The sequence below is a fragment of the Dryobates pubescens genome, chromosome 13 (genome assembly GCF_014839835.1).
Source record: "Dryobates pubescens isolate bDryPub1 chromosome 13, bDryPub1.pri, whole genome shotgun sequence".
Taxonomy (NCBI): Eukaryota; Metazoa; Chordata; class Aves; order Piciformes; family Picidae; genus Dryobates; species Dryobates pubescens.
Window position 1 is genome coordinate 31994253 of NC_071624.1, and position 132398 is coordinate 32126650.

Below are 132398 nucleotides of genomic sequence, written 5' to 3' on the forward strand. Positions count from 1 at the left end.
AGGCATAGCTGCAGCATGAGACTGGCAAAGGCAGGGAGCAGGTTTAGCCTCAATCCTCTAAGAGTCATTTCCCCTTTTTCAGTCCGGATGCTGGTCAGATCAGATCAGTTATCTGGCGAGTTTCTGAGCCCTTCTGAAGGGAGTTACCTTCTTAGTCAAAAACTGACCTTGCTGCTGCTTTTTTTTTTTCCCCTCCTCAGAAGTGTTCCCACAGCACACTAAACAAGATCTCAGCACTGTGACCTAAAATCATAAATAAAGCATAGAAAATGTTGTGCCCATGGCAGTTTGTGTTCAAATCTCGCCCCGCTAAGAGCAAGTTCTCTGAAGAGAAGGACCTCAATAATAACTTGGAGAAGAGCAGGAAGATCTCTGGGTAAGATCTCTCAGTGACTTCATAATTTCTCTTCCATCTGAAAAGGAAAGATGTTAATTGATGTGGGCTCTAGAGAAACCTGTGAAGTGTTTCCAAAGCAGTGACAGTGACCCAAGATCAGCCGTCCCTGGGGGTCACTGGTGGCTGGGGAAGGTGCACTGCAGCTTTTGTGCCACTGTTCCCTTTCACAGCTGCAATATGTTTGGTGTGCTGCAGTGCTTGTAGCTCTGCTAGGACTAGGGCATGGGAATGCTATGGAAATTAGCAAAGTGATTACTAATGCTGCAATTAAGTTGGTAAAGTATTTCTGTGATGCAGTTTGTACAAGACACTGTATAAACCAACTGCACAGGCAGATGAAAGCTCTCAGTTTTCAGGCTGTTACTTATTTCAGTTTTCTCTTGCATGCCCATTCCCTGCCCTCACCTGTCCTTGCTCAAAGTAGCTTCTGTTCCGATGCGGGTAGATGAAGCTGACTTGTGGAAGGCTCTGCTGGCTAGAATACATCACTGCCCTCTCCAGACCTGTGTGGAGTTTGTGGTCTGGATGCCTCTTGAGTGGTTTCAGAACATCTTTGGAAACCTTTGGAAAACTTGAGAAGCAGGAGCTCAGAAAGTTAGCCTGAATGGAGAACCCAAAGGAAGTTAATACAGAAGTCTGTTATGTGTTTAACAAGCTGGAGATTGGAGCCAGCTGAAGTTTTCAGGCCCTTTCCCTGAAGATTTCAGCTTCTTTTCTTGATTCATCTGAGTATTTTCTGGATCTTTACCAGTCCAGGCCATACCTGCTGCTTCCCTGCCCACCCAGTGACCTGGAAAGGGCGACAGCAGCTTTGCTGTTGGGGCTGCTGTGAATGCTTGGCTTGTGGGCTCAGGGCGTCGCTCAGAGACTGCTCTGAGCGTCTCCTTGCTGATGCTGTAGGTGAAATGAAACCTGTTGGGTTACACTGGATTGTCTTCCTCTCTTTTAAAGCTTGGGAAGCATTGATGCCAAGCTCCATGACCTGAGCAAGAAGCAGACGGAGATGCTGCCTGTCGTGACGCCAGCGCCGGGCAGCGATGGGCCGGAGGTTTGTGTCCTGCGTCACTGTCGGACAGAGCAGCTCCCGTGGGCTCTGCCTGCTGCTCACAGCTCCTCACCACTGCCACGTGGGGACTGGTTGAGCTTCCATGAGGCCAGCTGCAAGACCTCTGGGTGAAAGATCTTTTCTGAACAAAAAGGAGCGTTGGGAAGCATGCAGGGCAGGAGGTGATGCAGGGGGATTGGAGAGCCTGATTCCTTCATTCACCTTCCGCAACCCAGCCTTTAGTAACAAACATTTCTCCTCTCTGAAGCTGGCTGGGTCACTGCTCTCCTGAGGCTGTGACTGTTAGGGTGAAATTCCAAAGGTGTTTGCAGTGGCAGGTATTGTTTGATTAGCACAAAAATTCTCTGTTCCCATTTCCTGTAAAACTGGGGATCAGGTCAGCAGTTTTGTGCTCAGATGAATGAATCCACTGGAGAATCCACACCCAGCTTCTGGAGTTGCTTGTGTAGCATTTGAGTGGTCACACAAAACAGAAAATGAAGGTGTTTAATAGGTCTGAGGACAATATGTTGTTTTAAACTTTTCTCTGCCCAGAACCCTCCCCAAAACGATACCAAAGCTTCAACCCAAATATCAAGGTGTCCAAGACACGTGAAAGTCAGGAACCTGGAAAATGGCTCCAGCTTGCTCGACACACTGCACCTGACAGCTAAGGAGGTAAGAGATGGGAGCCTGAACAGTGCTCTTCATGGCTTTGCATGGATGCAGAGTGAAGCACTGGGGGCTGACATTCTGTTGTTTTCCAGGTTATCAGCTGCCGGACCAAAGCCTGCCAAGGGGCACTCATGACCCCCAAGGGCCTGGTGAGAGGTTGTAGAGATGGCCCAGTCCCACCAGCAGAGCTTTTACCCCAGGCAGTCGACTTTATCAAGCTGTACTACAACTCATTTAAAGAGTAAGCCAACTTTGCCTCCAGTTCTGGTGTAGATGTCCTCTGCCTGCCTATCTCTCTGCAAGGCTACAGGAGTGTTTGGTTTCTTCCCAGCTATCAGGAGCTGTACATGGCCTGCATTAAAAAAAATTAACAGATAAGGGCTGTTAGAAAAGGTAAATAAAAAAACCTATTCCTGCACTCCACGTTCTCTGTCTGCCAATCCCAGCTCTTGGGAATGCAGAGATGGACTCTGTACAGAGCACTCCTCAGCCCCAGGGAGTGTGTGGGGTTGCAGTCCTTGGCTGGGCATCTCTAGCAGAACATTGCCTTCTGTTTCCCTGGCATTGGGTGTCCATGAGATCAGCCTTAGCTGTGAATGATGTGGATCATGCTTTTTGTTTGTGCTCCTCCAAATCTCTTTCCTCTGTGTTCTTTTGTTCTCTGTTTTGACTCTCGAGGCTCTACCCAGAGATTGGAAGGTCAGTCTCGTGCTTCTCAGCCTTGCTCTGCGCTGTCATCGCCGTAAGCTTGCTCAGCATGCTGTGAGGGATGCTCTAGCTTCAGGAAAGAAGTTTGTGTTCTCACAGAAGGGACACAGTGCAGAGACATCTTGCAGGGAAACATCTGCTCGAGCTCCAAGAGTTTGCAGGGCCAGAGCTTTCACAAGATAAACTTCCAGGTGACAGCTCAGTGTTTGCTCATCCCATCAGAAAACGTTGCCGGGCTTTCAAAGGGACTCAGCCACATAATGGCTACTTCTTCAGCCACTTTGAACTCTTCTACAAAGCTCTCTTCCACCTGAATCTCTCTGAAAGCCCCTGCCCTACGCACAGGCTGCACTCCCTTGCCAGCACATTACCTTTGCACGTCTCCTCGCTGCTGCGGGTGGCTATTTGACCCCCCCTGATTCACACTATCTTCCAGGCTCGCCCTTGATCTTTCATCTTGTTGGAAATGTGAAAAGCCTCAGACAGTGCAGGCTGTTTTCCTCCTGTCTGCAAGCCAACAAAACAATTTTTGTCTGTGCTGTGATAAACATTTCCTAATGTTTTGACTTGGTTCTCTGTTACCCAGCTGAAGAATTTTCGGAGCTGGTTTCCCTGACAAAGGAATTGCTCAGCACTTCCCTTTAGGAATGCAAACCCTCCTTACTTTGCTCAGAGGAGCTGTGTGTGTCCCCATGAAAATAATGCTTTGAGAGGACAGCCAGTGTAATCTGGGCTTGGGCAGAAGCTAGCTACTGTTCATTTGCTTGTGGTTTGACCTTTTTGTACCCAAGCCAGCCTAGAAAACCCACATTTAAACTGAAACCACACGGGGTGGGGGGCTTGTGCTCTCTGTGCTGGGTGGTGAAAGGATGGTGTCACTGCTTGCATTTCTAGCATGCCACTTTCTTCATTAGTCCATTTGCACTCAGTTCCTACACTCTGATGCCAGGGAAAAATCTCCTCAGCAGCTCTCAGGCTATGTCCTGAACTCATCCCTTTGCCTAGAATATTCCCTGCTTCTTCCTAAAGATCTTGGTGCCCAGACTGCTGTGATGGGTGGCAGCTCTGCCTTGGGGACAGAGGTGGGGAAGAGGTGATGGTGACCTCTCCCATCAGCAGCACATTGCTTTCACACAGGGTGGGGGTGGTTTATGTTGGCCTGCATGCAGAGGGCGTAGTTTTCTAGCAGGAGCAGGTTCCTCACTGTTTACTGCCCCAGCTCAGCCTACAGAGATGCTCATCCCCTCCCTGGACATTTGCCTGCATTCTGGCAGATAGAATCAGTGATGTAAGAAGACGTCTTCTTGTGCAGAAGGATGTTCAAAAGCTTTATGGCTTCAGCAATGCCCATGCTCTCCTTCACCCAGAACACAAGGAGAATGTCTGCAGTTTGCATCAGTCCTAAGTGATGAAGTTCTCATAGTTTCCTTCCCTGGCTGTTTCCTGTCCCAAAGGCCAAGAACAGAAGAGCACCTGGCCCGGCTGGAAGCGGTGAGCAAGGCCATAGAAACAACAGGAACCTACCAGCTGACAAAGGATGAGCTGATCTTTGCTGCCAAACAGGCCTGGAGGAATGCCCCCAGGTGCATTGGGAGAATCCAGTGGTCCAATCTACAGGTAACCAACCTAGGAGTCTGGCCATCACTGGCCAAATCTGCTGGAGGTCAGCAGGATGGAAAACCTGCCAGATGCTGCAGCTGGGGCTGCTCCCTCCTGTGTGTTCCCCTAACCCTTCCTTAAATACAGCAGAAAAATACTGAGCTTGCATTGCTGTCTCTAAATCTTCTTTTTGCTCTTTACATCCCTTTGGGACACTCACAGGTATTTGATGCACGTGGCTGTAAGACAGCCAAGGAGATGTTTGAGCACATCTGCTCCCACATTCAGTATGCCACAAACAATGGCAATATAAGGTAGGTCTCCTTCATTTTAACCTGCATTCAGAACTCATTCCATAAGACTTAAAGTGGTCTAAATATCCTGACAACTTGTGTCTGCTCTTGATTCTTCTGCTACCTGCCTGCCCTGGGTGATGCTCCTCTGGCAGGGGGCTTGGACTGGGTGATCTCTGGAGGTCCCTTCCAACCCCTAACGCTTTGTGGTTATGAAATTTGGTTACTTTTATGGCTGGTGCTGCAAAACCTTTTGTAATTCCTGGGGAAGAGAAATGGTTTGGAGCTCCAGGGTGGTGGGTGGAGAGGGTGAATGATGTTATTTCTAGTGCAGAAATGGAAATGGATTGCTATTAGTAACAATTTATCACAGAATCACAGAACAGATCTGGTTGGAAGAGACCTCCAAGCTCATCCAGTCCAACCCTCGACCCAGCACTGAAGGGTCAACACTAAACCACGTCCCTAAGCACCAGGTCCTCAGGCTTCTTGAATATCCCCAGCCATGGGGACCCCATCTCTGCCCTGGGCAGGCCATGCCAATGTTTGAGAACCCTTCCAGTGAGGAAATATTTCCTGATATCCAGCCTGAGCCTCCCCTGGCACAGCTTGGAACCGTTTCCTCTGCGGCTGTCGCTTGTCATTGAGAAGAGGCTGGACCCCTCCTCACTCCAGCCTCCTTTTATGAGAGTGATGAGGTCTCCCCTCAGCCTCTTCTTCTCTGGAGACATTCAAAACCCACCTGGATGCATTCCTGTGTGACCTGCCCTGGGTGCTCCTGTTCTGGCAGGGGGATTGGACTCGGTGATCTTTCAAGGTCCCCTCCAACCCCTGACATTCTGTGGTTCTCTAGACTTAATGATTACGATGTGCTTTGATGTGCTGCTGTGGTGTAACAGGGTTTGGTTGTCTCCCTGGACAGATCAGCCATCACTCTCTTCCCCCAGAGGACTGATGGGAAGCATGATTTCCGTGTCTGGAACAGCCAGTTGATCCGATATGCCGGGTACCAAATGCCGGACGGGTCCATCCTGGGAGACCCTGCCAGCCTGGAGTTCACACAGGTACCCAACCAGCACAGCACCTTTGGGTGGGAAAGAACAACTTCTGGCACTTGGAATTTACCTCAGCAGCTTTTTCAGAGTTAATATTTACTTCACCTTCGCACCCAGGGGGGCAAACCTGGAGGAACCCCCAGCTGTACCTTCTCCCTCTCTTTGCAGTTGTGCATTGAGCTGGGGTGGAAGCCCAAGCATGGACGCTTTGATGTCCTTCCACTCATTCTCCAAGCAAACGGCCAGGACCCAGAAATATTTGAAATCCCTCCAGAAATTGTCCTGGAAGTGCCACTGGAGCATCCCAAGTAAGCACAAAGGAGCTGGGGAATTGCACCTGGGTAGGTTGCTAGCCTGTGCCTGGGGCACTGGTTTTATGAGCCCTGGGTGAGGATGAAATGATGGCAAATTGTCCTGGAAGATGAAACAGCTGAGAGGCAGGGGAATGAGATTGCAATTCAGGAAGCCAGCAGCAGTGTTGCTGGAAATCCTTCCCTTCCCAATCTGCATTTCAGTCATATTCAGAATTTGAACAATCACCATTTCTTATGGCAGTGCAAGGCAGGTGGGAGCTGTGGCTGCAGTCGTAACACCAGGGCTGCTGCCTGGGCTTCTTCCTTCGTGTTTGCATTGGGGCTGGCCTGCAGGGTTATGCAGTCCTAGAGTGGCTCAGGTTGGAAGGGATCTCAGAGCTCATCTGCTCCAACTTCCCTGCCATGGGCAGGGACACCTCTCAGCTGCTCAACCTGGCCTTGAACACCCCCAGGGAGGAGGCAGCCACAGCCTCCCTGGGCAGCCTGTGCCAGAGTCTCACCACCCTTGTACCGAAGAACTTCTTCCTCAGCTCCAGTCTAACCCTGCTGTCCCTCAGCTTGAAGCCATTCCCCCTTGTCCTGTCTCCAGACACCCTCAGGGTAAGTCCCTCTGCAGCCTTCCTGCAGGATCCCTTCAGCTACTGGAAGGCAGCTCTGAGGTCCCCCTGGAGCCTTCTCATCTCCAGGCTGCACAGCCCCAGCTCCCTCAGCCTGTGCTCATAGCAGAGCTGCTCCAGCCCTCGGATCATCTTTGTGGCCTCCTCTGGACTCCCTCCAGCAGCTCTGTGTCCTTATGTTGGGCACAGCAGATTGCAGAGCTCTGCAGGGCTGTCCTGCACTTTATCCAGCAGGCAATCCCCAGTGACCACCTGCCCTCAGCTTTTGCAGCCCATGCTCCACAGGGCTCTGCTAGAGCTACCTTCTCGGACTTAGAGGAGGAAAAGACCCAAAGTAATGCAATCCATATGCTTGCTGTTGACCAGGTATGGCTGGTTTAAGGAGCTAGATCTGAAGTGGTATGCACTGCCTGCCGTGGCCAACATGCTGCTGGAGGTGGGGGGCCTGGAGTTCCCAGCGTGTCCCTTCAACGGCTGGTACATGGGCACGGAGATTGGGGTGCGAGACCTGTGTGATGTGCAGCGATACAACATCCTGAAGGTACCCTCCTGGGACAGGGTGGTGGTGCTGAGCTGGCTGGGGGGAGCATTTCTGGGTGTCTTTGCTGGGATGGCTGTTGTGCTTACATCGCCCTGACACTGCCCTGCTAATCCGATGCCCACATCCCGACCCTCGTGGGACACCTTCAGCTGCTGCCAGGACTGTGGCTGACAGCTTTAGGACTCTTTCTGTAGGGTCCTGACAGGGTACAAAATAGAGAGAATGGTGTCCCAAGGGTGTCCCAAGGGAATTCCTGCCCAGTTTCACCCTGAGTCATGCTGGGTCAGGGCTTTTGCTCTCTGCCTGTAGGTTTCTCCTGGTCCCAGCCTACTGTTGGCAAGGCAGTGGAGCTCTGCTGGTTAGCTGCAGGTCTTGATCACCTCACCAGTACAAATTAGTAAGGATGACTTGTAACCAGATACTGACACCTTCAAAACCATGTAATCCAGGAGAAAACCACACCCCCCCTGCCTTGGAATAGCCTTAAGAACCAGAACTCCATAATTCAAGTTCACCTCTGATTTGCTGCCATCTCCTTCCCCAGCTTCAGACTGATCCCCTCCTTCTGCAGTGCTTTTCCCTATGTATTAATCTGGTGAGGTGGGGAAATCATGGTGCCCAAGCCCACACAGGAAATCTGCTTTTTCTTTCTCTCTCTTTTTCACATGCAGGAGGTAGGGAGAAGAATGGGGCTGGAGACAAACAAACTTTCATCCTTATGGAAAGACCGAGCTGTGGTGGAGATCAACGTGGCTGTGCTTTACAGCTTCCAAGTAAGTCACCAGGGTGGTAGCTGGAGGGACACTGGGTACTGAGGGCCACTTCCCCTTTCATTTCTAAGAGGTTTGTGGCAAGCAGGTGCCAATGGGCCGGTGCTCAGTGGAGGCTCTCAGTGTGATCTTGAGTTACACCTTGGAAAGCAGAGGAATCCAGATTTCCTCTTGTTGCCAGGAAACAATCTCAGGTGAAGGTGGAAGGGAGAGGAAAAGAAAAGGAAGTTAAGGGCAAGATGGTACCAGACTGTTAGCTAGGAAGGTTGGACCAGATGATCCTTGGGGTCCCTTCCAGCCTGGCTCTCTGTGAAGACTGGTCATCCTTTTAGCACCCTTGTCTGAGTCTCAGATCCTGTGTCTGTCTGAACCTCGTCAGGGATGTCCAAGGACAGGACAAGGGGCACTGGGGGCAAGCTGGAGCAGAGGAGGCTCCATGTGAACAGAAGGAAAAACTTTCTCACTGTGAGAGTGACAGAGCCCTGGAGCAGGCTGCCCAGAGAGGCTGTGGAGCCTCCTTCTCTGGAGACTTTCTGGGTGCATTCCTGTGTGACCTGCCCTGCTCTGGCAGTGGGGCTGGACTGGGTGATCCTTTGAGGTCCCTTCCAAGCCCTACCATTCTGTGGTCCTGTGAAAGCCATTGCATGAAGATGTTTTATTGCCAATCACAATTTATTTACCACATCATACTGGTGTGAAAGATGGGTGAATAGGAATCAGGCTTCCCAGCACGTGCTCCCAGTGCTGGAGAGGTAAAACTCTGATGTTTTAAAAAGGACATGAAAGTCCTTAATCAAAGGTCTGCCTCAACCTCTCTCTGAGCAGAAGCTGCTGATGGCAATTACGTCACAGAAGCTCTCTGGCAGAGCAGATAGTGGGAACAATTATTCCCCAGCCCTCAATAAAGTCCTTGAGATATTAACTGAAGGCAAAGGATTACTCCTGGATCCAGGGAGCAGAATGGGCTTTTTGATGTGTGCCTTTCCCTTTTCAACCCTTCTAGAAGCAGAATGTGACCATCATGGACCATCACTCAGCTGCTGAGTCCTTCATGAAGTACCTGCAGAGCGAGTACCGCGCGCGGGGAGGCTGCCCGGCCGACTGGGTCTGGATTGTGCCCCCCATGTCCGGCAGCATCACTCCTGTCTTCCACCAGGAGATGCTGAACTATGTCCTCACTCCCTTCTATTACTACCAGGTACACATTACCCTCAAGGATCAGAGTCCAGCAGCTGACCTCAGCGGTGCAGGGGATAAGATGGGGCCTGACAAAGTCTAGGTGAAAGGCTCTGGGTACGGAGAGGTCGCTGGGGGGGGCTGATGAATGGCAGCAGCATCGATTGCAGGGTGGAAGGGGTGGGTCAGGCCTGCCCAGTGCCCAGGCTGTAACTGAAAGGCAATTTTTTGCTGCAGAGCCTGATCCCTCTTTGTGCACAGTGCATTGTCTGTGCTCTGTTTCCTCTGGCCCTTCCAGAGAGGTGCAGGTTGTGTGGCTACCATTTCACATTCACTGCCTGAAGCTTAGCCTTTGGCTTGTTTTTGAAGGTGGATGCATGGAAAACACACACCTGGCACGATGAGACAAGGAGGCCAAAGAGAAGGGCAATAAAGTTTAGCATCCTGGCAAAGTAAGTCATTCAAATCAGAGCCTCCATGCTTTTGCCCAGGTATTCCACTCTGCTGGTGTTTCTGTTCCACCTTTTTTGTTCTAATAATTATTGCAGCAGGGACCACCTGAACTGTTTGAACTTCTCTGTCCACAGTGAGGTGTGATTCATATCTCAGCTTCTTCTTCAGGGCTGCCTATAGTGTGTTGCCTCTCAACAACCTCCCAAGGAAAAATCATAGAATCACAGAGTGGCTCAGGTTGGAAGAGACCTCAGAGCTCATCTGCTCCAAGCTCCCTGCCCTGGGCAGGGACACCTCTCAACCACACTGCTCAAGGTCTCACCCAGCCTGGCCTTTTAACATTCCCAGGAAGGAGGCAGCCACAGCCTCCCTGGGCAGCCTGTTCCAGAGTCTCACCAGCCTCATACTGATGAACTTCTTCCTCAGCTCCAGTCTAACCCTGCTCTGCCTCAGCTTCAAACCATTCTCCCTCATTCTGTCTCTAGACACCCTGAGGAAAAGTCCCTTTGCAGGTTTCCTGCAGGATCCCTTCAGCTACTGGCAGGCAGCTCTGAGGTCCCCCTGGAGTCTTCTCTTCTCCAGGCTGAACACCCCCAGCTCCCTCAGCCTGTGCTCAGAGCAGAGGTGCTCCAGCCCTCGGATCATCTTTGTGGCCTCTGGACTCACTCCAGCAGCTCTGTCTTTCCTAGCCTGTTTGGGAATCCAGCTGAATTCATGTGGAGCTATGTTAAAAATCCTGTGTGGTTGTGTTTTCCCCAGGGCTGTGCTCTTTGCATCCTCCCTCATGCAACAGGCAACAGCAGCCAGACCCAAGGTCACTGTAATCTATGCAACAGAGACTGGGAAATCTGAGACACTAGCCAACAATCTGTGCAGCCTCTTCAACTGTGCCTTCAGCACTAAGGTAAGGAAGTGTAAATCATCCACACCAAGCAGAGAAAGGAGTCTGGCTCCTTTCACCAGCTCCTGCAAGCCTCTTCATTCCCTGGGCTAGAACTTGTTGCTATGGCTGATAGCAATTTCTCATGAGCTTCATGCCTTCCAGATTTTGCCCATGGATGAGTACAACATCTGTGACCTGGAGGAAGAGACACTTCTCCTAGTGGTCACCAGCACTTTTGGAAATGGGGATTCTCCAAACAATGGAAAGGTGAAGTTCCCCTCAGAGACACAGCTGAGGCTCAGCTCAAAGCCTGAGACCAAAGGCAACCCTTTCATGTGCCCCATGTATATGGATCAGGGTCTCACTTCTGGTTTAAATCAGAGCATTTGTCTAACCTGAAGTGCTTTATGAATCTTTGACAGACCTTGAAGAACTCCTTGCTCACCCTGAAACAGCTGAGAAAGAAAATCAGGTACGAATCTCTCGTGGTTGAGTTCTGTGTGACTGAGTCCCTTTGCCTTTCGTTTAGCAGGACACAGTCAGCTTATTTGTCTCTCTTCTGCAGATATGCTGTGTTTGGGCTGGGGTCCAGCATGTATCCAGAGTTCTGTGCCTTTGCTCACACCATTGACCAGAAGCTGGCCCAGCTAGGGGCTTCTCAGCTCACTGCAGTGGGTGAAGGAGATGAACTCAATGGGCAAGAGGAAGCCTTTCGCACGTGGGCAGTCAGTGCCTTCAAGGTGACTGTAGGCCATAGTTGCCTCATGGTTTAGTTCATTTTGCTTCAACATTCACTAATATCCCACCAAAATCATGGAATATGAAGGAAAACAAATAGCTGATTTTGTATCTGGATTCTGAACTTCCCTCTCTTCTGCTGCTTGCCCAACTTGAAGAGGGAACTGGTCTCCTTCTTTAACATTCACATAAAGTTTCAAGAAACCCTTAGGAAGATGCAGTGCTCAGTGTGAGCAAGGGAGGTAGCACCACCCAGCAGAAGCTCTGGAAGTAGATCAGTGTTTTACCTGCACTGCTGTGGAAGTGGAACCTTCCTGCACACCCTGAACCCCTGTGATGTTGCTGAACTCAACAGAACCAATGCAAAACAGCAGTCAGTGAGACTGGTACCTCCTCCCAGGCTGGTGACAGCACTCAGAGTCCTTCTTTCTTCTTCTTTTGTTTTGGTTTTTTACTGTGAATAACATTCAATTATTTTTTTCTAGACTGCCTGTGACATCTTTGACATCTGTGGGAGAAGCAGCATCCAGCTGCCTGAGATGTACACCTCTGATGAGAGCTGGGACCCTGAGAGCTACAGAGTAGTGCATGACCCACAGCCCTTGGACTTGGCTAAAGGTACTGCCTCCCACCTTCCTCTTCCTCTGTGCTGCTCCACACAGGTCTGAGCTGTAAAGGTTGTCTAGAAGATGCTGGTGCTGCTGGATGACAGAGTGCATGCAATAAAGGAGAGTGGTCAGAGGAGCAGGGACACTGCACAGCTCAGCTTTGGCAGTGCAGGAACACCACAGCTCTCACGCCTTTTGATTGCCCCAGAACTCCAGCTGAGATGTAACTGGGTTTAGTCAGGGGAGATGTGCACACAGAACACAACTGATGAGGTGTGCCACACTCTAGGGCAAGCACAGGTCAGGTCTTTTCTGCACATAGGATATGGGTTGGAAGACACCTCCAAAGCTCACCCAGTCCAACCCCCCTGCAGTCAGCAGGGACATCCTCCACTTAGATCAGGATCAGCCTTGTGGAGCCTGGCCTTGAATAGCTCCAGGGATGGGCCCTCAACCACCTCCCTGGGCAACCTGTTGCAGCGTTCCACCACCCTCATGGTGCAGAACTTGTTCCTCACATCCAATCTAAATCTGCTCTTCCCTAACTCCAAAGCACTGCTCCTCAGGTGTTCTGGATACGACACATAAAATGATGCCCTAAGTCCAGGTGGGTTTGGATTTATGGTCGACTTAACTGCACCATGGCCAAGGTCTCCTCAAGAAGGACATACACTGCAGAATAGCCTCTAGCTCTGCCTGCATGTGACCTGCTCTTACACTGACTCAGTTTCAAGCAGTCATTTGGTTTGTACTTGTACTGGAGCAGGTTGCCCAGGGAGGTGGTGGCAGCCTCATCCCTGGAGGTTTTGAAGGCCAGGCTGGATGTGGCTGTGAGCAACCTGATCTAGTGTGAGGTGTCCCTGCCCATGGCAGGGGGTTGGGACTGGCTGAGCCTTGAGGCCCTTCCAGCCCTGACAGTTCTGTGGTTCTGTGATTTTGGAAGCTGGGAATTGCTCATTAACTTCTGGCTGGGGTTAACACAAAGCCAGTCACAGAACTGCCATGACTGCTGTGCTCTTTTCTCAACAGCTCTTGCAAGCATTCATGGCAAGGAGGTCATTCCCACGAAGCTGAAATTCAGGCAGAATCTTCAAAGTTTGAAATCCAGGTAGGACCCCTCATTCCCTTGGATATTGCAGTGCTACCTTTCACTACAGTCCTAAACACCTGAAATGCCTCATTGTGAACAACTGCTCCTTGCCCTTGCTAAGAACTAGATGGGAATTTAGTGCCAGCATCAGCGAAGTGAATCACTCTCACAAGGCCACAGGAAACCCTGCAGCCTGAGCCCTGGTTTAGGTAGGAGCTGACTTCCCAGGAGAGGCTCTAGGAGCACAGAGAACTGAAGAGTTTTGTGCTGTGGCCTTTGATATGTACTAAATATGGAAGGTCAGGTCTGTGGTTCCTCTCTCTCTTGCTTGCCATGCTACGTGCCAGGTAAATGGTTACTTCATTTAGGAGGGAAATTGCCCCTTAGCAGGACAGTAAAGGGGGAAGAAAGCACAAGGGCCAGCACAAGAAGCTGCCAGGTGCAGCTGTACTGCAGAGCTAGCTGAGACAGCACACAGAGGAGTGCCAAAGGATATTCAGTGCTAACATCTCTCTTAGAAACAGCAGCTGTGAATGGCTCTTCCACAGCCCCCAGCAGGTCTCTTTCGTCCTTGTTTTAAATGCAGTTGTCTTAAGGGAAGCCCTCTGAGCTGGGGTGAGATGGGAGCTGCTCAGCCTGCAGTGGAGCTGCTCTTCCAGCACAGGCACTTCTGCTCTGTCCTGGGTGGGTCAGGCAGCACTTCAGCATCTTAATGCCCTGTTTGTTTTGAACAAGTACTCCACATGCCTGGACTCCTCTTTAAGTCTCCATGAAGTGCCAAGCTGCCCTGACAGCCCTCGCCCTGCAGGTTTATTCCTTTTGTGCTCAGCTCAGGGGAAATCCTGTGGCTGGAACCGTGAGCTGCCTGATCTCTTTTGTGTGTGCCTCCAGCCGTGTCACCATCCTGGTGAAGCTTTCCTGTGAGACTGGCCAGGAAGTGCACTACCTGCCCGGGGAGCATATTGGGATTTTCCCAGGCAACCAGCCAGAGTTAGTCCAGGGCCTCATTGCACACATCAAGGATGCTCCTCCAGCTGAGCAGACTGTCAGACTTGAAACCTGCACTGGTGGTGAGTTGGTTCTCTTGGCATGCAGCAACAGAGGCTGTTTGGCAGATTCCTCTACAATTCCTGGGAGCTTTTATAGGCTGAGTTGGATTCTGTTACCCTTTCCTTGCATTTCCATCGGATTTTGTTGATGCTTTTAGTCCTTGTTTCTGTTCTCCATTCTGACTCTGCATTCTCTGGTGATCCACAGTAACTTCATCAGAGTTCTCAGAGCTGTCCCAGGCTGAGTTTGTCATTCAGTTGTCGAGTTGGCCACTGACTGCAATTACATTAGTCAACTGTTTGTTGTTATGCATCAGAGTCCTAAAAGAGGCTTAGCTGCCATGAGCATTGTTTCCATCAGCTAAATCTGACACACAAAGACCATTTCCTCACATGAAAGACTTCTCTTTTTCAAGTGCTGTATTGTTCTGCACTCCTCTGCATCACATCCTCCCCTTACAGAAAGCTTTAAGCCTCAGATGAGCCTCTGTCAGAAAGGCCCTGCCGGTCCACCCCTGCTACAGCCTGGTCTGAAGTCATATTTGGAAGGCCACCGAGTTCTGCAAAGCTCTGCAGCTTCCAAGTGCTGTGGGAATTGCTAGGTGGAGTTCTTTCCCCTCTCATTTCCAGGTGGCTACTGGACAAGTGACAAAAAGATTCCAGCCTGCACCCTCCCTGAGGCTTTGACATACTTGCTTGACATCACCACTCCACCCTCCCAACAGCTCCTAAAGAAGCTCTCCCGGCTGGCAGCAGCGGAAGGAGACAGGCAGAGACTGGAAGCTTTGTCTCAGGTAGGTGTTGGGGCTGATTTATGGCTGCTGGACCGGCTGCTGCTCTTCTACATCTTTGTAGCAATGGTTTTAGCCCTCTGTGACATGTTCTGTGTGCTGGTAAAACCAGCCCCAGCCAGAGCAAGGGTGGGCTTGTGGCTCAGCCTGCCCGTGGGAACCAAGCGGTTTCTTCAGAGCTGCTGTTTCCTGTGTGGCTCTGGGTGGGTCATTTCTCCTGCCTCTCTCTCTTGCCTGCCTGATGGTGGTTTCTGGTGGCACACCACTTGAAGACCTTCCAGCTTGCAGGTGGAGGGCTTGGAGGACAGCTGGCAGATATTTTTGTCAGAGGACTTTGGAGGCTTGCTGAAGCAGCAGCAAGCAGTGACCACCCTTTTGGGTCACTGGCTGCTGGAGGTGACAGCTCTCTTACTCTCATGGTACAAAGTGTCAGCTCTGTGGCTGTCCCACAGCAGGGGGCTGAGAAACAGATTCTGCTTCAGTTCTACACCCTGCTGAGGGAGCTGGGACCTGAGAGGATGGTAGAGGGTGTTCTGTCCTTCTGCTAGCAGACATGAAGCCAGTTTGTAGGAAAGCCCAGTACTGGTCTAGGGATTCTCTGTGGATTCCTGCAGATCTGACTGAATGCCAAGCAGGAATCTTATTCACTTGCAAGTGACCTTGCAAATGTCCCTGCTCTCCTGATCTCTGCACCAGCTGGTAACATTGTGATGCTGTCCTGTGGCTTTTAGAACGTAGAAGAATACAACAAATGGAAGTTTTACAACAGCCCAACCATCCTGGAGGTCCTGGAGGAGTTTCCTTCTGCTGAGGTCTCAACAGCTTTCTTGCTGACTCAGCTGCCCTTTCTGAAGCCCAGGTACTATTCTGTCAGCTCCTCCTGTGACATGACACCCAGAGAGATTCATCTGACAGTTGCAGTTGTAAACTACAAGACAAGAGGTAATGAATTGTTGCTTTCACCTCTTTATCAAATGGTATTTAGGCTGCATCGTGGTGCAGGGCAACGCTGTGCCTGCCACATGGCACAGAGCACATCTGTATGAAGAGGTTTGTGTTGGGGTAGCTGCAGAGTGGTTTACAGCAGTGCAGAGGGTCATGGGTGTCAGGATTTGCTGCAATCCTGCATCATCATCATCAGTCTATCCTTGGTTTAGGAATCATTGCTAGGTCCACACTTCCTTAAACCCCAGAATGTGAAGGTGAAGCTGTGCTCTATGTATGTGCTCTATGTATGGAGAGGCTGTGTTGCTGACAGAGCTGTCTTCCCTGGCTCAGGTGGACAAGGACCTCTGCACCACGGAGTCTGCAGCACCTGGCTGAACACAATAGCCCTCAATGAAGCAGTTCCATGCTTTGTACGCAGGTGAGAGAGGGGAAAAGGAAAAACCCAAACCCAGCAGCTCTTGGCTCATCTTCTTCAGTGGCTTAGTGCATTCTTTCCATGTGATTTGCATAGATTCATGGAATGGGTTGGGTTGGAAGGGACCTTAAAGATCATCCAGTTCCAACCACTCTGCCATGGCCAGGGACACCTCCGCCAGCCCAGGCTGCTCAAGGACTCATCCAGCCTGGCCTTGGACACCTCCAGGGAGAGGGCAGCCACAGCCTCCCCGGGCAGCCTGTGCCAAAGTCTCACCTTCAGTGGAAAGAATTTCTTCCTAATTTCTTCCTTTCTTTTTATTCCAAGTGCCTGGGGAGTGCAAGTTGGAATATCAGAGTTTAAGAGGGCACTCCCTGTCTTGCAGAGATCAGACTCTTCACTGTCTTATGTTCTGTGAAACCATAAATCCCTAGAAGATTCTGAAAGAATTGTGTCCACAAGGCACCACTCCCCTGCCAGCACTTCCACTGCAGGGCAAACAAAGCTAAGGGAGCAAGCAGCAGCCCAGCAGTATTTCCAGATTGGGAACTTGGCCTTTGCTGCTCAAAATCAGTCAGGGAACTGGCAGTGAGATGTCAGTCACAAACTAATCACCTCATTAATATACTTTTCCCCTGCATTTTAGTGCTAATGAATTCCACCTGCCAGAGGAGCCAACCAAGCCATGCCTCCTGATCGGCCCAGGGACAGGAATTGCTCCCTTCAGGAGCTTCTGGGTGCAGCGTCAGTATGACCTGGAAAAGAAAGGTACCTGTGGGGACTGCCACAACTCCTCCAGCAGCAGAAGACATCCCTGCTCCTCCAAAGTCTCTACAGATGGAGACAGCCAGAAATGTTAGCCAAGGAAACCTCTCTGTCATCCTCAAGCAGTTCACCCATCCCACCCCAGACCATTCTGATGGTCTTGAGATATTTGGTCACTTGGAGGGAGCAGCTGCTGTGTCCTTGTAGATCTGCCATGGCCAGTGACTGCCCCAGGTGCTCACACAGGGGCCACAGTGTGCAGGGGACACACTTTGGCCTGCCTGTATCAGCCCATTTGCAGAACCTGCTCCAGCAGGGGACTCCACACAGTTCTCCAAGGACTTGGGCGGGTTCAGTGCTGCTGCAAGACCCTGGAATTAAAAGCACACACAGAGACACAGACTCTCTCCTTCTCAGGTGTTTAGTGAGAAAGGCTGGCTAGAAAATCATAGAATTGCAGAATCCCAGGTTGGAAGGGACCTCAAGGATCATCTGCTCCAACCTCTGTGGGCAAACCCGTGGTTTAGACAAGATGGTCCCACTGGAGCCTCCTCAGGACTAACTTGTCCCCATCAGCCCTCATCTTCCCCATCCAACCCCTGGTAAAAAGGGACTCTCCATCTTCTTTGTAGCCAGCCTTTAGACATGGAGAGAAGTTCCCCCCTGAGCCTTCTTTCTCAAGGCTGTGCAAGCTCAGTTCTCTCAGCCTCTCCTCACACTGCAGCTTCCCAGTCCTTGGCTCTTCTTTGTGGCCCTTCTCTGGATCCTCTCCAGCCGGTCAGCATCTCTTTTTTTGGATGGTGGTGACCAAAACTAAGAACCCAGAATATCAGGTGTGGAATAGATAGCTGTCCCTAGCTAGTTCCTGTGGGAAGAGCCTTAAGGGATCATGCCCCTTGCCTGGAAAGACAAGAATCTTCCCACTGTTGGTTGCAGGGATCAGAGCTGGCGACATGACGCTGGTGTTTGGCTGCCGGCAGCCAGACCTGGACCACATCTACAAAGAGGAAACTGAGGAAATGAGGAGGAAAGGCATCCTGAAAGAAATCTACACAGCTTACTCCAGGCAACCTGGCCAAGCTAAAGTAAGGCTGCTTCCTGTGTCCTCTGAGGGCTGGCTCCTTGCAGAACGGTGCCCCGAGTGAAGATTTGGGCTCTGTTTAATAGTGTTGACATTTTGCTTCAGTGTCTTGTGAGCAAGAGACAAGAGGCCCTGCCCTGCTCCTTCAAAGTAAAGGAGACCCTTGCTGTGCACCTCAGTACGGGCAGGCTCTGCAAATCCAAGCCCTCCCTGCCACAGAGAGGCACCAGGAGTGCAAACAGCTTTCAAAACCCAAAGCTGGAACATTTTCAGACCACTTAAGTTTGGCAGGGTTTGGTTAGCCTGTGAGTTAGAAATGAGTTGGCTCTGGCCATTTGTCACCGTTTCAGTGACACACTGACCCTGGGAATTAACTGTTTTGGATGAAATCTTTTACTGGAAGAAACAACAGTGCTTAAGCTGCCCTCTTCAGCTGTCCTCTTCAGCTGCCCTGCTCTCCAGGCAAGTTAGAAGGCTTTGGCACTTGGAACTGGTTCTAAAATAAGAAGAGCCTTGGTCTGCTCTAGTTTTAATCAGGAGACAGATCTAGGCTCCAAACCTGGGGCTTGTCAAGACAGCATGAAGACATCTTCCTGCTCCTTTGCTGTGGGGCACCACACAGCTGGGCTAGATCGGGCAGTTAGACCCTGACCACAGAGACCCACGCTGGGCTCAGAAAAGCCAATAGGCAAAGCAGCATTTGAGAGCCTTTTCTGATGCTCCTTTTTCTGCTTCTAAGGTCTATGTCCAAGACATTCTTACAAGCAAGCTGGAGACCAAAGTGTGCAACCTCCTGCAGAAGGAGGAAGGGCACGTGTACGTGTGCGGAGACGTGCGCATGGCCAAGGACGTTGCTCAGGCTGTGAAGGGGATGCTGGCCAGGAGGCTGAACCTCACAGAGCAGCAGGCAGAGGAGTATTTCTTCCAGCTGAAGGTATGATCTGACACCCAAGGCATTCCATCCAGTCAGTGTTCCAGGGTGGGTCAAAGAAGTCTTCAAAGTCATACCCAAGATCATGCATGCTGCTGTGAGCTGAATGCATCAGGGAAAAAAGCTTGAGGGGCTCTCTGGTTAGCATGTAAGAGCCACAGGTGATGCTCTTCTCTTGCCTCTACCACTTACCCCAGTGTCTGGGTGCTGGACACCAGCTTTGCAGTATGGCTGGAACACCAGGAGTTTGGGACCTTGTAGTGCCAACAGAGGGAAGTGAGCTGAAGTGGGCAGTGAACACAGCACCTGGGTCTGCTCTGTTACCAGAACCCATCCTGGGGCACATCTCTGGGATTCATTGGTCCCCCTTGCTGACAGGAGCCTGAGTTTGAGTGTCTCAGCAGTGACCTGAGGAGCAGCCAGGGGCACTTAATTAATCTCTTGGGTTTCCTTTCTTGTCCTGCAGAGCCAGAAGCGATACCATGAAGATATATTTGGGGCTGTGTCCCACATGAAGCCACAGGAGGTGGCCCACCAGCCAGGAGGGAGCCAGCCTGTGGTGGACACAACCCTTGCACCTTTGCTGCTACTTTCAGAAGCCAAGGGGTGCAGTCCCCTGCCTTGCACACAGGGATACAGCTGTAAGCTCTGACTTCCAGACCTCAGCCCTCCCAGGGAGAAATGTTCACCAGCACTTTGGGTGCTATTTATTCTGAGACTTCTCTTGATGGATTCTCTTAGGAGTGAAGCAGCAAAGTATTTTTTTAACACCATGCTAGTAGAAAACTACTATTTTTTTGTAAATGCAGGGAAAATGTAGAGGGTTTTTGTTTTGTTTTGTTTTTACAATGTAACCTACAACAAATCCTTTGGGACCTGTCCTGTTTGTGAGTTTATTTATGTGGGATTGTTTTGCTGGGCACTCCAGCGTCACTGGAGGGCAGGCACATGGATGGCTGTGGCTGCTTGGAGAGGTGCAGGCTCACACCTTGAAGCAGAACAGAATGGTTTGTAGGTGGAAACACCTGCTGCAGGCACTGGAGGTGTGCAGACAGCTTGGTGGTTTGCAGCCCTGCTTGGTGTGCTGCTTGCTGTTGGGTGGGGGTCGGACACAAAGATCCCCAGAGGTCCCTTCCAGCCCCCAACATCCTGTGATCTGCAATCCTCTGCTTCAGGTACCTGCCCCTGGATTGTTTTGTTACAGAGCCCATGGCAGCGAGGTTCAGAACACTCTGAAGCACTTTGTCCATCGGATCCTGTGCTCTGCTGACTTGATTTGTTTGTAATAAAAGATGTGTTTATACTGAGCCCAGGGAGTGGTGTGCAGTGAGTGTACCTCTGGCTGCTGTTGGCTTCAGCCTGCAAGAGCAGAGTTGGGCAGGTTCCCAGGTTCTGGTGCCTGGGCTGCTCTGCACACAGGGACGGTGGTGAAGTGCCTCTGGAGCCCAGAGGAGTGTGTGCAGGGAGGAGGGGGCTGCTGTGCCTGGTGCCCTCCTGCTCCTCAGGGCAGAGGCTGAGGCTTCAGGCACCCAGGTTGTCGTTGCTTGGATGGAGCTATGGGAAGGCAGGTTCCAAACTGCTCCAGTTCACAGCTGAGGGGATAGAACCTTTGAGCCTGGGGTTTGAAAGTGAGTGTCCTTGCCCTTCAAGTTCAATTGAGAGCTGAAGTCATTCTTCTTTGTGAAAGACAACAAAGCTCAACTGATCTTAAGCTCCTTAGTGTTTGCATGACAGATCTCACTGAGATGGCTGAAATGTGAAATGCTGCTTTCTGATGCCCTGGCCTTTTTCCTGCAGGACAGCACAAAGCTGCTGTTCTTTTCAGCACAAAGCTGTCTGGCAGCAGCAAAACGTTCCTGGGATGGTGGCATTTCCACTGGGCTGAGCAAAGCAGCCTGCCTGCTGCTGGCTCTGCAGGTGGAGGCTGTGGCAGGGCTTGGCTGGCTCTGGGGGCTCTGGCAAGGGTCAGGCAGCTGCCCAGTTGCCAGTGGTTGTGTGGGGCTGGAGCTGTGGGTGACCAAACCTGCTGATATTTGTAGTGTAGTGCTGCCAGGAGGGAGCTGATGGAGTTCTGACCTCCCCAGGGAGGTTGTGGAAGTGGAAGGGATCCTGCTGAGAGAGGAGGACATGTGGTCAGGTTGAGGTGCAGGCAGGGCTGATCCCTGTGTACTGTGGGTGCAGGTGGGTGAGGAGCAAGGAGGGGGAAAGGGGCTCAGGGTCTGAGGAACGAGTGGCACGTGGGTAGGAGGCAGCTTCCCCACACAGGTCAGCGCTCCAAGGAAGCCAGACAATGGCATTCTTAAACCATGCCATGACTTGACCCATGACAGACCAGTGTGACTGGGCAAACACTGCTCCTTTGGCTGGGCAGGGCTGGCAGCTGCTGCAGCACACTGCCCTTTGTCTTTTGCTTGTGGAGGCTTCCCAAGACCTGGCACCATCAGAAAGCCTCCTGCTGTGTGCTGGGCTTTGGCAGCTGCCAGCACAGCCATGGTGGGTGCTGCTGTGGGGCGTGTGAGCTGGGCAGGCTGGGGTGAGTGTGAGCTGTGAGTTGGGCAGGCTGGGGTGAGTGTGAGCTGTGAGTTGGGCAGCTGGGGTGAGTGTGAGCTGTGAGCTGGGCAGGCTGGGGTGAGTGTGAGCTGTGAGTTGGGCAGGCTGGGGTGAGTGTGTGTGAGCTGGGCAGGCTGTGGTGAGTGTGTGTGAGCTGGGCAGGCTGTGGTGAGTGTGAGCAGGGCAGGCTGGGGTGAGTGTGAGCTGTGAGCAGGGCAGCTGGGGTGAGTGTGAGCTGTGAGCAGGGCAGCTGGGGTGAGTGTGAGCTGTGAGCAGGGCAGGCTGTGGTGAGTGTGAGCTGTGAGCAGGGCAGGCTGGGGTGAGTGTGAGCTGTGAGCAGGGCAGGCTGGGGTGAGTGTGAGCTGTGAGCAGGGCAGGCTGGGGTGAGTGTGAGCTGTGAGCAGGGCAGCTGGGGTGAGTGTGAGCTGTGAGCAGGGCAGGCTGTGGTGAGTGTGAGCTGCGAGCAGGGCAGGCTGGGGTGAGTGTGAGCTGCGAGCAGGGCAGGCTGTGGTGAGTGTGAGCTGCGAGCAGGGCAGGCTGGGGTGAGTGTGAGCTGGGCAGGCTGCAAACCTGCTCCTGTCTTCATTTGACTGTGAGTAGATGAGGGGGAAAAGGGTCAAACCACAACTGTGTAACACTTGCTTTATCCAGAGCCAAGATTTATTCACTGAAAAGATTCCTACATATCCAGAATTCATTAGCAGAGAGTGCATTTTTTATATTTAATATTTTTTCCTCTTTTTTTCTCTTTTCCTTTTTTCTTATTTTTTTTTCTTTTTCTTTTCATTTTTTTCTGCTTTTTTTTCCTTTTTTTTTTTTTTTTTAATTTTTTCTTTTTTTCCTGGTTGCATAAACTACTCCAGAACCTGTTGTTAATACTAAGTGGTTTTCATTTAGTAGCAATTCTGGAAGACACTCTGTTGATAGAAAATATTAAAAAAGAAAAAAAAAAGAAAAAAAAAAGAAACAAAACCAAAACCAACCAAAACCAAACCAAAAAACCCCAACCCCTTTTTGTCCTGTACAAAGTTTACATCACATTTGAGCAGAAAAGGTGTCCATGGTCACCATGACAGACTCCGAGTACATTCACGAGTGACGTGTGGCTTTAGCAGCATTTTACAGCCAGCTTCATGCCTGCAGGGCACCCAGGGCCGGGACGCCAACCCCTGCACCCCCGCAGCGCCCTGCGCCTCCTCTGCCTTGGGTCCAGCCTGTGGCTGGCTCCCACACCCCCGATTGAAACACATCGCCCCCAGCCTCTCTGCTGGCTCGGGGAGGCCGCGTCTTGCTTCCAGGCGCGGCTTATGGGTGTGGAACACAAAATGCAAGGCCAGGTGGAACTAGAATCCCAAACGTGGTGATTAAAGGCAGGGTTTGAACCCCCTCCCGCGCCCAGGACGGCAGCAGCAGGGTGCTTCCCAGTGGGGAAAGTGATTGAGAAGCCTTCGCAGCCGGCGTCTGAATTGCACCCGGGGGGCAGCAGTAGGGGAGGACAAAGGGTGAGAGGGTTTGGGGGTTTCGTTATTGAGCTGTAACCCGGCTGGTTCCCCCCCCGTGCTGGCTGTCCTGCCAGCTGGTTAGAAACACCCCGAGAAGGAGCTGGGCTGCCGGCGCAGCCCCTGCTCAGCACTGTCACTGCCGGTGGGACAGCCAAGGAGCTGCTGCCTGCAGGCTGGGTGCTGGGCTCCCGCAGCAGCAGTTCTATTTCAGGGCAGAAACAAGCAGTGAGGAGCACACCGAGGTGCCAGAGGCAGCCGAAGGGCTGTGCAGCACTGCCCACCCCGGAGCAGCAGCTCCCACCGGAGGGAGCCCAGCCCTGCAGAGGGGCTCAGCTGCTGCTGGGGTGAGCGGCCCCCGCGGGGCTCCCTGCTGCAGGTTTGTGTTGTCTGAGCTGGGGAAAGTTCTGCTTCCATCTGCTGACTCTAAATTATGGTGAGGGAACAAACAGGAGCAAGTCTTGAGGGGAACCTGGTGCAGGGTAAATTCACCATGGAGCTGGAGGGGAGCTATTTGCTTTATAAAGGTGGGGGAGGAAGGAGGTGAGGAACACCACACCAAACCAGATTTTAAGTCTCTGGATCTGAGACACATTGAAGTCATCTGTGAGAGACCTGCAGGCCACAGCAGGAAGTCCTCTGCTCAGCAGAACTCAGGAATTCTTTTTGCCCTTTGGTTTTCTACAGAAGCCACCGACCTCTAAGTAGCCAAATTGGGTGCTGGTCTCTTTGCCTGCCTTGCAGAGGCCTCAGAGCTCCTCTCCTTTGCTCACATCAACCCCTTGTGAAGATGGTGAAAGTCTGGGGTGGGGTGGTGACATACTAGTGCTGTTGGAGAGGTGACATTGGTGGCCTCCAGGGAGTCCCAAGGAATTGCCTCAACAAAAGAAAGTGCAGTGAGGACAGGCAGGATCTGGGTGGGGTATGTGTGATGGGGGCTCTCCACTGCCCTGGCTGGCAGAGGAGCATGAAGAGGAGGCACAAAGGAGCCTCTGCTAACAGTGCTTGTGGGATGATGCAGGTGTCCCCTTAAATGTGGTAATCAGATGTGAGCAGCTGTATCCTCTACAACCTGCACAGCACCTGCTGGAGAAGGGGTGGGAAGGAGCTGACCTTTGAAACAAGTCAGGCCCTCCAGACCAAGATCCAACTTGCCCTGCTGCAAGATTTCTGCCATCCTTGGTCTTCCCCCACTTCCTGCATATTCAAACCAAACACCTTGCAAATTGGAATGAGCCCAGCCCTAGGAGCCACCAACACTCTGTGTGTGGAGGGGGTGACTCTGGGCCCCTTAGCAAGCTCTGTGCATCAAGATCTTACTGAACACATCCTTTAGAGAGGCCTTTTCCCCTTGTCTCCCTTGCCTCTCCCTGCAGAAATGGTGCCTGGGGCAGCAAGAGTGGACTTTGTGCTGCATCTCCAGAAGCTCTGCCAGGTCAGGAGACCACAACTTGTGCCTGCAAGTCTGGAGGCAGACAAGTCCTGGTTTATCTTTTGCAAGGCCAGCAGGTCTTGGCTTCCTACAGGAGAGTGTGAGAGCCAGCAGCTTGCTTGTGAGCTCTGTGTAGAAGTCTCCCACTGATCTGGACTGGTGTGGGTGCAGTCAGGGTGAGCCAGAGCCTGGACCACCCTGCTGAAACCAACCCCAGAGCTCAGACTCACAGAAGGTCAGGGGTTGGAGGGGGCCTCAAAAGACCATCTCATGCAACCAGCCCCTGCCAGAGCAGGGCACACAGGTCTCTCAGGGGCTGGTTTGGGCAGATCCTGATGCAATAAATGGATTTTTACCTCAAGCAATGCAAAGTGGAGCCTGGAACTCCAACCCCTTGCACCAGGTCCATCTCTATTCCGACAGGAGCCAGGTCCCTGCTCCCAGCCCCCGTGCAGAGCTCCTGGGCACGGCAGGGCACTAGCAACAGAGCTTCTCTCTCTCAGTGCTATTGGAGAATGGCTGTAGTTAGGCTGGATTCATCGTTTATTATGTTTAAAAAAATAGAGTTCACACAAAAGTATCCTGTAAACATTCCTCCAGGGGCTGCTGCTGCAGGGGCACAGCCGAGCCGGGGCCAGCACCCGGGGCTGGGCGCTGCCGGCGGCGCGGCGTGCGGCCCGGGCTGCCCCAGCTCCAGAGCTGGGAGGGTGCAGTGAAGGGTTCTGGTGCCGTGTGAGGAGCAGGCAGGGCTGTCACAGGCCGTGACACACCGAGCTACAGCTTGGGGTTGCTGGGCTCCAGGATTCCCAAGCCAAATCTCTCAAAACGCAGGACAACTTTGCTACTGTTAATGCTGAAAAGAGCGGGGAGGGAGAGGAGAAGGGAGGGGAAGAGTTATTTATTTCTAGTTGTTCTTACAAAGCCACAGTCCTACAAAAGGGACTAAAAGGGGTTAGGCTCTGACCCAGTACAACTTGGGATCACCCAGCAAAGAGGCTTAAGTAATTAAGCAGTAACTAACGTGTGAACTCACTCCTGCTGACCTCACTGGGGCAAGCACACAGCACAAAGCTGACTGGCCTCAAACTGGAGGCTTTCCCCAGTACCTAAGGTGGGCAGGTGCCCAACACTTGTCCTCGGTGGGCACTTGGGTTCCTTGGAGTAGTAGGGAAGGAAAAATGAGTTACAGAAAAAGGGGTGTTCTGGCAAGGTGCTTCAATGTGTTCTAACACCCCAACAGAACGAACCCAAAGCCACTGGCTCCTCCTCATGGGCTTGTAGTGAGCACACAGAGATGTCCTTCCTCTCACCCTCACCCTGAGCATGGCTGGAACCATCCTTGACTTCAAACTGCCTCCCTGAGCAGCCAGCCTGGAGAGCTGGCAGGAGGCTCTGAGAGAAGGGGGCTGTGTTTGTCCTTACTGAAGACAGCAGAAAGCTGCCTGGTCCCTGGTGCACGTTCCCCTCTGTCCCTATCCTCTCCCCTCCAAAACAGGATTGAAAGAAAGACCTTTTGTAAAAGGCACATATTTGCTGTGTCACCTGCAGCTCTGCAAACCCCAACGCTGGGTTGGACATTTTGCTGAACAGGGGATGTAAACAGGAGCGAAGGATTGAATTCACAGCACTGGCTTTGCAAGGGGAGGAGGAGGAACTGAAGGGTAGCTCTTGCTTTCCTCCTCTCTTACACAACACCGTGGCTGGTCCTGCTCTGGACAGGTCTGGTCCCGGGAGTGGAGCATTCAGTCAGGGGCTGTGCCTGTGCAAATGTCCCTGTTTGCCTTCAGTCCCCAAGCCCCCAGCCGAGCGCTAAGGACGACAGGCACCACCTCAGACTGCAGCTGGGAGCCTGCACCCCTCTGCCTCCTGACATGCACAAGTCACAGCAGCATCAGGAAAGCCCCGAGGTGCCGGGCAGGGCAGGCAGCAGTCGCTGCTGCTGGCAGCTGGTTAGTCAGAGAGCAGATCACCAGAGCCTTGCCAGGAGGAAGGTGCAGCTGCTGAAATGCTTCAGGAGTGAAAGGTGGCCACGTTGTTAGACAGTAACTTCTTGCAGACAGGAGTTGTTATTCAAGCTAACAGCCCACACCAAGCAGGAAAGGCAGAAAAGGAGAACGTGGATAAAGTGTTGGTTATGTCCAGGGGTTAATTCGTGGTTTGGTTTTGCTTTTGTAAATGGAAGGTGATTGTCCAGGCTGCCGGTTAGGGTACAACACATGGAAGCATGCAAGGTGGAGCCCGTTATTGCACCAGGAGCTACAACCTACAGAGAAACACGGGAGGGGAGGGAAAAAGACAGGGTGAGAGTTAGTTTGCAATTACCGAAAGCAAGCCCTTGAGAGCCACTCACGACAAAGGGCACCCCAGAAGAGAGCAGGGGAAGGGGGGGTTAGCGCCGCGCTGCTTCCCGGAGGAGCTGCCGGAGGGGACCTGAGCGTGTCCCCAGGGGGGCTGAGTCTGAGCAGGGCTCTGGCTGGCACAGCTTCGAGGAGAGGCTCCCAGCGTGACTGGAATAGAACAGTCTGCAGGGGATGAACACCGACTGAGCTGCCTGCTCTTGCCTTTCAATGAGCACTAATGCAGCTGTCAATGATGCTAATTAACACTGACACTTAAAGCACTTCTCCATTAACTGCACTGAGCAGTGGAAAAGCAGCAATGGATGCAAAGTGCTGAGCCACTTGTGGGGGTGCAGGGCGGGGGGGCTGGTCTGTCTACCCAGGCAAAAGTAATGAGGGGAGCTCCTACACAGACATTGTTCTGCATCTGCTCAAGAGCAGCTCCCTATGGAAACACTAATCCGAAAGGATCAGCTGGCAGCCTGCTCTGGAATGCAGCACTCTCCTGGCCTGGCCGCCCAGATGGGAAGCGTGGCTTCATTTCAGTGCCAAGGAGAGAGCCTGGCTGTGTGCTGGGGAGTGTGCAGCGAGCCTGGGCCCTGGCTGCTCTGTGGGGTCAGGTTAGGCAGGTGCAAAGATGTCAGAGCAGTCAGCAGCTAATGACCCAGCACGAGTGGATCTTGTACAGAGAAATGGGGCAGGGAAGTGTTCACAGAGCCACAGTGCTGGGGTGCAGCCTGCTTCTGCAGGGAAAACATTCCCAAAGGACACTGCTGCATCCTGCACAGCTCCTGGCAAAAGAGATGCTGCCTTCATAGCATGGCACAGCATGGCTTCAACACAGCCCTTGAAGGGGAAATGTCACAGGTGAGGGTGGATGACTTAAGGGATGGATAATGGAGAGGCACAAGCAGAGGCAGCTGGGTGCAGACCTGGCCAACACAAGCTGTGCCACCAAGAGGGCTTGGTATGCTTCAGGCCAGAAAAGGAACAAAAATGGTGGTTTGTTGCTATTTTTTTGTAATTCAGACTGAAGGTCTGATGAGAAACAATCACATGCAGGTCCATTTTTCATCTCAGGTTTTGTTGGTTTCCCCTTAAATGCTTGTTTTAAGAACTGTAGACAATTGCAGTCCCAAGGACTGAGGGGCAGCTGTGACAGCTCTGCGGGAGCAGTGGGTGGGAGGCTGCAGGAAGACTCCTTGGCAGTGTCACAGCACACAGGGGCAGGCTCTGATGATGCAAAGAATAACTGCCCCAGGTAAGACCACCCCAGCCCTTTGTTGTGCCTTTCTAAAGGAGTGTTTGATACACAAACCTCCCTGCCTAGTGCAGGCAAGACCCCAGAGAGCTCTGCTCATCAGATAGCAGGTGGTGAGCGCTCAGAGCTGGCTGCCAACAGTCTCCTTTTGTACAGAGGTGAGGCCAGAGCCTGGGAGAAGCATCCCACACTCACAGCTCTTAGCCATGGGGATGTGTCAGGGACCCAAGTGCATGGTGGGGAAACTGCACAGGGGACAAATGGTGACAAAGCCCCAGCCAAAGCCCAGCCACCAAAGCACGAACTGCTGTGGCAGTCACCACGCAGGCAAACAGCAGCCCTTGGTTAGTTGTGCTAAGGTTGTGCAGGAAGGGTTAGGGGAATGCAAAGGGGTAAACAGAGCAAATCAGTGTTAGAGGGGCAGCAGATGAAGATAAACACTGAGTGAAGAAGGTGGTAAATGGGCACTGGTGGCAAACACATCTGATAGGGCTTTCTGTCTCTTGGCTCCAGAAATTGTACCTGCTGTGCTTCCACTTGATTCTGGTAGGAGTGAAACCGGGCACCAACCTTCTCTGAGGGACAGGTTAGCTGTGAGAAGGGAGGCTGAAAGTCTTAGGCTTTGTGGTGTTATGCTCACCCAGCCTGAACTGGAATGAGTTTTCAGGTCTGGTCTGTCTGGGATGTACACTCAGAGGCTTTGAGGGACCTCTTCCAGTTCTGACAGTTAATCCTGTCAGACTTTTCCTCCCCAGCTGTGACACAGAAACTGACTCTGAAAGTATCACAAGCTGACAAGGATTTACAATGACTTCTCCTGACTGATCTTTCCTTGGTGCAGATCTTGACCTTATTCCAACCAGATTCAGTCCAAACATTGCCACTTGTTCCTAGCTGTCAGTTTCCTGCACCTTCATCATCTCTCAGTCCCTTGACATATGATTACAACTTGCTTTGGTCCCTCCCCAGAAGTCAGTTCCTGACTCAGATAAATGCTGCATGTCTTTATCTGCCAGTGCAAATGGGGCTCTCTCCTGTACAGAGGAGGAGGAAGGGAATGGATATTTTTTTCCCACATGCTCCTTGAGGAAGGCTATGGACTTAGGACTCTCTCCCAAAATCTGACATCTCAGGGTGACAGGGAAACAGTGGCACCTTGGTCCTTCCCTTCCTCACTCAGTACCAGCCACTATGGAGGGAAAATTCTAACCACTCTGGGGGCAACACTGGTGGTGGATGCTCTCTGAAACCAGGCAGGCAGCTTGGATAAACAATCTACTGAAGGAAGGAGGCAAATATCTTCAAGTAGGAAATGAACTGTCTGAAGCACACCGACTTAATTGCAGCATTTCCCAGCGCCCAGGGAAGCAGAACAGCACACTGCCGCGCTCCCCCCCGAGCTCTGGCAGCCCCCGGGGAAGGCAAAACAAAACACAGGGATAATCCAATTTGGAGCAGCACCAGCGTTCTGTAACAGCAGCAAATACTCACTCAGCAGACTTCCAGAAGTGGCCTGGGTGGGAGAGTCGCCGGTTCAGCTTTGGCAGCTTTTCAAGCATATCCATGAGGACAGTGAAGCTGGGCCTCTCGCTGAGATCAAACGACCAGCAGGCAGAGAGAATTTCCTGCACAGGAGATTTGGGGCTCATTATCTCCATTTAGTTCACAGGTCAACCGCAGACCCAGCACTGTGATCTGTGTGAGCCCAGCCAGGGGGGTGTTTAATGGAGCCACTGGCCATGCTCACAGCATCCTGCACGCCCGCTCTGCCTGATGCCTGTGGGCAGAAGCTGAGCACCTAACCTGCTGCCCCACTCTAAATCTGTGCTCTCTCTCTCCTGCCCTTTAGAGTTCTAACACAAATAAAACAAATCTCCTGTCTAAGCAGCTGCCTCTTTTCCTGGGGAGCAGCTGTGCAGCAGGATTGCTGCAGCTGAGGTACTCACGTTGACTTCTTTCCCCAGGCTCACAGTGGCAAGGACTTGTCTCACTCCCTCGCCGCTCCCGATCTGCCAGATGAGTGCCTCTGCAGGCTGGCTCTTGAAAGGCCACTCTCTCGCTTGCAGCTCATACCACACGGTCCTGCAACATCAACAGACAAATCAAGGCTTTGCCTGCTCTTAAGAAAGTTACAAACCCCAACCCTGCTCTGAATCCTTCAGACAAGCCAAGCCCTGGAAGGTGTGAGGAGGCTGTGCTGCAACTCCCTCCTGCATGCCTCTGACCCCTGACTTTTGTAGTAGGTGAGAAAAGAGCATACCAGAGACAGTCCCAAGCCAGTGAGCAGAGGAGCCCTGGCTCACAGGGCTCAGGTCTGTAACAAAGCTCATTTTAGCAAGCTCCCACGGTGCTCTTGGCTGTCCCTCTCTTACCCAAAGGCATAGATGTCTGCAGCTTTGGAGAAGGGCAGCTTGTCTTCATCTTTCCCAGGGGCCATCTCACGAACGATCTCAGGGGCCAGGTAGCACAACCAGTCATGAGGCAGCTTCAGCTCATTCTCCCTCCTGATCCAAAAGCAAGAAGTGGCACTGAAACTGCTGCTTAAGCCAGAAGCAGCACAGTGACCCTCTCTGTGCTCCACCTAATGCCCTGACTTCCTTTACTCAAACGTTTTCCCTGGCATTTCCTTTCTGGCTTCCTTGCTGTCTTAAGAACCAGGCCTGTGTTAGCCTGACTCTCCAGCTCATTCTTGGGCTTCAGGTTTTCTTTGCTCTGTGTTCTGAGTCCTACTCCATACATAACCTGCCAGCAAGCTGCTATGGGAGCTGTAGAAAGGACTCTGCTAAAAAAGAAAACAAGTGGATATTCCAGAGATGTGTGGTATGCACCAAAGCAACCCACAGCCCTCACCTGGACTGTGCAAGGCATCACAGCCTCTACCTGCTCATTAGTTATCATTCTAGAGGTGGACCATGCATTGAAACCTCCACTTACCTTCCCTCCTGAACCACACCCGAGATTCCAAACAATCCAAAGTCAGTGATCACCACTTTCCCATTGTCATAGAAAACATTCTTGGACTTCAGGTCCTTGTGCACAATGCCCTTTGCGTGGAGATAGCCCATGCCCTGGGGAGCACACACACAGATGGAGACTTTGGTTCACTATGCACAAGCCTGGGCATCCTTTGCCTCCTCATCACTGCAGTAGGAATGATTCACTGTGAGGACACACAGCAGCTGTCTGACTTGTGCAGGAAGGGTGCAAGGGAAGCCTTGCAAGGGAGCAGATCTCAGCGCTCAGCCTCTGAGCTGCTTTCCATCCCCTGTGCGGTGGGGCTGCTGGAAGGGTACTCTTAGTTCATGCAGTAAGTAGCTGTGGACTTCACAACCCTGAAGCAGTGTGTGTGTGTAAGAGCAATGATCAACTGACCCAGGCTTGCACACTACATTCATAGGCTTGTTTCTGCCAGGAAAGGAAACTACAGCTTTAGAAATGCTTCTTCACTGGAGAAATACTAAAAGCACAGAAAGCACTGAGCAGGCCTGGGAAAAAAATGCCATCTCCTGCAGAAGGAGTCACCTTGGCTGCAGCTGCTAGCAAAGAGAAGGCACTGGGAAGGAAACCTGCCCTGCACATCTTTCTTCATTGCTCTTTATCTGAGTTCTGCCTCCCCAGCCCCTCATTGACAAGCCAAGGCTCCATTTCTTTCCCTACAGGCCTTTAGCTTACTGCCCACTAAATCAGCACTTGGAGCATCTCCTGCTGCACACCCTCTTGGGCTCCTGAGCCTCAGAGAACCTCTGCAGCCCCTAAGCTCCTGCTGGGACACAGACACAGATGTCTCCATGAGCACAGGGCCCTCTCCTCACCTTAATGATCTCCTGAGCGATCTGCCTGGTCTTGTTGATGTCCAGGGATATCTTGGGGTCCCGCACGAAGGAGTGGAGAGTCCTCCCCTTGCAGAAGCTACAGGAAAGGGGAACAAGGAGCCTTGAGAAGGTCTTTAGAGCACTGGAGGGAAATCAGAGTGGAACAGTGGACGTGCAGCTGCTTTTCTTATCGTGCTGAGAGCCCTCTCCCACCGCTGGGAAATGCCATTCTGGAGAACTTCAAGGACCCAACCAGTTTACATCTGCGTGGGTGTGCACATGTACAGGAGACCTATTGTTAAAGCATGCTCAAGGACATGCCACAAATGCTTCTGTATTATTCAGAGACCCAATTGATGTTATGCTGCTCTGACATCCCTAGTCCAGCTTCTGCTGCTGGTGCTGCTGCTCACTGGAGCAAGAAACTCTCTTTGGAAGTGGCAATCAGAAATGACTAAGAACCTCCCTGGCCAGGCGGTGGAAGCAGCATGCCCTTGGCCTGACTGAAATCCAGCCTGCATCTGAGCATCCCCCAAAGCTGTTATCTAGAGCTAAATGGTCCTCATCTCAAATAAACACTGAAAACTGGAGGCAAGTTTTTTGATTGAACTGAAGGAACATTTTTGCCTTATCAGCAAAGGAACTGTTGCATTATCAGCCTCACACATTTATTGTCACTTGGCTGAACTGGAACCATCTGGAAGTACAAGGCAGAAAAAGAACTGGAACAGGCTGTTTTCCTTTCTCCTGCCCTTTGAATTTTCTTCTGCAATAATTCAAAACCAAAATTGCCAACAAATGTCACACATTCCCTACCAGGAGCCAACTCTGGTGTCCAGAACCCTGAGCAGCACAGCCTGCATTCGCAGCTGGCCACCTCCTGACTGAGAGGTCTATTTTTGTAGAGAACAAATAAATCCATTTCTATCTAGAGTATGACTATTATAAAGCCCTTGGAATCTGTATGTTATAAATAACATGAAGGTGCCCTATCCTTACCTGGTGATGATGGCTAGGTGAGGAGGGTTCATGCATGCCCCCATGAAAAGCACCACGTTCTCGTGCCGGGTCTGTCTGTAGTTCATCACCTCCTTCTTGAAGAGCTTGAGATGATCCTGGTTGTTCCCATCGATCTCCAGCAGCCTGATGGCCACCTCCCCGTGCCATTTGCCTTTGTAAACCTTCCCCCAGCGTCCTTGGCCGATGGGATCCCCCAGTTCAATCTGCTCAAAGGGAATGTCCCACTCCTGCAGGTAGACGCTGGTCTGGCTGGGCTTGCGGTAAATCATCCCTTGCAAGTGTGGCCTCCTGTTTGGCAGATCTTCCACCTCGTCCTCATCATCTTCAGGTTCTGATTTATTACTCTCTGGTTCTTCCACCTGCTCACAAAAAGAGAAGGGAAACATATGCTGAGAGTCCCACCTGAGGGGCAGAAGCAGCAAAGGCTGCTCTGAGAGAACTTCAGAGGGCTGGATGTTCACATTTGACTCCAGCTCTAGAGGTACATCTCATGGACAAAGTGACTCCAGCTCTAGAGGTACATCTCATGGACAAAGTCATTCCTGAAGGCTACAAAAGGGCAGGCCAGGAACATACCTCTGCTTCACACTGAATTCCATCTGTGTCTGGCTGCTGCTGGGCACTGGCAAGAGAAGACAGGTTCAGGTTCACAGTGAATACAAGGGTTGTGTGCCCACCCCAGCTAGCAAAGGGAACTGCTTCAGGGGGAATGGAAAGAAGCAAACCCAGAGAACAGATCTTGCTAGCACCTGAGCAGGTCAGAGAACAAGGAAATTACTGCAACCCTTCACAGATGAGGTTGTGATTCTCAAGGATTACTGGCAGGGATTGGTGGGGCAGTGGCATGGCCACGTTGTTGCCCTGCCTTCCATTCCTGCCACTGAAACACCTCCAGTGGGGAGTGCTGGCAGCGTAGGCTACAAACTTTGGCATGCCCTGCAATTCAGATCATTTAAAGCTGTTTGCTGGCAGCAAAGTGTGCCATGCTCTGTGTAAAGCTCCCTGACTTCCTCAGCCCCCTCTGATCTCAGGAGTACAACCTCACCAAAACCAGGTGTGACAGGCACGGGCTTCCTCCTGCCCTGCTCAAAGGAAGCTGTGCCCAAGGGGCAATCCCAGCAGCACCTTTGCTGGCTGAGATTATGCTGTGAGCTCTCAGCTGTCAAGTTCAGGTTTGGTCACAACACAGCACTTTCAGACTGGTCTGAAGATCAGCAGGGAGCCACTATGCAAATCGAGGCATTGAGAGCTGTACTTACTTAGTGTCTGCAGCTGTCTCTGGAGGCTGTGCTGCCTGTGCAGGACTGGGAATTTCTGGGAAAGCAGAAACATTTTGGGACAGAAATTTTACACTTTGATCTCTTACAGATTGGAAGTGTTAACATTGCATCTGTGATTATCTGCTTCTTATTCAGGAGCTGTGACCTCGAGCACAGACAGTAAGGTTTTCCACTGCTGTTCATTTCAACTGCACTCATCTCTCCTCATGTGCCCAGGCCCTGCCTTCCCATCCACCTCCTTCTCTGTCACATCAGGTCAGTCCTCGTCTGTGAACTGCTCACACACCTTCAAGCTGTCTTGGACAATCAGAAATACAAATCCTCACAGCACAAGGATGTTTGGCTTCATCTCTACTGCAGGCTGTGTGTTCCAAATGCACCTGGGTCTGTCCAGTGGCACCAGTCCACAGGCAGCTGAGCTCGGGCTGCAACTCCTTCCAGAATCCAGAATAAACAACCTGTCCCTGGCAACCCCACAGCATCAATCCTCACTTGGGAAACCAAGAAGCTGTTTCTAAGGGGTCACAAACAGTTAGCTGAGAAAAGTTTGCACAGGCAAGCCCACCTCAGCCTGTAAATCACATCCCTGCCTCCTGTGAGAGAGACCTTGAATTATCTACTGAGATAAGAGAAAGTCTGAGCTGGTTTAGATACTTTGGAGGGGAGAAAAAAGCAAGCAGAAGTATTGCTCTTGGGCAGCATGCAGAAGTTTACAAACAAGTTACTCTTTGGCAGCAGAAGCTGGTTAGTAGAATTAAACCAATCAACTCACCTGGGAAGATAAATTGTTGTCTATGCTGAATGTAGTAGGCAGCTTTTTTGTGTTTGGTTTGGTTTAAATTGTGGGGTTTAAAAAAAAATAAATAAACAAAGAAGAAAGAAAAAGAACAGCAAAACAAAAACGTTAGCAGCAGAAAACCAAACAGAAGAAACAAACACAAACACGTTAGAGAGGCTCGTCGGTGAGAGAGTGCCCCATGTGCAGGCAATGAATTAGTCCCAGCCCAGTGCTGGGAAACAGATTAGTGGATTATCAGCCTGCTGGAGGGGTGAATTTCAGCACATGCACTTTGGAGGGCTTGTGACAGATGACACTTCCCAAGTGAGAGCTCTGTTGCCAATAAGCAAAGGCTCTGGTGGGCAGACACTCAGACTGCCAGCGGCAGGAGCAAACAGAGAGCCCAGGACTGCTAACAGGCCCTGGGAAGGTTGCTGCTTTGGTGCTCTCTCAGGTCTCCAGCTTTTCAGAGATGCACCCCGAGAAGCTGCAGCTTGTGAGCCCTCTGCAAGCATTATTCTGTTCCAATTTCAGTCCCTTTCAGCACTAGGTCCTAATACAAAGTAGCCGCAGTAAACCCCTCGTAGTAAACTGGCTCTGCTTCTGCTCTTTTGGAGCAGGCTACAACAGCAACCTTCCCTCAGATCAAAAGCTGGATGCAAAATGTTGAAGGCTGGGTGGAGCAGCTCTGGAGCAGCATTTCCAGAGCCAGGGAATTAAATTTATCCTCACTCTGCAGATCTTTGCCCTTGCCAGAGGGTCTCACCTCTACCAACTGTAAGAACGCAGATGTGGGTTCTCAATGTGTGATGTCTGTGGGCTAAACTCTTCCCCACCAGATGCATAAGGCAGTGGTTTGGAAATGAGTGTTAGGTTCCCTTCTGGAAGGGACTAGTAAAGTAACTCCTGCCAGTCCTCAGTTTTTACCTTTTGCTCATGATTTAAAGCCAGTGGGGACCAACCAGAGCAGGCAGCATGCATTGTACAGTACAACGAGAGAAGGGAGGAGAAAGAATGGAACTTTTGGGGGTTGTTGTTTTAGTCACTTTCAGAGAAGGAGAAACCAGAAAATCAAACCCTTCTAAGCAGGGGACTTAGGACTAGGGGGGATGGAGCAAAACTAGAAATGGCTAGATGCAGATTGGATGTTAGGAAGAAGCTCTTCCCTGTGAGGGTGGTGAGAGACTGGCACAGGTTGCCCAGGGAGGTGGTGAAAGCCTCATCCCTGGAGGTTTAGAAGACCAGGCTGGATGTGGCTCTGAGCAACCTGCTGTAGTGTGAGGAGGTGTCCCTGCCCATGGCAGGGGGGTTGGGACTGGATGAGCCTTGACAGACCAACCCTGACAGTTCTATGATTCTAAGGTGCCAACATTCATTAAAAGCCCATCTCCTACAAAGGGGATCTTGTTGATACCACTTCAGAACTTGTAAGACTAGAGTGTTGTCTCCTACCAGGTGCTGAAGACAGCCCTTTACACCTTGCCTAAGACACCACCATGTGTTCAGCAACCCGCAGCTACCCCTGACGCCCTGGTTAGCCTCTGCTCGCACAGAGGCACTTCTGATCTTGGCAGAGGTCTCCTGACACAGCCAAGCTTACCTGGGAAGTTAAACCGGCCATCCCTCTGGCCCATAGGGGATGGGTTTGGGGGAGGGGTTGCACTGGGAGGGTTGGAAGACTGGAAAGGTGCTGGGGAAGATGGTGTGGATGAGGTTGTAGAAGAAGGATTACTGCTGGAGTCCAGATGGTTTATTGCTGGTGGGTGCTCCTGCAAAGCAAGGAAAGTCACTCGTGAGAAATGGATAACAAGAAGGAATTCTCCTCAGGGAAAGGGAAAGCACAGCAGAGAAAGGGAAGCTGTCAGTCACAGCCTAGCTCCTCTAAGAGAGCAGGCAGCTAGGGCTGTGCACAGCCTGTGTTTTACAAGGAGAAAACGTCACATATCGAAGTCTCCTTGCAACGTGAAAGCTCAAGGAGCCATTCTTGCTCCATCCAGCAAGACACTGCTGCCACCTCTCCTTACTGTAGCTCCTCAGTCACTTACAGGCACAAGAGTCACTCAGCCACCAGGTACCTTTTTAGTCAGTGCTTTGGGAAGAGTTCCAAACTGCGGTTCTGCTGGTCTGTCTACTGGGTTATTGATATCAGAAGGGACAGACTCTGTTCTTCTGATTTTTGTGACTGCAAAACAGGTCGGAGGAGGGAGAGAAAAGCTTTAATCAGACTTTTATTCTGGTGATCCCACCAACCCCATTGAAATGCTAAGGATCTGCAGAAAATCACTCACTGGGAAGGAAGGATATTCTACAAGCAGGTGCCTCTTTAGTACATTTGTTGTGACATTTTAATCTGAAAGAGAAACATTAGATGTTAAATAGCAACTTGTTCTTTACCCCAAAAAGAGGAAGCCTACCCTTAATTTGTAATTCTTATGCTAATCTCAGAGGGAGTTCTGGAATGCTCCGGGCCCCAGAGCAGCAGGCATTCAGATGAAGAACCCTATTATGGATGTCATTAGGCTAATGAAAGCCATATACATATCTTAGCATCTGATTTGGTTCGTTTGGTTACCTTCACTGACTCTCAGCCAGCCACGGGGAAGCACTATAAATCTCAGAGCTCTGGTCTGAAAACCCAGGCAGTGAAGCAAAACTGAAGCCCTCAGTGACCCCACTCCAAGGTTTGCCCACGGCTGGGTAGGAAGCCTGCAGCAGGGAAGTAAATTCAGCTCGTTTGTGTGTCGGGCTGCCAACCCAACACATGAACTGTGCCAGTCCAGAAGCTGGCTGGGAGCACGATGCCACTGCTAAGAGTGCATCAGAGGAAGGGAGAGGTGTCCCTGCGAGGCTGCAATGAACCAAACGCAAAGTTCCCTGGGGAAGGTCATCCCTGGGTGCTCACCTGCAGTACTTACACTTCACCCCGAACATCATGCTCTTCTGACACACTTGGCAGATCTGAGATAACCAAGACTTGGTAGAGAACCTAAGTAGAGACAAGGAGGGGGGGAAATGCTGTACAGTGAGGCGGCCGAAGGCAAAGCAGCATTCGCAGGCAGGTGTGGACAGGCTCCTGAACAGGGCAGTGGGGGTGTGGGAAAGACTTCTCATTTTCTGCTCCAAAGCAACTGAGAGAAGGCTGCCAGCCAGGCTGCTGGCCTCTTTCTAGCTCTCCACTCTGGGAGGAGGGCTGAGAGGCACTCAGAGGTGTCTCAGACAGGGTGTGCACGACAGCATCACAGCTCTAGAAGGTCCTCTGGGAAGCCTCACGCAGCCCAAGGTACCCAAGTGACAGAATATCAACTCCTGCCATAAAACCCCCTCGGGCTGGGACTGGGCTTCACCTCATGATACAAGCAAGCACTCCGAGAGGGAGCACAGTGCACACACTGCCAGTGCAGATCAGTCACTGGTGCCCCTCCTCAGGGCAGCAGGACATGCCACGCGGTGCTGAACACCTTGGTAGAGCTGGGACCCAGTTTGCAGTGGACAGGAGGGTCAGCACACAGAGGCTGGGCTTGGCATTAGAACTTGCTGGCCCCCTTTTGGTTTGGATTTGGGAAGGGGGGATGCAAAAAGGGAGAAGGAGGTCAGTATCTGCTCTTGCCTGGTAGGGAGGAGGCAGCACATCTGTACACATCTGTAGCAGTGGATTAGCAAAGGCATTGCCACACTTTTGCTGTGCTTGGTGCCCATGCACAACACTGTCAGTGCTGACGCTCCGCTCAGCACAGTCACGAGTCAGCTGGCTTTGTGAAAAGGGATTTCAGGTGCATGCATCAAACAGGAAAGAAGCTGAGACACACAGCTAAGGCTGGACTTGGTCAGTGAGGCTCCTGACCCAACTTCAAACCTATCTTTGAGCCAGGAGCACTAGAAAGGATCCTGCCCTGCTCTGAGCCCTCAGCTTGTTCCCTTGGTGGCTGCCAGAGCAGGTGTTGCTTACCTGTGTGTTACAGCTAAGCCAAAGTCTCTTCGTACCATCTGAGGGGATCCTTGGGAGAGCTCTGGTGAGGACAAAAGAAGGTTTTAGGGAAGCATTACTCACAAGGGTGCTCGCCAGGCTAGCCAGAGAGCAAGCAATCACTGTGGTGGATACTGCTACAGCACAGCTGATCCTGGCTTGTCCTCTGCTGAAAAGCTACTGCTGGGCAACCACTGTTTGATTTGCTTTTATCTGGAGGCAGTGTGAGGTGAGATTTGGTGGGGAAATCATTTCTCCTGATGTTGGTGAAATCAGAATGGTTCTGTTTAGGGACTACAGAAGCTCATCTGGTTAGGTCTAGGCTGTTCCCAAAGAGGAAAGCCAGACTTTCCTCCCCACTGGTTCCCCACAAACACCACCCCACTCCCCAGTTCTCATGCAGAGTCAGTGGACCTCAGCATTTTGCACTGAAAAATGATCACCTCTGGTTTATAAACAGGGCCAGTGTGACCCAGAAGAATAAAAACATTGCTGTGAGATGACTCAGCTAGCTGGTAAGTGCAGAAAGGGGGAGAGGCTTGAGCATGCCAGGCCAGCTCTCCACATCCTCAAGGGCTCTCAAACACTCAGATCCTGGCACATGTCCTGAACTAAATTCTCCAGCCAGGCTGCAAATGTGGAGAGAGCTGGAATCTGGAAATACCAACACAGCTTCGAGGCTGGACACTGTCAAGGCTTACAGAATCCACTCTCTTTCTTTGACCCTAGATGGCACCAGATTCTTTTTTATCACTATTTCAGTGCTCTTTCAAAGCCATCTGTGGTCTTCAGCACCTTACAGCAGCCTTTCCCAAGGAGTATTGCTGATCAGGCCCTCCAAATGCAGAGTCCTCTGAATTAATCACAACAGTCAAGAGGGCTGGGAAGATGGAAGAAGTTTGGAACTGAATGGGACTGAAAAGAGCTACAGTAGAGAGTTCGAAACAGGCAACAGGCCAAGGTGCAGAGAAGCACCAACATTCTTCTCTTTGCATTTATTGTAATGCCTTTTGTTTTGGCATGCTGCATAAATTCCCCCACCCTCCCCAGAGGACTGCTCCCATTTCTGCTTCCATTTCATAGTTTTCTTTTTAGGCTCTTTTCCCTGCTGGAAATAACTCTGGGCTGTTGCTTTGTTTGTTTTAAAGGCATCAGACAGGTGTGTGGGGCTGGAATAGCCTTTTCTGCTTTCTGTGTTTTATGCTTTACAAAAAGCTGGGGCACTTTCCAAGATGCCTGGTTGTCTGTGTTGGCTTCCAAGGTGACAGGTTGTGTCTGAGACAGGCACCCATGGTCACATTAGGACAGCTAAACCCCAAGTGGCTGGATAACAACACACATCCCAGTGCTGTGAGGCATGAAACACAGCAGCAGCAGAGGAAGCCTTCCACATCCAGGCTGAAGCATTCCTCGGGTTGCACACAACTAACTTCATTCCAGAGATACCTGGCAGTGACCACCCAAAGGCACTAAATGGTTAGATGCTGTTTCTAGCACCCAGAGGCATCAGTAACCGCTGTCTGAAGTGCCAGCCACGCAGCTACACCCAAACCCCTTGCTTTAACTCCATCAGCAATCCTTGCCCTGGCTTTTGGCAGCTGAAGGTACAGAAAGGACCAGGTAACCATCCTGCAGTTCTCCAGCAGGCCAAGCTCCTGCTGCAGTGAACAGCAGCTCTGGGCCAGAAAGCCCTCCTGAGGAGCTCCAGAGGCTGCAGAGGGATGACAGCTGACAAGGGGAAGTTCTTCTCTCTCAGCCATGAAATGAAGACAGCCCTGCAAAAATCTCTTACCGAACCTAGAGAGAGAGAGAGAAAAAAAATCATGTCTTGGTATGCATGTGACAGGATACACACCTTGCTGCAGCTGAAAACCCTTCCTGCAGCCTCTGCTCTCAGGTTTACAAACATCTCTGGTCATGCACAGGCTCCTGAAGGTGCTGCCCAGCCAATACTTTGCTGTCTGCACACGGCAGCCTTTGCTGGGCACAGCTTCAGCCTGTCAGTGAAGTGCACCAGAGTGCACCTGAATTTTGGCTTGCAGGTGGGAAGTGCTGCTGGGGCTGCACAGCTCAGTCAGCTGGCAGGCTCCATGGAGTGCCTGAATCCCAGGTAATTCCTGTCAGAGGTCCTGGATCCCAGCAGAACCAAGTTCTTGCCACTGACTGATAGATTCGTAAGCATACCAGGCTGGAAGGGACCTCAAGGATCACCCAGTCCAACCTTTCAGGGTAAGGGTAGTTTAAATGAGGTGGCCCAGCTCTGATCTTCAAAACAAAGCTGTGCATTGGCCACAGAAGCTTCCTAGCTACATGGAGAGGTTCAGCAGTCTGCAGGGTTTGGTCCACAGTTCATAGGCAGAAAGCTGCCCTGCCTGTAAGGCTGCCCACTGCTCTCAGGCCAAGCAGCAGGCAACGCAGTGCTGTGGCACCAAAGCACAGCCCTCTGCTCTTGAGGCTCAGCCCAAAGGCTCAGCCCCACCCTCAGCTGGGCCAGATTCCCTTACAGAAAAATGCAGTTTTGGCTCAAAGGTCCTGAGCAGAACCAGCTCTCTGAATTCTCCCAGGTGGTCTTGCACTGATCCAGTGCCTGCTCTGTGATGTTTAGGGATAGCCAGAGTTTGGAAGGCACATTTCTTTCCCAGTTGCACCTATCAGTTCCATGTTAGAAGAATGTCTTCCATCCTACCCACACAGAAAAAGTGTATCTCAGAGCCTGGATCAGGCCAAACAAAGGTGTAGCCTGAGCCCATTTGTCTTGCTGTGGAGCTACAGCTGAGTGTACTGCAGTAAATGTGTTTTAAAACCTGCAGTAGCAGCTAAAATACATCTGAAGATAAGAACATCAAAGGATACCAGCCACCTGAACTGGGGAGTACACTTTAAGGGCCAGAGGAGAATTGTAGTGTGTGCAACTGAGTCTAAGAGGCTTGAGAAAAAATTGGTTGAGGCCCTTTAGCTGCAGCAGCAGCAGCAGCCCAGCCTCCCCTGCAGGTGCAGTTGCAGAGCAGTTCAAACATTTCCACTATTGACAAAGAGGGTTTGTGCTTATCTTAGGACATCTCCCTGATACAGCTTCTCAAGCTACAGGGCCAGCAGGAGAAGGCAGATGGACAGCAGCTTTCTCACACAGAGCCAGAGTGGAGCTCTGCATGCCCTGTGGTGTGCAGAAGCCCACGGGGAGGTGGGAGTTCCATGCTTACTTTATTGGAGGAACTTCATCTATCCTGTTTCCCAGCTGTGATTCGTGGGACTTGCTCCTGGTGAGGGTTGGAAAGTTGGGTAGCAGCTGAAAAACCTTCCTGCAAGGGGGAGGAGGAGTCCGTGGTGGCTTCAACTTGTGTCTTCTCTTGGTCTGAGGGGTGGTTGGAGGAGTGATGGTGATGCTGTGAGGAGTCCTTGGGGTTAACCTGCCACTGTGTGCGGGGAAGGCAAAAGGGTCCAGCAGGTTTTCTGCATAGATAGAAGGTCCATGACTGGAGGCCAGGGAGTCTGCAGATGGGATTGTAGACACGGACACAGAGCGTGCCTGCTGGCCGCTGCCCTTGGGCAGGTGCAGCGCAGAGGGGCTCCAGGCAGGCGTGGAGGCGCAGGGGGGCTCGGCTGCGCCCGGGGAGCTGCTCTCACGGCGTGCCTCAGGCAGGTTCAGCAGCACATCGTCCTTCAGCTCCCCACCTGGGCACCAACCACAGACACGTTAGGGGCCGACGAGAGAGCAAAGGCCAAGGTACACCCCCCCCACATCCTGCTGCTTCAGGCTGTAAGGCTGGGGCTGCTCCCCCTGCTTTGCACCCACCAACCAAAGCGCAGCTCAGTTTCTCCTCCCCTGCCTAAAGGACACTTCAAAGCAAGAACAGCAGCAACTTAGTCCCCTCCCTCCTCTCTGCAGCTATGCACCTCAAAAGCTAAACTCGGGCCCTACGTTCCAAGGTGGGCTAAGTTTGAACAGCTTGGAGCTCTGCTGAAGAATATGGGATCTGCACACCCTGTGGATTTGGTGCCAACCTGTCTAGACAGAGCTGCACATCCAGCCTGGCTCCCTGCCTGCCTTTAGACTGCTCTTTGGGAAAAAGAGGAAACTCTTCTGTTAGCCAACACAACTGCTAAACACCTCTTGAGCTGAGAAAGGCCATCAGACTGCATACAAGGAGAGTCTAACAGCTCCTGGTGCTCCTCTGTCACTTTTCCCTCTCTCTCTGGCATGTCCCAGTGTCTAGAAGTCCTTCTACAACACCTAGCACTGTAGTTCAGAGCAGTCCAGTGCAGCCTGTAGGACAATTTTGGGTTTAAATGGGGGGCTGGGGGGGTGGGAAGTACAGAGGTCTGCAGGCATCAAAGTGAGAAGGCACAGATTACTGGGATAAGTTCAGAGGCTTAATTCATCAAGATAACTCTCTGACTTAGTTTTAAAGATGCTCTTAATGGCTTAAATGAAGGTGAAAAGTCAAAGCCTCGGGGCCTGATGTCCTGCTGAGCAGTCAGTGGTTGAGAAGAGGTCAAACACCTGGGTTTCAAAAAATGCCATTTCTTTATAGCAGTGCACACCATGGCTGCTGAACAATGCCTGGGGATGCAACACTATGGATGGGAAATATTTGACAACCCAGGACAAGAAAGATTAGGGGAAAAAAGGAAATATGCAGCTGAGTTGTTTGATGACTTTTCCATGAACTAACCTTTGTGATTTGCAAATGGTAGGAACTGTCATAATACCAACAGGAAACATCCCCTTTCAGTGACAGATTGATCCTTGCTACAAAGAAAGATCTGATGCACGTTAGTACCAGCATGCTGTGAGGAACACTCTTGTACAGATTGATTTTTACAGGGCCTTTGAACACAGCCTGGGGAAGGTGACAGGGAAAGGTGGTGGTGAAACAGCACTCTGGCAATCTTGAGCTCGACTGATCTTAAATGCCTTGGTCAGAGCCATTTGCAGGCTGAACACATGGGTTTCTAGTCACACAGTCCCCTTCTTCCCATCGTTTCAAGGGTTCTTTGTAGCTCTTGAATCTCCTATTGTCATTTGGCTAACGATGCTATCAATTCTAGCAGTCAAAAGAGGAACAGCAGGAGGTGAGCACTTGGAAGGAGAAGTGAAGCAACTCCAGAAGCTACCCAGTGATGGAGATTTGGCAGAGCAATGCTCTTCCCCTCCAAGCTGAACTCTACTCAGGCTTCTGAGCAAAGCAGTGCCAAACAGAATCACAGCTGCACTCTGAGCTGGCAATATTTGGGCAGGGGATTACCTACAAGAAAGCTGGTGGTGTTCATTAGGTCATGGATATGTGTGCTGGATGATGGAGGACTGACTGGAGCATCAGACACAGCTCTGAGCAGAGAGGGAATAAGGGTAAGAGTCTAATGAGCAGGAGAGGATATTCCTACATATATTTATTCCCATTTATCTGACTTGCTGTCAAAACCAAATCATTGCAACCTCATGCACATCCAAGAGCCACAACCTGATCCTGGTTACAGAAAACAGCCAAGTACTGAGGGGTGTGCAGACTGTGGCACCAAGGGACAGGGGTTAGCACCAGACTTGGTGGGTAGGTAGATAATGGCTGGACCTGATAATCTTAGAAGTCTTTTCCAGCTGGAAGAACTCTCTGATTCTGTATGAAAGGAAGCAGGGTGGGGGCTGGGTTGCCAAGAAGCTAACTGCAGACAGAACATCAGGGCAGTCTGTACCTGATTCAGTCACCTTCCTCAAGCAGCTCAGGGCCCCGTTGAGCCTGGAGCACTCCTCGTCTCTGGCACCACATCTCTTCATGGTTTCCTTCACCTTGGACTCATTCATTTCTAGTAAGGCATCTAAGGTTAGCTCCTCTGGTATTCTCTGCAGAAAGACACGAGGATACATTTCTTTTAGTAGATAGCCAGATACATGAGGCTGCCACTTGCTATTCTGATGTGCTTTAAATAGTGCCACTGTCTCACTGCCTGCTCTGACTCATGATTTACTCATGCTGGCAGGGCATCTCTGGAGGATCACTGGGTCAGTGATGACCGTGAGGCAGAGCTCAGCAGTGCTCAAGTGCTGCTTTCTCTCCTCCCTACATCATGAGACCAGGCACATGCTCGAGTGTGCTCTGTATCACCAGGATGTTATGGTCATCCTCTGGTACTGAAGTTAAGATTAGAGGTGATTGCAATATTCTTCTTCTCCCCCCACCCCGTGGAAAGTTTTCACTCGGTGTTTTTGAAGGGCTGCTAGCGAAAGCTTAACTTTGTCATTAAAAACAGCCTCAGAAACAAACCAGGCCTAAAACCTGAGGGAGGGGGAAAATGACAGATAAAGGTGTTTGGCTTTTCAATAGAAGAATGAAAAGTAAAACCAGTGAGGAAAATGACTTCTTCTGTCAAACAAAGGGAAATGTTTTGACAAGGAGTTAGAGACCTCCTCCTCCAGCGGCTTTTCCTCCGTGAGAGAACCAGCCTTCCCCAGCTCTTGCTTGCAAAGGTCTTTCTGCACAACTCCTCGTACATCTTAGTGCACCAAAGCCCCCAGAGTGATAAGGTTTAGACCAGGCAGCCACAAAAGATACAAGGGACTGGAAAGCATGAAATGATCTGGTATTTCCTGACACACAGCTGAGCTGTGCTGCCTCTCCCCCCCCATTCAAATGTTTCCAGCGTAAGGCCGCAGCGATTGTGGTTAATAAACAAAACCAGGATATTTAGCCCAGATACCCAGGAATTTCCCTGAAAGTTTTGCCTAAACAAACCTCACTGCTGCCTACTCTCACAATGAGATCACCAATTTCACAATATCTGCCCTTCCTAAAGCTTCAATCTCTTTGAATCAAGCTATAGAAAAGCCTTTCGGCTTTCAGTGGAAGAGGAAACTCCCAAACATGTCTCACTCTCTGGACAAACAAACAAACTAAAAAGCCTGAAATCCTCCAGATTCTCGACCCCCACTTCCCACCACAACCACACGTGGATGCTGCTGAATGCCCTTTAGCAATCACAGCTGTCCTAACCCAGGCTCGCGGCTTCTGATTTGCACTGCGCCAGCGCCAGGAGCAGCCCCAGCTCTGGGAGCTTTCTAGGAGTCATCACAGAGTCTCCATTTTTAGTAAGTGTTGCATGCAGCAGAGGAAAAAAATAATAAAATAATACATTTAGAAAGGGCAGAAGCCTAAGGAATGCATCCTGCATCTTCTGTCACATGCCCTGAACCGGATGAAACACAAACACAGCTGACTCCAGGAGAGGCCAAGAATTTCAATGAGCAGTGAGCACAAAGCAGGTCCACAGGAGAGCCAGAGTTCAGTGATGTTTGGGGAGATTTCCTGGGTTTCTACAACAAGCAGAGTAACAAACCCACAGCCATCCCAGCTGACACTGGGGATTATTCTTCATTCTTCTCCACACCTGCAGCACCAAGATGCAGGAGTGCCCCAAAAAAAACTTGTTCCTGAACGACTTCCACTCGGATAAAAGGCAGGAAGCACCAAGAGTCCAATGAAAACAGAGCAAGATTCACCCTCCTGGGATTCCTAACCTGACATTTCACTCCAAAGGACAAAACAAAACCCCAGGGGTTCAGATCATCTGAATGGACTTGGGTTTCCACACCTCAGGCCCTCCAGCAGCAGCCAGCACAGGTTTGCTCATGCAGAGCCCAGGGCAAACTGGGCTGGTAAGAAGAGACTCAAGCCAAGACCTTCTTACAGCTGGCACCCCCTGAATTCCTGTCCCCTGCACGCAGAGGGCAGCCGACAGAAGCATCTTTGTTCAGTGCTATCAGAAGGGTGGTTCTGCCATGCAGACTCAGCCTGGCAGCCATACAAGCAGCTCTAAAAGGGACAGTGACTGGGGGCAAACCTGGAGTGAGTTTTAGTGTCCTAGGGAAGGAAGTTTGCTACAGCAGCAGCACAGGTGGCCCTGCAGAGGCTCTGGGGCTGGATGCTGCTGTTTCCCCATGAAGCACAAGGGAAAGCCAGTGTCCTCACAGAAACATCTATCCCATTTCATGCTCTGACACTGGCCTGGAGCAAGCAGGATCACAGCCATGTCAGTCTTGAATGATCTTGAAACATTTCCTCACCCCCAGCACTCCCCTCCAAGAAACCAGCCCAGATGATGCAGTCACAGTCTTCAGCAGCAGGATCACCCTAGACCCGGGTAAAAGCTCCCAGGCCATGTTACCCAGCATCACCTCACACCACACAAAGGTAACCAGTAACTTATTAGAGCTATTAGTAAGTCAGTGAGTAAGATCTGCTCAGGGAAACAAACCTTTTCCACCACAGCCAGTTTGCAGCCCAGACATTAAATGGGCACTGCATGCAGCTGACGTGCAGGGCCAGCTGGGATGGGCCTGGCCACAGCACCACTGGGGATCTGGTTTCTCCAGTGTCTGCTCTGTGGCAGGACCCAGGCTGGACAAGCACACTGATAACAGGGTGGTGACTGGCACAGGAGGTATCAAGGCTTGGCAGCAAACATTTGGGCTGGCAGAAATGTCAGCGAGCCACAATGTTTCCTACCAGCAAGTGTGGCATCAGATACTGAGAAACCTTCTCCTCACCCTGTTTGGAGATGACAGGAGAGTCAGTAAAGCAAACCCCAATGAAATAAAACCCCAGGCTAGAAATAAAGAGGGAATCAGTGTAGCCCACAAGGCTTTGTCCACTCGAGCAGTCAGGCTGCAGTCAGCTTCTCTTCTGCTGTTCTCCTTCTGCAAGGAAAGAGCAGCAGTTACCTAGGGCAGTGCCACCACACCTTTGGCAAGAGCCTTGTACCTGTGCAGTCAGTGGAGTGAAAAATGAGCTCACTTAGGCCTTTGGACTGAAAGAAAAAGAGCATATAGTGAGTGTGTGCTTCAGCCTGTGCCAGCAAAGCAGAAGGGACTCTCTTAACTTGGCTGTTCTCTTTGTCTGGTGGCAGCCTGATGCATAACTCCAGGCCTGCTTGCTTTGCAAGTCTGATGGGGTTTAGTGCTTTTGAAGACCAAAGCCCTGCAACCAGTAATCCCCAGCTTTCACTTTCCCCCAAGCATTCACTTTTCATTTTCAAGCCTTCCTGCCTGCAGAGAGAAACCTGGCAAACCAATTTTTTTACAAACTACAAAACATTCCAAACTGCTGCTGAGCTTCTTCGAAGCCTTGGGGCATTGTCCCCTTTGTCTGCTTCATTTGCAGGACACAAGCACGGTGAAGGGCTTGGGCACCCCTAAGCTGACTGGTTTCACCTCCATAAGCAGGTCCCTGCTCTACAGCTCCATGTGTGGCCTTGCCATGAAGAGTGGGAACGGTTCAGACACCACAACTGAGCAGCACAGGGCAGCCCCAGCCCTTTGCTGAGAGCTCTGCTCTGCATCCCCAGCAGCCACACAGCCTGGGGCAGGGCGCAGCCTGCCGCCAGCTTGCCCCCTTCCTGCCCAATCTACTCTTTTGCCCAAGAGTTTAATTTTAGAAAGACAGAACAGCAAGTTGTAGGAAAGTATAAGTACAGAAAAGGAGATTATATTTAAACAATCCAAATGACCTTGAGCTGGGAGAGCTCAGACTTTCTGAACCTGCTGCCAGCCCCCATGACACGCGACAAAAGAAATAAGCCTTAAAGGGAGGGGGGGTTGGAAAGGAGGAGGGAGGGGAAGTAAGAGGCTTTCTTTAAACAGCCACTCATGTGCTCCACATATGTGGTGGCTTAATATAAAACTGGTCAACCTGATCCCTGTAAGATTGGCCTGATATGATTTAGCCCTGTGTTAGCCACTGTGATAATGATGAGGGTCACTAGTTCAAGACGGCTCCTCAAGCAGGTTCAGCTGCTGCTGCTTTGGCCCAGCTGTTGAGTTATGGGGGGGACAATGTTCCCTTCCCACGTGGTGGGCTTCAGCCCTCAGTGCAAGTGCAGTTCTTTGCCCTTGCAAAGGGGTTACCCCCAGTCTTCAGCAGTGAGGGTGAGAAATGTGGGTCCATACCTCTCCCTACCTGCTTCCTCAGGGGTACTCTGGCTTTAAAAAAATACAGCTTCAAAACAATGCAGCTTAAAGGCTCCCTGGGCACACCTTGGCTACAGCAGGACAGGGGAAGCTGCAAGAAATTCAGATGCTACTCTGACAACAGGATCAGATTCAAAGCGAAGCAAACCAAAACCCAAACACAGACAAAAATAAAGAGCAGGAGAGGCCAAACCTGCTTTCGGTTTTTCAGTGCCTCAGAACTGCCAGCAAAACCTAAAGCCTTCCTCACCACACACTGCTCAGCAGAGGTGATGCTAAAAAGCCAAGCCCAGCCCAGGTATGGTTCCTCCCTAGAAGGAGTAAGAAGACTCTTCTACAAAGCCTTGCAGGCTCTGCACCTCATGGTACACACTGAAAAGAGGGAAAAGCAAATCACAGTGTGTCCAAGAAGCCATCTGAATGTTAGCCTCAATTAGTCAGGGTGAAGAGTTCACACAATGGTGTAAGAAGGTCTTTAATCTTGTCTGGTGTCCAACTTAAATCCCTGAAACACGGCAAAAATGCTGGTATCTGACACAGGGGATGGGTTATTTCTGGTAAAGATCCCTCCCTGCAGATAAGCCAAGGGAGCTAATGCTGCTGCTAGTGCTGCAGAAGCAGCCTGCCCTGCTCCTTGACCTAGTAGAGATGGCTCTTCCCATAGAGCTGGAGAGCTGTCAGGGCCCCAAATGCCTCCTCTTGAAATCAATACATTCCCTCACCAATCATCCTCCTGTAAAGCAGCAGATGCTAGAAGAGAAAGCCCATTACGTAAGGTGCTTAAATTCCCACTGATAGCTCTAAGCCAAGCATGTAAGGATGCTCTTGAGAACATCTTGTGCCCACCAGTTGTTATTTTGCTCTGCTTCTCTGGCGTCTGCCGAAGGAGGCACTGAAAATTTGTTGTATTATTAAACTGCTGCAGCTTTTGTGGGCATTCTGGGAAGCCTCTCACATGGAATCTCCAGCTTGCATTAAACTGTGAGCACACCCAGGCTGGGGCTTCACTCAACATCTCTCTCTTCACTGTTTCACCTCTCACACAGCAGCCAGGGTGGAGTGGAGCTGGCAGTCTCAGGGCATTCCCACTGGGTTTGCTCTCCATGGACAGGGTAGCTGCTGTCACTTACTAGTTTCCTGTGGGGAGAGGGATGGAGCAGTTGCTGCCTTTCACTGCAGATCCTGACAGGTAGCAGAGCCTCATGCTGACCACCTGCCATGAGCCATTCACAGTGCACAAGGCTGCTAGGGGCCCCTGGACCCCTTAGCAGGAGAAGGGAACGCTGGCAGAAGCCTCCCCTCTGGGGAGGGGCCTTCAGCTGGAATATAGGGATGGAGATTGAGATGCAGGAAGCCTGCAGGACAGAGTTAATTTGCATAGACACAATTAGCACATTCAGGATCTCTGCTATCTGGCAGTCCTGTCAGAGCTTCTCCTGCCAGAGCCATGGAAATCCCCACACAGCCAAAGCCCTCCCAGTCTGTTCATGCAGATACGATGACAGAAAAAGATGAGAGGATACAGCTGTGGAAACCTGATAGGCTCTGGGAGATCTGCCTCTTCTGTTCCCCCAACCAAAGTAAGGATGCACACACACAGCCCCCCCTTTCCTCCAACAACTGATCAGCAGCTTCTGCTGCAAGTCCATGCAAGTCTAACCATCTGCCATGGTCTCACAGCATCAACTCTGTGCCAGTGCTGCATCTAGACAGCAGGAGACACTTAGCAGGCAATTCCTACTCGAGGCATGAACCTTTCCTGCCTTGCTCCCCACTGTGCTCAGGAACCACTCTGGGCTACTCACAAGAAAGCAGGTCTGGGGCAGTGATGCTGAGTGGGGAAGGAGAAAAGTGTCACAAGCCAACAGGAGGCACTACCAAAAAGCAGATACAGTAGAAGCCAAATACATCCCCCAAAGGGAACTGCCATAAAGCAGAGCCCAGCACAGCACTGTTAAATCTGCTCTCTGGTGGCAAAGTTCTGCTCACAGCCAGCAATCACCAGGGTAGGATTTGCCCCTCCCTGGGCTTGACAGTTACCTACTCTAAAAACAGCTTCCTGAAGTTGATTGACTGGAACCCCTGCTCCATGGGGAGCAGGGCTGGTTCAGGCATGTTTCAGAAGATGATAAGGAGATGACTCTCTTCTTAAGTTACTCTGTAAGATGGTGACAAGTTCTCTGTTTCTGGGAAGAACAACAGTAAAGGCAGAGAGGATTTTTTTCCCCCCTGTGTTAGGAAAATAAACCACCAGAGATCTTTTTAATCTCTTCTTTTTGGCAGTATGGCCCAAACACAGAACCCAGTAAAGAGCTCTGCAGGATACTGCTTCCAAGAGCCAAAGAGTGGGGACAACACTGCCCACATCCTCCTTCCTTCCCACTCCCCCTTAATCCTTGACTCCAGCTGTCAAGGGGAAGGACAATCCAGAGCAGTGTATTCCTCTAGGTCCATCTTCAGCATAACTTCTACCCACTGCAGACCACTATGTAGCTTAAATCCATCTTCTGTGCATGTGCTTCCTTGTCCTGGCTTTCTCAGTTCCAATATATCTTTTCCCAGCTCCAGTATCTCTTTTTTCCAGCTCCAGCATCCCTTTTCCCAGCTCCAGTATCTTTCCCCAGCTCCGGTGTCTCTTCTCCCAGCTCCAGAGTCTCTCCCCAGTTCAAGTATCTCTTTTCCCAGCTCAAATCCACCACATTTAACCATTTACTCATCCCTTTCAGTATTAAACTGCACACAGAGTGCTACCCAACCCCCAGCACTCCTAGCCAGGATCAAGGACTGCAGTATTTCCTAGACAACTACTCCCAAAGAGGGCAACAGAACAACCTAAGCCCAGCTCCAAAGCTCAGCCTCCGCCGCGCTAGCCGCGGCTTTGCTGCGATAAACATCTGTCTGGCAACCGATTAGAAGAACGAGTAACAAAGAACCCGAAATAGCACGAGGTGGGGTGGGGGTTCAGAGTTTCCTTACCCCTGTGTGTTTCCAGGGAGCAAACAGGATCGCGACCCCCAAGCTGGCGCTCACCACCTACCTCCGGGTCCGCCAGGTCGGAGCAGCGCAGCGCTCGCACCCCGCGCAGCGTGACCGGCTGCCTGCTCTCCGGGTCCGCAGGACTCCGAGCTGTTGCCCAGCGCCACAAACACTGCATCGTTATTACTCTAATCTCTCCCAGAACTAAAGGATTTTACAAGCAGTCATTATTCCTGTTCAAAATACAGGCTTTCAAAGAGAGAAAGGAGCCCGACGAGGAGGCAGCAATTACACCAGCGAGAGCTTTCGGGCTGCACAATGTCTCCAGCAAAGTCACCGGCAAAAAATAGTCCTCAACCCAGACTAGGGGAGTCAGCAGATACTCTGAATTCGAGCCCCTGCTCTATTTCTGACGGGAGAGCTCGGGAGCTGCTGTGCTTCCCCGCATGGCAGCTTTATTTGGGAGAGGGCTGAGGGGGAGAGAGGGGAGGGCAAGAGGGAGAGAGAAAAAGAGCATTGTTTGTCTAACCCCTGAGCTGAAAAACCGCTGGCAATTAGGCTGCTTTTCAAAGGTGTTATGTCACAGATTAGCACAATCTTGAAATGCTCCCTCCAGCAACACCAGGAATGCAAAGGGAATCAGAACCACTTCAAAAAGCAAAGAAAAAACAACCCCAGAAAAGCCACGAACTTGGCCTTTTCTCCTGCTTTGTACCTAACAAGCAGGGTGCTACAGGACAGCCCTCCACCTGCACCTCCTGCAGCGCGCTGCTCCTCCTCTTTGGACCTCAGAGGGGTCCAGGGAAGGGCTCCGAGACTCTACAGGTACTTGGCAACTTCTCCAACTACCTTCAGAGCCTCAGAGTGTCCAGGAGAGAGGGCTGTGTGCATAATGGGAACACAGCTTTACAGCACCTGTGGGGTTTTCTTCCTCTCTGCAGCACCTTGTGGAAGCACTAAGAAGGAAACCCAGCATAACTCTTTCAGCTTTACAGTGAGCCTTAGAGATGGGAAGTCCTTCCCCAGTGTATTTTGTCCACCAGCCACAGAACACAGGACTGAGTGTCCCTATTTTCCCTGTCTGACTTAGCCAGGCTGCCTAACCACCTCTCTCCCCACTCATGTCGCAGGCAGTGTGCATGAAGCCAAGGGAAACCATTGCACATTTCTTAATACCTAACCTATTAAATCTGCCTCTGTCAGTGATTTCCATTTGAAAGCACTCAGCTGAAATGCAGTTCACATGCTGGATGAAATCCTAAGCAACAGCAACAACCCCACGACAGCTCCAACGCTCCTGAAAGGCATCTGACCACAGACATCACTGCACTGCCTGCTGCTGTCCCAGACACCAACGTTGGCTGTTTTCTAAGCAGTGGAAGAACAGAACAGCCACCACAAAATCACTGCAAGAAGAGAGCAATGAGGTTTTTTTAGCTCAGCTGCTTGGCTAGTGATAGGATGAGGGGCAATGGCTTCAAACTAGAGAGGAGCAGATTAAGATTGGATCTTAGGAACAGGTTTTTTTTACTAAGAGGGTGGTGGAACACTGGAACAGGTTGCCCAGGGAGCTGGTTGGGACCCCATCCATGGAGATACTAAAGGTGAGGCTCGACAGGGCTCTGGACAGCCTGATCTAGTTGAGGATGTCCCTGCTGAATTAGGGGGGTTGGACTGGATGAGCTTCAGAGGTCCCTTCCAACCCAGACCATTCTATAATAGAATAGAGTAGAATAGAATAGACCAGGTTGGAAAAGACCTTAGAGATCACCAAGTCCAACCTATCACCCAGCACCATCTGATCAACTCAACCATGGCACCAAGTGCCTCATCCAGGCTCTTCCTAAACACCTCCAGTGATGGTGACTCCACCACCTCCCTGGGCAGCACATCCCAATGGCCAATCTCTCTTTCTGTGAAGAATTTCTTTCTAACATCCAGCCTGAACCTCCCCTGGCACAGCTTAAGACTGTGTCCTCTTGCTCTGGTGCTGGGTGCCTGGGAGAAGAGACCAACCCCCACCTGGCTACAACCTCCCTTCAGGTAGTTGTAGAGAGCAAGGTCTCCCCTGAGCCTCCTCTGCACAGCTTTCCAAAACTCACCCTGCATTTGGGATCACAAGAGGGATGTGAATGCTTTGTGCACCTCTCATGCTCCTGTCCCAGGGCACAGAAGGGGCACAGCTCATGGCCCTGGTCAGTGCTGGAGACAGGGCAGCAAGAGTGCACGGATCAAAATAAAGAGCTGGAAAATGTTGTCTTCCTGCCTTAGAACAAACTTGAATTTGTTCACCTTTTTTTTTCAGTGACCACACGTAGGGAAGGGCAGTCTGAAGCCCCTTTGCTCCCTGAATTAGCAGGCTGTGGCAGATTTGAACTGTCTGCCTCCCTCCCCCTCTTCTCCACCCTTTCTCTTCACCTCTTCCCTTCCCCCAGTTCTGCAGGCATCAGGAAGGTTTTTAAAAAGAGCTACAAAGACATTCTTTGAGGCTCAGGCAATTCCAGTAACCTTAGAAACCAACAATAGTTGGTAGCCTGGCAGTTTGGCCACAGCACCAGGCAGCTTTTCTGCTCTCTCATTGTCACTGCTGCACCTTGAGCTCTGCTACCCAAAACCTGGCTGGGCTGACGGTAAATCCAGCGCCACAATCAAAATGAAGGGTAGGGAACAGAAGGCACAACTGGGCCCTGAGCTCAGCCTGTTTCACCAGGGGCTGCTTAGTTACATCAGCACCAAGCTGGAATCACTTTGATGAAAATCTGCTGAATTTTTCACTCAGGCAGATTGCTGCTGAAGTTGGAGAATTTTTGCTGGTGTCAGGATCAAAGGAAGCTAAATGGGAACACTGTGATCTGGCCTGCAGAGCCAAAAGTGGGGGGAAGAGTGGAAAAAAACCCTCTTCTGTTTTGTTTAGCCACTAGTGGACTAAGCTCTACTTACACTGCCATTAATGTAACGCTGGAGTGTCCCCAGAGCAGGACAGCACAGGACAGGGACAGTCCAGTTCCACTGATGTCAGTGGCCTGCAGTCCCCAGTAACCACCTAAACACAGCTGGGGTTTCAGGCTCCTCTTCAAGAAAGGAAAAATGTGTTGGCTCCTCTGGTCAGAGGGATGAGAATATTCTGTGCACTAAAGAGGCTCCCAGTGATTTGCATGTTAAGAATGAAAGTGTAAAGATCAGAAGGAGCCTTGGCCTGTGAGCACGACGCTGGCCACCACACAGCCCACCACAGGAGGGTTATTTATTCCATTCCTTTACACTGATGCAATGCTCACTGGTATCAGTTTGAAGCAGAGCTCTCCTCAGGGCTGGGTGAGTGTGTGTGTGGATAAAATGAAAAAAAAACCCTCCCTGGTTTCTGTGCCAAGACTCCTACCCCCACTCAAAACCCAGATTACAATCTCCCTGCCCACCACTGGGCTGCAGCTCCCTTGGCATCGAGTGCTCTGTCAGGCTACACAATTTCAGAGCCATCAGCCTGGGCCAGACTTGTAAAGCCTGACTTCTTTTGCTGGTCTGTTTCAAGGGAGAGCTGTTGGCTCTTTTGGGATCCCAGGGAGCTCTCATTGTGGCATGCAGGGTTCAGAGACAGGCTGTAAGGACTCAGCCTTTTCAGTAATGTTTTGGATATGTCCCCACACAGAGCTGGAACCCCTGGTCTTCTTTTTGGCTGGTACTGGACACAGGCCATGGCATGGTGCAGGAGGTTATTTTCTAGAAGGTAGGCAGTGATGAAGTTCTGAGCATGACACCAGAGCTAGCAGGCAGAAGGATAGGAGGTCCTGGTAATGCAGCACCTTTGTCTCATCCTGAGCCATAGGTGGGAGGTGTTGCTTCAGATGCTGTGAGGAGAAGAGCTACAGATTGAGAGGAGGACAAAGGGAAGGGAGTACCTCAGCACTCCTGGGAGAGGGCAGGCAGCTGGGAATGTCTTGAAAGAGCAGAAGGGTTCTGTGCTGAGGGTTCTGTGCTGAGGGTTGTCTTCCCCTTACCTGTACAACCTCTTTCCTGACATTGACGATGTCCAGCCAGTCGTGGAACCGTGGGTAGCTGTTGAGCTCAGCTGTCCTGTCGTGCAGGGGCACACTCAGCTTGCACTGACGCTGCCTGTGGATGTAGTCAATCAGTTTCACCTGTTGGGAGCCAGAAAGGAAAGAGTTAAGTTCCTGGGGTGCGGTGTCAGCTTCGCAGGCGCTGTGTACGGCACCTGGCCGAGGGGGACGCTGGCCTGTGAGTGGGGCTCACCGGAGGTGTTGGGTAGGATGATCTTAGAGGTCTTTTCCAGCTGTAATGGTTCTATGGTTCTATAAAGGCTACACTCTGCAAGCACTCAGGGAAGGTCAGGCACGGCCCTCACACCAAGCATCTTCCCTCCTCAGCATCTCAGCACAAGGCAGGACCTTGCAGGACCATCCCTGCAGGACTCCTCTCTACACTCCTATCAGCAAAAGTTCTGTGCAGCAGCTGGGTTGGCTGAGGGCTTTGTTTGATCTGACTCCTCACAACTCTCAGGCATAGGAAGCTTGCTTCTGTCCACACATCTCTAAGTTCAGACAACAGAGCCATGAAGTTTGAGGTTTATCAGAAGCTGGGTTGATACAGCAGCGACTCAAACCCTTCATGCAATGCAAACACAAATGCAAAGCAGTGCCACTGCTAGGAGAGGCAGCTGTGCAGCAACAGGACTGCTGTGTCCTGGAAGACTCAGCCAGCCCTTGGCACTCACCCTGTGGCCATTCAGCTGGAGCCAGAGGAACCTTTTAACCATAACTTCCTAATGTGGCTTTGGAGCATAAGACCTAAAAGAAATCACCTTGGAAATCCCACCCCACTGCCCTCAGTCTCAGTACCTCTTTCTATAAAAAGGGGATGAGAGTGCTTCCTTTTTCCCACCCTTTGCCTGCCCTCTCTAGTCAGACCCCAGGGGCAGGGCAGGTCCCCGTGGGCAGCCCCGGCTCTGCCAAAGGCAGCCATGCTCCAAAGGGTCTGGGGATGGGCTCAGCAGAGGCCTGGCCACCACCACCAGCCATGCTCCTCTGCCTGTGCTCTGTGCCAAGTGCAGACACATCAGCTGGCTCCCTCAGCACGGTGCCATATGCCACTGTGACTGCTGCAGCCTGGACTGCCTGTGCCCTGCTCGTGGACTTGCCCTCAGCTGTACTCTCCTATGCAGCTGCACCTTGGAGTAAGATGTCTGTGGAGTATGTGTGCTCTGTTCCCTCAGAGTTATCTCAGGCCATGCAAGGGCACATCTGGTGTCATCAGCTGCCTTAGTCATGACCTTCTGCTCTCTCCCTGTCACACGTATTTTCCCTTAGCTCTCCTGTTCAGCCAGGTCAGAAGTGACCTCAGAGATGCTCTTCCAAGTACTCTCCTTCTAAGTACTTGGTTTCGGTTTTTTTCTGCTTCCCCACCTCCTGGCTTTGTATCACACACATCCTGCCCTGGCACTGCCAGCAGGCCCATGTTAGACACAGCACAGCTCTGCAGATCCTCCTGGCCACTGCAGGCAAGTCTGAGGACAGCTGGAGGTACCCCCAGCAAGGAGGATGGGCTGGAAACGTCTCCTACAGTCAAAGCAACTGCCCCACAGGGCAGACCGAACCCTGCCATGGGTCTTGGCTGTGCCTTTTGCCTTACCTATCCTAAACATCTGATTTTAACAGGCAAGACCTACATTCTCATCATCAGGGCTTCATTCTGCTCAGGATACTTGGTTCTGCTCTTGCTGTCTCCAAATGTATCATGTCTGCATCCTTTTTCCCTCAGAAGCCATTAGGGAGGCAGAGATTAGAATGAGAAAGAAGGACCTTGCCGTGGGCAAAGACAGGAACAGGACAGCCAAAGCCCTGACAGAGCGTGGGGAGCACATCTGCCCTTCTTCTCCACAAAGAATGGATCTTAGCAGCCCACAGGCTAGAAGTGAAGTTAAAAAGAACAGGCTGGGATTGGGAATGGGAGCAATAGGAGCAACGAAGAAGTGGTGTGAATAGCGGGAAGAGGCAGAAAGAAGAGGTTGCAGGAAGCTTGAGGACTACTCAATAGCCTCCAACTTGCCAGAAATCAGCCTACATAAATCACAAATAGCTTCCTAGCCATGCAGCAGATATGTCATGGAAAGGAGAAGGAAGAGAGAAATCACCCAAGCCTTCCCTTTGTCTGGAGGCAGTTCCAAGCAAGGTTCAATGCTGATATGCTCCCTGAGACACAAACTGCAGCCACAAAGCCCAGCCAAAGGCAAACAAGTCAGCTGCATGCTTGTAAGCCACAGTATGGAGAATTCCCAGGGTGCTGAGGAACCTTACTGCTTCTTCCCAGGGTCACCTCACCCCTTCCCCATTCCTGGGCACACTTCAGGGCTGCTGAGCAGCTGGGGAAAGCAGCAAGCTGCAGAGTGATCTGGAAAGTGGCAGAGCCAGGTGTGGCAGGAGGGGGTACACAAGTGGCAGCTTGGCTCCTCAGTCACCTCTTCTCTGAGTGCAGGGTCTCCCAGCAGGCAAGGCTCCTTTTCTGGGAAGAAGGCTGAGACATCAGCATCCTCTCTAAAGCCAGAGCTCCACTTAGTTCTATGCAGCACTAATCTTATGCAAATGCCCTCGAAGTAGCACATGGCCCAGTAGAAAGCAGGGAACTGCAAGCACTGACAGTGGCAAGAAAGGGTGTGGGAATCTGTTCCCAAAACCACCGTGGAAGGCAAGGAGGTTTTAGCAGCTATTTATAAACAAATCAAAAAAATGACAAATTAAGTCCAAGAAGTCATCATCCACATTAGGCATGCCCCACATCATCCTGCTGCACTCTGCAGCATCACGAGGCCAGCGTGCTGCTTTGAGGAAGGACATTCTTGAAGCACAGTCACCGCTCTTGCATCCCCCACGACATTCTCACCAGTCTCAGTGTAACGCCAGGAGCACCACATGCAATGAGTCAGAGAGCAGCTTTCTGCTCCAGGGAGCTGGGCTCCACTCCTAGCCCTGCCACTGACCTGCTGTCTGACCATCAGCAGATTCAGTCCTCTGCCTCCTCTTGCACGCTGCCCGCGGCTCTGCCTGCCCGTGCTGCACAGCCCCCCTGCAGCAGGGGCTGTCTTCTGCTATTTTCATACAGCTTCAAAACACATGGGCTCAAATATTTTCGCTTGACAAGTCTCATCCAGAGCATGAAGTCCTCAAAGGACGCTGCTGGAAGGTGCAGCACAGATTTCAATGTCAACCTTTCCTTCTTTGTCAGGATAGAACAGAAACACAGCCCAGAAACTGGGGAAGCAGGCTGCCAGCACAGATCTGGGTATCTCAGGATTGCCAAGCCTGGTTTTCCCAGGACAGCTCCTTCACATTTGCTCCTCAAGTCCCAATTTGTTTTCCCCTAGCCCTATAAATAGTGCCTCTGCATTCTCTTCCCACCCTACATGCACCACGCTTCTCCCCTAGGATGAATTTCATTTTGCTATTTCCTGCCCAGACTCTTAGCTGAACTAGAGGGCTTGGCTCTAATAGCTGAGCTGTTGCAAAACCCTTTTCTGAGAATATAATAAAACTTCTGGGCTCAGTGACGCAGATGAAAACCCACAAACAACATGCAGGTCTCCAACCACAGCCTAGACCAAGAGATAAAGCCAATAGTAAGCTGCTCGCTGCCTGCATGCCGAACAGCACAACCTACTCATCACAAATGGCAAACCCCACAACAGAAGCAGCGGTACCCAACTGCCTGAAAGCCACAGAGATGGGAAAGAGCAAGAGCAGAGACAGGATATGGAGCAGCTGGAGGGAAGTGCTGGTCACAGGGAGCTCCAGCAGAGCCCTGCCTGCAGGAGCTGGCGGCCAGGACGCTCAGCTCCTCATCGCTCTGACTGCACACGCCTCAAGGTGTGCTCCTGGATGCAGGGCTAGCTCCTCCTTCCAGAACTTTCTAAGTCAATATCCCTCGAGAGCAGATGTGAGCGGCAAGCCCAAGATGTTTAGGACAAAACTGCCAAGCTTGTACTTCTTTTAATTTATTTACACAAGATAAACAGCAGCTCTCTGGAGATCCAAGGCTGCCTGTGCCCCTGACCTCCGGCCAGCAGCTGGGAGTTTAAAGGAGGATGAACAGAAACCACCCTACAAGCTCTTCAGTTGCACTTCTGCAGCCATGGCACAAACAATGGCATCTGTCAAACGAGTTCACTGCCATCAGGGTGCAAACCTCAGGAGCCCTTGGCAAGCAAGGAGATACTGCAAGGGTGAGTTGGAAGAAGTCAGTATTCCAACTGCAGCCTAAGTATTTCTGACCTCTGGTAATTGACAGGAACTCACATTCTGACTTCCTTTGGCAGAGGAGGTTAATAGTCAAGGTCCCTAAAGAGAGGAATTAAGCTTCATGCATTTGGGGGTCAGCTGGCTCTCAGCTTCTTGTCAGTTATGTTTTATTCATGTTTGGAGAAGTGGCATCTTGCTGCAGAAGGCAAGGCAAGGCAAGTGCATGACGCCCACTGCAGCTTTTGCACTTGGCCAGACCCCAGTCACTCTGAATTCAATGAATTGCTCCAAGCAAACAGGGAGAAAGGAGCAGAGGACACAAGAGTTTGGTTTTTCTGAAGTCTTCCCTGGCTGGCTCTCAATGCACACATCTTGGAACACCCCAGGAATGCAGCCACAGGAGTGATTTTCACTTCACAGAGAAAGGCAAAACTGAGGCACAGAATGGAAGCTGTACTTTAAGCGAGGTGGGGAGAGGCAGGGGGACTCAGAGAGGGCTCTGCCAGGCCAAAGTGCCAGCTGAGATTTCTTCAGAACATCAACAAGTTTGATTCATGCATTTCACAACCACACGCTCTCAGCTCTTTCGCAACGCTGACAGCGTTCTGCTCCCTGATGCCTGCAGCTCCTCCTGACGACTTGAAACATACGCAGTGTTTAGGAGAGAGGGGGTTGCAATACCCCAAACAAACAACTGCCATTATTTAGTCAACAAATCAAGCACATGTTCAAAAGCAGCTTCTATTTCTCCTGTCCCAGGAGATGAAATCTCATGGAGTCTGGCAGCACTTGAGAAGATGATCAATAGGAGCTGACACCAACACTTCCAAGCCTACAACCACTTACTGCCTTGCAATTTAACAAGCCAGTGCCTGAAAAGGACCAGATCAATGGATGACCCAGCTCTTGCATGTGGCTAAGAGAAATGTAAATCATCCATCTTCCTTCAGACAGGAATTAATCAGGAAGGAACTCCTCTATTAACCTCCTGCCAAGAACAGGACCCAGAGGGCAAGGGAGCACTCCCTGAAGCATCAGGCAATAGCTGCTGCTGCAGAAGGATGCTGCACTGGCTGGAATGGTATCTAGGACAGTGAGGGAGCTTCTGCATCTCTGCCTCCTGAAACTTTCTAACTCAGTTTATCTGCATGGGACACTGGGGAAGGTAAGAGGAGTCCTTTTAGGGCATCCAGTGACAGAGGATTCACTTCACACCTTTAGGTGACTCTTACTTATTTTCCCCAGTGCCATGACACAGACAAACCCTAAGCCAGGCCAAAAAAAACCCAAACTTTGAGCAACCTGAGCACTGAGGAGAGCATAACAAGGTCAGAATCTGACTCGCCAGATTTGCCTCTGAAGTCACACTCAGCAGCCATGTGAGAAACTGATAAAGATCTCAGCAGCCATCGGGGGACCAGCAGCAGTGTGAGTGTACTTCAGGGCACCGTTTTCAAAGTCATCTGAGTTACAGCAGAAAAAAGGTGCAACTGAGTTGATCCATGCAAAGGCAAGAACAAGCGTTTCACTCCTGCACAGCAAGCTCTTCGGCATGCAAGGCTGCTTGCTCTGAGGTGTGGGAGCTGAGGGCTGGGACAGAGCCGGCACAAGAGCTGGGGAAGCTGAGGGCTGGGACAGAGCCGGCACAAGAGCTGGGGAAGCTGAGGGCTGGGACAGAGCCGCCACAAGAGCTGGGGAAGCTGAAGGCTGGGACAGAGCCGGCACAAGAGCTGGGGAAGCTGAGGGCTGGGACAGAGCCGGCACAAGAGCTGGGGAAGCTGAGGGCTGGGACAGAGCCGCCACAAGAGCTGGGGAAGCTGAGGGCTGGGACAGAGCCGCCACAAGAGCTGGGGAAGCTGAGGGCTGGGACAGAGCCGCCACAAGAGCTGGGGAAGCTGAGGGCTGGGACAGAGCCGCCACAAGAGCTGGGGAAGCTGAGGGCTGGGACAGAGCCGCCACAAGAGCTGGGGAAGCTGAGGGCTGGGACAGAGCCGCCACAAGAGCTGGGGAAGCTGAGGGCTGGGACAGAGCCGGCACAAGAGCTGGGGAAGCTGAGGGCTGGGACAGAGCCGGCACAAGAGCTGGGGAAGCCCCTGTGCAGACGCCAGCACAAGTGGACACCTCCTGAGCTGCCATGCACGGTGCACAGCGCAACTCCCTTGCCCTGCAGCGAGGGCAAAGGCAGCACTGCAGAGGCAGGGCTGTTGCTGCTCTGCCTCGGATTCCCATCTTGGAAGGGGCCATAAGAGCAGACCACCTTTCTGGGTTTTGAAAGGATGACCACAACAGAGAGAAGAGCCCCTGGATAGCGCTGTAACAGGGCAGGGATACTGAGCTGGTGGAAAGCATCAGAAGTGCTGGATGGCTTCTCCAGGCAGGAGGGAAATGCAGCACGGCACAGTGTGTCTGGAGCAGGACATTCCCTGCTGTCCAGCACTTAAGGCAATCAGAGACTGTGATCAGATCAGAACCTGAGCTTCTCCAGGGACAGAGAAGACCCAAAGAAAGACACCAGGACAAAGTGCCTGACCAGAGGGGACAACAACAGAGCCAAAGAATCACTCTGTGGAAATAGTGCTGAGGTTTCCCTGCTCCGTCCTGCAAACCGTGCATGGAGCCAGGAGCAGACAGATGGAGGATCACAAGACAGAGCTTCTAGCCTCAGCTCTGCCCAGAATCTGCAGACACAGGACAGAGCCTTCAGTCCCAGCCATCCTAACAGTTCTGGTTCAAAGCCAGGTCTGCAGCGCCCTTCAAGTAACAACAAACCAACTGTCTTCACAGCTCCTGTAGCCACACAACCAACGCTGAGCTCTTCCTTTGATGAACTTAAACTTTAAGCAGCTGACTCATTTGAGTGCCCCCAGCTAGCTGAACTGTTATCATCTGATCAGAGCATCTCTGAGCAGCAACTGAAGGCTCAGAAGTTCTCATTTCCCCCTCCGCGTTCACAGAACCAGCTTGTGGTGCACAGAGGCACAGAGATACCTTGAAGCGATGTGGATTGTTCCCCTTCCAGTGTAGACAGAGCTAAACCAATGCCTGCTTTTGACTGGTTTAAACCCAAATGTGCCTAGGGGAAGGGAGAGAGTGGGTCTGTACCCTTTTACCATGACATATGTTCATTTAGCAGCGAGAAAACAGCCAAACCTGTTCAGGGAACATTTCGTTCGACCACACAGAGAGCCATCCTTCCCATCTGTGCTGTCATTAGGAACACTCAGAGGGTGCAGGATTCAGCTGCAGAGTCTTATCAGCTCACAAACTTCAAAGCTACCTCCAGGTCAGCATGGAATTCAAACAGGCTCCTTTTAAGGCAAGCACAAGAGCTGCACAGGAGCCAAAGACACAACCCAAAATTAGAAGGAGATGGAAAAAAACAACCCCAAAGCAAACAAACAAATAAGCAAACAAACAAACAAGAACCCAACCACCACAAACCCACAAGCAAATAAAAACCAAAACCCAAAGAAACAAACAAAGCCTTTCAAGGAATTGTTTGTGTCCTAACAGATGAAGTCATCACTCCATTTCTCACCTCAAAGCCAGCAGAACTGAATCCACTCAGGGATGACATTGGCCGTGGCTCTTCACCAGCTACAGCTGAGCAAGGCCAAGCCAGCAGATGAAACATTACAAAGAAGGATCTGGTAGCAGACTCATTTGTTCATGTGAGATGGCACCTGAGGAAAGGAGCTCACACCCCCATCAGGCACTGCCCTGCAGGCAGTGGAACTTACACTCTCTTCCCTGAACCCAGCTGACTCACTCAGCACAGATGTGTGAGCAGGACTCCAGCCCAAGATGTGAGGCCTGAAACAGGAGCCAGAGGAGTTGCTTCCTGGGGTCTGCCTCCTGTTCACCTCTCCACTGGCTGCACAAGTGCAGTGGCACACCAGCTACTGCTATGCTGGACCCCTTTGACAAGGACAGCTGAGAGAACAGTGCCACAGCTTTGTGTGCCCAAACCAACTGAGGGGCATCCCCACACTCCCAAGAGCCCACATGGCAGCAGCTTGTTAAAAATGAGAGAGAGGAAGAAAGATTAAAACTCATTTGCAGAAAGTGAAGGAGCAGCTCTAGAAGCAGGTCACAAGAGCCTAACTTGGTCCTCTGGTCATGGCAGCACTGACTGTGATGGAGCTTCCAGAAAGAAGAGGGAATAAGAAGGATGACACAGATGGGGATGCACACTCTGGGGGTACCACCATGCCAGGGGGAGGAAGCTGTGCTAGCTCACATCAGCTGAGGGTCTGTGCATGGAGTTTGGGAGCCAGCTGGGCTTGCAGCAGGTTCTGCACTGAAACAGCCTGCTGCTTCCTGTGGAACCTGGGGGTCTGGGCTGGCTGAGGGTCTTTGGGCTTGGCTCAGAAAAGAAGAGGAAATGCATTTCTCAATGCATTGCTAAAGAAGCCCTGTCCAACAGGAGCCAGCAGGAGAGTGCAGGGACAAGGTATGCTCTGGGGAACAAAAAACTAAAAAGCCTTGAGAGAGATTGGTAACTAAAAGCAGAGAGAGGTGGTGGGACAGGGAGAGACCCAGCACCAGATGGATGGATTTTCCTTTGAAGCTTCAGTCATGCCTGAGGCTGACACAATAGCCACTGCCCAAACACTACAGTATGTTATTTCTGCTTTGTCAGATGATGCAGACAGCATCATTTCTGGGTCACTTGGAGGCCACATACCACTCTTTTCTCTTCCCTCCTTTCTTTTTCACAATCCCAGCAACTGAGAGCTGGAAACACTCTGCTGAGGCCTCCCCAGCAAAGAGTGGGAGGACGAAACTGCACAACCAAGTGGTTCCATGTGCCTGATAACATGATTCTCTGCAAAGATTTCATCCTAGGGAGGCAACTGAACCTAATGCAGCTACAGGAGCAGTGCTCAGCTTAAACGTGTAAGATTTCACACCCACTGAGCACTAAAAATGAAAGCCCTCCCCCTTCCTTTGTGACCTGGGGACATGCAACTGCACCAGACTGACTGAGAGCACTCTAGAAGGCTAGAAACTGTACTTAGCTCTTGCTGAGCACAACCCTGCTGCTGCCACATCACATCTGCAGCTCAGCCTCCTCTCAGCTCAGACTTGTCTCCAGCACTCAGCGAGCATCATTAGCTCACCCAACCAGTAGCTTAGCCATGCCTCACCAGGCTTAACTCTGCTTCCACATGGAGCACAGGAAGACCACTACATCCTCTTGCACAGAGCATATACCAAAGGCTACCACTACTCCAAAGGGGCCTACAGACCTGATAAGGTTTCCCATCCACTCATTAAATCAGTGCCTGTGCCTTTTGGCAGGCTTATGAAGCTACCCTGCTCTGGAGAGTACTTCTGTCCAAGCACAGCACTCCTCCTGTGCTCACTTATCTGAGCCCCTCCACAGGGTCCCCAGATCCTGTATCTGTTCACATGCAGCTAAATCTCAAACAGCTCAAAGTGAAAGAGTATCATGAACAGTACAGGACCTGGTCCTCAACAGCTAAGGCTTCCCAAAGCCTAAGTCAACAGAGTCTTGTCCTTCAACCAAGGTCTTAGTAAGCCAACAAATGGAGTAGAAAGAGCTCCTCATGCCTTTGAGAAGATCTCCTGATATCCCTTCCAGGGATTCTGTATTGGCTGAAACACTGACCTGCATTGTGAGAGCACTGAAAGAAATCTGAAGAGCCTCAAGAAATCAAAGGCTTCCATCTCCCTGCCCCACGTAAAGATCAGCCCTGAATAAATCTTTCCTGACAGCTGGGGAAACCTAGGCTCAGATCCTTCCTCTCCTTCCTAATTCTCACACACCCCTAAGCCCATGCAGGACTTCAAGTGCCTGTACAGATAACCTCCTCCAGGATTTTTATGACTGCACTAATGTTATCCTCACACACCTGTAAAAGAAGTCTCAGGCCAGGGAGGCAGGGATCAGGAAACCCAAAACCTGTACCTGTGTGAGCCTGCAGCACAAATAAAGGAGCAGAGCTTAAAGCAACAACAAAACCAAAAAATAATATAAAGCCAGACACTTCCTTCAGCAAGGTCAGGAAGGGAATGACTAATTCTAGGTCCCAGTCATATTCTTGCACTTCCCTTTCCTCTTCATTGCAATCCTCATCCTGCAAGGTACTGAGCACCCCCAGCTCTCAGAGGCAGGGAGGGACTTTGCATGGCTGGCCTGAACACTCCAGCACTTGCTCTGAAGGGACTGGGAGCTCTCAGAGCAAACCTGTGATGAAGCAGTTTTACTGCCCAGGATGCTGTCCCTAATCCCAAAGGGCTTTTCTCACATGTGTCTTCCCCTTACCTTCCTAAGCACCTCTCTTGCACCTTCCACATTCCTGCAGCTTTGATAAAATAAAATACCCTGGCAAACCTCCTGCCTCTTCCATTCCCTCAGGTGCAGGCTGGGGAATCCAGCAGATGAGCAGCTTGCCCTCTGAAGCATTTGAACTTATTAGCAGAGAAGGAAACAAAACACAACACATGCAAATCCTCTGCTTTCTCGACTCAATTATTTGAGCACTTCAAGAGCTCTCCTTCCCCTCCTCCCTCTGGAGCACAAACTTCCCCTCACTGCTGCTGGGCTGGGGGGGAAGAGGTTTAGACAGAAAAGAAAAGGTTGTGCAGGAGCAGGTTGCAGGTCTCAGGGATGCCTCTGCATCCTGGGAAACCTTAGCTAAGAAACCTTTTTCTGTGAGCGCTCCGAACGATTGGCTTTCTGCTGGGAAGAATGGAGCTCTTTTGGCAGGGGCCGGGGTCACATTTCTCTTGTCACAGGCACTGCGTGAGAAAGCTGCCACGGCTCACTGCTCACATTTCGTGTCTCCGGGGATCGCCGGGGCTCTGCCGTGCCGGTTACCGCCTGCCTATAGCAATCGCCCAGGGCTTCACTCCGGAGCTCAAGCACAGGCACAGCGATAAGAGGGGAGACCCCAGAGCCCACATCCCCACCCCACGGACCAGCGCCTTCCTTGTGGCCGAGGACTTTCATCTTGTGCTCACTTAGAAAGCGGAGGGGAAACAGAGCTGCTGACCTAGTGAGAGCTGTAGGAGGAAAAACACACAGGAGACTGACAAGCAGGAACTGGCACATGACAGACAGTGCTGCTCCAGCTCCTTGGCATCAGTCAACAGCCTGGAGAAATTTTAATCAGCGCTTGAAAAATGATCACAGGCAGGTAGAGAGACAACAGGCCACAAACTGCCATCTAAAGCCAGCTAAAAGATCCGTTCCTCCAGTGAATTTCCACAGCGGCTGCAGGCAGCTCTGGTCTCTGTGCCTAGTCAGAGGAGGAGGTGAGAGGTTTGGGGCTGGCTTTGTTCTTTGGTTTTGTTTAAGGGAAGTGCAGTGGCACAAAGACTTGGCTTAAAGCGAGACCCAAGACTTTTCCCTCAAAGTGCTTTTGCTAAGTTCCTCATTTTCAAAGCCTCCCACAAAGCAAATGGAAGGTCTCAAAACATCTTTCTCTAAGGAAGACCTGCACTGAAAGCACTTCACCTCTGCTCGAAGTGGATAATGGGAGGAAATGTGCCAGCTCTGGATGGGATTTCAGGCATCTTGCCTCTCTCCAATTACTTTGTGCAGAATCTGTGAAAAATCCCAGCCTGAGTTTTCACTCCAGGTGGGTCTCTGGAGCAGGAAAGGTCTTGCATTTGCCCCCACTTCCACCCAGACCTCCTGGTCACTCCAAGATTAAGAGATGCCTGCAGGGACATGTCTGCAAAAGGACTTATCCGCTTGTTCACCTCAGCTCCTTAGGAAACACTTCAAAGTACTCCTTCATCACCCCCCTTGCACTGCATGTGCTTCATTAGATCCCTTTTGTGTTAAAGTATCTCCTCTGGTTATCCACTGGAGAGTAGTTCAGCAGCCTCCGGGGCTGAGGATTTCTGCTCGATCTCTTGCTCAGATGGCTGCATCAGAGGAGGGACTCTGCAGAGTGGCAGCCAGCAGAACTGACAAACCCCCCATGACTGCTTACCAGAAAAGAAAAAGCCATTGTAACGAGCTGCATGCTACTTTGTCATGGAAATGTTCCCCTCCTAAGGAGCAGGGCAAAGACAAAGGGATTCTATGTTGTCTTTTTCTGCCTGCGAAGGGAGTTCTGAGCGCTGGACACAAACTCATTCCTGCAACTGTGAGATTCTTCACTGCTGCCAAGCAGCTCTTTGCCATTCTGCAAAGACCACTGCTGGGTTCTTTTTCAGACTCCTTTCATTTACAGTACTGAACCTTTATCTTTCCAAAAGGGCCAGGGATAAGTCAGGCACTGCTGAAGATTCAGCTCCCCTCAGAAAACTGGAACACAACAGGGGAAAGAGTCCCAAAGCCATTGGTACCCTACAGCTCCTGCCAGCTGTGACAGGAAACCACTGCTGGGAGCAATCCCTTCTCAGCTCCACAGTAACAAAGCCTAGAGATGTTTGAGCGATCCAGCAGTGCTGCAGACAGCTTCTTACCATCTCACAGGCACTGAGGCAGTGCCCAGGTACTGCCTTCCTAATATTTGGCTCGTTGGAAACCCAAGCACATCAGCTCTGCTGCCAAAGCTCAGCTGTTCTGAGGATTTCCACAGACACAGCCCTTGCATCTGCTCAGCCACCACGTGATGAGTGAACAGCAGGATTCCCTAAGCATCAGCAGCCTTGCTTTACTATCCAGCTTCTGAATCCAGAATGTCTTAAACCAAAGAACTTCCCCCCTCCATCCCTCCTCCCCAGTCCTGTTTCTCCCCCGTGTTTTGGCAAGGGGGGTTTACAAATCCTGCTGGATTGTTTACAGTACCACCTGAAAAGTGCAAATAATGAGCAGCAGGCTATTATTAGCTCCCCAGCTGTGACCTGCTTCAAAGAATACTGAAGTTATCTGAAACTGATTTCCCAGCTTCACGGACTTCCTCAGCCCAGCGTTCCACGTTCTGGAGTCCATTTCCATAGAGTGCCTGCCAACAAATCCTGCGTGTCCAGCCTTGCCTCTGCAACATTGCCAATCACCTTCTTCAAATGGTAAGAGAAAGGGAGAGGAGTGAACACAGTCACCCCAAAATAGGAAGCTACAGCACACCTCACTACCTGAAGGACTTCTCCCTTCTCCATTACTCAGCAGATGCTCTTCAATCAGTTCGTTTTTAAATGCACCTGCCAAAACCTGGTGTCAGAGGACACAGAGCCTCCCACTGAATTTAGCCAGGCAGTTACTGCTGCTCTCTTGCTTCAGCAGGGAAGAGCACAGCATTTTGAGAGAGCCTCACTGTCTGCAGCTGTAGCCCAGCAGCAGACAGAGCAGTGCTGCTGCAGCTGGCTCAGCAACCACTCCTTTGTTCCTCACCAGAAGCTGACTTCTCCAAGGGCAGGATTCCCAAACATCCTATTCCTTAGCTGCCCTTGAGATCTGCTGCAGTAAAGGGAAAAAAAAGGGCAAATGCACCTCACGAAGGCAAACACTCATTTAACAATGCCACAGCTCTTCAGAACTGGAGTTTCCCCCACAGGTTACAGACACCAGAGCCAAGGCTCCGTGCTCCGGTCTCGCGATGAGACAAATGGAGTTTGCTCCACTGCTAACAGCTCTGCCTCCCCTGAAACCTCTCACCAGCAAGCAGAGGATTCCTGGAATGCATCTGAGTATCCTTGGGGCAGAAGAGGTGAGGAGCCAAGTGAAAGAGGAGGGAAGAAAAAGACAAAACCTAGTTCGTGTTAAAGCTTTCATTTCATTGTGTAAAGATGTCTCTGTTAGCAACAGCCTAAGAAGAATTCAGCATCACACAGCTGGAGAGCCTTCAGCTGCTGGGACACTGCTGGACACCTCTTTCAGCCATCCCTTTGTTAGGTACTAGCATGTGGCACCCCAGGAACAGATTGCCCCAGAGCAGCTAACAGCTTTGCAGCTATCAAAACTCTGGGGTCTGCACCAAACTCTGTTCTAACCAGGGAACCCTTTCAGAAAGGGGAAAAAAGGGTTAAAGAAAATGTACTCCACAGTTGCTATCAATATTCCTGAGAGCTGCCTGCCAGTAGCTGAAGGGATCCTACAGGAAGGCTGCAGAGGGAATCTTCCTGAGGGTGTCTGGAGACAGGACAAGGGGGAATGGTTTGGAACTGAGGGAGAGCAGGGTTAGACTGGAGCTGAGGAAGAAGTTCTTCAGTATGAGGGTGGTGAGACTCTGGCACAGGTTGCCCAAGGAGGCTGTGGCTGCCTCCTCCTTGGGGGTGTTCAAGACCAGGTTGGATGAGGCCTTGAGCAGCCAAGTCCAGTGGAGAGGTGTCCCTGCCCTGATCTCTGAGGTCCCTTCCAACCTCAGCCATTCTGTGACGCTATGAATCAAAGCACAGAGCCCTGAGAGACATTGGCCTGCTGCAGCTTCCCAAAGGACCTCAAATGGACAGGAATTAGTACAGGGCTGGAGGCTTCTGGGTTGTGTGATACTTTTTTCTTTGCTTCTTGCAGTGAGAAGTGGAGGAGAGATGGCTGAGAAAACCATGTGGGTTTGAAAAAAAGTCAGCTATAGGAAATTGCTTAACTGGAATGTGGCAACTTGCCACGTTCTCTGGAAGTGTCTTTCAAACCAGCAAGAGCTTTATTTGAACAAGCTGCCATGAGGCTGCTTTTTGGGACTGCCAGAAAGAGCAAAATGCACTAAACCCACCCTGCTCCAAGTGCTTTGAACCTACAGGGCAGGCTTCCTTATTTCAGCTCTTAAGAGGAGAAGAGCAGAGCTTTGGTGTGTTCTGCCATGCAGTGGGGTCAGAGATTTTCAGCGTGCTCCTCAGTTTTAGAGGATGCTTCCAGAGCCTTGGGCACCAAGGCACCAGCTGCAGGAATGAAAACTCTCTGCTAGCATAACTGGGATTCAGCTGCCAAGTAGAAAGCAGGTCACCCACAGCTCAGCTCTAGAAAGAGTCCTGAAACAATTACAACATCAAATGGAGGCAAGGGATTGCTTCTTTCTCCCTCCTCTAGGGCTGGATATGCCATCAGTAAGTGGGAATTGTGCAAAGTGCTTCCCAGCTCAGCTCTCTTTCCTCCTCTGACAGCAAACACAAACTCACAGGGCTTATCTTGCCAGTCCCAGCTCAGAATCAGGAGCACTAATGTGAGGCAAACTCCCCTGAAGGGCAGTTGCCTTGCCAGGGAAGACAAAGGATAGGAACAGAGCACCTCATGCCTAAGGTCTGAGACAGGTCTCCCACCAGGGAGCTCTCATGCCACATCTCACAATGAGCACAGCACACCTGAGGAATCACTTCTCCTAAACACTCCTGGTTCCCCAGTGCAGAAGAGCTCACACGCCTCGTGGATTCACTGCTCGCAGAGGGCTGATGCAGGGAACTGCTCTGAAGCAGAAGAATGGTGGTGCAGAAAGGCTTTGCAGGCTGACACAGATTGCAGTGGGTTGGAAGGGACCCTCAGAGGTTTATTTATTGCCTTTTTCCTGAGTTTGTTTTGCAGGCACTGAAGTGAGCTACGTGCATGAGCTCCCCTGTTTCGCTCTGCTATCAAACTGCTGCTCACTTGCTGGTTTCTTGGCCTGTGTGTTGAATGAGGTTTTGTACTGGAGCAGCTCTCCTTCCTTCCTACTCCCCCTGCTACTCTGCAGGGACATCAACAGAGGAGTGAGGCAACAGGAAGAGCAGGAGTCACCCCTGCAGAGACAAAGCAGGATGTGACCCCTGGTCCCTAAATAGGGCACAACTGGTCAGACTGTGGCATCCAAACTGGTGTCTCCCTAAAGGAAAGACCATTTAATGACATCAGTGGTGTTTGTAGGAGGGACTTAATTATTAACTGCAAAGACCTTAAATTAGTGGCTGTTCTGATGGACTCTTGCTAAACAAAGCTCAACCACTGCTGCTGCATGGAGCCTCAGCTCTGCTCACCTTTGATCTTACAGAGTGTTGGTGCTGCTCCCAGCACAGAGCATCCAGCTGCTGCAGCCTCTGTGCTCTGCTGGCATGGGACAGAGTGTCTGCAAACCTGTGTGACCTGTTTGTTCAGCTCAGAGGCTACCCTTGGCAGCTCAGCCTGGGCTGCCCTGCTAAACTTCACCTTGGAGCTGGGCAGCCTCTGCCACCGGTGTATTTCCAGGAGCTGCCTGACCCCCGTTTCCCAGGGCAGCAGACAGATTACTGCCTGCAGAGAGGCAATGAGGGAATTACCATGAGGTAGGCTCATCTCCAAGCACAGGTCCTGAGCTGGACAAAGCACCTCTTCAGCCTCACACCTAAACCCTGCTGTGCTGGTGTGTTGAGGGAGGCTTTCCTGCTAGCAGCCGAGCACCCGCGCCGACGCTGGCTCTGGTTACCATCAGCTGGCTGCTGCTGGGACTGTAGCAACCCCAGAGGTGGCACCACAACGCTAGAACGTCATCCTCTGAGGGTAGTGATTCACCCAGTTCAGCCCCTTTAATCTCCAGTCTAGGACACCATGCCAACAACTTTGGAACGTGCCTGCCTTCAAAGCCAGGGCCTTGGGTGATCTTCCCTGGGAAGGATTTCTAGTAGTATCCTAGACAGTAAAAAACATTGCAGTTAAGATGACTTAGCCCAGTTAATGGTAGGTAGGATGGCTGAGCTCCAGAGCAGGCAAACCCACAGCCCACAAGAGGCTCCTGACAGCAGATCTCATTGCTCAGGCTGTTCAGAGCCTGCCAGGACCACCACAGTCTGACCCCCAGCCTAGCAAGGTAGTTCTGCAGATGTTTTATGCAGCTATGCCCTAGCTCAGGAGATCAGAGGCACAGCTATGAACTGTACCCAACACATCTCTACAAAGTAGAAAGAGAAGCTTCCACCACCCCTTGCAGATCAGCCCTCCTTGTGCATCAGTTCTACTTGGGAGAGACCTTAGTTTGTTATAGCTGGGTGCTGAAGCAGCTTCTTGCAGTGCTGCAACTCCAGCTTGCTTTTCCTGTTCAGCAGAAACAGCTTCTGCATGAAGCTAAGCAAAGCTGAGCTGGAGCTTGTTTTTGCTTTCCAAGGGTATATGCTGTGTGCTGGAAAGGAGCACCTCTCACCAGGCTGACTCTGGGCTACAATAATAACTGGAAATGAACTCTGGACCATCGGCTCCCAGCCACTCTGGGTTGGATCACGTTGCATAAATAATAGCCAAGCCTGGGGGAGGGGAGCGCTGGTTCAGCGACAGGAGCAAACCTGCCTTCTGCTGCTACTCTTCCAAGGCTGCACAAAGCTTCAAGCTAGCAATGATGTGTTTGAAACCAACGAGCACAGCAGCGAGAGAGGGGAAACTTTTGGGTTACAGCACAGCTGGAAGGAAAGGGAGCAGGCTAGAAAGCTACACACTGCATAGCTTCACCCGAGCCTGACCACTGAGAGCAGCAGATAAGCTGTCAGGAGGGTGCTTCAGGTACCCACTCCACATAAGCAATGCCAAGGCTCCATGTTCCTCACAGCCATGCCATCTGTAATGCCACTCTGATGTGAGAGTTGCAATGCAACAAACATGCAGAGAAGTCCTTTCTTATCCCAGCTTCCACACTGTGCTGTCTCCCAAACACTGGACAGCAGCAGGACTACGAGCAGTGTGTCTCAAAGGCGTCTGCCCCAGCTGCCTGCCAAGACAGGTTAGAAGGTCTGTGGCTGGCAGCAGTGCTCTCAAGAGCAGGCTGAGTGCTGTCAGTGCCTTCAGCTGTGAGCGTAACCTGCTCAGCTTTCACTTAGGAGCCTTCAAGCACTCCCTTCTTGTCTTGGGGCATCCTGGAGAATAAAAGAGCAGGGTTGAATGCAGAGGGGAACTGTAGAGAGCACAACTTCTCACCCCAGTTCTTCGTTCTGAGCAGCCTTTCAAGGCATGCAGACACATCCACACAGCCAGAGTGTAAATTAGTCTCTTCCTTCACCAAAGGCTCAGGACAATGGCGATCTCCAACAGGAGACAATGACCTGCTAAACTGTCCGTTGGTCTCTTGTGGGGAGGGAGGGTTCCAAGACCTCCCTGGACACCATTTCCTGAAGTGCTGAAGTTAAACATCTGCGCTCAGCCAGTGAAAGAACGCATGGCTCGGGTAATGGCAGGGTCACTTTGCTACCTGCTATTCTTGATTCCTCACTATCCTCATAGTTCATTATCAGCCTCAGGAAAGGGTTCAAGCTCTTTAAAAAGAAGGCAATGCAGAGGAAGGCCTCAGGAGTAATTGGACTTGAAAGCATTGCTGTAATCATTTCTGTGGCGGAGACTTCAAAGCTAGGTGTGAACAAACGAAACCTTTCCACAGACGGCATGGCCCCATGAGTGATGCAAGAGGATGAAGCTGGAAGTTCTCATCCCATGGTGTTGTAACCATGGTAACAGCTCTTCATCCTTGTGCACTGGTGTTGAGATGTAGTAAGCTCCAACTTTTTGATCTGGAAGCATCAGGCTTCTGAGGGCAGGGAGGCTTTTTGTAGGCATGGCTGCACGTTGGAGAGCAGCAGCGGAAGCAGAGCTGCAGACAGGGCTCTGCCAATGACCACATCTCCCTTTAAGTCCAGTTTTAAACATTGTACAAGGCAACACCACCAGGTTCTGTGCTTGTGCAGCTAAAGCCTGGACAATTCCTGCATCAACATTTGCAGATCTGATGCTGAGGGTAAATCAGTCTAGGATGTGCTGCTTTCACATGTGCACAGGACAAGTACAATCAGGGTAAAGCCTCTGGCCTGATATCAGGTATGGCCTTCAGCAGTGTGTCAAATGTCCTCACTCCATACACTCAGCTGAGATTTGTGCTTCAAAATGAGGGCACATTACTGTCCTCTGTTCTGGATCAGATCACAAAGCTTCAGCTGAGTTGTCTTTCTCTACCTCAGCACTGTGAAGCAAGTGAAGCAAGACACCACCAAGAACCTGCAAAACTATTCATTTAAATCCTAGACTGGAAGGAATTTGAGAGAAGCAAGGAAGCCAAACTCATCTTCAGAGGTACTTGGTAATTTTCCAGTGACAAATGGAACCTGAGCTGCATCTACAGCCTGCACCCCAAGTGTTAACACACCCAAGCTTATGCTGATTGTAAATACCAAATAAGCATAATAAACACCTGGAATAAGGTTTCCACAGCTCTGATTATGTATCTTCCAACTGCATTTCACTAGAGGCTATGTAAACAATGGATGGAAGACAGTTAGTGCTATAAACTTACAGCTCCGCCTGGGTGGAGGCAGGGGGGGATCCTCCCATGCTGGGGCTCTCTCAGAGACTGGGAGCTGATCTGGGAAGCAGTCATGTTGCTGAAACAAGCACCTGACCAGATCAAAAAGGAGGTACCTTGCAGCTGTAAAATTTTCACCCCCTTAAGGGACAGGTGAAACAAGGCAGAGAAAGAAGCCTTCTGCACTCCAAAACCCATCCACCTTCTCACTTTGTTATCTCTGCTGTTTGAGTGCTGCCTTTTACTCCCTTGCCTGCTCAAAACCCACTCAGTTTACATCAGACCAAGTCTGAAGCAGCACTTTTGTTTAAATAGGTGGAGCTTCAAGTGAGAGTCAAGGCCACGTTGTTTAAGGTATTCAACCTTGAAAGGCACTTAGGAAAGAACTGAGCCAGCAGAGACTAGAGCTAAATTCAGCCCTTACCCTAGTTCTGAACTGCTTCGACTCCTTTCTTTTCAGCACAGTCACACTGGGTTCCTACTGCTGTGAAGGGAAGTGGGCTCACATAGCCTGACACTCATCTCATGTCAACTGGGTAACCCCAAGGAACACAAGTGGGGTCCCAAGTGGAAGCCAGCTGCACACTTTGCTGCAGATATGTCACTTACATGATACCTTTAGCAGACCAAATGTTCCATCAAGTGATACGGCTGTAAATAATTCACCAGCCACCCCATAACACTTGATTAAAACCCACTGAAAGAGGATCTAATTAAATTGTCTCTGGCAGAACAGATAATGATATGATGACTGTTCAAAAGCAGATGGCAAGCAGCAGCTCATCAGAACATGAGGACATCATTGAGAAGAAGGTAGCTTTGTCTCTGTTGAGCTGTGGTGATCTGCACCTGTCTGATGCTGCCTGCTCTGGAGGTCATTCCTTCATTCTGCCTTTGGGCATCTGAAGTGACAGCAAGAGGACTGACTGTCCTCAGGAGTGGCATTTGGGCACCTGGAGAGCAAGTACCTAATCTCTTAGGCAAGCAGGCTGGAAAGCATTTACTGCATCTTTAGCAGCAGGCAGAGCTGGGAAGTGCAGCAGTCATGGAAGTGCCAAGCTGTTTGAGGAAGGTTGTGTAGAGGACTGCTGGTGGCAGGCAAGCCAGTAATGAGCTCAGCACTTGGTAGCTTCACAAAAGTTGACCACCACAGCAATGCTCAAAGGCATTTAAGAAGAAATACAACCTGCTGCTGTCAGCTCTGCAGCCCTCTCACCAAAACCTGGCTGCCTCAAAGCCAGATGTTGAGTCCCTCAAGTCACCCTTCTTGGCACAGCACCTCAACAGGACACTGAGAAATGTGACAGTGAAACGCTGCAGGCAGGATCTGCCCCTTCCCTATGGAACAGGGCAAAGGCAGCTTGGCCTCAGAGAGCAAAGCAAAGAGCAGAGCCGCAGCACTGCCTGCCGCTGCCAAAGCACTCCCTGCTCCCCTCAGCTGGAAGCCCTGGGTTGTGAGGTGGCCATTCACTTCAAAGCTCTTCTCCTCAGACCTCAAACTAGTTATTCTTGGCAACTGAGGCCACTTGAAGAAAATGAGGAAAGAACACATCAGTGGAACTGGAGCATGCCGTGGCAGCTGGCACTGCTGGAGAGTCAGTTGCCATAAGAATCAAAACCTAAATATTAGTGGCAGCCTAGCAGAGTTCTTGCTTAGCTCTTGCTAAGTTAGCTGTGCCTCCAGTTATAGACTGCCAGATGACAGCTGATAAGGACCATTTATGCTAAGAGGGGATTTCTGCATTCTACATCATTATGAAAAACCCACAAAAGCAGGGCCATGTCTCCACAAATGCTGTCTCAGCACAAAGCCAGCCACTGGTTCAGTGCAGGAGCTAAAGACCTTTGGCTTTACAGCAGCTCTCCTTGCTCCTTCCAAGCCTTCCAACCACTCAAGTCACAAGCCAGGACTTGCAAATGTCCCAGGAATTTGGGGTGCACTGAGAGGTGCCCTACAGAAACTCTGCCTCTCTACACCCCCCACAAAATGCCAGCAGTACAGCAGTGCTTAAATCAGGCCTGGAGCAGTCAGCCAGTGGTTCTACAAAGATCACACCTGAGCCACAAAGCAAGACCAGAGCAGTTTTAACACACACACAATGTCCTGCCCTAATACAAATGGGCTTGACAAGCCCTTTGAGACCTACTCTGCCATCTCTCCCAGCTTAGTTGTGTGAGCAAATGCTGGGAGTCTTTGGTGTTTGTGCTCACCTTGGCTTACTTCAACACCATGACCTCCTTCCTCTTACAGACACCATTGTGTTTCAAAGGAAAAAAGAGGAAAAAAGACAAAAAAGAAACCTTTATTTTGCAGAGGGAGCAGGTTGAAAGCCTATGCAAATGTCCCCATAGGGCCCAGTCTCCTGATAACAATACCTGTGTGTTTTACTCAGCTGTGTCCTTAAAGCACAGGGGAATAGACAAGGGCAGAGCTTCCAGAACTCACCAAGACGGGGGTGGGGGTGGGAATACTGCATCTGATCTGCACTGAGTTTGATTCTGCTGCCTGGTGCTGCTCTGAGGCTCTCGGAATGCTCTCTGTAGGCATTCTGGGAGAGTTCAAGGCAGAAGTTTTCACAAGAAATGTTTGACTTTGTGGAAAGTTTCAGTTTTGGTCAGAAAGACAAAAGGCTTCACAAGCTGAAGTGTTTTGCTTGGCAGATGAAGAACGGTTTTTCAAGAGGGGGATGTCTACAAACGTCAGGAAGCTTTAAACAACAAACTCTGAGGACTTCTGCTTATTTCAGCAGGGCAAGCGTGTCCCAGAGCAGGAGTTAGTCCTCTAGCCTGCTCCAAGAGAAAGAGCAAAGGCTGCTCTGCAAGGTGAAAACTCTTACTGGAAAATTCTCTGTGCTTTAAGGATGGGATGGGAGGAAGCAGGCACGGAGGGGATCTCCTAGAGCAGCCCAAGGGGCACTGACACACTTCTTCCAGTAACTGTCCTGCTGACAGATCCACTCACCCCCCCTGCCTGATGTATTCAGTGGTGATGCCTGCTTGAACTCAATCTCCAAAACATTATATCTTCTTTCCAGCTTATTCAGCACAAATAAAACCTCGCTCTGGAACCTGCAAGCCTCAACAATAGCCCTCCCCACACACACCCCCCCCAGCAATGAGCAGCTCAAAACTTCCTTTCTAAATTTAGACTGCTTCAAACAGAAGTGAAAGTTCTTTGACACATCAACAAACCTTTGCTGTAGAAGCACATCAGGAGAGTAGAACTGGGCAGGAAAGTGCTCACCTGCCCTCTTCAACATACTTGCAAAAGGCTTCTCAGGGGTTTTCAGGGACCCAGGCTCCTGGCTGCCTTCTGAACCCCGTGGTCAATTACCTGTTTTGGCAGCTCAGACCAGACCAGGGCCTGGATCTGCTGCATCCCAGCAAGATTCCTCAGTGAGATGTTAATTACTGCTCTAAAGTGGATCTCACAGCTTCTGCTATTAGAGCTCTTCCATATGGCATAACTAATAATCATCATATCAGAGACATTCTGTAAGCCCTGATCAAAGCACCATTCCTTATTCCACTGATAGTGTCCTGTGATTCTTCTGTGCTTCCCCAAGATGCACTCAGTACAAATTAGGTTTTCTCTCTAGCCAGAAAAGGGATGACAAAGCCTTGCCCTCTGTTCACTCTAGGCAGAGGATGCCATGGGCTGGGATTCACCTCCAGCTCTCAACACTCTCCCCTCCAACCACCTCTTCAAGTATAACCAGAAAAACACCTGAAACTCCTTGGGTTCTTCACTGCCAAAAAACAACACAAGAGGAAGCTCTCTCTTCCCCCACCCCCATTCATTAAAGCATGGAAAGTGTACTGGAGTCACAGCCATCCAGGCACACATTCTGCACACACACTGAGGTGCCCAAGTCCATGAGACTTGCATCTTCCATCTACCTACAGCCCCAACAGCTCAGACTGGAGACACTTGTGCTGCACTTAGAGAAAGATGAACAAAAGGCTCTCAGGCTGGGCTGTGATGCACACATGCCCAGAGAGATCACAGGGAAGCCAAGGTTTGAGTTTCCACTTCAGGAACATTCCAGGGCTCAATTTAAACAGCTGCTGCAAAAAGCAGGCTCACAACACAGACAGGGAGCTCAGCCACAGGACTGGTGCCTGTCAGTGAGCACAGGTTCAGGTGGACACTGCAGCTGCAGCAAGGATTGCTTCATGTTCCTTGGAGTGTGTGCAGTGGGAGTACAGCTGGGCTGGGACATGCCTCTGGGACCTGTAGGTGGCACAGAGTTCTGTGCAGCTCTGGTTTAAGGCAAAAGACACATCTGACCACCTCTTTGGTAGCTCTCAGCTGTCCTCCCACCCTATCAGCAACACAGAGTTTCTCTAGTTTAACCTAGGACTGATCCTGTCTGAGATTCTGGGGGCATGGATCACACCTGAGCCATGCCAGTAAGGAATAGCTGCAGTCAAAGCCAACCCAGACTGCCCAAACTGTTTCTTAGTGCTAGTTTTTGACTGGCTTCAGGCTGCCATCAAGAAGCAGGAGTGACTGTGACACTGCTATGCACAACTGCTCACAAGTTATGTCTTGGAAGAACAACCCTTTTCTTGTGGAGCAGGTGTGCCTGCAGATTGGAAGAGCCTCCATCCCCACCCCCCTCAGCCTGCTGCCTGTGGCAACACTGCTGCTGGTGGCATCAGCCCTGTGGGATTTCTCCATGGGAGCAAGAAATGAGCAGGGAGGGAAGTCTGCAGGAGATGGCTGAGTCAGTGTCTCTGGGTGTTGTCATCTGTACATCATTCTGTGCCTTTCAGCACAGCAGCAATCTAGCCAATACATTCTCCAAGCCCCAGCCCAGTGAGGGAGCCAGGTTGGCTTTCAGGACAATTTTCCTTTTCAGGAAAAAGACTAAAATACAATAACTCCCTAGGGGTGAAAAGAAGCCTAAGGAATCTCGGCCTTAAAGGGAAGGTGAGGGCTTATCCCTCAAGCAGCTGAAGGATTCCATGGCCTATGCTGCAAATAACCATTTTGAGCTTAAATTTGGTGTGCCACACAACTTCTTCTGTTAGGTGTTCCTCTATTTATGAACAAAGCCAGGTGAGACGTTTGTGTACCACCAGGCTGAGTCAGAGCTGTAAATGTGTCACTAGTGTGCAGCTGTAACCCTAACCGGGGTTTTCCTTGGGTGAAATGCAGTTAACAGCTAGCACCTGAACTTGAGAGCCAGCCCAGCCCTGCTCAGGTGGTATCTGTGCAAGTTGGTGACATCCATGGCTTGAGCCAGCTGCAGCTGAGCTTCAGGCTGGGCTGCTTCACCGATTAGATCAGTTCTGAAGGTGCACTAATATCAGAATCAGGCACTGGGGCTGGCCTGGCACGACAGATTGTGGGTTCCTGTTACTGCTGCAGGCACGTACATTGCATACTGAGGGCTCAGCTCCAGGCTCCGCTGAGCTGCTGCTTTGGAGTTCAGCTGCTGCTGCTAAGGGTCTCCAAGCTGAGTCTGCGTGAAGATGAGTGGGAAGAGTCCTGGTTTAACATAACCCAGTGACCACACAAGTGGTCTTTAGAGAGAGAAATGCAGCACAAAGCCTTGCTCTGATCCTTCCTTTCTTGCTTCCCAGTCAGTGCATCATAGAATCCAAACCAAGAAATACACACAGACCTTGAGAGAAAACTGAGGACTCTCTTGTCTTATCTTCATCTTGATGACAACCTACTCATCACAGCTTGTCCTGGAAACTCCAGTTAAAACACTGCTGCTTACTTTTTGTGTCATCATTTATAGCAAATCAGTGGTAGGAGATGAGCTAAATTCCATCATGATGTGCAAGTTCTCATCATATACAGAGACAAGCTGTCCCAAAGAAGATGCCTACACACTTGAAAATAATATAGATCTCCCTCCTTCCCAGTCAAACAACCTCTGCTGCAGCCTATCTCCCACAAACAAGTGCACAACTTTCAGAGATCCTACAGAAAAGACACTTTTAAGCAAAACAAATGTGTTGCATCTATGCAAAAAGCAAGATTAAGTAAGAGTCTTTCTTCTCTTACATAAGAGCTGCTGGGAAAGGAAGTCTTCAGCTGAACAAGGCCCACAAACAAGTGGCTACAGGTTGCAGTTTGGCCTGAAATATTCACTACTCCCACCTCATGCAATTTACAAACAGAAAGTCTTCCTTCCCTTGTGCATGCCACATGCCCAACTTCCAGTCTGCAAGTCTGGGCAGTTATCATCCCTCTTCCTCTCCTCTCATGCCTCCCCTCATTCTCAAAGCATTTGTTTCTGCTTAGAGGTTGCTTGGTAGGAGATAAGCATTCTCTGGCCAGATTGCCAAACGACTGGAGATAACGCCGCAGCAAGTTCAAACACATTGGATCCCCAGGTGTCAGTCAGCCAATATGAAAGGGTGACCTGTGGAGCAGCAGAGCAGCAGACTGACTTGTTTGTGACACAGCACTGCTGCAGTCAGGCTTCTCAGCCGGTGCTTTAGTTAACAGAAGCCACTCCTGAGGCAGAAGCCAAAGTGATCTTTACACCCAGGGCCAAGATCATCTCCATCACACAGTCCCCTCAAAGAGCACTGAGGACAGTTTTTCCTAGGAACAGGAACAATGTGTGCCACCACCCCTCCCCAGCACTCCCACCATAACCAGTGAGGAGACAGCTTCATGCCAGAAACACTGCAGTTAGCTCTTGTGATGCAAGAGCCGAGGTAGAGAAACACATCTGAATACACTGTAGGTCTCGGTTCAGCCTGGTCCTGCCTCAGCTTTGCTGCAGTTAAAAATGGCAGGGGAAGAAAGAAAGGAAAAAAAAAACCCCAAAGGTGGCCCAGTTAGTCTGGTAATTGCCACACTTCTCCAAACCTGCTCTGCTGTTCCCAGCAGAAGAGACTGAGGAACCACAGGGACTTCCCCTGCAGCCAGCACACAGGGCTGTATTTTCCTTCTCACCTCCAGACTGCCATGGGCTGCAGCACAAAATGTTCCATGGGCTCCACTACTACAGATGTCAAACCCAGCCCCATTAGCAGCTTCCTAACCAAACCCAGAAACACTGCTTTTACAAAGAACTGCAGCTTGCAGTAATATGCTTCTGATTTTGCACAAAACAGCTTAAGAGTCATGCAAGGGATTAGTGCAAGAACAGAGTTACAAGACTGACAGAGCTGTTTCCTTCCAGGGATGCTTGGTGCAACACTGAATGCTCCCCACATGGCAAGACCCTTTTTGCTCTCCTACATACAGGTTACAGTTAGCAGCCTTTTCCATTTCAGTTTTGCAGTTGACTTGAGAAATGAGTAAACCTGCTAGGACAGAACTGAAAGCAAGCCACCGAGCAAAGTGTTGGGTAGAAAGAACACTCAAGCACTTATTTGGTAGAACATATAATTAACAAACACAAACCAAAACCCCAAACCCAAGACCCTGTGGCACCAGAGGACCTGCTCTGCTAATAACCAAACTAACTCAGGCTGCTTTCCACTCAAGGGAAACTCCCTGCCCTTCTAAGAAAGGGCCCTCCTACATCTGAAACAGGGTCAGCTCATGTGAGGCATCTACACTCAAGGCATTCTTTGCAAGCAATTCCCAGAGCCCTTTCTGTCCCCACTTCTTTCTGTATGACAGAAGGTTCACCCTGCGCTCATCTGAGCCTCTCTGAGAGCTTATCTTTACCTGCCAAGGACCCCGTTTGAAATCTTCATCTACCATGAGCATCATTTCCAGAAGACCTTATACACAAGAGGAATGAGGAAGGGCCTAGAGCTCTTCAGCCAGTTGGGGCTCTAAGTGTGCACTCAGATACCTTCAGTGAGGTTGAGGTTCTCTCCTGTGAAGCAGACACATTAAGGAGCACACAGGATACATGGCAGCTGTCCAAGCTGTGAACTGGCACAGAAGGAAGTGGTGCCAGCAGGACCATGCTGTAGCAAAGGCATTTAGATGAACCTGCACTGCTGTTTTAGGCTGTTGGCTCCATTCACATCACAGCTACTTTCAGAACTTCACTTCAGGGCTGTGCTAACCTTGGGATGAGAAATGGCAATGAGCACAGGCTGCCGGCTGAGCAGGGGTGGAGGTTAGACAGCCAGGTCCACCTGGCAGCATCCACCCACAGGCAGGGGTGCTCTGAAGGCCTGCAGTTCACTGATGGAGGAGACAGTGTTCAAGGAGATGTCTCTTCACCTATGAAGTGCACAGTTTTGACACCACAGAACTAGACACTACAGAACTTGCAGAGATGCAAGAGCTATGCACAATACTGAAGCTTCCCTGCACTTTTTTTCCTTCAAATAGGAGCAGAAAGGGAGATCAATAAGCTGATTTTTGACTGGGATGGGATGGGGCTCCCTCCCTTCCTCCTACACATTGGATTTCATTCAGATCACATAGGTGCAGCCTCAGGAGCTACTTCAGCTTCCAGTCGAGTCCCCTCCTTTCCCAAACACTTCCTGCTTCCAATTTGCTGCTTTTATCTATCCCATGTTTTATCATTTCCTTGTGGCTTTACCAGTTACACTACTGCAGCTCAGTTTCCATAGTTCTTTTTCCATGATTCAGTTTCCATTGCCCTTTTTCCATGATTCAGTTTCTGCACAAGAGCAGAGGACAGGTGTGGATTCAAACCCAAAGCACGGAGGACCCTCCCAGGACGGCAGCTGTACCACTAAGTCGTCACTAATCACCATCTACAGAGCCATTCACCGACTCAAGGCCACCCAGAGAGCCACAGCACCGGAGATCCCTGAGCTTCTGGTGACACTGCTGACCCTGGAGGAGCTGCCCACAATCTGTCCAGGGTTGTGCACTACAGCCAAGCTAGCATACAGCTAGCTCCATACAGCTAGCTCCATACAGTCCCAGGGCATCTCTCCACTGATGCAATGCGATGGGCAGAGGCAGATGGCCACACAACGTTTCTGACAGCTCGCCCAGGCACACTGACGGCACCTAAGGACTCTGGCAGCTCATCACCTGCAGACAGTGCTGCTGCCCACCACCCTCAGGTGCACTGAGGGAAATTACAACTGGGGGATGCAAACACAGACCTTCATCTCTGCAGGCTGTCCTCTGCATCTGCAGCCCGGCACAGGGAGGCAAGCACAAGGCTGGGGCTACGCTTGACAACTCCTTTTGGGACAGGCAACCGAACAGAGCAAAGGCCACACAATCCATACCCATGCCCAAAGCTTCCCACGTTGGCAGAGACCCAGCACTTGGTTGAATTCCCAGAGAACTCATTCCCTGGACTGTGCATCAAAGAGCACAGCTCTTTTTCAGCTAAGATTTTTTCCTTATCATAAATTTTATGATCATCAGTGACTGTGGCACCAACTTGCTGGAGCAGATAAACGTTTAAGAGGAACGAATGCACACGCCCAGCAAATACCACCAAAGCTTTTACTGCTCTGAGAAGAACCTGAAGATGACAGCAGGCCTTTATGCTGGGGGGATGAAGGCTTCTCTTCACAACAGGTCCACCAGCAAAGTCCTGGTGGTTCATTTTCCACACTGATGCTGACTGGCATTGTTTGAACATTAAAAGAGACATCAATAAGGGTCACCAAAAGCCTACACAAATATTGTTCTGTAAAGAATAGCCTTTTGAAGGCCATTTGGAGGTGGCAGGAGGGGAAAAGAGTGCTATAAATCAAAAAAAAATTAAGAAGAAGAAAAGAAAAACAAACAACAAAACCAAACCACACAAAACAAACCAACCAAACACACACACAAAAAGGCAGAGGAAGAAGAAAGGAAGAATGATAGATTCCCAAGAGGTTGTGCCAAAAGCTACCTACCACCTATTGTTTCACAATTTTTTTCCCAACCTTCAGCTCTCATGTGATGGATTTTGCAGCATCTGTGCAGGTTACAGCTGCACTGTTGCAATGATCCTGCTTCCCGCAGGCCCAGCACGCCAGCTCCACAGCCTCCAGGATTAGGCTGCAGAACAGGACCATTCCTTCCTTACCTGAAACTTCCCTCAGAGAAAGGGGGGTGGGGGGGTTATTGTTTACTCTGCTTACAGCAACCCTACCTGCACTCAAGGTAAAATGAAATGTGATGGAAATATCTAAAGGTCAAAATAAATCTGCATTCCCTTTCCAAACACTTATTGCAGACTAGAGTATGGATTCGGGCTTCCTCTGAAAGCACCACAATAGCACACATGCTTTGCGCTTAAAGAGTTTCCTATGATCGCTCTAAACAGCAAAACATCTCTCCAGCCCTGACTGCCGTGCCGTTTGTCAGCCACGCCAAGGGAGCCAAGCCGAGATGAGCGACCCGGGGGACAGAGCCAGGCCTGGAGCAGAGGGCAGGACCCATACGAAGCAAACATCAGCGACCCGAGGAGGAGCGTGAGCCTACCCAGCCTCCCAGGACGAGTGATGTGGTGACCCACCCTCTGCTGGAGAGCCTCAAGTCACCTCTGCTCCCCGCCTCACCTCCCTGCAGCGACACCGGAGCCCTGCCACGGGAGCCGGGGCCGCACGCAGCTCTCCCTGCCCGCCTGACAGCTCCGACCGCCCCACGGCCGCCCCGGGCAGCGGCACCCCCGGCCTGCCCGGCGCTTCCCCGCACCTGTCCTGCTCCGCCCTCACCTCCCCGGGAGGGATGGGGACAGCCCTGCCACGGTCAACCTGGCCCCGCAGCCCAGCCAGCGAAGGGGCTGAGCCACTACTGCCAGGGCTGCAGCGGGGATGGGGCTCCCTCCCTTCCTCGTACACCCCCCTCCACCCGGGGCAGAAGAGGGGCAGAGGCTGCCTTACGGCCCGGGCACCGGCGAGGGTGCGCGGCCCCCGGTGCTAAGGAGAGCGCCGGGGGAGGGGGCAGGCCCGGCGGCTCCGGTGAGGGGCAGGCCTCGGCCGCCGGTGCTAAGGGGAAAAGGAACCGCGGGGCGGTAGCGGGGCTCCCCTCCGGCCCCACGGCGGCTGCCCGGCCCCGTACCTCCAGGGTGCGGATCTCCTGCTGGGTGAGGTCGTTGGACGCGGCGCACTTGGTGCGGAGCCCGCGCAGGTTGGAGAGGGAGATGTCGATGAGGTCCTGCAGCAGCCCGCACTGCTGCAGCGTGCTCCGCACGGCCGGCAAGCCCCGCGCCGCCGCGCCCGCCCGGGGCCCCGCGCCGCCGGCCGCCGCCGCCTCGCCGCCGCTCCGCTCCTTCCTCTCCAGCATGCCGGCGGCTCGCAGGGCAGCCGCTCTATCCATTCCTCGGCATCAGGGAGGCCGGGGAGGAGAGGCGGCGGCGGCGGGGGGAGCAGCAGGGAGGAGGGCGGGCAGCCGGCGGTTCGCTCCGCCCCGCCTCTCCTCTCCTCCCCGGGCAATTACCGAGCATTAACATGCACGGCGGCGAGGCACCGCGGGCGCTGCTCCGCCTCCCCGCCCCGCCGGCTCCCTCTACCCCTCTCGGCGCCCACCGCAGCTCCTCACCACCTCCTTCTGCCCGCCTCAGCCCTCCCTAGCCCTCCCGCAGGTACGGCAGCACTCGCAGCTTGCCCTAGAGACGCCCGCAGCCCTGCTTCACTGAAGGGAAAAGGGTCAGGGGCAGCTCTGGGCTCGGCCAACCCAGCCGGGAGTAAGAGGACACGGCTGGCTGGGACAGCGTCTGGCTATGGGCGAGGGCTCCTGCCAAACCTTTCACTCGGCTTGGGGCTGGGACGAGCGCTGTGCCGAGCACGAGAGACATCCACCTGCCTGCAGACACTGAGTGCCGCAAGGACCTGAACGTCTGGAGCTTGCAAACAGCATCAGAAGGGCGCTGTGTGTGGAGAGCCAGCCCACAGCAGCCCCTTGTACATTTCCCCATGGGCTGGTCAGTTTCAGCCATGGCACGGCTAGGCTGAAGGCTTCTGCGGCCTGAGCAGCTACCAAGTTCACCAACACTGGTGACACCTGAGCCACGCAAACCAGGTGTTCCTTAGAAACAAGTCACTTACTAAGGCCTTAGAGAGTTTTCCTAAAATAGCCCTTCCCAAACCTTCTGTAAATCGATCAGGGGCATGTTTTATTTGACATAAACCTTTACCTAGTAAAGAATAAGTGCAATTCTAGTGCATGAAGTGGGCATTATTATAAACATCTTTCAGTGAATATAAACACTCGAGTGCAATAGTTGTGTGGGTTCATTCATATCATGAGTAGGAGGGAGCTTTATTAAGGCCTCGTGGAACCACTGTGGTTTCAGCTTTCACAAGGGAGACGCTAGAAAAGTGGTCCAGGGAACTGGATTGCAGGTGCATTTGGTTGCATGTCCTGAGTGTCTGAGGGACTTGCACAGAACTGAGCTGTCAGGGGCAGAAACCACACATCTCCCTGTTATTAGAAGAATAAGGACTGCTCATCAGACATGGGGAGTCCTGACAGGCAATTTAGTTGCACCCTCACTGATAGAAGAAGATAGCCTCCTTAACTTGAGTAAGATTGACCCCAGGTTTTAAAGGCTAAACTGAGATCTGAGCCTCATGTGGCAACACAGGAGAGCGATTTTGGGGGGGAAAGGAGGAGGAGGAGGAAGCAATATGAATATAGGACACGAGGCAGTGGAGCAGGGCAAATGAGCTGACACTGAGCTGCTGGGGTTTTCTCATGGCTTAGGTGGGTACTGGCAGCCACCTGAGTTTGTGTGCATTTGCATGGAGTGGTGTGGGATATGCTGTTTGGTGATTTTCTGAAGAATGTGGGTCAGGTTAGGTATTTGATTAGGCTGTCATTCCCCACACACTGTACATTTCATAGGCACTAAGGACTTTGCAGGACCAGGGTTTAATTAGTTTGCCATGTGATGAATCCTGTGGTTTGGGGGAAGTAACTTACTTTGCTCGTTGCCTCCATATTTCTGATCTGGTGAAAAAAGTCTTTATCTAAGCCCTCTCCTCTTAGGAGCACTGGAAACTGAGCACTGGAAATCTTAGTTTGTAGGAGGAAAACTCTGCAGTTGGTAGACTGAAGTCCTCTACTACAGGTAACTGTGGAACTGGGAAATATAAGCAGGGATCTTCCTCTTGCAGGCATTCTCTGGATACCCACCAGAGAACATCCATTTGCTAATGCACGAGGAACCAAGGGCATTGCATAAGAAAGCAGCAGGGAAATTGTGGGCTGTGCATCACAAGATACTTGGCATTCTCCACAAGTGTTTGTGTACGGCTTTGGGAGTGCCTGGCCTCGTTAACTGGCTACCATAAGTGGGCAGCATTCCAGTCCAAGTGTACAAGACTGCCCTGAGGGCCTGCACGGAAAAAATGTGCTGACTAAACACTGCATGCTCCGTGCAGCCATGGCCCTGCTCAGCACTGCTTGCTGCCTTCCCGAGCCTGCCACCACCTCCACAGGAGAAATGGGGGATCTCTGAGCGCTCCTCTCTGCAGGCAGATGGCACACAAGAGAGCTGCTCTCGTTCCAGCCTGTGTCCAGCAGCAAGGCTGGATGGAGAGGCAGAGCCACAGGGGAACCATTGTGTGACCCCGAGATGAGCCCAGAGCGGTGTGAACGCAGGGCTGCAACCTTGGGTGTCCCGCAGCGCTCCAGATTGCGTCATCCAGGGCGACCACTGGACAGACGTGATGCTGAGGTACCAGCAGCAGGAATTGGTGAACAGGAGGGTGGGGAGGGAGTGTAATTTTTGTGATTTCATGGATGAGGCCAGCAGGATTTCACAGGGAGTGTGTTGCTTTTTTCCAGACCCACAAAACTGGCCGTGACACAGCAGCCTCACACGCTGCTCCTGGACGGGACACAGATCCTATTCAGCTGTCACACACATCCATGTTTGAGTCCTTATACAAACCCTTAAGCACCCCCCTGCTTCATATGAGGTCTGCACTGATAATGTGTGCTGGAGAATGCAGCTCAGAAAGGAGGGGGAAGAAACGATCCCAGCTTCATGAGCATTTGTGCCTGGTGAGCAGCATTTCCCAGCATCCTGCAGCTTGTGCAAACAGCTGACAATTCTGCCAGGTTGATCCTGGTGTGAGGTGGTTGGGTTTTATTCACTGCCTTTGACTTCTTGATGCACAGTCTACGTGGGAGACAAGGCAAAGCTTATTCTGTAGAGGAAAACAACCACTTTTTGTTTCTGGATTTGAGAGCCACAAGCCAATGTGTGCTTCATTCCCGTGTGAAGTGCACAGCAGCCCTTTCCTCCATGTTAAAACCCAACAGTCCTGAAAGCAACAGGAAAGCATGGAATGCCTAAACTGGATCAGAAAAAACCTCCCTGCTAAGTCCTTGGTTAAGCCACTGGCGTAGGAACTGAAAGGATTTCTCTGCCCCACTGCCCCCTGCATCTCTTGACCACACAGACCAAGTTTTGTGGGACAAGAATCTTCCTGTGCTTACAACCACAACAAAGTCCTCACCTTGCTCATTGCCTCTGGGAAGCCCTTCCCTGCAGACCGTGGCAAGGGGCTTCAGGTGGGGAACAGAAGCTCGCTGGGGAGAAGCCAAGACCTGTTTCTCTTTCCTTCCCTGGATAAAGCAAACCACTGCTGCATTTCACATGCTGCCTTTATGAAAAGCTTTTATTACCTTTTTAGCTAGCTTGCCCCAATTTCATTCAGCTATCACAACACCGAATTTAGATGATGAGACTGAATTACTCTGTCTGATGTGTTTAACACATAATAGAAACCTGCCTTAAGAAAATGCAGTGTTGGGATTTGAAGAGCTGAAATGTTAGGTGTTTCAGATAAAAGAGGCCTTTATTATGGATGATTTTCCTCTCAAAGGCTTCCTCCTACACAGACAGGAGTATTCCTCTCCCATGGCAGCACAGCACAATAACACACAGTAGCTCTGGCGTGCCTGTCTGCTGTGAAGTTGAGAAACTTCAGTCCTATTTTTAGCTGTGCTGCTGGATATTCTTTTTAGGATGTGCAGGGAAAGTGCAGATGGTGAGATGGTGGTCATGGGACAAATTCTCACCATTTTCCTCAGGTTAAATATCTCCCTTGCCTGCAGCTCAGCCAAAGCAGTTCAGGATCTGACCTGTACCTCTGTGGAAATGTTTTGTGCAGGTCCTCTTCTTCCACAGACTTTTTCTTGCTCAGCTGCCCCTTGGGGAGCCTCATGCATATGTGTCAGTAGAGGCCACCTGAGGCAGATGAGGCACTCCTTTCTCTCTGCCTGGGTTTTTCCCTTCTTTGGTATCACCTGTCATCAGAGAACCCAGGGATTTAGTGGGAGTCTTCTGCCAATTAAAATGGCAAGGTGAGAAGCAGGGGATGGAAAGCAAATGCCCAGGTGTGACTGCAGCCTGTGCCGATGAGACATGGAGAGGTGCAGGACCCTGAACTGTGCTCTGAGAATAATGGAGGAGGAAATGTGGAGTTTAGACATTGCTTAAACATCATTTTCAAGGGTGGTGCTTGGGCAGCCTGAGGGAAACTGTTTTCACTGCACACAGGGAGAATATAAGAAACCAGCTGCATAGTGACACTGTCATACAACCACAGAATTGTCAGGGCTGGAAGGGACCTCAAGGATCATCCAGTTCCAGCCCCCCTGCCATGGGCAGGGACACCTCACACCAGAGCAGGTTGCTCACAGCCACATCCAGCCTGGCCTTAAAAACCTCCAGGGATGAGGCTAAACCTCCAGGGCTGTCTTCTGTAGGCAGGTCAACAGAGAGGAGCCTCAAAGAGGATGACTGGAGCCACGTGTTATCTCACCAGCCCTCGCCTCCTGGAGTCACAGGACTAACAAGAACTGCAGCTGCTACAGCAACCAAAAACTTTCCAGCATGAAGGGAGCTCAAATACACAAAATTGAGCAGTCAATAAAGCAAATTAAAAGCTTAACATCTATTTATAGAAAAGAAAAAACAATCTCTGGGGTTTTGCAGCCTTGCTTTAGCATCAGCTGTGTCGCAACAGTGCTGCCTTTTCCCTGCTATTTGTCACCAGTCTCTTCTGTTTAGACTATAAACTGTTTGGGGCAGGAAGTGCCTTTTACCCTCTGCTTGCACAGCAACGCCTGAATCTCAGCTAGAAGCCTCTGAGCCCTGCTGTAATGTAAATATTAAATAATGACAGTCACAGAGGACTTAGCCCCCACCCCACTTGGAGGGCTGCCAGGCTGCAGGGTTTGTTCTAGCAGCAGACATGCCAGCAGTGAAAAGTGACAGATTTTGTTGGCAAAAGATATTCCTGGGTCTAACAGGGATAAGAAACACCCGCCTCTAGAAACAGAGGCTTATGTCTCTCCGAGGATAAACACACCCAAGATTGACTCATGCTGGCATAATCCCCTTGTGCAATTTGTATATTGGCATTAGATGTGTGTGAGGCAAAAAGACAAATATTTGGTTAATTGAACAACACGGGGGGGGGGGGGATAATAAAAAATAATTAGGCAGCTTTACCTCTCCAAACACTGCAGCAGGTGAGCTGCTGCCCTTGCCCTCAGACAAGGCACAGCCACCCCTGCCAGCACAGCTTCCCCGTGCTTTGCTGGAGCTGCAGCAGGAGGAGCAGCTGAGTTTGTTAGATGTTAGCAAATACAACAAACAAGCAAATAAATAAATAAAGGCAGTCCTGTGGGCCACAGTCTGGCGAGGGAGGGGGTATGTGCTGTGCTGGAAAAGCAGGCTCATGTTCCACAAGAGAGCTTTGTCAAGTGTATTGCATAAGGAGATTACAGCCCTGAGTCTGAAACAGGGCTGAAGGTTTTAGTTGGGTTTTTGCCGCTACCTCTGTCATTAGCACGCTGTGGGCTGCATCACAACAACTTCTCTTTCATCTGGGAGAGAAAAGGCTCGAGGTCCATCATTACATCCTGCAGAGCCCCACAGGGCTATTAGCTTCATTCCCCAGAGCCCTTTCTTCTTGTTGTTTTCAACGAAGGGAAAGGAGTTTGAGGAGTCAATCAGCTGCTCGCATTGTACCTTCTGCTCCTGGGCTGCCTTCATGGGAGAGGCTGGAGGGAGGACAGGAGCTCTCGTTCTGTTCTGCACGCCCTCTGCAAGGCTTGCCCTGCACTGGGGGCTTGGGCAGTGCACTTCTGTTGATTAGCAAAATGAGGAAAAAACCCTCTTCACACCCTTGTGCCACACTTCTGCCAGCAGAGCTCTGGCTCAGGGCCAGCTTTGCTGGCACAAAAAAGGGAAAGAAACCCTGAAGTTTTCCTGATGCAGCCCCTTCTGTGTGGAGAGTTTGCTACCAGTTCTGATCCTGCTCTGTGGGAGGCCTCCTTTCCAGTTCTGCAACCCTGCTTCCACATCTGTCTGTGCAGTGCCTCACAAGTGGGGTGACCACAAGCGTTTCCCAAGTGATTCATTATGCCTCTCATCACACCTAGCAAGAAGGCTGTGCTGGGATCAGCAGGGCCTGCTGGATAATCCACATCTCTTCCCATGGGAGGAGCAGGACCACAAAGACCACTAGATCCAGCATCTGCGTTCTTCCCAAGATCCATCTGCCCTTCTGATGTAGCTGTGCCCTTCCAACATGCATGGTGGGACCTGGGAGGAGCTCCTGGTGCCCTCTTCCACTTGTGAAACACTCCTGCAGTCTCTTCCTGATGCACTCTCCTGCACAGCTCTTGTGGGTCTCAGGCAGCTGTCCCTGGGGAGAGCCTGCATGAACCAAGAGCTCCATTTCTGGAGAGCTGCAAGAACATGGCAGTAGATGAAAATGGCAGGAGCTGGCTGTCACAGCTGCCTGAGAGCTGAGACACAGTCAAACAGGCTGGGCCAAACGATGGCAGTGGAGGATCAGCCCAAATGCATCTGAGCAGCATTGCCTCCTGAGCTCCTTCAGAGGAGCTGGCTTCCTGCAAGCCTGTGTGTTCTGCTGTTCCTCCTGGCCTCACAGCCTGCTCCTGCTCTAATTCAGGCTCTCAGAGACCAGGTCTGTGAAAAGCCTGCAGGTAGCCTAAAGAAAACTTAACTGCAAAGCTTTAGAAATTCCAACCTGTCCCCTGCAAAGCACTGGCTCAGCTCTAAGTCCCTACAGTGCTGATAACAGAAAGGGCACTTTCTTCACCTGTCAATCATCCTAGCTCATGATGACTCGAGAATTAATCTGCAGAAGGAAAAGCAAACAGAGCTTTTGTTGCTTCCAACTGAAAGTCCCTTTGAAATCAGCCTCTTCCCAGTCAGTCAGTGCTGGATTAGGTCCTCGTTCCTCCCTCCTTTCCTGTGTCCCTACAGTGCCATGAAAATCCAGGCTCTTTCTCTGTACTTCCTTCCTCTTCATAAAATGTCTAATAATCAGCCATCTGGTGTCCAAGATGCCTTGAGTATTAGGGCATTTCCTCTAGCCAGGGGAGGCTTGTGCGAGGAAAGATAAATGTTCAGGACCCATCCCTGCTGCGTGCTGATTAGGGTCTGGCATTTCTGCTTTGTTCACAGTGATGGCTGTAGCGTTAAGTTGTTTGGTAGAGAAAGGTATTTAAAGGGAGGACCTTAAACGTATTTAAAGGGAGGATCTTCATTTCCCCTCTGGCAGATTGCATGACAATTCTTAACGGTTCCTAATGAGAATTCTAGCAAACACTCCAATGTGCTTCTCACACATCTGAAAGAGAGTGGGATTGTGAAGGGAAGAGGCAAAGGGAGCTCTGTAGCAAACGTTGTGTATCCTGAAGAACTGCTGCCTGGATTCATTCTCATTGTCATTCTGGCACAAGGTGACACCCTATTCTTCAAAACTAGCTGCAAATCTTAACCCCTTCCTCCCCTTCTGTATGGCAGCCCAGTAGCCAGGCACCCAAAAAATTAGAATTAGAATTATTAGAATTAGAATTAGGATTAGAATTAACCAGGTTGGAAGAGACCTTCGAGATCATCAAGTCCAACCTATCACCCAACACCATCTAATCAACTAAACCATGGCACCAAGTGCCTCATCCAGGCTCTTCCTAAACACCTCCAAGGATGGTGACTCCACCACCTCCCTGGGCAGCACAGACCAAGGGCCAATCTCTCTTAAGCTGCAATGTAAGCAGCGTGCAGGGCTCTCAGCAAGGCAGGGGCAGTCCCTGGGAACAAGGGTTCTGTGCACCATGCTGTGTAAAACTGGGTCAGGTCTCAAGGTAGTCAAGTTGAGATTCAAGTTTAAGATTAAAGGGCACAGAGATACTGTGACAGAGCATCCACTGGACCACTGTGGGTTTTACAAACAAAGCCTGGAGGGAAAGGGCAAGTCAGAATGAAATGAAAACAACAGCAGCAGGAAGAATCTGCGTCTTGGCTCTGAGGTGGAACACAGAGAAAAGAACGACCCCTTTTATTCCCTGGTGGCCTGCAGGCCAGGCTCTTGACATAAAGGAGGATTGTGTCTTGATTGGGGAGCCCTTGGGATCTGCAAATTTTTTTTTGTCTTGACAGTGGTAGGAAGGAGAGAGGCAGTGAGGTACTGCCCGAGCTCACAGGGTGAGCCTCCCTTCCCCTTAGGGTGTGGACCGTAACCAGGCGTCTGTACCAGGACTCTTCACTTGCCTCTGTGGTTATAAATAGCAACCAATTTTGGTGGAACAGCAGCTTGTCAGGTGAAAGAGAAGCAAGGGGAGATGTCCTTAAAATACCTTCAGGCAGTTTCTGTACACCTCAGTGCTCAGCAAGCAAACACCTCTAACTCAACTCTTCTCTTCTCTTCTCTCTTCTCTTCTCTTCTCTTCTCTTCTCTTCTCTTCTCTTCTCTTCTCTTCTCTTCTCTTCTCTTCTCTTCTCTTCTCTTCTCTTCTCTTCTCTTCTCTTCTCTTTCTCTTCTCTTCTCTTCTCTTCTCTTCTCTTCTCTTCTCTTCTCTTCTCTTCTCTTCTCTTCTCTTCTCTTCTCTTCTCTTCTCTTCTCTTCTCTTCTCTTCTCTTCTCTTCTCTTCTCTTCTCTTCTCTTCTCTTCTCTTCTCTTCTCTTCTCTTCTCTTCCCTTCCCTTCCATTCCCTTCTCTTCCCTTCTCTTCCCTTCTCTTCTCTCTTTTCTTTTCTGCAAGTCACCTTTAAGGACATGGACTCTCCAAATCCCTCCTTGAACTCTGCCTACAGGTCAGACTGTGGATTATGGTAGTCACACCATATTTAAGCTGTTTAGTGTATCCATGAAGTAAGCAGCTAATAGCATACATTAGCATGAGTGCAAGAAGCAGTAAGGGAGCCTCAACCTGTTGTGCAAGGCTGTGCAAAACTCCCTTTAAATGGAAACCTTTGTCAGTGTAAAGAGCCAGGCCTTCATGTGTGTGCTTAACTTGTCACACAGCAGGTAGGCACTGCCCAAACTACTCATCAAGCACAAATGTACCTGCACAGAAATCTTTTCCTGGTGGTGCTACAGGAACCACATCTCCTGCAGCCTGCTCCAGCACAGCCCAAGTCTATAAACTCCAATGCACCTCAGCTCTCCCTTGGCATTTCAGTTTCTCATGTGGAAAGCATGCCATGGAATAGTCTCCTTTTCGGTTCCATGGTTATAATGACATGTGATGTTCCCACTCAAAATGAAGTCTTGTAGAGTAGACCACTTCAGGCAGAGGCAATTTAAAGCCATGCACCCAGAAGGCTGAGTTGTGATCCCTTTGCTGTTGAAAAGCCTTCCAGCTGTTTGTGCCCACACTTTCACTAACCTTGTCCTGCAACAGGCACTGGCAGACTCTGTTAGTTAGATTTGTGGTTGATCATTTTAAGTGCTTCATGGTCCTGCCTCAGTGCTGTGCAATGTTCTGGGGAGGCAGGATGGATTAGGTCTAGGCAATGTGAAATCCTGGGCTGTGGATCTGAGATGTGTGGTGCTAGGTATTAGCTCCTGATACTGGCCCTGACTCAGCCAAGATTTGTAAACACAAGTTGTTGTCTAAAGTCAGGCTTGGGGATGCACTTCTGTGTCTTGATGAATCAGAGCAGACACATGCAAAGGTAGTTTAGAAATCCAGTCCTGAACTGATTCTCATTTTGCAGTGGTGAGGATTTTATTCCTGAGCTGCATTCTACACCTTGGGTCTGGTGTGGGCACACTGCAGTCCCACTCCAACCTCAGTCCTGCAGCTCTGCTCTCCTGCCTGCTTCCCAGCAGAGAAGAGCACAGCCTGCTGCCAAGGCTCGAACAGATACCTGGGATGGTGGCACTGCTCTGGTTTGAGAGCAAGCTCCTCAGCCAGAAGGTGATGAAAGCACAGCCTGTCTCACTACCCCATTTCTGTCAGTGGCTGCTGGGGTGCTAGGGCTCAGCTGCCCCAGTTCTGCACAAAGGCAGACTCTAATCTTGCTGATAAGGTCTGGAGAGAGAATGGCCAGGGCCAGTTCTTGCTAGGGTCTGAATTCAGTCTCTGCTTTTCCTGCTAACTCTTCTTCCTCAGCTTCCACCCCAGCCGTGGGCTTTCTCGGTAACACCATCTCTGGAAGTGGTTTGCACCGGAAGCGAGATAAGCAGAGCATGAATGCGAGCAGGAGCTGAGCCAAAGGCTTGGAAATTCTGGCTCTCACCCACAGCACCACATAGGAAACCCTTTGCATTCATGGCAGACAAATGCACAGGAAAGGACAGAGTAAACCCTCACCACTTTCCCTCATATTTGAGCTCAGTTTTTCCTGACCCAGCGGCTCACGTGTTTGTTCCCCTCTGCTCTGGTGCAAAATGGAAGCATTCAGCCAGCTGAGGAGCAGTCAGCTGGGCCTGGCTGCTGCCTGCTCCTGCAGTGCTCGAGGTAAAGGTCCCCATTGTTTTCTGGTGGGGAATATTGCCTGACAAGGCCTGAGCACTTGATCACAATAAGGACAGAGGTCTCAGAGCAGGAAAGTGGCCTTATTCAGGATGTTGCATCAGCATGGAGTTGGTTTTAAGTCCGTACTTAAGGGCTAGGGCAGTCAGTAGGACAGAGACATTTACTCTGAAGTCGAGTTTAATTGCTGCTGCACAGGCTTTCCACAGGCTTTCCCTAAGCACTTTCAGGTGCAGCCTTGGAAAGGGACACAGCCCAGCACAGGCATGGAAAGGGGTTGGCTAAATCAGCTCTTGCTGCAGTCTGGATTGTCTCACTGTGCTCAGGGAAGAAAGGAGGAAGAAACCCAGCTCTTGGCACTGGAATGCTCCCTGTGCACCCCAAACAGTTCATTCTTTTCATTAGGGGAAAAGAGTGAGTGGTAAAAGCTAACACAGAAGACCTGACTCTTCCACAGGACACTGATCTCTTCAGCACGTCTGTAGGCAGCTGTGAGGGTCCAGTTGAGAGCAGGGGAGAAACTCCCTTTGACTTCAGTTAGCTCCTGGTTGGCTTCTGAGCAGAAGCCACAAGGCCAAGTGAGCTGCTTATCACTGAACAGCAGATGATTCACAGCTTCTGACTGAGGAGTCAGGAATTCCAACTGCAGGTCCTGAAGCTGATGCCAGTCTATTTTCTGAGCACACCAGCAAGGGAGAGACAAATCCCTCTGAAGGCAAAAGCTTGTGAAAAAAAAAAATAGGAAAGAATTGTCTTAAGAAAACAAAGCTTTCCCGTGCCTGCCATGTGGTGTGTCCTGTGGGACCTCGGATCTGAGAGAGGAGAGAGGACTTCCAGTCTCAGCTCGGTCACCATGAGGAGGCAGTTGGGAAGCTGGATGCCTGTGCTCGGGGCTGGCAGGCAGTTTACACAGCCCCTTGCTGCTCTGGAATGCTGCCTCTCGTCACAGGCACCGATAAGGAGCCCCCAGTGTCAGGAAGCAATAGGAGCACATCCTCCCTGCACAGCTATCTGAAAAAACAGGGAGGGATTTGTTTCTGACTGAAGCAGAGCGATGGCAGTCCTGCAGCAGCCATCTGCATGCCTCTCCTGCTTCCTTCCTTGTTTTTATTCTCAACTCTTTTTATAGCCAATATATTTCCAAACACACCACAGGAGATTCTGAGCTGCCAGCTCCTGGTCACTTCCATGGCACCAAGGCAAGCATCTGCAGCAGCCCTTCTCCTCTCTCGTTCACCAACACAGCCGGAGTAACCCAAACATAAACAGGAAGCCTTGAGAGGGAAGTGGCAGAGTGCAAGGAATCAAGCAGGTCAGCTACCTGGACTAAAGGACCAGGGGGTCAGCAGTCTCTCACATCTCAGGTGCTCATGCTTCCACCCTTGGGTGCAGTTTTCTGGTTGCTCAGATCAGTTCCCCTCTTCCCTGTGAACAAAATCAGAGCTGCAAGGAAAGGAGGTGCTGGCACAAAGCAGCGTGCTGTGTTTCTTTCCCATGGGAAAGTCCTGTTCAATAAAACATTGCAAACGGCTTTCAAAGCCAACAGGTTGGTCTTGGCAAATCTGCTCTCAAGCCAGGAGATGTTTCTGTGCCCTGCAGAACTCAGGGAGAGCTTCTGGACCTTAGTTCAGGCAGTGCAAGGCAAGAGCCCACAGCCATAGCCTGCGGTTTGTCGGGAGCGCATCTTTCTCTGGCTCCCAGACAGGGCAATCACGACCTCAGAAACCTTTTCAAGGAAGGGAAAGATGCCCCTGTGGTTGAGACACTGAGACTGGACCAGTCTGGTTCAGTTCCTGGCTCTTTCAGAAAGTATAGCCACAGGCAAATCCTCTAATCTCTCTGCCTGCCCCATGAAGGAGAGCGGAGAACGTTTCCTGTGTCTGACACCCCTGTTTAAAGCAGCTAGGGCACTTAGGATTTAAACGTACATGGATGGAAAGGGTAGCTGTGATCCATGTCTGTGCTGCTCAGGATCCTCTTGCAAGGGTCAGATTTTGCCCAGTACAGTAGGCATACTGAAAAATGATTCCATTGGTTTAATGGAGTTACCTCCTGCTGGGCTGAGTGAAGTCAGTACTTACAGGACTAGGTATGAGTGCTCCCTATCTGTTCCTCTCTGGTAGGATTGTGATCAGAGCTCTTTGAATCAGAATGTCACAGAATTGTCAGGGTTGGAAGGGACCTCAAGGATCAGCTAGTTCCAATCCCCCCCTGCCATGGGCAGGGACACCTCACACTAGGTCATGTCTCCAGCTCCCATCCATCCAGGAACCTCTTTTCAGTTTCAGCCTTGCCAGCTCTGCAGTTCTGCACCACCTCTGATGTTTGCAAACTCCTTCTGTTTCAAAAGCAAATCAGGAAACAAAAACAAAAGCTCCTCTCAACAAACAGCACACTTCACCCTGAACCCTTCACACATGAAACAGGAGATACGAAGCATCAAACCCACAAGTGTCCAAGTGCTTCCATGAAGGACAATCAGGATGTCAGACTTGCTAACAACTCTATGTGAAGTGTTCAAGCTAGGAAAGGGCTCAGATGGCCCTGCTCAGTTCTGTATGGCTGTTAGGAAGGGATGTGTGTGCAGGATTTCAGCAGGTGTTTTCTGTCCTACAAGTCCTCAACCATGCCATGTGGCCCAGCCAATGCTCCCTGTCCTTTTTCTACACCCTGACCTCTCCATACCCTGCCAACTGGGGAAGTTTCACAGCCAAAAGGTTGTTACAGAAATTTGCCCAGCTCCTTGCCCCATCTGGAAAACAGCAGGACTGGAGCTTCGAGGCTCTTCGTGCTCACATCTTTCCTTCCCTCACAATGCCCCAGAGCTACACACCAGGGGAGCTGTTCAGAATATCACCGTGGAGTTTTGCCTACAGCTCTGTGCTGAGCAGATACAGCCATCTGCAAAGAATTCCCATTTCAAGGCATGCCAGCTCCAATGCATCTGAAAATCAGCAGCAGTCAGCAGGAACGGATGCAGTCTGCAGCGCTGAACGCCTGGCTGCACCCAGAGAATTGCATCATTCAGTGCTGTGAGCTCCCTCTCCTCAGACAATGTGTTTTAGATATTGGCTGCACAGAGGGTCAGCCTGTGCTAGGAAAACAAGCAGCCTGCTTTGCTTATCCAGCAGTGTAGGGAAGGCTGGGAATGGGCTGTGACAGGAGACACTTAGCCTTGTTAATTGTTGTTGCTATGATGCGGTCAAAGCGTTTCACCGTAGCTTTTAGCAGCCCAGGCTTAATGCACTTTCCCTGCCCCCCCCCCCCCCCTCCCAACCATGGGATGTGTAGAAGGATTAATCCAGAGTGGCTTCTGATTGCAGCAGTCAGTATTAGTCCTCAGTCCAAACCACCGACTGACAAAGTGCCTGAGACATGGGTAAGAGGTGGCCTGGGCAGCAGAGCGTGGTGCAGGGCCACATGAACTTCTCTCCACACGGTGTGCTGCCTGTCCTTGTGAACACCCTGGGCAGACCAAGGCAGCTTCTGTGGCTCACTAATAAATACTGATTTATTTCAGCAAATTTCATGGGGGGGGTTGAAGATTTCAGAGGTAGTGAAATCCCTACCTGTTTGGGAAAGATAATCTTAGGATGAAAGCACCAAGCTGTAGCATGAACTCGAGACTGATCAGACACCAATGTTCTTACTGATGTCCTGCCCAGAAGAAAGGCTTTGACTGGAGCATGCAGTTAACCACACCACCCAGACTGCTTCTTGCTCATGGAATTAGCTGTCACATCTGCAAGGTTACACACAGGCAGCCCACACAACCATTCTGAGGTAAACTGGAAATGAAGATCTGTCCCCTGTTCTGCCTGGTCCTTGAATCAAGTTGTCCAGGCTCTTGCAGTCAGCCATCCCCACACAGAGCAGCCTGGCTCGCAGAGAAGCAGTTGGGAATTACAGAGGGGAAGGGAAAGTGAAGCTCTGTGTTAGCAGCTCAGCTGAGAAAAGAGCACAGGGCTTGGTCTGCACCTTGAGCACTGGAAATCACCCCATGGAATGCCATGTGTGGGCTGTGTTAGGGCTCCTCTGCCTTACCAAGCGATGCCAAGGGGCAGAGGTTCTAGGCACAGATGGGTGATTGCTGAATGGATTCATCCTTCCCTCACTGGGGACACAAGGAAAGCAGGGGGAAAAGGGAGCTTAATTAAGGCATCATTTATTTTTTCTCTTCTGCAGGGGCTGCTGCTGCTCTGTGAGACAGATAAAGCAACACAAGAGGAAGGCACACACAGCGTGCTGCCAGGGAAACCTGACTTTCCTCCTTGTTTTGTTGCTTCCTTTATTCCTACACAGAGCATTCCTGCTGAGAGGGGACTGAGAGAGAGGACTGTGAATAATGGAGAGGCACCAGGCTCAGCACAGTCATCACAAGGAGCATCTGCTGAGCAGGGTGTTTTTATTTAACCCTTTCCCTTTAATAATAGGTGCTGCAAAGGTACACACATGGAGGCAAACACCTGCAGAGAAGCTAAAAAGATAACCACAAGAGCAAGTATGAAGGATCTCAGGAGATGCAGAAACAGCAGATACCTGCTAGCTTGTGCTTCTCTTTGTAGTTCTGCTGTCTAGGATGAAGGGACAGCTACAAACATGTTAAGACAACCTCTGTTTTTTCTCTTGAGGGATGTGAGAAACGTTCTTGTGTGATCAGGGACAACACTGCCCAGGCAGTCCATCACTCAGCCTCCTGCAGCACCACCCTTCTGGAAGACAGCGTTGTTCTCACAGGCTTCTCAGTAACCACAGACGTCCTGATGAATTAAGTGGAGGCATTGCAGGCAGCAGAGGATGCACACATTCACCAGGTGTTTTCTGGACGGCAGGGGTGCTGGTGGGGATGAAAAGAGGCTGCAAAAGTAACAGGGCATGGAGCACTTTGCACCTGCATCTGTGGAGGAATGACCAGAAGCTTGGCAAGTGATGAGAATTATCCATTCAGATGCTTGCAAACCAACACCTTCACTGCTCAGTTACACTGTCTGAAGCAGGGGGGGATGCTGGGAGAGTTTGTAGCTGGGGGTCACTGTGTTGTGGTGGTGCTCACTGTAAGCCCTACCAAGGTGTTGCATTTACCTGTCACCAAGGATGGGCTGCACTTGAGGTATGGGGACCCCTCATAGTCAAATGCAGTTCAGGTATCAGGGCTGCCTGTTCTAAAGCAGCAAAAGCTGTGGCATAGAAAGGTGAAGAAAAGAGAGAACTCTTTCCAGAGAATGAGGCCTGCTGGTAGGGGCTGGGTTTGGAGGCAGTGCCCTCTCTGGAGACGACAGGACAGCGTCAGGAGTGGAATGCAGCCCTGGCGTGCCTTCTGAGGACTGTGATGTGCAGCTCTGGGCATATCTCACAGGTAATCTTGTGATGTCCTTGTAATCTGGGGCTGATAAAACTTACCTAACTACCTCTTTCACAAGGTTTTTGAAAAGGCTGATTATTTAATTAGGAGCAATTTATCGTAATGACTCCTATTTAGAGGAACTCGTCAGAGGTCCTAACAGGCTGGGCATTAAGTGACCTTAGAGACAAGTGCTGGCCAGCGCCTTGCAGGAGCCGGGGAGGACTGGGAGGTCTGTCTCAAGATGTGGGTTACTACAGAGCTGAAAGTGGACTGCAACCGTTTGTCTGGTAGCTTGGGAAATGCTGTGCAAGTGTGACATGACAGCAGGAATTGCTGACCCTGAAAATCAAGAAACAGACTGGACTGGCTCATCCTCCACATGACCAGGCACTCCCTTTTGATTATTACCTGGGATGGTGATAGCAAAGACCAGGAATGCAGTCAGGGTATCACTGGAGGAGGCTCTGACCTGGGCTGTCCTGGAGATGTGTGCTGGGTGGTCAGAAGAGCTCCCTTCTGTTCCTAAGAGCTGTGAAAGCTCAGCTGAGCAGCAGTGTAGCAGGCTACAGCTCTCACACAAGCTTTGTGGCTCCACAGAAGCAATGGCTTGCAGGTCAGTCCTTCACACCAGTTTTGTGATTTAATTATTTGCCAAAGGGGGAGAAGAAAACTACAACTGACTGGACACACATCAGACCCACCTGACCTGGGCTGTGGTCTGTGTCATTCAACTGAGAAGCTGTGAGCTGTGGGCACAAGGACCACTGCCCTCTGGTAGTGCTCACAGCAGGGGTTTCCGCGTTAGGGCAGCCTGCATTCGGAGAGCAGGGAAGGGACTCCCTGATCACTGACTTCTGCACACCAGGTGAGGGACTCTCTTCCCGTGCCTCTTGCTCTAAGCTCACAGAATCGGCATGTCCCAGGGCTGGATGCGTTTTCATCTCGGAAGGGTCCTGGATCCCAAATTCAGTGTCCCAGACACCTTTAACAGAGGAGCTTGGGTCACCGAGGGGTCTGCCCAGCCTCCAACCCCTCTGCAGGGATGCTGGGGAAAGGCTGAGGTTCTGCACTGGAGGGGGCTGCCAGCTCCCACGTGGAAGTGAGCCTCACAAAACGCAGGCTGGGAGTGCCAAGGGCAGCACAGATCCCACAGGCACGGGTGGGAGTAGTTGCGAGCACTGTGCTCTCACTCACACACCAGCCTCAGAGAGCTTTCATATAAAGAGGAGGAGAAACAAAGAGCCAGTAGCAAGAAAGAGCCACCAAAGCCCGCGGGAGGCAGGCAGCTCAGTTTGCACTCAAATAACCCCAAATGGCTGCTTATCTGCAGCAACAACAGAGCTCTTACGGAGTTCAAAGTGAAGGGAAAAGCAAACAAACAAACACACAAAAAACCCCACCCAGCCCGACTTGAAGAGCTTATCAAGTTGCTTAGATAACTGTTCTGCAGTGATGTCACCAAGGGTGTGAATGATGAGGTCACAGGGAGGACTGCAATCCAGACCTTGTCTGTCTCTGGGCATCAGGGATCTTCTCTGCTAAACCCTGATGAAAATGGGAAATACTCACAGGTTTGGGGCGTTCAGGGCTCGGGTCTCAACTGTCTCCCACTTGGATATGGCAGTAACAGCTTCAAGACTTTCCACACACAATAGGGCTATTTAGAGAGCCTGGGATTGAAATGTGTCAAGATTCTGTCCTGTAAGAGCAGCAGAACAGATGCTCGCTGTCTGCCCAGGCTGCTGAGCATGAAGCATTGGTGCTGCGGATAAGAGAAGTGCTCTTTTCCTGTTCCCTATGGGCTTGATTCCTTGTCTCTTGAAGTCTTGAAAAGGCTCCTAGTTGAGCCTTCTCCAAACTGCTGCTCTTCCTGCCCAAACCAGACATGGGTCTTTAACCCATTCTCCCTGTGCTTCATGAAGAGCATCCTCCAGAAAGAGACCAACTCGCTGAATTTATTCAAAGCTCAAACTCTCAGCTGCTCTTTAGGGCTGGTTTCCCTCACACCAACCACTTAGCTCACTGCTGGAGCGGGCACTTGTCAGCCAGGAGGGAAACAAGTTAATCGTGTGATTAATTATCAGAAAGGGGACTGTTGTGTCCTGAGAAAATCCCTTTTGGGTGGATTATTTTGCTTCCTAACGCCTTCAGATGCATAGGTAAGGAGAGTCAGGACAACACGTGTTCTGCAAAGCCCCTGCACCCCTTCTACACCCCTGCAGATTTCCTGGGAGCTTGTGTTGGTTGCTATAGCAAAGCCAGGGACAGAAGTGTGAGCTGGGGTGGGTCAGGTCAGGGTCGATGCTGCGGGGGTGACAGCCCTTGCTGCCAACTCATCTCTGCACATCTCGATTTTAGATTCTTCCCAGACAAGGCGGCCAGGGCTCACCCACAGCTGCCGGGGCTTCGGCAGCTCTCTCAGCGACAAGCGACATCTCCAGCTTCCAGTGCCGCCCCTGCGGCTTGAGGTGACAGCAGCGAGAGACAGCTACAGCATTGCACAACTCTGCATTTTCTCCCAGTCCGGGAAATTACTCAAGCAAGAAACGGAGCTGGTTTGGCCAACGTGTTTACTGCTGCTGCTCTTGGCGTGCAGCCACCCGAGTCCCTCGGGGCTGTCACCCCTGCTCCCCTCCCTGCGCACTGCTGGGGGCTCTCTGGTCCCGCAGACGGTCCTGAGGCAGAAGCGTCTAATAGCGGGATCCAGGGTACCCCTGTAGGGCTGCCCAGGCACACCCGGGAACCGCAGCAGGGGCTGGCCCCTGCTCCTTATCCCCCCGCAGTGTCCCTCGGCCCCAGCGCCAGCAGGGAAGGCTCCGCTCGCCGCGGCCGCACCGCGATCGCTTCCCGGGGCTCTGGTGCCCCCTGCAGCCGGGCGGAGCGGGCGGCTGCCAGCCGGGGAGAGGGCTGGGCGCAGGGCTGGGAGCAGGGCTGGGAGCAGGGCTGGGCGCAGGGCTGGGCGCAGGGCTGGCTTCGCAGCGCTCCCGCAGCGTCCCCGCAGCGTCTCCACGGCGTGCGGTTGGAGCTTCCCGGCGGGAGCCACGGGCAAGGGCACGGAATGCAAAAGTGCGGATCCTGCCGGGACACGGCTGTGCCCACCGTGCTGGGCTCCCGGGGGTCCTGCAGCCACGGAGGGTTTCCGTGAGCTGTGCACTGACGGCGCTGGGGGCTGAGGGTGCGAGGCTTGCTTTCTCGCTCTAGCACTCCGAGTTTTCTTTGCCCCGCCCGTGGTTTCTGTAGAACACAGCCTAGAGAGCCCCTCCGAGCTCCAACCGAGCCGAATAAAGGACCTGCCTTCCTCCATGGGACAGCAATCAGGAGCAGCTCTCTTGCAGCACCAATAAAATGGGAGTTGTTCTACTCTCTGTCCTCCTGCCTCTTGCCTCCAAGTGCAGTTTCATGCACCAAGAACACCTGGAGTGTGAGCAAATGCAAGCTGCTCCCCCCACATCCAGTCCCTCCATCCACACAAGCCTCCTGCACCTCCTGTGGATCTGTTGTTTAAGAACCTAAACAGACTTTTCTCCCTGTGCCATGCATTTATTCATGCTCTGCCCTAGGGGCCTGTCGGCACTGCCTCTCCAGTGAGTCCCCAGGGAATATAGTTAGGGACAGATCCAGAATAACAAACTGGTTCTCACCTCAAAACGTTTACTACCTGCCTGTGTGTGTTGATAAAACAGCAGAGGTGTGTACACTTTCAGCTGTGTGTATATAAACCTCAGGAGCAAGAGGCTCTGGGGTGCTTATGAAGCTGGAGTAAGATCAGCAGTGCTCCTAACAGACTCACTGCATAAATCATTGTCAAATCTGCTTTCTTCTCAGCACTGCTGAAGGTACAGAGTCTCTTGTTGGGGGCATGAGGAAATAAAATGCATTCCAGGTGATGTGGATCAGTCTGAAGGGAATGGTACCAACCCCTTCCACCCCTGCCCATAACTGAAACGTGGAGGTAAAAGTGAGAGGTGACCTCAGACCATCCCCACTCACTCTCTTGCCCTGCTGACATATTTTTTCAGGTGGCTCTTGTGGTGGTTTGAGCCTTGTCACTGAGGTCCCACCCTGTAAGGTGTTCTCTGTTGGAGAACTTTGGTTTCAGATCTTTCCCTTCTTTGTTTCCTGATGTTGAAGCTGTTTGTTTTGGTTTTCTTTAGACACAGCTATTCTAAAATCATTGCTAATGTCCTGCACAAGCAACTCAAAGGTACAGCTGCCAGCAGAAGCTGACTTTGATGTTCCTGGCAGAGCTTTGCCTTCAGCCCTTGATATGTAGGTCTTAGTATCTCTGGCCAGGAAAAGCAGCTCCTGGCAGTGGCTGCTGCTTGAGCACAGGTGTTGTGCAAGCTCAGAGGAAGAGGATGTTGGACCCCTTGGGCCCAGCTCAGAGCTTTGAAGTCATTTCAGGCTGGCAGCCAGCTCTAAGCTCCCTCACAGCTTGGTGAGTTCATCAGAAGTTTATTTCTAGCAGATCTGCCATTCAGCAGCCACAAGGGACCCTTGTCTTGTGGACAGAGCCCCCAGCCACTTTGGGCAGCCCTCCTATCTTGGGGAGAGGGTAAGGGATCTGTGGTACCCCATGGCATCTGGCAGTGTAACACCTGCTGTGTCCATGGTGAGGAATCCTGGTGTCAAGATCCTGGAAGCAAGCTCTGAACAGTTCCCTTGACTTGGTGCCTCTGCTGAGCCTCAGCCTAAGCAAAACCTTCCCACTTCTGTCAGAAGCAGAGAGACAGAGGAGCTCCTGCTGCTGGTGGTGATTTCAGGGGAGACAAAAACAAACAGGGAAAACCAAAGAAGACACAAAGGCACTTGATGGTGGCAAAGGATTCTCACACACAGAGCCTGGACTCAGAGGTGGTTGGATGTGTGTGCTGAGGCACCTTAGGGAAAAGGTTTGGCTCCCCATGGAGCTCAGCACACCCCTGGGTTTGGCCTTGTGCAGGCATTGAGAACTCCCTTGCCGTTTCTTTGAACACAGATAAGATCTAATCTTTTGCCACAACACCCAAAGTTGGCCACCCTGACCAGAAGCTCTGCTGAATCCAAACAGCAGGGAGGAAAGTAACAATGCCAGCTTTGTAGGGTTGGATTTTCCTGAATGGTGACCTCTTAGCATCCAGGGGGGGAGAAGAGAGAGGTTTTCTGTAGGGTTCAGCACCTGGGGCTGCATCTCTAGTCCTGAGCCTGGTGGCTCAGCAGGCATTGAGCTGTGGTTGCTGGGCTCCTGGGGGGTGTGGAGCTCCTGGGGGGTGTGTGGAGCTCCTGGGAGGTGTGGAGCACAGCCTCTCAGCTGGACCAGGGCTGGCACTTGGTTGAAAAAGCCAAAGAAGCCTGTGGCAGGCTCATTGCCTGGAGTGGAACCCAGCAGCCAGCAAGAAGCCAGGCACTGTATTGCAAACTAAAACTTCAGGGCAGTTTTGCCATCCAAGAACACTGACCCTGCTTAGCCATGAGGAGATTTTGTGCCCTGTAATCCCCCATTGATCTGGATTACTTTCTTTATTTAAAGAAGCTGACCTCCAGCAGCCACACCAGGTCCCTCTGGCCCAGCAAGCCAGCCCTGGGCATAGCCAAAGAAACCCCCAGGATGGTAGTGACCAACATCAAGCCTCAACTAAAAGGCCAAGGAGAGGCTTATATTGCCTAGATCTTAACATTTTATTAGCAGGTTAAGTATTTTAACAAGTCTCATCCCCCAGGTCCCCTCCCTCTGTAAATGCTACTCTCTTGGGTTTTCCTAAACTTTCCCCCACACTCCTGCTGATTTTAGCCTCTCCACTCCCCTGAGGTCTCTTTGGCACTCTCAGGTATTTCGTGTGACTCTCCAAACTCAGGCAGTGCTCACTTAGCTATCTTCATCTTTATAACAAAAACAAGTCCTAAAAGACCCGGCATTAAACTTCCAGCTTAGGCTTCCTCCTAAAAATAGTCCTGTGGGCTAGAGCCATGATTTCATACCTGCTATTCCTGGAGCTTCTTTCCTGCCCATGAGCACCGCCCGGCTAGAACCCCTCCTAAACACACTTCCTTAAGGAGTCTTCTACAAGATAAATGCTGGGTGTGAGGCTGCAAGACTGAGGTTGCTTTGTCAACAAGGAAGAGGCCTTTTGTCCCCACGTGTGAGCGTGACAACCACTGATCAAAACACAGCACTATTGATCAGGGTGTCCAGGAGCCCCACTGTACACCTGCCTCCTCGCCCTGCCAGCATCTCCTGTCACTCCTCTGCGGCATGGGAGCTCTGTGGCCGTGTCTTTGGTCAGCAGCTGTTCACATCTCTGCTGCCATACTAGCAAAAAACCCATCTGAGAGCATAAGCCTTATGCTGAGTGGGAGTAATTCTTCCTTTTTATGCTCTGGGAGCTAGGAACCCACAGAAGTACTTTGTGCTGCCAGCAAAGACTGGCGGGCAGCACCTCTGAGGGGCACCTCAGTAACAAAAATACCCCAAGGAAAGGCTTCATGGCTCCAGAGAAGAATAGAAGAACCTTGCAGGTGTGACTGCAAGGGTGCCAGAAGGCAGTAAAGGACATGGAGGTATTTGGTTTAAGGTTGGCTTCCTGTCCCTTGTCAGAGGTTTGAAGGCTTGCATTTAACAGGTCATGTATGAGGGAAGGGACAGTGTCAGGAGCTGAGGCACCAAGAGGTTAAGGCTGCATGGCACAGGATGGAAGCAGAACTGTGTTACCTGTGTCTGAAGTGCAGTTTGGCCACAGATGCCTCTCTGGAAGAAGAGCTGTGATCTTTCCAGCAGTGAGAGACCTCCTCTGTAAGGCTGGGGCTGGGAATGGTGAGCAAAACAGAACATCAGGATGAGAAAGCTGCAACAAAGCCTCAATTCTTTAACAAAATGTCATGTGTGTGACAGGGGAACAAAGTGGTTATGAAGCTGGAAGCCTATGAAGTGGTGACTGATGGCTTCATTGTGTTCGGGACCATTTCAGAAGGCAATTCCTCAATACTTGCTGGAAGAGCAATTCTTCCACTCTTCCTCAGGCCAGGAGCCAGGCTGGTCTTTCCCAGAAGTGATGAAAACAAGCAGCTTTAGCTGGAACTGTCCTGACTCTTTCCAGCAAAAGGACTTTCTCAATGCAGCCCCACCAGACAACAGCAGGATTGTCTGCAGGCACAGAGCCTGGCTGCAGGCACCAAGTGAGCGAGCTTGAAAGAAGAAACCAAGTTGTGATAGATGCCAGTCCCTAGCCACCAGCAGGCTGCTGTCACACTCTGGTGATTCACACCCAAGCCCACCAAGAAAAGCCTCAAAGGCTGTGCCCAGTGTGTGACTTCCTTCCTTTCCCTCTCCCAGGGCAGCAGTTCACATGTGGCCCAGGGCTCTGAAGGGATGAGAGATTGAAGAGCTGGCAGAGCTGTGTGTTCAGGAGCAGAAGCATTGCAGTCTGACATTTACTTGGCTTCCTGGGGCTGCCCAGGTTTGGTGCATTGGTTCTCTCCAGATTAAAGCTGGGGACACTAAAGCAGGCAGAGGTCTGTCCCCAGCCTTGGCAGAACTTTTCATACTTGCTGCTGCTCCTTACAATGCACACAAGCAGCTTGCCACTTACCAGAGCCAGGACTCCACTGTGAGGGGCAGCAAAACCCACCCAGCTCATTCTCTTTCTCTGACAGCCCCTGCTTGCAACTGACAGCCCCTACCTGCAGCAGGATGCAAATGGCTGTTGGATGCAGAGTGGAGGAGCTGCAGGAGTCTTGCCTCCAAACTGCAAATCCCCAGGCAAATACCCTCCTGTGTTTGTTACCTGCCAAAGAGCAACTTTCTCCACTCACCTCAGAGCCTCTGCCTTGGTGCATAAACATGTGGATGTGACCAGTGGACATCAGGGCCCTCTCTCAGTGCCTGCAGAGGTGAGCAGGCTTGGGGAACCAATGCTGCAGCTGGCTCCCCAGTCCCCATGCAGAGCTTCACCACAGTGGAGCCAGAGGGTCCAGCAGCAGCAGCATTAATGTGAACAGCTCTGAGCTTACTGAAAAGCCACTGGGATCAGAGTTGGTTTCAGCCTCTCATACTCCCCCACCTGGCTTCAAGCTGCCTGAGAAAGGGCAATTTCTGCCCCTTCAGCTGGTGGAGATGAGAATCCCTTTGCTGCCAGTAGCCCCACCGTGCCCTTTGAAGGAAGCCAGCATCATCCCCATTGCAACTGCTGGGAAGTTAAAGTTTCGCTGCAGTAAGCAGAGCTCGTTTGAGCCAGGAATCCCCTCCAGGATCTGATCCCGTGGCAGCCGATGCCAAGCGCAGCAGATGGAGAGCAGCACCGTTTGCTGACACCAGGCTGCTGAATTTTTGGCCACGTTTCTCCTGTTTGCAAGCCGATTTCTGCAGTTCTAGAGCAGTTTGGCACCTTGAGGCTTGGCAGCAGCGAGGTTCGTCAGAGCTCTGAGCCCAGGGCCGGGGCTGGCAGGCAGCAGCTCGCTGCGGTCACCCCGGGCGGGCAGTGGCCGGCGACACCCAGCAGAGAGCACTGCAGCCCCAGCAAGGCTTCTGCGGGGGGAGGACACTTCCTACTGAGCTCCTAACCATTTGGAACTGCATTTTGGAGCTGTTCCTGAGGGGTTTTTTGGCTTTGTTTTTGTTTTGTGTGTGTGTGTTTTAAAGGGTCTCTCTCTTTCCTTCCCCATGCCTTTTTTCCCCCTTTCTTTCTTTTCATTGCAAATGAATGCAGCAGCAAGTCAGAGCAGTCCCAGGTTTTCAGCAGAAGCTGCACAGATCACAGCCAAGGTCAGACATGAAAAGAAAAACTCCTGGGGATGCACACAGGGGCAGTGTGAAACGCTGAACCTGTCTTTAAAGAGCAAGCTGCCTTAAGAACGTCAGGGTCCAGGGACCTTGGCACCTCTTGATTGACCATGTTCTCAAACCTTGCTCTAGAAATGCTAACAATTTGGCTCCTCTTACTTTGAGATGAGGCTCAGCTGAGGCCATTTTTGCTCTGGAAACAGAGATTTTTAAGTGCATAGATACTTGGTGTCAAATCACAAGGGAGGTGTTTTGAGAGAGCAGAGAAAATCAAGGCAGCAGCACAGCTACATCTGTGATGAGTGAAGGCAAACCTCTGGAGTCGTCCCTGTGGACTGATTTGAAGAGCTTTGTTTACATTTGGTGTTTGTTCTGAGATGCAGGATAGGTGTGTGCCAAAGCTGCTGCCTTACCACATCCAGAGGAAATCAAACCCTGAGCTTGGCTGCAGTTTCCCTGGGACTCCCTTGCTGTGCCTTGTTTATTTACCTGTAAGCGAGGGATTCTGTTTTCCATTCACAGCTTTGCCTGTTTAGCTTGGGAGCTCTTTGGGCCAGAGGGATTTGTTTATTAAAGGATGCTGCTGGAGTGCACAAGTGGAGATAATTCAGCCATTTACAGGTCCCCATCCCCCTGCTGAGTGCCATCACCCGGACTCCACTCACATTTTGATTGAAGTATGAACTGGTTACTCAAAATACTGCTCTCTTTCTGAATAGTAAGCAGTTAATAACATCTGCTGTTGAAGCTGAGAACAGTTAAGAGATTTAAGGGGAAAAAACAGACTGAAAATACCCTCAGCAGCACTTCTCTTGTGAATCTCTAGACAGACCTAATCCTCAAAAGAGGAAATTGCTCCCTACGCATCAGGGTGCACAAAGCACCCTCCCAGCTGACACAGAAGGCTCTCTGCTGAGGGGAATCCAGGGCCTGGTGCTGGTTTAGATTTCTTGGGCAAAGAACTCCACAGGGAAAGGGTAATTTAAGAAGTTCTACACCCACACAGAGGGACATCTTGAAGTCATTTGCTTTGGAGCCTGTTGCTAGAGGAGCTTGTGGTCTGACCCTCACACCCTGCTGTGGACAGCAGCAGTTCTCTTTAAACCAAGCCCTGCAGGTCTGACTGTGCAGATTAGCTGGAAGGAGACCCTTCCTCACCAAGCACAGGGCTGGCTGAGCAATTTGTGTTCCACCACAGCAGGAAGTGTTAAGGCAGGGCAGGTCTTTTTCTGGTATTCAGTGGCTCGAGCCTTTATCACAAGAGGGTCACACCAGAAGATGCAACTCTTGGCTGCATGCCCTCCTGGCAGCCCTTCACCAAACACAAGCCTGCGGGCAGGTCAGTCCACTTCCAGCTTCTCTAATGTCTGATGAGCCAGTGAGCACAGTAAATAAACCTTGTGAAGCCAAGTGGCCTCTGTACCTTCCCCTGGGACACCACAGCAAACACCCACACAGTTGCTACCTCTCCAGAAACAAGATTAGAGTGCCAATTATCAAGCTTTGCCCAGGCTTTTCCCAGGGTCAGGACGAAAACCTTGGCAGCAGCTGGGCACTGCCTCGAGCTGCTCACGTGGACGGAGGCACTGACCCCCACGTCAGCCCTGGCCATAGCACGATCAATAACTCAAACTTTCCATCCTTCCCTGCAACTCTTCCTTTGCTGTGAGTGTGGCTCCTTGGCAGCTCGCTGTCCTGATGCCCCTTCTTTAGCTGCACTTCTGTCCCTGCTGCTGTGTGGGAGAACAGTCAGGAGAGGGTTCTCTGGGCAGCGGATCGGACTCACCTGTGGTAGCACTGAGATCAGAGGGATGGCATCAGTGAACTGCAGGCCAGACCCAGTGCTGATTTAGACAGCAACAGCTAAAATGTGCCACCCACCTGATTCCTTTTTGTTCTCCTGGGTGTGCTAATTGTAGCTGCTTCGCTTGATTAACAGAACTGAATGAACTTCAGGACCGGAGTCAAGAAAATCTCTTGGCACATTGGAAACCTCCCTTGGATGCCAGGAGGCCTGCAGCCCTGTGAGGCTGGCTTGCTGTTTTGCAGACCTGTTGCTGAGCTCTGGAGAGGTGGGGGCAGTGCCCCAGCTGCCCCTGTTCCTGGAGGGATCCTCATCTTAGGAATGCCAGTGGCCTAACAAAACCCAGAGCAGCTCTCTGGACTGGGACAGCAGCAGATATCTCAGCCTTGTGACAAGCCACCTCAGGAGCAAAGTTCCTCCAAAACTAAGTCTTCTCACTGCTGTTATCTGCAGTGGACCTTGGATTTTATTTTTTTTTCATCATTATTTTTTCCCCCTCTTTCCCTCATGCAATTAAGATGAAGCAATATTTCTCTTTTAAATCTTTCCCCTGAACATGTTTCTTCTGCTGTGACCACAAGGAGCTAGTCAATAATTAACAGCACCATCCAAACAGCCCCTAATGGCTGCAGTGCAGGTGCACAGGAAGAGGTGCACTGCTGGGACCTGCACTGAGGTACTGCCTCCACAGCACTGCAATTTCAGGTTGCCAGCCTGGTGGTTAGCCTGGCACAAGATGCACTTTGCAGCTGATGTATTTGAAGGCAGGTTAAATCGCTCTGCCCAAAGAGGTGCTTGTCTTTTGGAGCAGGAGGTAGCAGGGAAAGCAGTGGTTAGTTGAAGTTTAGCTACAGTGGTGCAATGAAAAAGGAAAGGTTTCCACAGGGCATCGCTCTGCTGAGCTTTTTGCTTGGCCATGTGTCCAAAGCACCCTGGGATTTCTGTGGCCTGACATCATTGTGATCATTGGATGTGAGGAACAAGTTCTGCACCATCAGGGGGGTGGAACACTGGAGCAGGTTGCTCAGGGAGGTGGTTGGGGCCCCACCTCTTGAGATATGCAAGGTGAGGCTTGACAGGGCTCTGGGCAACCTGATTTTTGCCTCAGCTCTCCTGCTTTCTAACTTCTTCATTGCACAGCTCCTGTGGAGCAGCTAAGCTCACAGCATTGGTGCCTAGATGTCCTCCAAGCCTTTGTGACCTTTCTGGCTTTAACAGCCCCCTCCGTGTGCATTTCACCACCCCAAGAACCAGACTGAAAATCGTGCTTACAGCCTTGCCAGCTCAGAGGGCAGGCTGAGCCCTTAGATCAGTGTTTTCTCTCCTTGATGCTAGAAAGAACTCCAGCATCTGGAACAGAAGTGAGTGTCCAGGATCTTACAATCTCATGTTAGAAATAAATAAGGTCTGCCCCAGGGCTTCTGTTTGGAATTCCTCAGCTAGTCATAGAAGGCATAACCTTGCTGATAACTGATATTGTTGTAATGACTTACACAAAGTTGCTGATTGCTTATCTGAGGTTTACCCTGGCCTGCTTTGCCTTCTAGCACACCAATAATTAAAGCTGCTGCGAAGCAGCTTCTTGCAGCTGGATCTGTGCTGTGCTGTTTATAAAGCAAACCCATCCCTGTGCAGAAGCCAGCAGCACACAGAAAACTCAGCTGCCTTACTCAGGTGGCTCTGAGCTCAAAGATCTACTTGGATAAGCAGTTTCTGCCTGACACCTTTACCATATTTCCCGTGGGATCTTCCATAACCTCTGTCCTTTATGAAGGTGTTGTAAGGCTCTACAGAAGAGAGGTCATGGGATTCAGCCAGCCTACTTCTGAACTGCTCCAACAGAAGAATTCATTCAGCACTAAAAAAACATAAATCACACAAAATACTTCCAAGGGTTACTTGGTCTCTCTCTGAGTGATTCAACTCAGAGGCTGTGTGTGAATGTGGAAAATAAATCTTGTTTCCAGAGCATTTCCAGAGCAGGAACTTCCCTCTGACTGAAGCTCCACTTTTCTCCAGGGCTTGCTCCTCCCTGGTGCTGTTTCAGGCAGCCACTGCAGGCCACTTTCAGAGGCAGAGGCTGTCCCTGCCCTGGGCTCCCAAGGCTGGCAGGCACTGAAGACCAGTTTGCAAACTGCCCCTGTGTCTTCAGGCATTCCTGCTCCCTGCCCCTCATCTGAAGGCCAGGCAGGATGGCCTTGGGATGGAGCCAGCAAGACTCTCGGATGGAAATCTGCTTAGCCCCGTGGTATTTACACTGTGAGAATCCAACCTAATAATTTCATTGCCTGTGTGGAAGAGCCTCTGGCAGTTAAAGCAGAGACTTTCCCAGGGCAGCAGAACATGGGATTTATTTTGGAAATGAGAGGAACATATTGTCTGGAATGCTCCTTCCTGCATCCTCCCTGCAGGTGCTCTCAGTCACAGCTGCTTGTCAGGGGCTGGGCTCCCAGCATGCTGCAGCCCCCAGGCACTGGCCAGGGCTCATCTCCAAAGCAGAGGGCACCCAGCTCAGCACCAGACCCTTCCTGGAACATGGACCAGGCCTTCATTGTCAGCTCAGACTGCTGGGTTTTGCTGTTTGTTTTTTTTACCCTGTGCCTTTTTGTCCCTCATGTAAACATTTCTCACACTTAAGTGTCTCTGAATCACACAACTGACCCCCGGCTAAGCTTCTTGGGATGCCCTGCAGAGCAGGCACTGAGCTTTCAGACACTTCCAGGGCCTCTAGCAGAGGCTGTGTGCCTGCCCTTGCTGATGGGCTCTGGTTTGTACCATGGGCAGAACTGGAAACTCCTGGAGGATGTTGGGGATGAATCAGTTGTGAGCCTCACCTTGTGGTATCCCACCAGAGCAGGCAGAGGCTTATAAAGCTTTTCAAGTATTATAAATACCCTCAGGAATGAGGTAATGTTGTGTAATTAGTCTAAAATTATCTTTTGTGTCCTTGGAAAAGGGTTGGAACAAACAAGTGATGCAGGCAGAACTGGGAGAAGCAAGCTGAGACTTGGTGGAGGCAGCTTCCTTTTGGAATAGCTGGGACACAGCCTTCAGAGCTGCTGAGGAGAGGGAGGCAGAGCTGCTGTTTTCTTCCTCCACTTCCATAAATCACTTTTAGTCAACTCAGCCTGAGGGGACCCTTCAATAAGCCTCTCCTGTAAGACTCCACATTGAAGCCATTCCTGCTAACACCAGGACCAGCACTGGGATCCTGCAGAAGCAGGCACGTGGCAGGTTTGGCTTCAGCTCAGCGTGTGGAGGTGCCTAGGGAAGCGAGTTTCCAGCTCCCACATGCTTAGGATACTTTCAAGCCTCTTGAGAAAGCTCTGCAAGCATCTCTCTGGTAACACAAACCACGTCTGCAAGCTCAGCCTTGAACAGCGTGCTGATGAGCATGGCAAAATAAAAAGCATGAACTGTATGTGTGGACAAAGTGGGGCAGGGTAAATATAAACCAGAGCCAGCAGCAGGCCAGCCTCTCCCAGCAGGAGACTGCTTCCAGAGAGAAGCAGCAGCAGCAGCATTACAACACTGCAGTGATCTTCATGTTTGTACTCTGGCAGCCACAAGAACTCCTGGTTGCAAACTGAGCCTCACGTATGCTAGGTGCGACATGAACACGCAGCAGGGAGGAACTCCAGAGACCACACAGCCTGGCAAGCAGAGTGCTCTAAACCAAACTGACATCTCCTAAAGCTGGAAACACTGAGAGCAAATTTACTCTGGCTCACCTCTCCTTAATTCTCCTCTGCCTGTGTGTGGTGCTCAGTGCTGCAGAACCGTGGCTCCTGCCTGAGCTCTGGAGGGGCTCCTGCACTGCAACAAGCACCTGGGAGCCCACTTTGTGTTTGGGAACACATCTGGGCCTTCCCCTCAGCTTGGGCTCAGGGCTTCAGCTGGAGGTGGCCCAGAAAAGAGACTCCACACCATGGTGATGCTGAGGCTTTACTGAGCTCAGGCACAGGGGAACAGAGCAGATCTGTGAATACTCCACATAGCACATCCTGCCCCCAACAGAAACATCTGTTCAAGATTAGTGGACAATAAAACCCCAAACCCACTCAACCTTCCTGATCCCAGTGCCTAGCCACAGACTAAATGACCACATTCCTCCTCAGTGGCTTCCCTCTTGCCTATTTTGGCTACCTCTGCCGACTGCGTTTGTGGCATTAGCACATCTCCCTTTCCGAAGGAGCTCCTGACCCAGTGATTCTCAATTATTTCTGTTTTCCCTTGCTTGATATTTCTGCTGTCAGGAACTTTTGCAAGCTGTTGCATCATCCTTCTCCTGTTAATTGCCTTTGCTGCTGGCCCCAGCGAGGCTGCACTCACTGTAGCTGGACACAGCATGCAGTGAGGCAGCGTGAAGCAGCGCGGAGCAGGCCGAGCTCGGTTCCTGGCTCCCTCCACTTGGTCCTTGCCCACTTGGTGACTCCCTTCCCCAGAGCATGCTCCAGGAGAGGACTGCAAAAGGATTTACAGACATCAGTGACAGACCCCACAGCAATACTGGCTGTGCAGAATGGTTCTAGAAGGCTGGGAGTGTAGCTAACCCTGGTTTGCTCAGTGCTGGCTGAACAGCACACCCCAGCCACCACAGAGCTGCTGCTCTGCTCAGGTCCATTTTCCCCTTTGACTACACCAGGCTGTTTCCAGCATGGGAACAGCAGCCAAGCATCATCTAGCAAAGCAAGTGGGACCAGTTAGCAGACTAACACTCTGGAAGTGCAGTTTAATTCCCTTCACTCCTACAGACGGCATGGCAGATCTCCTGCTTGTTCTTCCAAGGTTGCAGGAGACTGATTCCATCAGGCAGAGCTATGGAGCTCACCCTTTAAAACCACAACTCCCTGCATCCATCTGCCTACCCCTTGCTGGCCCAGCAGCGTTGGTGCAACCACTTGCTATTAGGTTTGGGATCTCTGATGGGAAGGGCTATCTCGCTGGACCTCTCCAGAGTAACCTTCATTATGGGCCTGAAGAGGAAAGCCAGGGAGCCCTGCAGCAGCAGCTCCCCTCTAGGAGCAGTGGATAAAGCACTCACCAGAGGCTGTGCCAGGAAACTTTTATACAAGTTTTTAATAAAAAAGTTGAACAAAAATAATAATAATAATAATATATATATATCATCAGGCATTTTATGCAATGCATACATTCTTTATATCTGCAGGTACAGATAAATAACAGAAGGCAAAACCAAGTATTTTGCTTATCTTTGGCCATTAACCAATAATCACCCCCAAAGAGATAGCACAGGGTTAAAGAATGAACATCTGAGTCTGTAAGCTTCTCTCTCCTTACAGACAAAGTATCAGGCAACAGTACAGTAGTTAGATTTTAGAAGTGTAAGGAAATAGGTCTTCAATACTGCCCAATACTGAAATTTCACCTGGTTTGCTGCTATGGAACTGAAGGCCTTCTTTAGCTGACACACAGACACCACTCCTGGGCTTACCCAGGCTGTGCTCCCCACCCCCTCACCACACATTGCTCTAAAAAGCCAAGCTGTACCTCCTCACCAACTAACCTAGCATCAATTCTTACCTGTGGATCAGTTTCCTGAACCCCAACTCAATGCACATACATACAGAGCAGTTAAGCTTCCTTAAGTCAATATTTTGCCTAACTCAGTGTCCCAGAATAATGCTACCCTTCCACTTCCCAGCACGGACGCAGCTGAGGGCTCTACCGAAGCAATATATACAGGATACACATCACAACTCAGAGAAGCCACTGGCAAAGGGACTTGGATAACATGTAGCAGCTTATCTCTAGGTATGTCCATGTCTTCACAGTTACATCTTAGGGGAAAAAACCAACAATTGAGAACACCAGGAATACTTCTACTGTGTTTTTCTATAAATAGTAAAACTTCACCTGTCAGGCATTGGCCAACAGAGGCTTTAGGTTATCACTTGAAATAGCTCGTGAAAACCTGGAGAGTTTTAAGCTTAAAGGCTGCAAAGGTTGAGGATTCTTTGAAGTGTTTAGCCAGTTTCAGCAGCTGGGCCACCTGCCAGTTTGATTTTATCATTTAGAAAAACAAGCAGAACCCTTCCCCCAGACTTCAAATCTGGTAGCACAGGAACTCCACCACTTTGGAAGGGATGGGCAAGGTCTTGACTTGGCCTGTGGGCATCACTCGTCGAATCGCCATGCGACAGAGGTGCTGGAGGCTGGAAACTTGCCTTGGAGTTGCCCAGAAGTACACACTGCCATCCTGTGTCCTGCACAAACAGCAGAAAGGAGAAAAACCCTCCAGTTATCCCCACCTGAATGACTGCAGCTCACTGTGAATTCTCCCACACATTGCCACTTAGGGGAAGGTGCTCTGGGCTTGCTGCTGCTGAGCTCCAGCTGCCCCAGACTCACTCACACTGGATGCCAGCTCTTCTTTTAGAGCAGCACAGTAACACCTTGCTGGTGATCTGTGGGACAGGCCTGAGCAGAGCTTCCAACAGCTATTGCACATACCACCCAGCAGAATGCCTGCCCTTGATTATCTCCTGGGCCTTTTCCAGTCCACAGGTCTGGGGGCCTTTTATTTATTCTCAAAGATAAACTCCTTTCTTATCAGCTTCTTGATTTTAGTGCTGTTCCAGCCATGTTTAAACAGCACCAGAAGTACAACCAAGTCAGAAGCATAAAGCTGCAACTCACAACTGAAGATCTTTAGAACACTCCACCACTGTTTTTGGCCTGTGGGGTTACCTTACTCTTTTAGGGAGGGAAATAAACCAACCAACATATACTTGCCCTGCAGCTAGAACACTGCCATCAGTAGAGAAAGTGCAGCAGAGCCCGTTGTTCAGAGGTGCAACCTGGACTGGGTACTCCTCATCAATCCTCCAGAACCTCACCATTCTGAAAAGGCAGAAGCAAAGTTACCACAGGAGACATTTCATTCTGTTGCATTTTCTCTGATGCTGTACAAGCAAGCAGCCTAATCAGAGCTCAGAAAACCTTCATAAACATCTTAACAGGCACACAGTGAGTTTCAGATCCGGCCTGAATAAATCACTGTGAACTCCTCATTCCTGATCCAGACCTTGATCTGATTTCAAGCACTGTAACTCTGACAATTGAACAAAAGACTGCAGAAAGCAATAACCTGAGCTATAGATTTGTGTAAGCTCTCTTAAGTGTTGCATGTGCTAGGAAATCCTAACAAGGCTTGTCTTAATTAAAACCCTACCCCCCTGAATACCCTTGCTGTCATCTTCAGGAAGCATTCCTCATATTCCTGTAGTTCTTCAAAAATATTAGTTGAGTATGAGGTCCCAGAACACTTTTTACTTTGGAATCCCCTGTGATTCAAGGACCTAACTGCATCATTAGCTCCATTTACATCTTCCCCTGTTGCTAGCCCCTCTCTCTTTCTGTTTCCAGCTGTCAGACAGTGAAGTCACCCAGGTTATCCAGCCTGCACACAACTCTTTCTACCTTCAGAATGAACGTTACCATACCCCACAGGACTCATCTGCTTTTACGAAGGCCATCACAAGTAATTTGTTAGTTTAGAAGAAAAGCTGACCTAGTATTTGGAAGTTCACATCACCTGGGAAGAATGAGGAGTCTAACAAACCTTTCCTCATACTTACTTATCATCAGCAAGGCTTGCAATGTGTAGCCCATCGTGACTGAAAGATACCGATCTGACCCAGCGGTCGTTTGCACCTCCAGCAAATATTGGTGTGGGAGGGGGAAAGAGGTGCCTGGGAAAGAGAGACACTCAGTGAGCAGCTGCTTCTTTCAGCTGTGACCAGAGCTGAGGAAGAACAAATGGGTTGGATATTTAACTATGGAATCAGGAGTGGAGGCTGAACTATTCTGTCTTCTGTAGTACTGAACCCTTGAGCTGTGTTGAAGGTGCTTAGAGAAGCAGACATTATGGTATCAGTGCCTTCAGTTCTCACCCCTCTGCCACTTCAAGACTTCCATCAGACACTGCTAAGATTTTTCCCCAAGTCTAACTATCAGTTAAATACACAAACCCATTAACTTTCAGTAGCCATCCTCAGCCTAGGAGGTGGTTTCCAGACTTGAGTGCTTTACTTACCCAAACTCCATGAGCATAACTCCAAGGTGTGCGTCCCAGACATAGACTCGAGTATCGTAAGATGCAGTAGCCAGTAAAGCTCCATCAGGAGAAAACTCACAAGCTACAACATCATTGTGATGGCCTTCAAGTTTCCTTATCATGGAGTATTTATCCATATCCCAGAGGAAAACCTGCAATTAAAGCAGCTAATGTTATAGCTCTGCTCAGAGGTGCAACGAAGCATTAACTTTTTAAATATAGCTGCTAGTCTTATTTAGGATTATATTAAAAACAAATCAGGCATTATGAATTACTACAATTAAGAAATATGCTCAGTGTCATACTTAAGATTAAAATCAAGGTAGGTTGGTTTGGTTTTAAATAAATAATTAAAGCAGACATGCAAGTTTCTAACTCAGGTTTGTTAAATGTTATTAAAACAAAATAAGCCAAAATGTGGAAGGCAAAAGGCAACACAATTTAACCATCTGGCTTACTGAAATTCAGGTATGGCAAAACTATTTTATTAAGATATGCAGAAATAAATAGGGTTAAAAACTCTACAGTCCCCTCTTTTCAGTAACTACCAAATATTTTAAGAAATATACAGACAGGAAAAGGTAAAGGTTAACATATTGTTACTCCAGTGGCATCCCTTTAAGATCACTTGTTTACAATTGGCTTGGATCACCAACGTCAGCCTAGGAAGAGAAACAGATACTGCAAGCAAAAAAACACAGAATTTTCACAGCCAAAAGTTAGGTCTTTGGCAAAACAACAGGGAAGTCTAACCACATCATTAGAAAGAGCTTATGCATTTTGAAAAAAATATAGAAATCAACAGTCCAAAATTACATTAACATTACAATGCACCCAGCTAATTGCTTATGGTATTAGAGGAACTGATAAGGATGCTAGAATTCAGGGATTTGACATGCAGTTGTACATTACAGCTAGTCAAAGACTGCAGATTTACTGACTAGGAACCAGCCACGTACTGCAGCGTAATTTAACACAAACTGGAGGTCTTTAGTGCAAGATGTCCCTAAAAGAGCTCATGAGGGTCCTGGATTTCCCCCCGCCCTCCCTCCAACCCCCACTCAGTTTTACTGCACAGATTAAATACTGACATCTCTGATAGAAATGTCTCTGTTTGACCCAAGCAAACACAGCCTTAGTGCCTCACACACTGCTTACAACTCAACCATTTTACAAGCAGTTAGAAAGAAGTTGACCAATTTGCTCCTAGGAGAGCACCCCCAGCGCTCCGTACAAGTGGGAGTTAAGCTTTAGGGGTCAGTGTGTTTCACTGCTGTGAAAATTATTACCAAAACCAAAAAAAAAAAAAAAAGGAGGGGAAAAAACAAAAAGAAAAAGAGGAGGGGGAAAAAAAAAAACAAAAAAGGCAAAGAAAGAAAGCAGAAAGTGGACATCACCCAGCACCTGCGTACGTACAGGACACCCTGCAGCCGAATGCAAGGTTACTTCGTCCTACGGCAAAGTTCGCCCCCAGCCTGGTAGCCAGAGATGCCACTCTCTGCCCAGCTAACACCATTGTGCTCCTGTGTGAGTGGTGCCAGCTTAACCTCAATCACACCAATATTGCTGCCACCACCTGTGACAGGGAAAGCAAGAAGCTTATGGAAAACACACAGCCTGAAGATAGCAAAGTATACATCCACATCTGCTCTAGTTCAAGAAAAGACAAACCCCAGGCCTCAGCCTAGCCCCTGGCCTGTCTGCACTGCTCACTGCAGGTATCAAATGCATTTAACAGTCAGCCATATGAAGTGGTATCCAGTGACTGAATTCAGCATTCCCGGGCCTCACAAAACTACCTGCAAAGCCCCTCTAACTAGCCTGAATTCCCCCTTCTGCTTCATCCTGATTCTTCAGTGCCAAGAAAAGCAGCTTATGGCATAGGTGCTTTACCTGCACTGCTTTCAGTTCTCTAGCAGGGAATTAGAACATGGGTGGAATCAAGACCAGTCTGCTGTTCTTCATTCTAGAGCTTTTAGACACGAGTGCCATTTGCACTGGAAAGCAAGTAGGAACGTTTTTGTTCAGCAGGAGATACCACAACTGGCTCAGACTTTGGAAAGTCCTTTTCAGTGAGCAAGAAATAGAAAGGATAAAATCAATTATCAAAATGGTTTGATGCGTTAGCCTAAGGATCTTTTAACACTGGAAGCTTGGGTGGTCTTTGGTTTTATGCTCTGAACACGTGCAGATGTGTAGAACTATTTCTCTAAGAGCACTTTTACGTTTCTTCAACTAAAAGCAGTGCAAGTTCAGTTGATAAATCAGTGTCTGGATGCACCATTGGCTAGTTTCATTTCATGCACTGTCACAGCACCATCAGACATTACAAGTTCATGACACCGAGCACAAGCTTAATGTTACTTAGATTTTCAAGTGATTATGAACAATATTCAGTGATTCAAGGAACAAGAAACTCTGACACATACTGCCTTACTAGCTCCCACAGAACAGAGAGTAGAGGAGTCTGGAGAGAATGCACAAGCATACACCCAGTTCTGATGTCCTCTCAACACTTTCATCATATTTCCTAAAAAGAAAAGACATTGCTGTGAGAATCTGTTCAACAGGACAAAGTCAGGCTGCAAAGCTTGCCCAAATTGCCTTTGCCTTCACAAAATTGGATACTACTTCCCCAAAGAACATCTCTGCACAGTAAGTGAAGGAATAAAGAAATGAAATAAATAGCTGAGGGCTCAAGGACATAAGGAAATAAAATCTCTATCATGCAACCTCTAAATCCTGTCCCCAGTGAAAAAAAACCACAGTGACTTTTTGCACTCTTTTGACTTAACCCAAAGCCAGCTTATTGCTTTAGGGCACAAAGAATTTCAAGACAGCAAGAGAGTGACTAACAGAAAACTAATCAAACTGAGTTTACAGCAACAAAGAGGAGAGGACATGGACATTTCTGCTTACAGCAGACAAAAAGTGCATACCATCATCTTTCAGGTCCCACACTCTCAGTGTTTTGTCTCTGGATGCAGACACTAAGATCAGGCTGCCATCTGGGGCAAAGGTTAAATCTCTAACAACTTCTGTATGGTCCATCAGGTTAAGGAGGAGTTTTCCTGGTACACAAAAACATCGGAGTTGAAGATGAAGGGCTGTGCTTTGATTGAGATCAAAATACTTTAAGGGTACAAATCCAGAATTACAGCACAGAAAAGGCAAGTTTTTCTTTGTGGGAATGCTGCCTACAGCAAGAAGCTTGTGTATGCTTTTAGACTCTTCTGCATCAAGAGGCAATTTCCTGAAAAGCTAGGAAATCTGTACACTACACCCATCTGCCTCAGAAGGCAAGACCTGACTTTTGATAGACATCTCTGTTCTGAGCTTAAATCTGTAAGCTAAGACCAAATGACCTAACAGTCAGTAGTGTGGGGTTGTTGGTATTGTTTTAAAGCTTCGGTTGCCTCCAATCTAGCAGCTGGGCCACCAGCCAAGTTGAGACTCCCTAAGTTCAGATTCAGTCTCATTATTTGAACAGTTCTTCCCTTTTAAAAATAATCACAGGTTGGCTCAGGTTGGAAAGCATCTTAGAGATCATCCACTCCAACCTCCCCACCACGGGCAGGGATGCTGTAACTCTGTAACAGAAGGTTCCTCATCAACAGACTCCTTCCCCATAGCGGAGAACAGAGCAACTTCATGTTTTGAAAGCTTCCTTTGTTTGGAAGCAAACTAAAGCTAAGATCCAAGAGAGTAATTTAGAGTAAATAAAGGCAGAGTCAATCACATACTCAAGCATTTTGCAGCAGCAACAAGGCCTCATCTTCCACCACTGACATCTCAAAGCAAGACCTGAGCCCGTTCCCTCCTCCAGCAGTATGTGACCATTCTTGCTTGCTGTTTTTTAAGATTAATTGGTATTCCAGGTTGAATTCCCAGTGAAAAGCCTGCAGATACTCTACCTGTGTACACATCCCAGATCTTGATGCGTCCGTTGTTCAAGCCTGTGGCAAGCAGAAGCTGGTCCTGGCCAAACTTGAAGCGGTGCCATTCTATGTTCACGCAGCGGCTCTGCTTCTCAGGCACCGAGGACCCAAAAGCAAGGCTCCAGACAATATCCCCACAGTCTATGATATGCTCACAGGGCTTGTTCTTCTGACCACTGTCACTGTTCTGCCTTGGAAGTCTTGTGCTGAGAGAATTTGCAACATTCTTTGTGCCATGCAATAAGCTGTTAAAACAAAAAGAAGCGCAACAAGAACTGCATGAAGCATCTTGAAAAAGGAACAGAACAGAAAGAGTCTTTAAGCACTGCTTAGTCTGACTCAGCACTGCTGGCCTCAGCTCTCCAAAAGTTTGCTTTGTCCTGTGCAACCTTCATGTCACAGAATCATAGAACTGATTGGGTTGGAGAAGACCTCTAAGTGAGACCCCACCTCCAATCCTGCCTCCAGTTCTGGTGTCAGCAGAAGGACAGAGAGCTGTTGGGGTCAGTCCAGAGGAGGCCACAAAGATGATCCAAGGGCTGGAGCAGCTCTGCTATGAGCACAGGCTGAGGGAGCTGGGGGTGTTCAGTCTGGAGATGAGAAGGCTCCAGGGGGACCTTAGAGCTGCCTTCCAATAGCTGAAGGGATCCTACAGGAAGGCTGCAGAGGGACTTCTCATGAGGGTGTCTGGAGACAGACAAGGGGGAGTGGTTTGAAGCTGAGGGAGAGCAGCGTTAGACTGGAGCTGAAGAAGAAGTTCTTCAGTACAAAGGTGGGGAGACTTTCTGCTAAATGAGCAAGAAGTTCCCTGCAGTTCACTTCCATGCACTAAATATTGGGAAGAGACCCTGAGGCCAGCACAGGAAAACCAATTAAGCCAGCACCAGAAAGAGGGGGAGAAAAAAATAGGGAGGTGGGATTTGCAGGGAGGGGAAATGGTAACCAGCAGTTGCATTTTCATGGCTGGTTACCAACTTCATTAAAATACAAGCTGCAAGTGAAAATAAAACTTGTCTTCTGGAGCTTAAACTTTAGTAAGAATGATAAGGAAAGACGTTCGCCTTTCAGCAAACTCCCCAAACCCAAAAAGCCTTCTGATAGGAAACTTAAAAGTCCAGATCTGCTCAAGCCTTTAAATTTCCTTTCCATCCTAGCTGCCTCTCATTTCAGAGCATCTGAATCAATTAATACATCACTCCTCCACAGCCTTTGTGAATTGTTTCTCCGACTGGCCACAGAGGGAGATAAAACAATAGCTGATACTTGGAAGAAGGTTTTTCCCAAAGACACCAAAGCCTAAAAAGCCAACAGAGTATTTTAATCTGTTAAAAGCTATCTCCTCTTCTAAAAACCTTTACTTTTGTTTTTTTCCAAGCGAATTAAAAGCAAAATGGTTTTTCTTACAAGTTATTAAGGCACTGAGCCCAGGGGACCAGCTTGACTATGCGATGCCCTTGTGACCAAGCAAAGTAAGATCCATCGGGAGCAAAGGCAACAGTCCAGTTTTCACGGCCACACTTCTTGTCAAAAGGAGAAGTTGGGGCTAAGAGCTCTCCTATGGTGCGTGAGCGTGCTGAAAAGGAACAAAGAGGAAATGCCACGTTTAAAAAAGAGCCAGCACCGCCGAAAAGGCTACAAAGGAACCCCGCAACAGGGGAAGGATTTCGCTTTTATTTCACGGCATTTAAGTCCTCGGGAAGGGGTTTTATTGTCACCGGGTAAAAGCAATCAAAGGACTAAGCTCAGTTCAGAGTTTGAGTCACCGAAAATTAACAGCTCGGTGTTAAAACATCCTGGTTGTCACCGAAGTCATAGCGCAGCTCCATCCCAGAAACAGAACTCACATTAAAATGTACTGAAATTAGTTATTGCTTCAATTACTGCAACTATAGCTCCAGACACAGCAGTAGAGCTACGCTCCAAGTTCGCCTGACACTTGAGCAGCAAATAAGATGCCAAATAATAACCTTCTTTCTTCGGAACGAAACCGTGCGCACACTCGCCCAGCGCGGCATCTCGCCTTCCTCTCCCGAGTCAAGCCCCAAGCAGCGGGCAGCTGGCACGGCGCGGCCGGCCCAGCCCATTCCCTGCCCCACAGCCCCGGGATGCACAGCCCAGCCCGGTCCCCGCCGCGCCGCGGGGCTTCAGCGCGCCCAGCGCGGCCGCCTTTATCTTCGGGACATGGATCCCAGTGCCTCGCAGAGCCAGGAGGCCCGAGCCGGTCTGCTCCCCTCGGCGAGCACACCACGAAATGGGAGAGAAAGCGGCGAGGGGAAGGCTCTCGGGTCCTGCGGAACGCCGCAGCCCGGCCCCGGCTCTCCCCGCCCGCGGAGCGGCATCTCCGCAGCCCGACGGCCGAGCGCGGAACCAGCCCCGCTCGCGGAGCCGCCGAACCTGGCCACGGACGGCGTTAACCCCTCCCGGCCCGGCCTCCCCAGGCCCAAGCCCAGCCAGCCCCGCGCCCCCGGCCGCGCCCGCCGCTCACCGATGAGCTTCTCGTTAACACTCAGGGGAAAGCTGGCCATCTACGGGACGCCCTTCGCACCGGTTCGGGATCTGCAACGGAGCGGAGGAAGGGCGGCTGGCCGGGGACGCAGGCACTGGGACAAAATGGCGGCAGCGGCGCGGGATGTAGCGGCGCGGGGAGGGGCGGCCGGGACGCGCCCTCGCTCGCTCCTCCCGCTGGCAGCGGCGCCCCGGGCAGCTGAGCTTCCCTCCCTTCCCTGCCCGCTCCCGCAGATAGGCTGCGCTCCCCCGGCCGTGGTCTCGGCCCGTTCTGCGGCCGGGCGCCTCTTGGCTCCGGTTCGCGACACCGTGGCCCCGGGGCCTCGCCCTTCCCACCCGCGCTGGCTTCCCGCTCTCCCTGCCCTGTGGAGCTCGGCCCTGTGCCCCCTGAGAAACCCCGCCTGATGTGCCTGGAGACGGTGCGAACGGGCAGGCTGTGAGGGGAAAGCAGGCGGCAGGACACGCGAGAATGCGCCCCTCGGCTTCGGGCTGTGGGGGAGACGGTGCCCGGCAGGGACAGGTGGCGAGGCTGGGGCCGCGGTTCTGTGCTGGCAGGGACTGCAGTTACAGACACGTTACAGCTACATCTTCCAGCTGCATCCGTGCCAAAAGATGAGTCAAGTTTCACTATACAAAGGGATTAAATCTGCAGCGAGCTGGCACCCTCGAAACCTGGGGGGTTCACAGTACAGAGAAGAACCACTGGCACCCCCCAGGATCGCAGTCGAGAGGCTGTTTGCATTGACTGTTGTCGTGGCCGTGCACAGGTGAGGTTGTGTTGATGAACTGCAGTCCTCAGGTAGGATGAGAAGTGTTCTAATCATAGACTCAATAAGGCTGGAAAAGACCTCATCAAGTCCAACCTGTCACCCGAGACCTCATGGTTTAGTAACCATGGCACCAAGTGCCACGTCCAATCCCCTCTTGAACACCTCCAGGGATGGTGACTCCACCACCTCCCTGGGCAGCCCGTTCCTATGGCTAACAGCTCTCTCTGTGATGAACTTTCTCCTCACCTCCAGCCTGAACTTCCCCTGGCAAAGTCTGAGGCTGTGTGCTCTTGTTCTGGTGCTGATTGCCTGGGAGAAGAGACCATGTTACTTAAATGGCCATCCAGCAGCAAACATTCCTGGCGCAGCGAGTTAGAGGTTGCCTTCATTACCTTTTAAGCCAGGTTGTGACCTCCTTGATGCCTGTTGGAGCACAGGACTGCAAGGCTACACTGTGGTGGGTTGAAGTTTCCCCCAGCATTAACTTTTAGCCAGGCTAAAAAAAGATGTCAGAGCTTCTGTGACTGCTGCAGAACGTGTGTAGGGCAGTGGCTGCACTTGGTTTCATACTCCCTAACCAGTGGATGGAAAGCTAAACACAAATATTTCAGCATGGACATCCAGCAAGGTCTGCTTTATAAGTGAGATTTACATTTACTGCTAAATGGAGTTGTCCATAAACCACTTGGAGGAAGAGACCCTGAGGCCTCCTCATTCTCTCTGTGATTTTGTACTGATGTCTGTGTTCCCCTCTCCCCTTCCTTTCCCCTTTTTCTTTTTACATGTCTAAGTTGTGCCCCTTTTCTAGACTAGGTAATACTTCCTTGCTCTCTCTTTGGACTTCAAAAAGCACACAGCAGGCTAATTAACTGCAGATAATGACTCTGATTTTACTCCAGAGCAGTGGTCTAGCTGCAATAGCTGTATGGATTAGCCTTTCAGCTCTACCAACATCCAGAAATTACCTTAATGTAAGCAAGGCCAGTGAAGCATTTTTTAAATCACATAGTGAGGAAAGGTCAAAGAAAGGAGCAGGAAGAAGCTCTGAATATTCTTGGTGGTCCAGGCAGTGGCATGGATTTACAGTGGTTTGTACAAACTCTCTCAGCACATCATAGCACTGATTTGACACAGTACTTTTTAGCAGCATAATCCTGTTGCTGCTCTGTCCTCTGCCTGCAGATGGACAAGCCCTAAGCAGCTATCTTCACTTAATCCCTCAACAACTTCTTATAACAAGGCAGATTTGTAGCCAGTGAATATTGTGAAATGCTGCTTTGGAGTTACTCATAAGTTATGAATGCTTGGACCAAGCCAACTCATAGCTGAGGTGAGTCACTTTGTAAGATTGCTCCTGAGGGCTGGAGCCTCACCTATGGCCAGAGCAAGGCTGGGTTCTGTTTGCTTACCTCGGGGTGCTCTTACAGCCAGGGAGAGATAGCAGTGAACTACACAGCTTTGCAGAAGTGTCACCATGGTGCTGGCTTTCTTGCTGTTGGACACGATGATCTTGAAGGTCTCTTCCAACCTGGTTTATTCTATGTATTCTATGTATTCTGTCTTGTTTTAAAGAGGCAAATTTGTTACTTCTTTAAGTCTCTGTATTTCTGAGTCCTGTTCCAGTAGTTGGTGCTTTCTGCTCATTGATGTAATAGATTAGAGGACCAGGAGAGATGATTAACTCATTTAGCCTGGTCTTTGTATGACAGGGGAGCATAATTTAATCTGATTTAATGCACCTTCAACCAGAGAGGACTTCCAGCAGTTACACCCTTGTCCAGTCTTCGCAACACCAGACTCAAATGCCAATCTTTGAACTTCCCTGTTGACATTTTGTGTGTCATGGACACAGGGGCAAATTGTGATTAGAAATTGTTTGGTGTCACAGGCTGTGCTGGAAACATTCCAAGCACTTTCTCTTTTTATGCCCAGCTGGAAGGGCTGTTGTCTGAAGCCAGAGCAGGAGAAGTGGAAAGCTGGGTTCTGCCATCAGCAAGCTACCAACCCAACTAATCTGGTCAGTACAATGTAGCTTTCTAAAAGTCAGTCAAAACTCGAGTGGATAAAATACCCATGCTTCCCTTTCTTGGCACTCTTGTCATGTTTATTTTCCTTGCAAGTGAATGATTTTCTTCACTGGTGAGGCATAGCTGTGGGATCAAGGGTGGCACCAAGCTGCATGCCCCACACAGTCACATGCAGCAGGGCCCTGCAAGGCTGCACAAATCACTCAAGGCTGATTTATTTGTTTTCCATTATCTTCCTTTGTGGGTGCAGCTGCCAAGTCTGCACAGTGCTGTTCAGCGGGAAGCTCATAAACTTCAGAGCCATCTCTCTCCATCGAGACTTCACACACTGGAGTAAGCTTGCACGAATGAAAGGACTTTTGTTGTCTGCCTGTCTTGGAAATACTTTCCAAGGTACAGAGCTTTTCCCCAGGCTGCTGAAGCACCAGGATCTGCTTACTTCACATGCTTGTGTTTTGACACAGTGAATCCAGCCAGACCCCGTTCATCTGGTTTTTCTTCTCTGTTTAAAAACTGATTTCTAATTGTGTGCTTCTTAACCAGCTTTGCTGAAGTCTTTTTGACTCAGTCAGCCCTTAGCCTGGACCAGGAAAACCATCAGAAATGAGTGTGTATCCCAATTAAGGGACCATGCTGCTTCTATATTCATTGGTCTGGGAGCTGTTTTCTCGTTGTAATATTATCTGGGCTTTGTAAAATGAGCCTAGGTGTTTGCTTCCTGCCTTTCCTGGCCGCTAGCTACTTGCAAGACTGCACAGCCTGCGTGCTGTGCTTCATTCCCATTGCTATGGCTTCCTGCTGGAAGGCTTCCACCGCTGAAAGGCAGCTCGTTCTGGTTTGTGAACTCTGCTGGAGATCAGCACTGAATGTAGATCACAGTGGCTGTCCAAGTTCTGCTCATTGTGCTGGGCCTCATTCAGCTTGCACAAGGCACCCCAACAAGGTTACTCTGCTCAGGGACCTCCCTTCTGTGAGCTGTGGTTGTTTGGAATGCAGACAGACCTCAGGAAGCTGGGTCAGCAAAGGGAGTGGAAAACACATAGCAGAGGGCTGGAAAAAGCCCATGGTGCTTTCTCAGGCTCACAAGTAACGTCCCCCCTCCTCTTACAGCTGCCATCCTAGAAAGCACTCCTGAGAACTGGTAGGTGAGGGAACAGTCAAGGGCAGTCACAGCAGGGCCATGGCAGCTGATCTGTGCACCAGTGCATGCATCTTGGTGGTGTGGCTAGCACTGAAATGATGCTATTTATAATCTACACTGTTAATAATTCACAAGCACCTGTTTGGTTGGAGTAGCCTTCTTGGGATGGCAAAAGTTCTTTGTGAGTTTGTGGAGGCAATAGAGGAGATAAAAGAAAAAGCCAAATGGGATGGAAAAAGAGAGGGCAAAATAGAGAAAAGGGGATTGCAGTAAAGAGGATGGTGAGCAGCAGAGAAGCTGGAGAAGAAAGTGCTCTCAGACTCCCAGAGTTGGTTAGCTGCTGTAACTGGCACAGTGCATGCTGGAAAACACAGCATTGGCTGTCTCAGGATTCCAGGCACCTGGGGAAGCAGTGAAAGTTTTGAGGGGCTGAGTCTTTACCACTGGGAATGGCATTTGCCTTGGCTGAAGGGTTATCTTGTGGGTAGAGACCTGCACTGGGAGCATCAGTCTGTCCTGCATGACCTCCCCTTTGGGCTTTCTTACAGCAATTGTCACAGCCAGGTCCTGTCTGTCCTCACAGAGTGGAGGAGCTAAGGCTCTAACGAGCTCTTAGGTGGCTGTGAGAGGAAGGTGCCTTGTGCTAGGCATGTGCAGGCCTTAGAGCTAATCTTCCCTAAGAGGAAAAAATGTAAAGAAGGATGGATTATTGACATGTGAGAGAACCTAACAAAGGTCCAACTCTAACAGGATGATATTTTCAGCAGCAGTGAGGGTTGTGTGCTCAGTGCTTACTGAATTACTGAGTGGAAAAAAAACTTCTTTTGTCTCTTTGTAAAGCCTTAGCCCAAAATCTTGGCTTAATGAGCTTCCCAAGCAGTGGTCAGATAGCCCCAAAGCCCAGCAGAAGGTGAGGGTGGTCCAGGTGACAGTCCTGCAAGCTGAAAGGTTAAAGAGCTTGACATACAAATTAAGCAACACCCAAAAGCTGTTCAGAGTGTAGCAGCCCTTGTGCAGTGGGCTTTGCAGTCCCACAGCCTGCAAACACCTTTTGTAAATCTAAGCTGTCTTTGCCCCTCTCAGCCTCTCCCTGCCACCCCTGCTGGAGTGTATTCCTTGCCATGAAATGCTGCTGCGAAGTTTCAGCTGTTACAGTCTGACTGGAAAAGGCAGAGAGTGGTTGTGGGGCAAGCAGGGAGCTGCAGGCACTTTCTCAGGGTCA

General features: G+C 50.7%; 3 protein-coding genes across 4 annotated transcripts; 1 reads left to right on the top strand and 2 right to left on the bottom strand.

Annotated features, from left to right (window-relative positions):
* Positions 1–269: 269 nt before the first annotated feature.
* NOS2 (nitric oxide synthase 2) lies at positions 270–19594 on the top strand. The gene is made up of 26 exons (XM_009903179.2): positions 270–376; positions 1349–1445; positions 1998–2120; positions 2210–2358; positions 4280–4442; positions 4647–4738; positions 5640–5781; positions 5941–6080; positions 7070–7244; positions 7916–8017; positions 9018–9212; positions 9560–9642; positions 10403–10547; positions 10689–10793; positions 10949–10998; positions 11092–11266; positions 11750–11882; positions 12902–12980; positions 13854–14032; positions 14642–14805; positions 15534–15744; positions 16081–16168; positions 16812–16933; positions 17867–18015; positions 18751–18945; positions 19409–19594. Exons 1-26 carry the CDS (start codon positions 270–272, stop codon positions 19592–19594), a joined length of 3549 nt encoding a protein of 1182 aa, XP_009901481.1.
* A 5441-nt stretch (positions 19595–25035) lies between these two features.
* On the bottom strand, positions 25036–86452 carry KSR1 (kinase suppressor of ras 1). Of its 2 annotated transcripts, XM_054166307.1 has the most exons (20): positions 86116–86451; positions 55807–55947; positions 44569–44716; positions 42078–42549; positions 40670–40674; positions 38860–38920; positions 37816–37899; positions 37202–37263; positions 36989–37095; positions 36514–36682; positions 34908–34949; positions 34115–34169; positions 33432–33477; positions 32835–33214; positions 31836–31932; positions 30958–31091; positions 30396–30527; positions 29970–30105; positions 29515–29648; positions 25036–25276 (listed from the first exon to the last, which is right to left on the bottom strand). In XM_054166307.1, the coding sequence occupies exons 1-20, from the start codon at positions 86371–86373 to the stop codon at positions 25198–25200; spliced, it is 2742 nt and encodes a 913-aa protein (XP_054022282.1). In that variant the 5' UTR covers positions 86374–86451; the 3' UTR covers positions 25036–25197. The 2 variants fall into 2 exon arrangements, with proteins under 2 accessions (XP_054022282.1, XP_054022283.1); XM_054166308.1 differs by lacking the exon at positions 34908–34949 and having other exon boundaries at positions 86116–86452.
* A 31355-nt stretch (positions 86453–117807) lies between these two features.
* On the bottom strand, positions 117808–127358 carry WSB1 (WD repeat and SOCS box containing 1). The gene is made up of 9 exons (XM_054166522.1): positions 127219–127358; positions 126138–126306; positions 124710–124978; positions 123735–123866; positions 123225–123325; positions 120775–120947; positions 120317–120430; positions 119472–119579; positions 117808–118942 (listed from the first exon to the last, which is right to left on the bottom strand). Exons 1-9 carry the CDS (start codon positions 127256–127258, stop codon positions 118783–118785), a joined length of 1266 nt encoding a protein of 421 aa, XP_054022497.1. The 5' UTR covers positions 127259–127358; the 3' UTR covers positions 117808–118782.
* Positions 127359–132398: the final 5040 nt, after the last annotated feature.

What these genes read in the sequence shown, in the direction of transcription:
- NOS2 (XM_009903179.2), top strand. Translation starts at nt 270, where the DNA reads ATGTTGTGCCCATGGCAGTTTGTGTTCAAATCTCGCCCCGCTAAGAGC. An exon ending in GTGCCACTGGAGCATCCCAA is followed by an intron (nt 6,081 to 7,069) that starts GTAAGCACAAAG and finishes GCTGTTGACCAG; the next exon opens with GTATGGCTGGTTTAAGGAGC. An exon ending in AAGTTTAGCATCCTGGCAAA is followed by an intron (nt 9,643 to 10,402) that starts GTAAGTCATTCA and finishes TGTTTTCCCCAG; the next exon opens with GGCTGTGCTCTTTGCATCCT.
- KSR1 (XM_054166307.1), bottom strand. Translation starts at nt 86,373, where the DNA reads ATGGATAGAGCGGCTGCCCTGCGAGCCGCCGGCATGCTGGAGAGGAAG. An exon ending in GAGGAAGGTGACTGAATCAG is followed by an intron (nt 42,550 to 44,568) that starts GTACAGACTGCC and finishes GTTGGTGCCCAG; the next exon opens with GTGGGGAGCTGAAGGACGAT. An exon ending in CACCTAGCCATCATCACCAG is followed by an intron (nt 31,933 to 32,834) that starts GTAAGGATAGGG and finishes CCTTTCCTGTAG; the next exon opens with CTTCTGCAAGGGGAGGACTC.
- WSB1 (XM_054166522.1), bottom strand. Translation starts at nt 127,258, where the DNA reads ATGGCCAGCTTTCCCCTGAGTGTTAACGAGAAGCTCATCG. An exon ending in GCTCAGTGCCTTAATAACTT is followed by an intron (nt 124,979 to 126,137) that starts GTAAGAAAAACC and finishes TTGTTTTAACAG; the next exon opens with CTTATTGCATGGCACAAAGA. An exon ending in GTGGGACCTGAAAGATGATG is followed by an intron (nt 123,326 to 123,734) that starts GTATGCACTTTT and finishes TTTTCTTTTTAG; the next exon opens with GAAATATGATGAAAGTGTTG.